The 144,179-nt window shown below is 32.6% G+C and overlaps 5 protein-coding genes across 9 annotated transcripts in view; 2 read left to right on the top strand and 3 right to left on the bottom strand.

Moving 5' to 3' along the window:
* Positions 1 to 2,127, bottom strand: part of LOC148617041 (pseudouridylate synthase RPUSD2-like) — a 16,875-nt gene extending 14,748 nt beyond the window's left edge. Inside the window, exons 1-3 of one of the 5 annotated variants that reach the window (XM_088584327.1) lie at positions 2,011 to 2,127; positions 1,683 to 1,851; positions 1,083 to 1,200 (exon numbers count right to left, since the gene is read on the bottom strand). In XM_088584327.1, the coding sequence (XP_088440453.1) occupies positions 1,083 to 1,200; positions 1,683 to 1,766 (202 nt within the window). In that variant the 5' untranslated portion in view covers positions 1,767 to 1,851; positions 2,011 to 2,127. Of the gene's footprint in view, positions 1 to 1,082; positions 1,201 to 1,682 lie in introns of all 5 variants that reach the window. The other 4 variants (XM_088584326.1, XM_088584328.1, XM_088584329.1 and 1 more) reach the window with 4 other exon arrangements.
* Positions 2,128 to 4,661: 2,534 nt separating this feature from the next.
* On the top strand, positions 4,662 to 13,995 carry LOC148617040 (palmitoyltransferase ZDHHC13-like). Its single transcript, XM_088584324.1, has 4 exons — positions 4,662 to 5,003; positions 6,800 to 6,981; positions 9,684 to 9,837; positions 11,485 to 13,995. Exons 1-4 carry the CDS (start codon positions 4,773 to 4,775, stop codon positions 12,154 to 12,156), a joined length of 1,239 nt encoding a protein of 412 aa, XP_088440450.1. The 5' UTR covers positions 4,662 to 4,772; the 3' UTR covers positions 12,157 to 13,995.
* A 1,143-nt stretch (positions 13,996 to 15,138) lies between these two features.
* On the bottom strand, positions 15,139 to 33,699 carry LOC148617039 (histidine N-acetyltransferase-like). The gene is made up of 7 exons (XM_088584322.1): positions 32,180 to 33,699; positions 24,643 to 25,831; positions 23,277 to 23,336; positions 20,326 to 20,469; positions 18,726 to 18,904; positions 18,061 to 18,285; positions 15,139 to 17,558 (listed from the first exon to the last, which is right to left on the bottom strand). The coding sequence occupies exons 3-7, from the start codon at positions 23,305 to 23,307 to the stop codon at positions 16,986 to 16,988; spliced, it is 1,152 nt and encodes a 383-aa protein (XP_088440448.1). The 5' UTR covers positions 23,308 to 23,336; positions 24,643 to 25,831; positions 32,180 to 33,699; the 3' UTR covers positions 15,139 to 16,985.
* A 39,952-nt stretch (positions 33,700 to 73,651) lies between these two features.
* LOC148617038 (atrial natriuretic peptide receptor 1-like) lies at positions 73,652 to 84,332 on the top strand. Its single transcript, XM_088585103.1, has 4 exons — positions 73,652 to 73,884; positions 77,217 to 77,431; positions 82,744 to 82,842; positions 84,229 to 84,332. Exons 1-4 carry the CDS (start codon positions 73,652 to 73,654, stop codon positions 84,330 to 84,332), a joined length of 651 nt encoding a protein of 216 aa, XP_088441229.1.
* Positions 84,333 to 101,591: 17,259 nt separating this feature from the next.
* On the bottom strand, positions 101,592 to 137,633 carry LOC148617037 (uncharacterized). The gene is made up of 5 exons (XM_088584321.1): positions 136,215 to 137,633; positions 130,106 to 130,320; positions 118,030 to 118,128; positions 106,552 to 106,643; positions 101,592 to 101,688 (listed from the first exon to the last, which is right to left on the bottom strand). The coding sequence occupies exons 1-5, from the start codon at positions 137,624 to 137,626 to the stop codon at positions 101,599 to 101,601; spliced, it is 1,908 nt and encodes a 635-aa protein (XP_088440447.1). The 5' UTR covers positions 137,627 to 137,633; the 3' UTR covers positions 101,592 to 101,598.
* Between the last annotated feature and the right edge of the window lie 6,546 nt (positions 137,634 to 144,179).

The following is a 144,179-nucleotide window of genomic DNA, read 5'->3' as shown; positions in this document are numbered from 1 at the left end:
ATAGCCTTTCTTGGGGTGTATCATATTTTTCAAATTTTGCATGATTCTTACAAAGACAGCTACTTAATAATTCCCAGAGAAAACACAATATAATCAATTTTGAAAACCTTATTTAGCAAAATCTTGTAAATATTTTAATTCTCTTTTCTGACTAGAGTGAACATGCTAAAAGAAAAAAATAATTAGAAATATGAACTTATCAATAATGTATATTTAAATACTAGTCCATATATAGTTCAGACACTGCTTATTGTACAGGTGATTCATGGTGTACAAAAACAGACCAAACAAATAATGCTTTTTCTATAAATGTACATGTATGGCTTCTGCTATATTTTTTTACCTAACGGTAATCTATTATGTATTAAGACATGTACATGTATTTTGAGAAAACCATACATTCATCTCTTACTAAAATCAATCAAATCAAGAATAATACATGTTGCTCTTGTAAAGTGCCAAATTCAGACACATTTGAATCTACATGTACGTGTATTTAAGTGCAGCAACTAAATATCATCTAGGACTGCTTAAGTGGTCTGTAACTGTTTTAGAAATTAAAGTGAATTCGGTGAATGTTTGACACTATTAAATCACCTTCTGTCTGATCTTCATAAAGACTGCTACCTAAGTTATAGAAACTAATGTAGTACAATTTCGTAAAGATCAATACATTTATTACAATAACTTAAGGTACAGTACAATGTATATACATGTACATTTGTACATGTACATATACACAAAGTAAGTTTCATAACATGCATGTTCTGGCTCCTTTTTGGCCAATTTCCTAACCTATTTAAGACATTATCCCATAAATATGTACACGTATCAATCATGACCTTTCTTTTGTGATAATATATGGAAAATTGTAAAAACATGTATAAAGTAGGTTTGAGAAGCAAGAAATTAAGTCCGAGTGGCCTTAGATCATAAGTTTTTCTGTTCAGAATTACTGTTTCATAGGCAGACAATTCACCTTATCCAAGTCATATCTTTTTTTAATAACTTCCCTTTTACATGAATATTTACAAACATTTGTATACATGTACAGTGGTATAGTGTAACAATTATTAACTGACCATTCTCAAAGTAGTACTCAGCTTGGCTGAACAAACTCTCATCAAAACCAGGGTCTTTGTTGTTTGTTAACCCTTTGGTCAACTTTTTGTATTCTTTTCTTCTTTCTTTTGCAAACAGCTGAAAAAAGGCATGAGATGGATCAATACATTGTACATGTAAGCTCATTTCATGTATTCATGTACATTTGTACATGTACATTACATGAAATTGATTAGAAAAAGGATTTTATACAGTCTGTAACACTAACTATTGCTGAAAAATAAGCAGCATTTGCTTTTCCTCACTTGGTAAGAGTTTTCATTTGCTGTGGTTAAAACAAATGTTAGAAATGTTTGTTTATCAAGCATTTAAAAGCACACTAAGAGTTTGTGTTTCTCATGTATCATTTATTATCAATGCACATGAGAAGTACAATTAAAATTAAAATTAAAAAAAATAGAAAAATAACTAAGTGTCACTGCCACGAGCAAGGTATCACAAATTTCTTTCCAGCATGTACCATACATTAACCAAAGAGGGTAAAAAAACAAAGCATGAGAATCATCATTCAACAATAAAAATAGTAGTGTAAGCTGTCTTAGACATGAAGTTGACTTTACCCTTTTTTGTTTTCGTTTGGCTCTCTTAGACAAAGCTACGGGTGCAGTTTCACCTGAACAACTTGATTCAGCTACTGGATCCATATAAATTCTATTCAATAACAGTCTGGAATCGATGTTGGATGTTCTACATACAAGGTTGAAATTCAGCAAAGCAGCACGAGTCTTGCTAGTTAAAGAAATAATCATTAAAAAATTCGAAGTTGAATTTATAATCACAAAAATTGTCAAATTATAATATCGATAATCTATCAAATCTATTGCGTTCCTATTATACCTTTGAAATTAAATATACACTTAAGTTCGGGTAAACCCCTGTTTATAAAACCTTAAAAGACAAATTTCACGATTGGGACAGGAGAGTTTGGGATGATTTCAATGGGCGCAGACATCTTGGGGTCGTACTAAAAAGCACCCGGACACGTCCGAGAGCGCCCTGGAGATACTAAAAAGCACCAGGTTTTTTTTTATGGTATTTTTGTTTTTGTTTGTTTTTGTTTTGTTTTGTTTTTTGTTTTGTTTTGTTTTATTTATTTTTCGTATGTTTGAACAGGTAGTGCATATTCGAGGGAGAAGTCACTTGTAATAATCTTTATAGAACATTTTAGAACACTGTCGTTTCTATTTGGCTGTTTATTTGCCCAATTTATCTGTTGAAAATCGGGAAACTTTGCTAAGAAACGTTTGGATTTTAATGAGTGCTGTACAAAATCAAAGATGAAAGATTGGAGAATGGCAACTTATATTTTTATTCATTTGAAATAAGAGAAATGTAAATATTTTCAAATTCAAAAAGTTTCGTTTTTTTATTTATTTATTTATTTATTTATTTATTTTGGGGGGGGAGGGGTCCATAAATGGTCTTTGTCCCTGGATTACATTCTTGGTTCTCCTTTATTAATCTAATGGTTCATAAAGGTTGATTTGTCATTGAATGTTTGTGAAAACTATGGCATCTATTACAATGAAATTAATATCAAGTGGAAGTGAAAAATCTGCTGAAACACAATGGCCATATTAAATAAATATGCCTTGAATAACAATAAAATGATGCCTTAATTAATGTACCTATGTCTTGAGAAAGAAATATCAAAATTTTCATTTCAAAAGGATACTCCAGTTGGATGTCAATCATTGTGTCTTTCTTCCTGTTTAACTTTTGAATTAACTGCCTATTAAAAGATTAAAGAGACCTCTTACAATTATATGTTTTCTTATTGCACAATAAAGAGTTGTTTTTTTTAAAACTACTTGATAAATAGTTAGAAGTTGATCCAATTTCATTAACTTTCAATTACTAATACATTGTAACAGGTACTTTATATTACTTATTATATAAGTCTCTACTGGTAAATGATATGAGATTATTGATTTTTACAGGTAAATTTTACCATTTTTATTATATTTTAGTGTTTTGAGAACACACCTTCCTCAATATTTTTATCACAACTTAGTCACAATCGATTTGGTTTTTTTACATAACTTATTATGAAATTCAGACTAATTTCTCATTCCCTCAGTATGCATAAGTCAAAGATAAACCTTATAGGCTTTAAGTTTATCCAGTATAAAGACTGGAGAGGCACATTAATTTTTGTTCATTCTATAGACTTTGTTAATAATGACCAGTCCCTGTAATATAAAGTCCCTGGTTTGAATGACAAAATGTAATGGTTGCCGAGGAATAATAGATATTTGCTATGACAGAAAATATTATTATATCAGAATACCTATTTCAAGCCAACATTGAATTTAAAGGATTCGTGATCGAATCTATATCACAGAAGTATTGCATATGAAGCATATTCTAAAATAAATTCGATTTAAACATTTAATCTGGATTATTTCTTTTTATATAATGACACTGGATATAATATTTATATAAAAATTTCTTTCTAAAGTGAAACAGAAACATAAGTAAAGTTTTTTTTCTATAAAAAAAACTTTTTGATTATTTGATCAGGACTAATAAAATATAAGACTAATACTATTAATCTAAACCTTGAAAATAATGTCCCATCATTAAACCTGGATAAAATGTATATCATGACAGCATCACAAAAATATTATATATCCAGTGCATTAATAACAGCAATAAAGCATAAGTAGGTACAAACGGTTCCCCACTTGGATAACACAATATTCGAGAAAACCTCAAATATATTTTACTTGTTTGTACTGTTTTTGATTCTCTTCTTTTGGTTTGGTCTCCTTGCATTGGTTGGCTTTACTTGGAATTTTAGTATGCCATCTATTGATTCAATTCATATTTCTTAGTTTCTTATGTCATGGCGTAAGTGCGTAATTATCTTGATTGCGCAGCGATCGGCGCATGTCCTTGTATTGGAGCTGGGTATTTCAATGATTCTGACCCACGAGGTCCGGTATTTTCACAGACTGGGTTAGCTTTAATACTTGTCTTTATTTTCAATTTCTTTGAGGCTGGCATTGTGAAGATCAGATCAACGCCACTCCCTGTCTGTTTATGCAAATCAAATTTTGAAGTGAAAACAAGTTCAAATATGAACACATTTGACGATGCAGGATTCATAGTATGTCAGGGGCCAATATACCAGTACTGATCTCTAACCATGATAATGAAGTCTGTCTTGCCCCTTGATTGGAAAGTTGGATCTATGTTTCAGTACTATAATACTAACTAAGTATTGTCATACGTATCAGCCAAATTAAGAGTAATACAAAGCGGGAAAGACCATGATTCATCGAATACTGCATGGAATTTCCTTTAAATTAGTTGAGTTTGTCCCTAAAACAACTTGAACTCAGTTAAATCTAATTCAGTATCTAGATACTAGAAGTGGAATAAATCCCAATCGTAAATGAAGAAATTATAATAATTTAATAATGTAATAATAACAATTTAGTAGTCAAAATTCTTTTATTTTACCACAATGTAATAAAAGATAACTCCCTGGCGCTTCATATTGTCTCCAAGATGCGTCCGGGCGCTTTTTAGTATGACCGCATCTTTGAGAGGCAGATAACTCGTTAAATATCCGGTTGGAATAATAGCTCCAACAGCTGAGCCTGATCATTGTCAAACATGAAATTACACTACATATCTACATCATGCCGCTTTTGTATAAATTTGACGATCAATATTTAATTCATAACACTTCTAATCAATTTGTAATTGACTCTAAAACAACTTTAAAGCAAACAGAAGTTGGACCTTTCATAGACAGATTGAAAAACAGTGATGTTGCAGATATTCTGAACTGTATTTTAAATGTCGATGCAAGTGTTTGTCATATTAAAACAAATAATGGAGAAACAGCACTGTCAATAGCAATATACAGAGTAATTTTGTTTATATTATTTTTCTTTGTACATTTTTTCATGTAATCTGCATATGGAGATGGACTTTGTTCCCACTAAATGTACAATGTGTTTTGCGTGTATTGTGGTATGGCTACAAAATGTAGATCAAAAACATGGAATGATTGACATTTTCAGTATTTCTTGTGCATGACCTAGGGACTAAGTGTTTGAAACTTTGAAACCACGTATTTGTCAAGTTTTTTTGGATAGGAAAATTAGGGACCAACACAATTTTTTTTTGTAATTTTTTGCCATTTTCAAAATTTTCAGTGGTTTGGAAATTGCTGTCAAACTGAATGGAGACAAAATAAGGATTTAAATGTTATCGTGATCCATTTAAAATTTATTGAAGTGCACTCCTACTTGTTACCATTAAAAGGTTTTTGATAGAAAAAATAATTGTAGGGAATTTTCTTTTCAATACAGTGATGAAATGGGAACATTTTTTTTGGAACATTAATTTACCTTGCCTTTTGCAAGCAATTGCTGAGCTTTGAAGATGCTACATCAGGAAAATAGGTTTAATGCAATGAAAGATTAGATTATGTACTAACTTCTTCAGACAAAATAAAAATATATTAGATAAAAATAATACACTTATACATGTACAAATCTATATTAGAAATTATAAGACAGTTCTTCGTGATGTCACGGGTCATCACTTTCCTGTTAATTGGTTATCCATTAAGTGGCTTGGGTATCAACATAAAATCATAACGTTTTCATTTTTTGAAAAAACTTTTTATCCATGGAATTTTATATAAATATTTAGGTCAATGTTTCCTTTCTTTGTTGTTTCTTCAAACCAGTTTTTGTCTGGTCTCCCAGGTCAAATTATAGAAATGTACACCTTCGCTGGTGGTGTGATTCTATGTGACGACATTCATGTCAAACTTTTAAGCCCTCATCTTCATTGGTTATTAGTCTCATCGTCAAAGTCAAATTTATTGAATAATACACTGATTCTGCAACTACAACTGGTCTTCATTTGCATATTGTTCATTGGTTTTATATAAATGTACCTCATCAATGGCAGATGAACTTTCTATGTATGGTCCTCATTTGCATTTTACTGCTCCAGCTTATCTGGATAAATGGTTTTATCCAATCACGATTAGTTAACACAAAGCAAAATCATACAAATATATTTATCTAGATTTCATATAAATGTACTCCAATTTTGAAGTAAAACATGTTGTTACTTTTTTATTTTAAGGTTTTTGTGATGGTTTTACATGTTCTTTGAGCAAGGGAGTGTTTACGTATAATTAGAAAGAGCATCAAGGGAACCAAGATTCTAGTGGAAATCTATTACCGAGGGACAAAGACCAGACATGGACAACAGACAAAACACGAAATAACAAAATAATACATACTTAAAGTAACAAAAGTAAATGAGCTCCACTAAAAACTGGGAGCATGGACCAGGTGTACCAAGCTTTCCTAGGAACCCCCGTTGAGTTGAAACTTACAAGTGACTTGTATATACAAACAATCATATTAAGGATTTGCTGTTTTTACATGTATAAAATTTATCTCTCATACAGAGAATCGCAAGGATAAATAACTCTGTATGAGAGATAGGTATAAAATTGATCTTAAGAATTCATTTTGTTTACATGTACATGTAGGTCAACAAGAGTACATACTACATTGTAGGTAAGAAATTTAAACAACACACAATTACAGGTGATAATTATCTTACATCAACTACAGACATGTCATTAAAAAGTGTACCAGTCAGTATATACTTGTCATTAAGTTTTTTTTTTCAGGGTTCACTTCCACTATGTGAGGCTTTGCTTCAAAAGGGATGTGATGTCAATGAAGTTGCAAGTTTCCCTCCATTCAACATCAAGATGTCACCATTGTCATATGCAGTTACACAGTTTAATAAAGAAATGGTCAGGTTCCTCTTAAAACATGGCTGTGATCCAACAATTACAGATGATTTTGGGTGACTATACCTCTCTCTTCAGTCTCCACTCATTTTTTATTTATTTACTTCGGTATACATACGCTGGGGATGTAACAGAGCCACATTCATTGTACCAAGTGTTTTGCCATTTTTGTTTCATATAGAAAGAAATACATGTTGTATTATTAGGAAACATTATTTATACATCCCTTTAATAGTGCCAATAATCTTACAAATCTCTGGCACCACAAATTAGTAAAATACTTGTCTTTGTGGAAAGAAGCTTCCATCCTTTAAATTCTCATTTTATTCAGTAAAATTTTTAAATTCATGAGAGGGACAGGTTTATCTTGTCAGAATTTCCTCTGAAATTGCAATTTTCCCAATTTTTGTCCCCCGTGAAGTGTTACGAGGAGACATGGAAATGCCAGGCATCCATCTGGGTTTTCCACTCTTTTTTTTTTGTAATGATGCTACCAAATAGGGTTGTCTTTGGTATATAGCCTTATTATGAAGAGTTACAGATTAAGTTCAACTTCGGTTATGGTTGAATGATTTTTTCAGAAGTTACGGCCCTTGGACTTAGAAAATTTCAGTGAATTTAAAGTGTACCACACTTTTTTTTAATGCCTTCACCAATTGAATTTATCTTTTGTATTTAGTCTTACTATGAGCAGTTCCAGATTAATTTCAACTTGGTTATAGTTGAATGATTTTTTTCAGGAATTTTGGCCCTCGAATTTAGAGTTTGTAATGTGTCTTTTTTACGTGGGGGACATTGGAACACTGTTCTTTTAATAAATTGAACATTGATATGTTGGCCCAAAAACGATTGGAGGGTTACAGTATCAGAGGAAATCAGTGTATGATGTGCTTATGTGATAATGTGCATTTTTTTCAAGAACTACTTTATTAAAACTGAGTTACTGACTTTTCAGGTGAGGGGGTAATGGGCATATGCCCCCACTATTGAAAATGAAACAAAAATCTATCATAATCTTCTAAATATTGTATTAAATATGGCAATTTATCATATTGGTATTCATTCATTAAACATGTCATAATCTGGTTTCCTTTTGTACTGATTCTCATAATTACACCTCCCCTAGCATTAAAACCTACGATTTTTTCAACACTATACTTCTATTCCCCTTTCTCAGTTAAAATCCTGACTTAAAAACATTATACATTGTTGTTTTTCCTAAAAAGATGGTACACCTAGATACAAATATATAGTTCTTGGAAGAGATTCCTCATACTTTGTAAGAAATAATTCCAAATCATCTTCCAAATATACAGAGGAAGATGTTTACAAAATGCTGGAATTTTTAATTGACAACATATATGTCCAGTGTGGTGGACACGTTTTTCAACAAACAGTCAGCATTCCAATGGGAACAAATTGTGCGCCTCTACTTTGCTGACCTATTCCTTCACTCTTCTTAGGCTGACTTTAAAACTGATCTGATCCAAAAGAAAGAATATTGTTTAGCTAGATCCTTTAAACTCAATTTCCGCTAGATAGATGAGATATTATCTTTAAACAATTCTACTTTCGAGGATTTGATATACCACAGCACACCAAAGAACTTGAGATAAAGGATACTATAGACATTGTGAAGTCAGCCTCATATCTTGACCTACACTTGGAAATTGATGGTAAAGGAAAACTGTTGACCAAACTTTACGACAAATGAGATGACTTTTCATTCAGAATTGTTAACTTTCTTTTCATCTGTGGCAACATCCCTTCAGCACCTGCATATGGAGTGTTCATATCACAACTCATACATTATGCCAGAGCTTGCATAAACTATGTAGACTTTTTGTATCGCGCTAGAATTCTAACAAACAGGCTTCTGGAACAGGGTTATGTTGCTATAAGATTGAAGTCATCACTACAGAAGTTTAATGGTCATCATCATGAAATCATTGATTGTTATGGTGCATCCATCTGAACCATGAAAATTGATTTATTCAACGTGTCATAGCTTTCCTTTCCTTGTTTGTCTACCCTGGATTTGACTTTTATTGAGCAACTTGGTGGGTGATTTCTAGAAAAGCAGAGGACTCTTGCCCTACTGGTGCACCTGTCCATGCTCCCAGTTTTTAGTGGAGTCTGAGTTGCTCATTTGCTTTTGTTACTTTGTATGTATGATATTAGTTACTTTATGTTCTTTGTCGTGTATGTCTGTTTTCCATGTCTGGTCTTTGCCCCTGGATTACATTCTTTTGATTACCGCTGTAACTTTGGTTCCCTTGATTATTCCTCCCCGCAATAAAATCCTGGATCTGTGACTGCCTTTCATTTACATTTTTTTTGTATCCTGTTCAGTATAAATATGTACTTCCCAATTAAGAATATTTTTTAGCTAAAGGGAAATCTATGATTTGAATGTGATCAAAAAGAACTTTATCTTGGGATAACACACCCAACATAGAATATGAAATTTACAAAATAACATGCACATAGAAACAAAAGTAAATGAGCAACCTGGAATTGAAATATAACTATAGGAGCATGGACCAGGTGCACAGGTAGGATAAGCATTGTCTGATTTTTTAGAAACACCTGCCAACTTTGATCACTTTTATTTTGGAGACAAAGAAATTATAGTTCCTTAACTGAGTTCTTTGCTGTGCCATGGTATACTTTTCTGTGCTGTTATGCAATGATATATTCTTTCTTCCTTGAATTTCATTTATGCATGTTAAATTTGATATATTTTTTTTTAATTCAGGAGAAGTCCAATACAGTGTGCCATTTGCTGTGGTCATTCAGAAATTTTAAAGTTATTTTTAGACACAGGATGCGATCCTAATAATAGAATACCAGAAACAACTCATACTCTCCTCCATGAGGCTTGTTACAGAGACAGCTATGATTCTGTTAAGGTATGCCCACAGACAACCTTGATTTAAGAAAACATGTATTCATCACTTTTGAGACAAGGATGGTTTTTTTCAGCCATGAAGGATTTTCTTATATTGAGAATGGATATGGTGAAACGTAGAATTTAAGTGTCAGTCCCTGTAAGAATTAGGCAGTAGGTGAAACATGGTATGAAAAAACCCATCATTTTGATAGTGTAATTTGACTATTTGCATCATCCGAATCAAGGAAAACTGACAAGATTGTCCATATCATGCTGGACCTTTGAGTTACAATTTCATTGAAATGCACTGAAAATGAACATTTCAAGGGCAGATAACTCTGTCAAAAACCTCATTTTACTAAGATACTATTGATAAATTTCTGCGCAAAGCCAGTGAGGCAGAGATCAAATAATTGTCAAATCAGTTGGGTTTTGACATGCATGTTTCTGATTTTCCCATTTTGCCTGGTTCTTACAAACACTTACACTGAACAGTATATCACTCCAGTTGAAGCATATGGATGTTTTTATACTGCTTAACATTATTTACCCCAAATGCCAGGCTGGGATTGATTTTTGAGGTAAAGACTTCAACTGTTTAGGAATGAAGTACCAGAAATAAACAATATTCTGATGTCCAGATATTACCTTGACTATAAATAATTTGATCTTTTTTTAAATTGTACCATAAGATGCCACCAAAAGTAAGCTTGGATTAATTTTAGGGCTAGCCTATGACTTGAACCAATTAGAAATTAGTAGTCAAAATGTGGCTAGAAATAATTTACAATAACTTGACAAAAAATGAATGGATCTCTTTTGAATTGTACTACAATGTGCTGTACTTCAACAGGATACTTGAATTGATTTTTTGGGCTTGTGACTTGAGCCAAGTAAGAAGTAGCAGCCAGAAATTAGATTTTTTTTCTGATTTCTGGATGATAACTTGAGGAAATAGGAATAGATCTTTTTAAAGTTCAACCACAAAGTACCATTACATAAAAAAGAAGTTCTGAATGTGCTTTGGAAATTGTGACTGGAACTATTTAGGAATTAAGAAACAAAAAAGAGTCAAATTCTTATCCTGTGTCAAATGTTTAATCACAATCAAAACTGAAGCTGCATAAAGTTTAAATGGTGTGTCTATACTTGCCACAACTGTTCAGGGTTTGACCTCTGTGATCGTATCTAACTGTTTTCCATAAAGCAGTTTAGTGCTTTAACAAATGTTTTGATACAATCATTGAATCATCGCAATCGGGGGCGGATTCAGACGGGGGCTTGGTAGGCATGTGCCCCTCCCCCCTAAAATTTGCAAAGCATGGGTTGTCAGGGGTAGATTTAGGCGGTTTTAGTTGAAACTTTAATTTCTTGCTAATTTTACTACAAAAGATATCTACATTGAACCCACTCTAGAAGAATATTTCAAAAATGTAACCTCAAAAGCTTTTAACTAATCTAAAATCCTGGTTCCGCCCCTGACAATAAAATGTTTGAAACTGCAACTATTCCACATGAGCAGCTGTCTAAATATATGATATGTATATTTTACAAGTAGCATATTTGAATATAATTAATATTTTTTCCCCTAATTTTGAAGCCTAATTTGTATACCACTTAGTTGTTTTATTTTTTTCTTCTTTCATATTATCATCTTTAATTTCAGTTCCTTTTAGATGCAGGTGCTGATCCTAATCTTTATGAAATAAATGGCCGAACTATTCCAGCATTCCACACTAAAAAGCTGTCCATTCACAAATTGTTGCATATCAGTGGAAGTGACCTGAATTGGAGAACTCGTTCAGGGGAGACAATTTTACATTCTGCAGTGACATTAGGACACTCAGATCTTGTAGAATATTTTCTCCAAAATGGAGCAAAACTGAACCTGACTCAAACAGTTATTATGTACAGAAGAGACAATATGGCAAACTACATTCAGGAGAGAGGATTACTCCAACTTGCTCTGAGAGAGCAACATTATGATATTTGTCTCCTTTTGATACAATATGGCTACCAACTTAACTTGCAATCTGATGAATGGCTATTATTTTTGAGTAATTCAGAAAATACCAAATCTCTACAGTCAGCAAGAAAAATTATTTGTGAGGACAGACAAAGCATAATGAGTGATAAAAACAGAATGAAAGATCTACATATTGATGAAGAAGACATCCCTTGTTTAGGACAAGAGCAGCAACTGTCACTTTCAAATATTTGTAGACATGTTTTACGTAAGAATTTAGGTTACTCTAATCCTAAAACCAGTTTTTATTATAAACTAAAAACAATTTCTTTAGTTCCCGAAAAGTTGATGCAGTTTATTATATATAAATAGCAACAAATTAATTGGTTATGTTTTAACTGCAATTATTCAGTGAGTACTGTAATACTGTACCTGAACTGATCCATGCAACTAAAATTGTGATTGGTCATTGATCACTGATCAGTTTACGATCAGTCTTCGATCTGTCAAACCAATCCATTAAACTGGTGATCATATCATGTGACCACAGAGCAGGCAATATATTTTATGAATTTTGCGGTTTCATTTGTCAATTTTAACATGAATTTACATAATGCAATGGATTTAAACATTATATCATTTTTGTTATTTTACATTTGTTTTATTTTGAACAAAATACAATATGTGGACTTAATATCTGGAATTTAAGATACCTGTAAATTTGATATTGTAGTACAATGTATATTGGAATTGTTCCGACAGAAATTCTTTTATTTACATGAACTGATTATCCGTCGTGTCACATAACAAAACTGTGATCAGACCGGTCACCGGTCATCAGTTATTGATCCGTCAGTAGTCAATCAGTCAGCAGTCATCAGTAATCAATTCCACTGCAATCAATCAGTCAGCAGTCATAGATTTGTCAAATTGTGGCGGATTGGTTCAGTGACTGTAATAACATCCTCATCCAATGCAGTTATCAGAGATCCAAATGAGGATGCCTCCTCATTTATACTTAAACAAATTGGTTGATTATAGAAAAACAGTGGAATGTTCCTCCTTTTGGAATTTCTAGAGCCATAACTGGATAATATTTTAACCATTTTTACAGTACTCTTACTTTTTTCTGATCAGAAAAAATAACATTGTAAATTATGGGTCTTCATTGTATTAACTGCTAATTGTAAGGTCATATAGTTAGGTCTACTACACAGAAGGAAATCCCAAAGAAATTCCCTTAGGGACAATACAAGTTTCCCTAGGAAAGTGGTTTGAAATTGTAATACAATGGTCAAACTGGTATTTGTATTTGTTTTTTTTTCTTTTTATTGTTATTATTATAGACAATAGACAATAGACAATATTTATTAGCACAAACACATTTACATTAAATGGTTATGGCATAATACAATACAAAACAAAGTGCAAATAAAATTAATATGACACATTGATATGAACAATAATTTGACCAAGGTGCAACAGTGGTATACAGTTTAATAAATTTATGTATTTATTCTGATTTCAAAACATTCTTTCATAAATTTTGTAATTAGTTTGATTACATTGAATGAGCGAGTGTTAAATGGGGAACTAATTCTTTCATTGTAAAAAATGAATTAGAGACAAGATTATCAACTTCATTTAGTTTTTCTATTAATTTGTTTCTTTGCAGGTTATAGTGGGAACATATTGAGAAAAAGTTGTGTTCATCTTCAATATCACAATTTTTACATGAATTACAAGTTTTATTATTTCTATCTATATTGCTATATGTCTCCTTTTCTATTGCTAAAGAATGGGCACTAATACGGAATTTACAAAGGATGGATCTAATGTCTTTAAATAACTTTTTGTGTTTTTTGTATGTGTAATGTTGTTTTGTATTTTTTTTTTTGGTTTCTTTTTTATTGCTTTGTCTTGTATTATTGAATAGTACTTATGTCAACCAGGATACTAGTTCATCCTGGAAGTGCACAAAAACAGTCATGTTAAAGTCAGACAACAAAGTTAAAAATCATTATGCAATGGAAGACCATCCTGAATATTAGTCTGTTTCATCCAGCTTTTCACACACTTTAAAGGAACGTGCAATTTCAGTAATGGAATAACCATTTGATTAATATGATGGAGATCAAATTTTCCATCCTCTCTTTTCATTTTCAGATAATTTTGGTCCTGCCAATTTTTAATAAAAAAATATTTGTGCAATATTAGATTCTGCCTTATTTTTCCTCAAAAATTTCTTGATCCGGTGAGGATCATGAAGTGAGTGTTTTTCATGATTTACCACACACATTTTTTCAATAATTTTTTTTTCAAAGCCCCCCCCCCCCATCCCCCCCCATGAAACCGCCACTGATTTCAGGTTACAGACCACCAATTCAACCAATGAGCATTTTGAACGTACGCAAAAATAGTCCTACGCAGAAATTACCCCTGTTCCGCATAGTGCTGTGAAAAAAGTTCTCATCTCATTTAAAAAATTTAAACAGTTTCTGATAGGAAAAACATTTCTGTACATTTTATAGGTGCATTTTGCTTCTTGTGATGTGAAGCCTAATCTTCATAATGATTTCTAAATATACCCCTATCTTGTGAAAACACTGGGATTTCCCATGCTATTTATAGACACTTCACTTCCGGTGACCAGTACTGCACTGCAAGTCAGCTAACCCCACATGCCATTCTGAGGATTGTGAGCTGACATATGTAGAATCATGCTGATATATAGTCCTCTGCAGGTTAAAGTTAAGGTAAAGTCCAGAGAAACCATTGAATATTGTGAAATTAGCATAGAAGCCTATGGGAAGTGGAATTAGTGGTTTTTAGCCTTCAATGGTAAATGTAGTCCAGTTTAAAGGGGCGTGGTTTATTTGTTTACTGATCAAGTGCATGGTATAGGAAAATTTTGTATCCAAGAATAAAATCGACTGAATCTTTTATAACAGTTAAAATGGTTACATTGAATTATTTCTGTTTACATTATGAAAAGTTCTGTCCTTAACTGATTCATTTATGTTTCCTGATGAAAAAAAAAAAACGTTTTATCGACGCACATTAGTTTGTATTGTCTCTTGAGAAAACAGACGTCGATTTGTCATGAAACAGCAATAGTAATGGAAAGTCGAAGGGGTTGTTTATGTAACACTTAAAATTAAATATACATATCTTTAGAAATCTTAACCACAAATTGTGCATTTAAATTGCTTTTCAAGGCATCATGACAAATATGGAATGGTTTTATTGTCGTTTGTCCTTTTGTTAACAGTTTTATTTTTCAATTATATAACTTAGTTATAATGGCACTTGCTGAATATATAAATAACTGAACAATTTTATAACGTAATTTGTTTTTAAAGAAGTGCTAATAGATTTCTAAAAGGTTATCGAATATAGTGCAAATTTAAATTTGTACTGCAATTGTCATAAATCAAAATAGAAATTCTTTTTAACGGTTTGTAACTCGTACTTCTACAGTTGCCAAGTGTACCTTTATTTTTTTTTCAAATTTGCCTAGCAGCAACAATTAATCGCAGGATAAGCATTAGTTTACAGTTGTTGAATGGTTATGTTAATAATCATGCAAAATATGATACAGGGTTGGGAAGCCTTCATATTTTTATTTTTGATATTTTCTTCAAGATATTATAGCGAACAGAAAGTAACATGTAGCAATTCATATAACCTTTGTTCATATGCGATACAAATAATATAGAATGTACTGTAGAATTCCAAATTATAGGACATAACTCTGTAAATGACACTATAATGCAATAGCTATTATTTGATTTTCCATATTGCATATCTCCCAAGAGTAGATAGGTTGGAATGAATAATTATGCATTTCATCACATAGACCTGTAAAGCAACCTAATAACAAAAATAAAAAAAAAAAAAATATGTAGCCTTTTTTATGTGTATCACATATTATACAGAATTTGCATGATTCTTACCTAGAGTTCCGCTTAAATCATATTACCGAGGTTGAAGTCATCACTACAGAAGTTTTATGGTCGTCATCATGAACTCGTGGATCGTTATGGTGTATCCATCTGCACCATGAAAACTGATTTGTTTAACGGGTCATGGTTTTCCTTTCCTCGTTTGCCTACCCCGAACTTGACTTTTCACGAGCAACTCGGCGGGTGTTTCTAGAAAAGCAGAGGACGCTTACCCTACCGGTGCAGCTGGTCCATGCTCCCAGTTTTTAGTGCAGTCCGAGTTGCTCATTTGCTTTTGTTAGTTTGTATGTATTATTTTAGTTATTGTATGTTCTTTCTTGTGTATGTATGTTTTCCGTGTCTGGTCTTTGTCCCTGGATTGCATTCTTTTGATTACCGCTATAACCTTGGTTCCCTTGATTACTCTTTCTTATTAGTACACGATTGATTGATTGATTGTTTATTGTCTAACGGGTTCTTTCTTGATTGTCACACGTTTGAAAATGTAATGGTTCTGATTGTCCCACACAAAAATTAAAGTTCTGATCTCAGATCTATCGAAACTTTTATAAAGTAAGATAAATCATACATACATCTTCTATAGATATTAACATAGAAAAAAATGCAATTGTTTAAGTATCAGTGTGATAGTAACGGTATTGTTTTAAGGAATTTTTCATTCATGCCATGTTTTACAAAAATTGTCACTCTAAATAAGAATCATGCAAAATGTGATTCATGGTTGGAAAGCCTACATATTTTTATTTTGATATATTTTTTTAAATGTTACAGCTAACAGAAATTAACACGTGATTGTCTTTATAACACGTGCTCTTAGAAGATGGAAATTATATAGAATACACTGTAGATTTCAAAATTAAGGGAGATAACTCTGTTAATTACACTCAAATACAAAATAATCTATTGGATTTTCAATGTTGATTATCTCCTAAGAAAAGGCAGATTTGATTGAATAATTCCATTTTTTATAATATAGACCCATAAAACAACTTCATTACAAAAATAAAAATATGTAGCCGTTTTTGGGTATACATTTTTTTCAGATTTTGCATGATTCGTACAAAGACTCCACTTAAATTTATTTACCGCTCCCTGGAGATGTAAGTCTAACATGCAGATTTCGTTATCATTTTCAACACTCATCACTTATCACAGTATATAAAAGGGGTTTAAAGTTAATAAAAAAAAAAAAAAAAAAAAAAAAAAAAACATTCTTCTTTTAACGAATATCTATCTTCATAGTTTAGGCGATGTTTGTAACTTCCTCATTGACGGAATCGGATAACCAAATTCTCCAACAAGAGCGTCAGTGCGACCATAAACATCTGTAGGTGCGTATTTAAGACCAATATCAATCATGCGATTGCGAAGATGTTCATCGATATTGTCCGCTGTAACTTCCACAATAAAAATGTTTGTAGTCTCGTGTTTAAATGCTTGAAAATGTGCAAGTATTTGTGAAGGAAAACAGTCGTTTATTGTCCCATTCATGTGTAACTTGCAGTATATTTCTCCTGTATTAAGTTGATAATGAGTTCCGAATGTAAGTAATGTCATGTTGGGGTCTTCAATACATGACGCACATATCTTTGTTCTATTTGAACAAATAAGAGGTATGTTGGATTCCAATAGTTTGTAGGGTACTACATTTACAAGTATTCTTTTGTTTTTAAACACCAAAGGATACCGCCATTTATTATACATAAAATTTTGTAAATCAGATTTGTCAAAGACATGTATCTGATTTATTTGTCCCAAGTCTTCTAATTCATTAAACTGATCAATCCTTCCTTGGAAAGTTACAACTTTCTAAAATAAAACAAAATATCGCATGAATTTAATCCACTGTATCATTCTTCAGTATTGAAGTTTGCTGATTAGTAAAATTCAAAGAAGAGTTGGACGTGTACAAAATACAATAATACGAATCTATATTAATAATTTTCAAGTTGCTCATTTACTTTTATTACTTTATTAGTTCGGTTATTTAATGTTATTTGTTGTGTTTGTCTGTTTTCCATGTCTGGTATTTGTCCCTGGATTACATTCTTTTGATTTTCACTAGAATCTTAGTTCCCTTGACTACTCTTCCAGGACACTTTGTGCAGCATTAAAAACAAAGAACATTAAATAACCAAAATAATACATATAAAGTAACAACAGTAAATAAGCAACTTGAAAATTACTAATAGACGTATTTAGCAAGGCTTTTTACTTTATCTTGTACTTAAAGATAAAACCAAGATTACTATGATCAAACATAATTTATAAAGATCCACATGCATTATAGCTTTAGTGCAGTTATTCTCACCTGAACTGTCACAGTTGTGTAGAGATCTGTGGGTAAGAAGTCTCTCCGAGATTTGAGTTGGAGAAAAGCTACTGCAACGAATGTGCTAATGTGGCAATGGTTTTTCATGACAGAGTTGCACATTTTTTCGAATATACATTTTCCTCGATAAGTTTTGAGTATCTGAATGATCAGAAAACAACCAGTGTTTCCATTGTCAATAACCTTTAGACAAGTAAACCCAACCTGCTCCAAAAGTAACAAAAATAAAATTGGTGAAATACATATGTGGAATTGGTGAAATACATATGTGGAGTAAGTGGTAAACGGTCAACATGTTCATTGGTAATATTCTTATAAGTTTTTCTTTTTATTTTGCATTATACAGTAAACTGCACTCTTCTAGTTTCTTTTGTGTGTGTGTGTCTGTGTTATTTTATTTTTTATGATATGACCCTTTCTATAACAACATAATGATTTATTTTAACTCTTGCTGGTGATCTTTGTTTTATGTGTTTCTTTGAACTTTGTTATGTTACGGGTATTATTGTTGCTGAGTGATATATCCTTGAACCTTGCTCGTTATGTTTCGGTTAGTCTTGTTGCTGAGTGACATATCCTTGAACTTTGCTTGCTCTGTTTCGGTTTGTCTTATTGCTGAGTGACATATTTTTATTAGTACTTACAATTTTATTCTCTACTTCATACACATACGGGTAGCATGTCGGGTCTTCTAGCCATAACGGAAAATAATATGGGACTCGGTCACCTGCGTATTTTACATCATAGTGAATGTTCATGATGTCCTTAAAGTCATTCATCGTTGCATCTCTTACGAACTCGTTCGGTCCAAGAAATTTATCACCTAGAAATCATGTTGCTTCATAATTAAACAAAAAGGATACCATTTGTAAATGATTTTGATTGTTACAACCTGCATTATGTACATTGGTATACCGAATTCCCTAAAGTACAGGACATGGTTCAATCTGTTCAACCCCTCAAATTTTCGCAAATTAGTTAATTGGATTCCACATTGCAGAAAATATTGTACACACATGCCAGAGGTGTTTCAGTTTTAAAATGATTTATGGACAATTTGAGAAGAAATAAACTTTTTAGGAAAACCAGACTTCTACTATCTTAATACATCAAACGTGTATTGTTATCCTGGTCATTGAATGTCTACTTATACATTTCTGTTGACAAAATATAGCTACATTGTAAGTTTCAAGGAGGCATGCTAAATCCCCGATAGCACAAACATAGTATTTATAGAAATAGTTTTGATGACTCATCCATATAAAAATTTAATATCTAACTAGACTACATATAAGAACCATGCAAAACCTGATTCGTGGTTGGAAAGTCTACATATTTTTATGTTTTATTCTTTGTTTAAAATGTCATAGTAAACAGAAGGTATCATGTAGCTTTTCATTTAACTTTTTTTCATAGGAAATAAAAATTATATGGAATGCACTGTAGAATTAAAAAATTATGTAGATACCTCTGTAAATGATACTAAAATACAATAGAAACTGTTCGATTTTTAATATGGCTTATCTCCTAAAAGCAGATAGATTTGAATGAATAATTATATAGACCAATAAAGCAACTTGATAATAAACAAACAAATATGTAGCCTTTTTTTAGGTGTATCACATATTATAGAATTTGAGTGATTCCTACAGATACTGCAACTTAAATAACACTCACAAGAAGTGTTGACATAGACGCTTTAATGTCATAGACGTTTCAATATTCATAAAAACAGTGGTTAGGTCGACTAAAAAATGGGTTTATTCAACATTATTTAAGGATTTTAATGGAGTATATGTCTCATCGATGAATAAAATGTTTATAAACCTTAGTGTTTTAACTACAGCCATAGAAAGGCCTTTACTGGTCATGTAAATCGTTATGTATTACAATGTTTACTCTAAAAAGATGATCATGATTTGCGATACCTTGACTGACTGAATGTTTTTTTCCCTATACAAGAAGAAACAAATGCAAATGAAAGAAGAAAGGAACTAATGCTTTTCATATAGGATAAACTTGATAATTTTCTTCGAAAGAGAGGGTTATTGGGTGAAATAAATGTGTTTATCATTTGATTTTAACTAACCCCAAAAAATGTATATATGCATACATCTCTGCGTAAAAATTATCAGTAACTCGGCTGGTGCTATCCTTGAATTATGTTCCTGTTTTTCACTACTCTAATCCCGATTTACTGACTACCCTATTTAAATGACTTTAAAATTTGAATAATAAATTTACCATTTCCAGTTCCATACGTCCTTTGTTTAAGTTGAATATATTTTTCATTTGCCGTTGTCGATTGTACTAATTGTCTTGATCGGCAATGTCCACTAAACAGGTAACTACGGTGATCTGATGGAATTGTTCGTGAAAACATGTTTCCTTGAAAAGTAATACATACACAAATTTAAAGCAAATAAACGTAATGAATTACTGTCTGTATTTTAACTCAAAGATTGTTTTAAAAAATCAAAAATTCGTGCTGTTAAGATTTTGAATATTTTTTTCTAGTTTGTTTCCTTAAAATATATCTTTTTTTTCCAAGTACGCCTAGCTAGACATAAATATTAGTATAAAATTATCAAGTTTGTTGTAGTACATGTATGATTAAAAATAATTCAATCACTGCTAGTACAAAGTGAACAGGAGAAATCGTGAGTTATTATATAATAATTTAATTTCAGAAGTTACACGGTTTCTGAATGGATAAAACATTTCGTTGATCATCTTATAGACCACATGTCTATGACGTCATCAAATTTTGTTTATGATTTACTCGTTGAATTTTGGTAATTAAATTTAATTATAAGGAATGACTATTATATATTTTGTGTCTATCTGAAATAATTTCAATGCCCGTGATGCACATTTTAAATTAACTTGCTGCGCAAATTACTTATTGTGTACCACGTGATTTTTTTTCCTGCATTATGACCCCATCGTACGATTTTTACATACACATATTTTCAACATGATTTCCATCGCGTCGACGAAAAAAGTCGATTAAAGGTGGCGTAAAACAGTAATTACTCCTTTATTTAGTTTTCTACATCATATATTCAAAACAGCAATTTTAAAAGAATATGGTTATCAGTGGCACCTTTTTACTTCTAGTATTGACATTGAGACCCATATTATATTGTCGAGTGAGCGCCGCAATTTGAAATGTTAATCTCAGATATAGATGGCATCAAAGATAAAACAGAACGATAAATATAAAGCAGTTTGGGGTTGGGGTTATTAGGATTAAACACTGTTTTTTTTTTTTTCAGAATTTATGAATGTGTAAAATCGGACCATTCGCTCGCTCACAAACTTGATTTTCTTAAAAGAATGGCCCAATTTTACAAATCGATAGATTCTTGAAATACAGTGTTTAAACCTCTGTAACATACTTAATCATGTTTATCGAAACATAAATAAATTTCTGTTACTTGATTTAAATATTCGTGAAAGCAGTTGCTAATTAAATATTGTGCATAACAACAAAGAACAATAGCGTACCAGAATTGCTCTCGATGTCTTTAGTATGAATGTAATACGAGATAGGATTAAAACATGTTTTTCCAGAATTTATCGATGTGTAAAATCAGATTAAAACAATTAAAAGTCCGAAAAACTTTTATTTCAGGTATGTGAATGAATGGTTCGATTTTACATTTCCATAACCTAAAAAAAAATAAAGTCTTTAATCCCTAAATAACTGAAATATATATTTATATTTTTTTCTTGTAGACTCTTATTCAATGAAATTGACACCTAAAATTGATATTGCAAATGGCGGCATTTAACCGACAACTACTGATAACTGTATTATTTTAGACTCTACACGGCTCTATCATTTACCGAAGCGATGATAGCCATATTGATTACGATATGTACATGGAATTTACACTGTTGTGAGTCGTAAAAGATGAACAACCAATGAAAATGCACGAAAAAGGGTATATGCTAATTAGATTGGAATTATTAAACAATAATGTGCACTCCTGTATCTATTAGCAATGCCTGCGAAGCTATGCATACTAGTATTTTATGTTAGATTAAATACGTTGTTGATAGGTTTGCATTTGTAAATGTCCTGAGAGAAATGTTATTTCAATCGTTTGGAGGTACTGAAATTGATTTTTTGTTGAGTTGTCTCCCAAAGCTACTCAGGTTGTTCCCGCGCTATCACGAGCTATTCATTCAGCACGACAAAGTTTATACTCCGTGAAGTGTGGCTAATGGCATGTCGTGTGATTCCGAGGGACTTAAGTACCAGTCCACATAAAATTCAGATGCTGCCAATGATTCAAGGTGTAGAAAAACCGCCAAACACACGATGCTTTTTTAGTCTATATACATGTATGCTGTATTCATGTATGCTATATACATTGTATTCATATAACGATAATCATTTCTGCATTCAAGTCTGCACTTTGTAGAAAACCATACATTTATCTCCCACTAAAATCAACCAAATGAAACCAAATTAAGAACGATAACTCTTGCAAACTGCTAATTTCATGTACAATCTAAATTATTTATTTTATATCAAAAGCGCAACAACCAAATGAAAAAAAATAAGACTGGTATATGTGATCGATAACAGTTTCTGAACAAGATATAAAACTGAATTTGGTGGGTTTTTGACATGCATGAATTACCCTCTGTCTGATTGTTACATAGATTGCTGCTTAATAGTCCAACTTGGAAGAAATTTACAGATGTTCAAAAAGTTTTGCTGTCATTTGTACAATTTTTATATGACAAAAAATGAGTTGTTTACCATTAATGAAAACACTGTAAATGTAGTACAGAATTCGTGCTTGTAAACCTAGCTTTAGAGTGACCTTAAACTTAACATCATTCTGCGTGGATTACTAGAGAATTGAGTGATAAACCTCAAGTCGAATCGTTGATTAAGACGACTTGCGCATTTCTCATGATATTTTTTTTTAAAGTTACAATGCCTATGTGCAGAGTATTGGATTGCCATAGATCACCACTACAAATTGATAATATTTCAGGCCAGGTTTTTTAACGAATGTTGTACTGGAGTTAATGTTTTCACAATTGACTGGGTTGGGATAAATGAGCTGTTTTTACCGCCTATATTTTTAATTGCACGTGTATTAAAGTATATGAGACAATGCAACGATGTAGGAATGTTGGTCGTCCCATGTTGGCAATCTGCTACTCTCTACCTATGTTGTCACCTCCAGGTGTTGGGTTCATTAATCAGGTCACTAATTACGTGTATTTGCCTACGAGGAAATAAAATATACGTCAGGTAAAAAATTGAATTCTATTTTTTTGGTAATACTGATCTTAATTTAAGAATGTTCGATTTGCGTCTCGATTTTAGTCTCTACTTTATGTTTTGTCGCATATGGTCTTTTAATGCCCTAACCAGGGTTATACGCCCAGTCAATATTTTTTTGATAGATTACTATCTATCATTTGTTTAATTTGATATTTTGATATGATTTTTATATTTGAAATAAATTTGAATAAATGAAAAGATTCGCACGTGCTTCGGAATAAGGATAAACCTATTACTTCAACGAGATTTACAGATATTTTCGTAAATATTTGTAAGGTTTTCGTTCCTAACCTAAAGAAGTTAGGTCTACGGTCAGGTAATGCGACTAAATCTGCAAATGTCAGGATTTGAGACAGGTTGTTTAAATGATATGGTCGTTGGAGGAAAGAGTAATCAAGGGTACCAAGGTTATAGCGGTAATCAAAAGAATTTAATCCAGGGACAAAGACCAGACATGGAAAACAGACATACACAGCAAAGACCAGAAAGTAACAAAAATCATACATACAAAGTAACAAAAGTAAATGAGCAACTCGGATTCCACTCGGAGCGAGACAACTTAAGACGCGTATTTGAAAGACAAACTTAGCGATTAGGTGTCCGTATCTGCTAGTATGGGATTTGAGGATTTATATGATATAACAAGAATAGTTATATGTCAAAGAAACAACAACCCCACTGGGTTGAAAATGTCAGCCTGAGAAAACCCAACGGTCTTCAAAGAACCACGAGGAAATCCCCATACCACAGAGCAGGCAACAACTAGCCCTAAAACATCATTATACACAGGTACAGAGAAAGAATCGCCCTATATACTCATGTAACATAAACAAAATAAACTTAAGGTAAAAACAAAACAAGACATTAACATGAATTTTTTTATAGGCAAGACAAATATCGTGTTCTTACTTTTTCTCCGTTCTTTCTTTCAGTACATGTATTTGCCGTATCCAAATTGATACTGTGTTGAGGTACTTATTTACTAGCCCAGTTTAGATAAGTTGTATAAGACAAACATCTATATAATGTTATTTAGGTGTTCGTACGTAGCTATGGGAGGATGCGTACCAACAGAACGAACTCTCAATCCTAGGTCCGCCTCCTTAAACTATTACAGATAAAGACGACAAATAAAACAGGGTATATTGAAAACAGCTATTTGACAAATAAAACAAAATAGCAATTCCCTGTGTACATAATGAGATAATTAATTTATAAACAATGAATCCTAACCTGACTAAACTTACTGTATTGTGAGAATGTATATTAAAATGTGAATACACATAGTATCAGTCATGCACAATTACAACACAATATATACTGATCATCATAAAACATGCACGACATGCTCATCTTTCCAGACCAAGTTTATCATCTAAAAATGATACGCCGTCAAATTTGCTACAATTAAGATCCTACTTGCCATTTAGATTATTGTAAAGGAAACTCTGGACGATCTACTCGACGAAATCAGTGAAAATGGAAGCTTGTGACTAGACTAAATCTTAAAAACCGTCATAATTCTCGTTTTATATCAATTTAATTTTTACCTGTAGCAACACAGCTTCAATACATGTGTATGGAGATTTCAATTCAGAACTCGACCGAAACTACGTAGACTGTTTGTACTTTGCAAGACTACATATATTAAAGCAATAACAAAAAATATGCATCTTAGTATGGAGTTTTATTGCTAAAACAGTTTTAAAATGATCATCATCATGAACTCGTGACCCGTTATGGTGTATTTTGTTTCTATGTACGTACTCTTTGTAATTTCGTGGTCTTTGTTGTGCGTGTGTATTTTTGTCAGGTCGTTAGTATTTGATCACATTTCTTTTTTTTTTATCATTGTTTGCTTACTGATTTCCTTGCTTTATGACGGTAAACAAATCACTAACCATTTGTGAAAAAAACGCTCCCCTTATTTTACAAATATATCAATACGATATCATTACACACACATTTATTGTACAATCCAGCAGGTTTCACAAAGTGCTGGTCTGCTTTTGATGTTCGGTATATATTCAAAACTGTAAACGTCACACAACACTCTTTTTACTGGTACAGTTTTCATGTTTTAAATATCTTGACGTCCTTTGTCATTGAACTGATTGTTATTTGTGTCAAGGACTTTACTGTGATATCAATCTATGCAACCTGTATATCGTAAAATAGTTGTTGTTTGGTTTAGATACTATATTTGTCAGTAATAAGAATTAATTGTGGATCATTTAAGATGGATTTCTTTGGATTCATCGTTTATAATTACATCATTATGTACACAAGGAATTGCTATTTTTGTTTTATTTGTCAAATAGCTGTTTTCAATATACCCTGTTTTATTTGTCGTCTTTATCTGTAATAGTTCAAAGAGGCAGAACTAAGATTGAGAACTCTGTTGGTACACATCCTCCCATAGCTACGGACGAACACCTAAATAATGAATGTACAAAATGAATGGCTTAAGCTATAAAATATGTGATTCATATACATCAATTTAACTAAATACAATCGTCTTAAATACAAGATATTTACAATAGGCATCTATCAGCACAAAATGCCACTATGCACCTATTGACGTTATAAGAACAATATCATTTAAAATAAATTATCAAATAATACCTACAGTATACATTAAGCAGGATGACATCTTTAAATTGTTCAACAAAGTAACATGTAGATTTGTTTCCAATATAAACAGTAATATGTTTGTATGATTATGCGACAATTTATGACTGTAAATGTTTTAATATTTGTATGTTGTGTTTTCAATCACTAGTACTGCGGCAATGTTTTACTCAAAAACATATCGCAAAACAGCACTATTCAAGGCATAGTTATTTACAATGAATTTGAAATGTGATATTTTATTTCCAGCATTACGTAAAAATGGAATATTTCAGTGAAATTATTGTTAATATATCAGTTTGATGCAATGATACACCTTTATGATGTTTTGAGTTATTATGTTTCTTCAAACCATAACAATCAGTATTTTTCCCCACATTCGTTGCAGTTATATGGCATTGTTATGGTGCAGGTTCTTCGGCACCTGCTGTCTGCACTATGCCATATTGAGCTGTAGTGATGTAATTTACATTTTTACGTCTTGTTCATTTGGGGCTTGTCCCGGATGAAGAAGGGCCACTATCACCTCCATCTAATATTACTCCTGCGATTTCCATACCATAAAATATAGGACCCATCATTTAAACAACTGCTAGTTATGTAGACATGCATATTGTATCTTTTAAAAGATATCTGTATTGTGTTTTCCTGATTTTCTGGTATCAACTAGAATTCAGATGTCACATTCAAATTTGAGTTTACTAGCGACACGTTATTTGTTTACCAAATCCGATTGGAGGGTGGCAAATATTAAAACACAATACAGTTATTTCAATTCTAATACAACTACACGTGTATCAAATGTTCAGTATAATCAATATATATATATATAATAGAGTAACCAAGGGAACCAAGATTCAAGAGGAAATCAAAAGAATGGAACCCAGGGACAAATACCAGACAGGGAAAACAGACTTACACAAAAAGAACATAAAGTTACCAAAATAATACATACAAAGTAACAAAAATAAATGAGCAATTCGGACTCAACTGGGAGCATGGACCAGGTGCACCGGGAGGGTAAGAGTCCTCTGCTTTTCAAGATACAACAACCGAATTGTTCAAGTCAAGTCCGTGATAGACGAAAGAGGAAAACAAATTATGACAGTTGAACAAATCAATTTTCATGGTGCAAGAAAAAGTAAATTTTAATGAACAAAATATTTGTTGAAAAACAAGTTCTGAAAAAACTTTACCTGCCCTTAATATACTACTAGTATATCATTTATACCGAATATCATTTTTTTTCGTGGATCTAATTGTCGCTTTGTCCGCGGTTTCATAAATTGACCCAGTGAAAATATCTAAAAAAATAAGGAGAAACTAATCATTAAAAGCAATCTATAACGAAATCGATGGTCAAACTCCCTCGGGGCTTTGTCCTTATAAAGCACATTTTCATAGGTCAGTTGCAGATAAGATTACATTGTCACCCTAATTAAGTTCCAATTATTGACTTATTAAAAGTGTGATATTTAATCCGTCAGCTTCGGTAGATATAAGATTATAAAAAAACTTACACTGAACGTGTCTTTCCCACCCAGAATAGGGTCTTGCATTGGGCAAATTTCTCCACTATCAACTATCCAAAAGTCGTTTTTATTTATTTATTTTTTCAGTTGAATTAAATCAAAAGATCATGTTACCGATTACTTGAAATGTCCCCGAGAAGTTCCTCAAAGGTCACTGTTTGATTTAACATGAGTCCGATCGATTTGATTTTTCTGGAAATCATGTAATAAAGTTATGACTTTTATATGTACAGTTCATTTTCACGTATTTTTTTTCTTTTTCCTTAAAGCTGCATTAGCTCTCATTTTCATAAATTTTGGTTTCTGTTGAAATATACCTTAACTTTGAATTATGTCTACTAAATTGTACTTTTTCTGCATGACTTCATTTGATATTCAAAAATAAAATGCATTAAATGCATGAAATAGGTATCTATATATTTTTTTGTCTTGCAAGACAAAAATCGACCTAGATAAATCCGTATGCATGTGACTTCCTGTGACCTTAACCCGCACATGTGCTGTAAGGGTCGCTTCTTTAATAACAAATGTGATTGCAAAGAGGAAGTGTTTATTCAGCGGTAAGGAAGACCGACGGACTCATGCCGTAAAAGAAAAAAATTCGAATATAACCCAACCATCCTTTTGAAATTTACCTATTGTAACACAATATGGTTCAAATATGGTCATTATTTATTTGAAAACTAATCAAGAAGTAGATAAAATGAAATGTAATCAAGACACGTGCTTACCTGTGTATCCCTAATTGTTATTTTTTACAATGGTTAAAGTATTTTTAACCCAGGTGAATGTCCTGTCGGCAATCTTAGGAAGTAATGGCAAAAATAATTAGATCAGAGCTATCGATCTTCTCTTATTTAAAAAAAACATTGTTTTCACAATATTCTGTAGGTAATATCGACATTTATTGCTTCAATTGCAGTACTACTAACTTCTTTAATTGAATCAGCAAAATTCAGTAGATTCAAAACTGAACAAATTTTGCAGCTAATGAAGCTTTAAAAACAAAAATTAAAACAAAGAGAATAATTTATCCATCTCAAACCTTAAAAAGTTCTACGCAAAAATTTTTGCGATATATGGTATATGACAAAGAAGAGAAGATATAAACATTTTCAAGACCTTACGTACGGGTTCATATTAAATTCAGACACTGCCAATAGCATGAATAATAAAATAGTGTTTTATGGTGAAGAAAAACCCATCGAACAAATGATGCTTTCTTAGTCTACATATGCTATATTTTTACGTAAATGTAGCAATTGTCTTTTCCATATTCAGATCTTTAGTTTTAAGAAAAGCTTATATTTATCTCCCACTAAAGAAAACTATTGCTAAGTGCCTTTCATGTACGAATAAAGTATTTTTTCATGTTAGAAGCGCAACGACCATATAAAAACTAAGACTGGTTATGTGCGATGAGTAACTGTTTCCGAACAGGATATAGAATTGAGGTCAGTTGGTTTTTAACATGCATGAATCACCTCCTGTCCGATTTTTTATAAGGGATGCTGATTAAAAACAACTCGCATGTATTCATTTAAATATCTTTATGAGATAACTTTAAAACTGTAATATTGCTTGAAAAAATAATTATGGGAACATTTCTAAAACCACTCGATCAATGGTAGTAGTTCAATGCCCTGCTCTATGATAAATGATAAAGTCCTGGTAACCGAATATAACCCTGGTTCTCTAGAGACCTTATAAACCTGTCATTGCCATTGACATATTTTCTGTGGTCTAGAGCAAATGTATGCTTAAGAGGTAAAGGTAAAACATGTATTTCAATGAAACTTAATGTATATCAATACTTTACTTTGTATTAATTGCTTGTTTTCTTACTGATAAAAATATCGACAAAATTAATCCATCTTCAACAAACAGAGCCATTATGTACAACAAAAAATGCCGTTCGCTTGTTTGTTTGTTTGTTTGTGTGTTTTTTTTATTAACTAAATGTGGATACACATTAGCAGTCGCGTATTATGACGAAGTATGAGCTGGTGCATTATTGACCTGTCGATGAATAAATGAGATCTCGATTACTCAGTTTTAGATCTGTTTTCTGTAAATAAATTGTTTGCAAAAAAGCTGCTAAATGTGTGTATTTGGTATATGTAATTAACAAGTTTAATATCAGTGGGTTGTCCCCTCAAAAATAAAAAAAAAAACATAAGTATGTTCAACATGAAACTAATTGTCACAAAAAACTGGTTTGAAAACCTTGCTTGACAATACAGATTGCTTGAACTACTTATAAGCGGAGAAAAATATTCAGCTCATTCATTACATATATTATGTAGCAGTTTTTCAAAAAATCAGACAGAAGGTGATTCATGCATGTCATAACCCACCGAATTCAATTTTATTTTTTGTTCCAAAACAGTTACTGATCACATAACTAGTCTTCGTTTATCATTTGACTGTGTGTTGATCTGCAATATGTACCACCAAACCGCTTTCAAAACTTTTAACTTCTATACTCACAACTGTCAAAGAGGGTCTGCAGTCCTACCACAACACTTGTTACTCCCGTAGTGGTATTAATTCAATATGGATCCTGAAAAATTCTAAAGATCTTTGGGCGACAATCAGTTCAAGACTATTATCTGAATATAATAGCATTAAAACTATGATTTTTCGACACTGTATACATCTATTCCCTATTCTCATTTAAAATCCCGACTTAAAAACATTGTACGTTGTCTTTTTTTCAAATAAGATGGTACACCTAGATACAAATATATAGTTCTTGGAAAAGATTCCTCATACTTTGTAAAAAATAATTTCAAATCATCTTCCAAATATACAGAGGAATATGTTTACAAAATGCAGGAATTTTTAATCGACAACATATTTGTCCAGTGTGGTGGACATGTTATTCAACACACGGTTGGCATTCCAATAGAAACAAATTGTCCTCCTTTAATTGCTGACCTATTACTTCCTACTCATACGTTATGCCCAAGCTTGCCGAAACTACGCATACTTTTTGTATCGCGCTAGAACTCTAACAAATAGGCTTCTGGAACAGGGTTATGTTGCTACAAGATTGGTCATCACTTCAGAAGTTTTATGGTCGTCATCATGAACTCGTGGATCGTTATGGTGTTTCCATCTTCACCATGAAAACTGATTTATTCAACGGGTCATAGTTTTCCTTTCCTCGTTTGTCTACCCCGGACGTGACATTTTATGAGCAACTCGGTGGGTGTTTCTAGAAAAGCAGAGGACGCTTACCTGACCGGTGCACCTGGTCCATGCTTCCAGTTTTTAGTGGAGTCTGAGTTGCTCTTTTGCTTTTGTTACTTTGTATGTATGATTTTAGTTGCTTTATGTTCTTTGTTGTGTATGTCTGTTTTCCATATCTGGTTTTTGTCCCTGGATTACATTCTTTTGATTACCGCTATAACCTTGGTTCCCTTGATTACTCTTGCTCTCTTAAGATAAAAAAAATATATATACTGTACATGAAATTGGCACTTTGCAATAGTTATCGTTCTTGATTTTGTTTGAATTGGTATATTTAAGTGGGAGATGAATGTATGATTTTCTAAAGAGTGCTGATCTGAATGCATTAATGATTATTGTTATGTGAAAATATTACATGTATAGATTGAAAAAGCATCGTTTGTTTGGTGTGTTTTTTTTTCTCCGCCATGAATACCTTTACCATTGACAGTGTATGAATTTTATGTGGACTGGTACTTAATGCCTATGGGACAACTGATTAAGGCGTAGTTAATCTTAGTAGATGGTCTTAATAGTTGCTATATACAACTCGCAAGAAGTGTAATATATACACACATCAATTCTCTTGCTCGTACGACCGTTTATTCACTAACAAATCTTAGGCTCATTTTCCTAGTCTATTATTACAATGGTTTTTAATTTGGTGTGTAGTTTTACGATGTGTTATATTTAATAAATATTTCTTTTCTCTAAAATTTCATTCAGTTTCTTTTTTATAATCTTGATAGACTTTGAAACAAATCAAGTTCGTGTCGCTGGTATTTTTTTGATTTGAGAAGGCGGCATCCACGTTCATGCGGCACCTAGCTGAGGAAGTCCAATTATTCAAGTATTCTAACATCAGTGTATGCATAAGACCAAATAAGGTCAAGAGAACAATGATAAAGGATATTAGAACAACCTCCGGAAAATAAACAAACTCAAACCTAAAATAGAATATCAACAATATTAAGAAGTAAACTTGCAGATAACTTTATCAAAGGGGAAATGAGAAACGTTAGTTTGTGACTTTGGTAAGCTTGACTGTGTTAGATGTTATATATAGCCATAATGTCCCTACAAAATTGAACATTTTTACTGCTTCAATAATGCAGATTTAAAAATTTTTCAACTATCCATTCAGAGTTAAATAAAATAAAACTTTGTTTAGCTAGATCGAATCAATAACATGTACAGTTACATTTCTTCCTGAAAGTAGTAGGGGCGTAAACCCTGTTTATGACCTGAAAATATCAACTCCATAACGTGAAAATTGTTCGGACCATAGTAATTGATGTAAGTGTATTCATTGTATTGACGTCATCTTGGTGTTACACGTATATGGATGTCATTAATATGTATATGCACTGAAACACGAATGACTCACCTTCATTCTGCCGGCGGACAGTGAGAAACTTTGTTATGGGGTATGCACTAAGGAAATTATTGTTTGAATATCTTACGCAGACACACAGCATGTATAAACAACGTCTCGCATATTCCCGTTGGTTGAATGATATGTGATATAAAAACATGCAAGTGCATTACCAACAGTCAAATCAAAATAAAGATAGCTACGTCCCTCGTAGGCATAGCTTTTAAGCTTAAAACAAAACACTATTACATGCAAGTTGTTTAATTTGTTGTTTATACACATTCAGTATGAAATCTAGAAAAAAACGTCATGATGTCGCCAGAATCCGCGGTGTTGCCAAAACCTGTTAAATAGTCAAACCTTCTGTTTAGATTCTTTCTTCAAGGTAACAATTAATAGTCATTATCTTTTCGTTGTACCCTGGAAAGGTTGATCTTTCACTTCTGGGTAACAGCTGACATATGATTATATTCTTAATTTCCAGCCATGGTGACAAAATAAAGCCAGAGAATAAATGTCAGCAGCTAATTGGAATGCAGTATTTCTAATATTTGCAGCGTCTTTACCTCCAATTTGAATAAACAATATGTCTGGAACAGATCAAAAGGATAGAAGTGACGAATCCGGGAAATGGAACTGTCTCCTTACAATTAAACCGCCTTGTGCGCGACAGGAAATAACAAATTCATCAAAGTATAAACCTAAATTGTAATAATTGTCATACGAATTCAAAAATCTATTCAAACGCCGTATAAAACTGTGTCCAAATAGCATCACATCTCGCTGGGTCATGGTTATACATTGTTTACATCCGGTAATAACCAGAGCGCCGTCTTGTGGCAGAAATGTCAAGAACTAGGTCAAATAAATCGTGTCACATCATTGCACAATATGAAGATGTGACTATCAGCTTTTGTGCTCTCTATTAGAGTTCCATATGAATAACACTACAGTTTGTTTCTCGTACACAAAATTATGAATTAATAAGAATACATCTAACACTATTAAATAGCGTTTGAGGTAAAGATATAAAACTTAGAAGCCGTTAAGTCACAATCGAACACAGAGTCCAGTATATTTATATTGTAACACAAAAATTCTGAACTATCGTTAAGTCATAATGTCCAAAAAACATTAAAACACAGTCTCAAACTTATTACGGCTCCATAACCCACGGCAAAGCACAATGCAAAATAAATAAATTGATTTTTACCAAAACAAATCTAGAGTTGTTGTTGGTAAAATTCCCCACTGATAATGCTATGAAGTACGTAAATGAATACTTTAATCTGATTGGTTGATACTAGTAGTGAGGGGACCAGTCTAATTTTAGAAATGTTCACAGTAAGCCTTACTGTACCACCAAAAATCTTACACCCATTTAAAAATCAACGTGAAAACTAAATAATACTCATAGCCGACATAAATTAATTTAGGCCCCTAAATTCCAGTTTTGAGGAAATTAACAGCCCTTAATGTCCTTTCTCTTTAATAAATAATGGAAAAACTTCCAATGCCCTTGAAACAAACGTAAATTAACATCTAATAGTCACTGGGTGGAGTACATTTTCATTTTTTCACTTAAAAAACAGTTGTTTTTTTTTATTTTCAAAAAATGCCCCAAATCACGTAAACTTAGTCCTACTTATTTCTCATTACATCAATTTGTTTAAACAACCCTTTCACATATGAAACCAAAGTGCCAATGATCGTCAGTCTCCAAATAACCATTACAAGTAGTATCACCGTGCTGAAATTGATTTGAAACCTTCGAATTTAATATAAAAATACACAAACAAGCGTCTGAAGTACTATTTGGACTTTCAGTTGGTTCGTTCACAAACCAGTTTAATGCTTTAGACGGGATTTCGGTGTTATCGCTGAATACCCAGGTGCCGTTTAAACGATATCCGTCAATATAGTATACCCTCATCCAAGGAGATTCTGAAATATAATTATGAAACAAAAGGCGTAATAAAGATAAAGTTAAAAATAATTAATGCGTAGTATTATACTTCTCTACCTAAGAGTTTTAATTTTGGAACAACTTACTTCAGTGGTAACATGCATGAAAAGCTGTTTTAGTAAAAATAAACGATATAAACTAACGCATTCAATATTGATATCGGATTTTGACTGATTTTTTTTTCATTTGTTTTCAATTTTACATTTTAAATAGATCAATATCGATTTCAAAAGAAATCTAGCTACTACCATATTAATTGATTTGAACAGCTCTCATGGTAGTAATATTATACAAAGTAATCTTTTTTACTGTCACAGAATTCCAGTGATAAACCTTAATTTTATACGATAGATTCAAGTTTTGCTTCCTTACCTGTTAGGTTGAACAGATATTGGGAGGCAACAAGATATTTGCTTTGACTATCCAACCTAATTAGCCTTCCTGCTTCAGATTCACAATAAGCCATGGATTGACTTCTTGTCAAATTGAAATTGTTCACTTTGACGCATAAATCATATCGTAGCTGATGGTATTCTCTGATTTCACAAACGCCTAAAAATATTTATTTTCACAAGAAAGATATATTACATGTAATGGAACAATTGTTGTATGGGAGTGGCTGCCTGGAAACAAAATCTGACGAAACGAGAAAAGAAAACACGTGTAAGTTAGGACAATTAAGAATTAATCCGGAGATTTTTTTCCCAATACAAATATACCGAAATAAATTTGTTATCCTAATAACGCCACCAAAAACAGTGTTAATTGTACCTTATCCTCAACAAATTTGTTTTTGTTTTTTTTTTTTTTTTTGTTTTGTTTTGTTTTGTTTGTTTGCACGATTAAACAATCACATCCAGTGTTGGTCCGGGATGTCTAGGCATCGGGACTCTTCTTTTGTTGTAAAATCATGTTAATTTCGTGCAAAATTTTGAAAAAATACGAACAAAAAATTAGGCTTGGATTCCTTCAAAATATTTGAAACATATGGTTTACTTTTTTCCCCAATCAAAATATAGGACACACACACACACACACACACAATGTTTTGAAGCTACATTCTTTAAGATTTTGATATGTTTAAAAATGCACGGACATGCATATGTATATCTCGTTTAAACAAATATGTAACAAATATGTCTTTTGAAATCGTGTTGATGTCTTCCCAATATTGGTTTGAAGGAAGTATTTCCTGATTATAAAACAATTAAATTTTTTTATGTATTTCTGTATCGACGACATTAACTCCCTGCAAAAAAATCATAATTCATTTCCTTTTAAATATGTCCCCTATATAACCGAAATTGGGAAGACTTCCGCAGGCTGTCAGAGTATATATAACAGACGACAACTGTTTTGGAATAAAATATTTATTTTTCTTGACTGTTGAACCAACCTAGTATGTAGTACTTGGTGCCTGGCGAGTGTTGTAAGGTGTGGTTAGGTCTGTTAAGTCTGGTACTACAGAGGCAGATTCCCTCCCCTTTTTTGAAAAAGAAACCAGAAACATGGTCGATTTTTGTGCATACTGCAGCACATCGTAGTAAAGTTTTTGTTGTAGAAGCATTAATGACGGAAGATAGTGGTACCATATCATTAAGCTGTGGCCAGAGTTTCCATTTCGTCATACTAGGAGGTGACCCTTATAAGAAAAATAGAATAACCATCAATTATTTGTAAAAAAAAAAATAATAAAACACATACATCTTTGCTTTATTTCTTTCTGGTTCACTCGTTCGGTTTTTTTTTTATTATCATTATCATTCGTGTTTTGCAAACAGAACACAAGTTCAATCATTATCATTGAAAGAAAAATAAATTGTGAGTAAAAAAGAAAAACATTACTAGGAGGGTGCACTGATAAAAATTCTAATGAATTGGATTTTTTATCTGTTCAAAAATATGATTTTGTTACAATAACGGACGGAAATTAAAGGTGATTAATTCATAATGAGCCCAGCCGTTCTTCTTTTCCTTTATTTTATCATATTTCATATTATTTTTATTTTTATTTTTTCTTATTTAAAAAAAATTTTTTTTTATTTATTATTTTTTTTGCTTCGCCTTTTATTGTATCTACAATGTGTATGTCATCTAGTTTAAGGCAACCAGCAATTTCTGCTAAGGCTTTTGACAACAACAAAAACAAAACAAGAGAAACCGACTGTAATAGTGCACAGAAAACTGATATACAGATGAGACTAAAACCCGTTGGAAAATGGGTCCAATGACGTCTTCTGTCTTTCAGTTGGCTGAGCGGATGTACCGTTATTACTTTTCTAATTACGTTCTAATTATCAAATTTTAGAAAATATGTTAAAGTATTTCGTTCAAGTTCCTTTTTTTAGTAAATTAAATTATAAGGAATGACTTATATTTTTTCAGTCTATTTGAAATAACCTCAATGCACGTGGAACACACTTAAAAACAACCCGCCACTCACAATTTTTAGTGTGGACAACGTGATTGAGGTAATTTCGTCATAAAGCGAAAAAAATATAACAGTCATTCTTTAAGGAGATCATTATGGAGTTTTTGGAATGCGTCATTTTTTTCTGTTGACGTCAATGTTGACTTGCCTATTTTTTACCATATGACAAACGGTGTATAAATCCGGAATTTTGTAGGAACCTACTAGTAATTTAAGTTAAATCCTGTAAATTGTTTTTGCCTTGATTATTTGATATGTATATTTTTACGGGACAGAAGCTCATTAAATTCGAATTAGTTTAAACGATTTTTCATTTTTTATTTCATGTCACTTTTATATCTTTCTAAGGTATTAACAGATATCTTTATTAACTTTTATTGATGTTAGGACATGGGCTTGAGATAATCACCCTTGCACTCCTCACTTACGAACTATGAATTTAAGTACCCTTACACATCACAATATTAATCTACGTATCATGTCGAACTAAGCTTAACACTAAAATAGTTTTGTTTGTATTTAGGCCACTTTCATCTCTCGTTTATGCAAAAATTTGGGCTTTTTCATTTATTAGATTGAATTATATAGATATCACCAAACAGCCAGATGAAACATTTTTAAAGGTACAAATAGCGTTGAAGTCACTCTTAATGTTTTTGTGTTAAATGCGAGATATGTACAACTACTCTGACGAAAAACCGGTTAACCTGAACATTTTTGTTTTAAATTTTTACCGGAACATGTACCTTACATTCGTTTAATTTAGGCGTTTTTTTTTTTTTTTGCGCTTGTGATCATATTCAAACCGTACAAGTCTAGCCATGCAAAAAGTTCGGTTTAGACAGGATTAATTGTACAAACAAATATTAACTTTTTCTAGTACATATTGTAATTGTTTATTTACCCCAAAAGGAGGATTTATTAACTTCTGCTTTATATCTTTATACAATTTATTGATATGTATGATTTTAAGCAGAAAACATATTTTATGACATTTCGTTAGTTGAATTCATATTTTATGCAAAACCGTTAATTCCCATAAACAAAAGAAAAATGGTCATGTATGCAAAAGTGTTTAATTTTCTTGTTAAGAAAGAATACGCTGCAAACAATTGTCTTCTACATTTATTACTTATTCAATTAGAAGTTGTTTAGTTTGTTCAAACGAAGGCGATAATTTCAAATTGTCCATGGAGATCAAATTGAGTGAAAATTGAATATCGCAAAATATAAACTTGAGTTATTTAATTACAGCATTATTTTGATATCAAATGAAGAGAGCTTATATTTTGTAACATTCAAATTTTACAGATGATTAAACCATTTTTCTATAATTCTTTTTGGAATATCTTGGTAGTTTGACATTCGACTTCTGTCAAGGTGTGTACATAAAGGATTCGAATAATCATGTTGACATCAATACTATGGATACTGCTAATTAATGCTATGAAGGAATGGAAGGTAGCACATTAATTTATTGTCGATCAAAACACTTACTTACAAAACAAAGTTAATATGTTCTCCTTCCAACTTGCCATTTACTATATATGCATACAGCCGTGCTTGAAGACCAAAAGTAAAATATCTTTAAACAAATACAAATTAACAAAGAAATTACGTTTATCAAGTTTTAAAAAAAGTAAACATAATTATAATATTTTACAACATCAATATAATGAATATAATTTTCGGTGTCATTATATCTATCTTACCCAAAGTTTTTTCGGACATCTCAAGGAAGATTAATACCCATAGAACCTCCATGGCATATATTACATGCAGAAAATGTCGATGGAATGGGATATTTTATTTGAGTTGACTTCCTTCGGTCCAATGCTTTATATTACTCAAACTTGTCATACTAATGAAAATTTGATGAGTCAATTATATAAGTAGAAATATCAATTCCATTCAAATAAACTTCCTCCTTTTTTAGAGATTTGATTTTATAATAACCACTTCGATGATTTCCGAATGTAACCAAACGATAAATTTGATATGCTTCCTTACTAAGTGATTCCAGAGCGACCGGCGGATTCATCAAAGACATAATTCTCATTTAAATAGCAATCTTCGTAATAATTATACAAAAACTGTAATATGTGATACACCTCAAAAAAGTCTCCATATTTTTTTGATAATAAGTTGTTTTGTGGGTTTATATGATATAATGTATTTTCATTCATCCCCTCTGCTCATAGGAAGTAATCCACATTGAAAATCCAATAGTTTCTATCGTAAATTAGTAATATTTATATCTTGACCTATACTTAAAAATCGATGGAAAGGAAACCTATTGACCAAACTTTACGACAAACGTGATGACTTTCGATCAAAATTGTCAACTTTCCTTTCATCTGTGGCAACATCCCTTCAGCATCTTCGTATGGAGTGTTCATATCACAACTCATGCGTTATGCCAGAGCTTGCCGACACTACGCAGAATTTTTGTATCGCGCTAGAACTCTAACAAATAGGCTTCTGGAACAGGGTTATGTTGCTACAAGATTGAAGTCTTCACTGCAGAAGTTTTATGGTCGTCATCATGAACTCGTGGATTGTTATGGTGTATCCATCTGCATGATGAAAACTGATTTGTTCAACGGGTCATAGTTTTCCTTTTATTGTTTGTCTACCCCGGATTTGACTTTTAATGAGCAACTCGGTGGATGTTTCTAGAAAGTGCTACTTAAATGCTCAACGCGTCTTTTAGATTTAGTTCACTTAGGAGATCATTGCATATGTATGTAATAGTTGGAACATTTATTTAAATAATCGATTTTTTTCTTCAGAAATAAACGATGGGGTGTTCAAGAACTATACATTGTTAAATAAAACGATGACGGAAATGGCATAAATTGTTGTGGTTATGTGAATGTAGTTTGTAATTTCATATATGATTTCAAGGTGTGCTTATGTGGATCGAAAATAATTGTACTCAAGTAACAACTATTTTGATGATGCACCACGAGAAATAGCACCACTAATAGAAATCGATGACACTTTCTTTAGTGCTCACCCTGTGCTTGCGTAAAATATTTAACATCATATTTTTAGCATTCCTTAATTAAGCCTGCTTTTAAAGTCTTGTCACTGAAAGGATATTAAAGACTAGTTGGCATGTCTTTTCCGTTATGTTTTTACTAGTTTGAATATACAGCAAATATTTTCATAATGACATGCAACTTGAAAGACATCGAATCAAAAACGTCGCTAACACATGAAAATAGCAGATTGATTGCTATGAATAATTTTTATCATTTTTGTCTTTTTTCGTGTTTTGACGTTTTAGTTGGTGAAAGTGCGAGAGTGAAATTACCAAAATATTTCAGTGTGAATAAGCAAAATATTTTACAACGCAAATATAAGATAAATAACTTTTATCTAATAATGTTTAGTGTCAGTCTTTGTAAGAATCCGGCAGTAGGTAAAATATAATACAGAAAACCCACAATTTTGAGAGTTTAATTTGACTATTTGCACCATCAGAATCAAGGAAAAAGGCAAAACTTTCCATATCATGTTGGTGCATTGAGTAATTTCATCAAAATGCACATGCACATTACAAGGACAGATGACTCTGTCAAAAACCTCATTTTTCTAATATTCTATTGAAATATTTCTACGCAAATCCAGTGATGCTGAGATCTGATTACGGTGTTCAAGCACAAAAACATTCTGGAGTGATATTATATTGTCTGATCGGTGAGGTTTTGACATTCAAGTTTCTGATTCTCATTCGATGTGAATAAATTTCAACAAAATTTGAAGCGAAAAAAAACTACATATAATGTAATTTTTTCAATTGATTATATTTGTCATCTGTGTAGGACCGGTACTTTAGGTATCTAGACCGCACGGTGTTGATTGTAAAGGTCACATTACTTTGCCTACGTACGTTTATCGGTAACGGTCTTATATTCATAGGAGGACTTACAATTGTTCTTCATTTCCTTAAAATGACGAAAAATACCACTACAGAACACTAATTGGAGTTCTATAATTTTGTTCATAAACGATTATTCCCTAGAGGACATTTGAAAGTTTAAAAATAAAACCGAGCACCGCACGCGAATTTATCGATAGACGTTCAGTCCTACCGGAATGAGTATCAGACAGAAATCGATCAGGGGACTGAATTCATAAGAAAGCAGCTTTAAAATGTGAAAATCAAAATAGGCAATTCAAAAACAAAGCCATGATGAGAAAAAAATAAATTATTTACAGTACTTTTTTACAGTATTTTTTTTGCTGTTTAGTTGTTTGTTTGTTTTTTTTTCATTATTTCGTTTATTTTTTTTCTTTCTTACTTCCTTTCTTTGTGAGGGGGATCCGGGAGGGTCCATTTTTTAAAAATTAAACTACGTAGCAATTTACTTTTGTGATATTCTTTGAAATTGATGAATGCGAAGAAAAGAGCAAGATGCACCAAACTAGTGGTAAATTGAGAAGCCGCTGTTACAAATAGGAAAAAAAATAAACAGCACGTCAATGTCTCAAGAAACTCGTTAAGCTTTAACAGTTTGACAATATATCACTGTAAAAAAAACCTTTATAACTACGATCTCCACATTTTGTTGTTGTTTTTTTTTTTTACAGATGTTAATGATTGCTATCACAATGTGGTTGACCAATATGAAGTTTCTGTCTCACAGACGAGGCAAACAAATTATGTTCATAGATTCAATGGGTCTTTCGAATCATAGAAGATATTATTTGCACGTTTAAGATTCTTCCAACATCAAAATCTGGGAGATACACATACGCACATAAAATTCTGAATATTTTTTTTATTTTGATAAATTATAGATGAAACCTTCTGACACGCATATATACAATACACATTTCTCATTACTTCTTTCCTCCCGAAATATATAAAATATTGCTGTAGGGTACATTTTCAAAATTTGGCCACAAATACACAGGCAAGGCAAATGTATATTTAATGTCAAAAAATATGTAAACTTCTATCTCCAGCAGGTCATCCCAATGTCAGATTTATTCAAATACCGTAAATTGGAATATTTTAGCGTCGGGTGATTTTGACGATTTTTGGTCAAAATATGCAAACTTGATTTTAGTGCGTTTAATTTTAGTGCATTCTGAATGATGAGTGCTTTATTATCACAGTGACAGTAAGTATCCTTCATCGACCTATCCTAAACAGAATGTTTGGTAACCTCACCGTTATTGTTTTTATCAATAAAAATAATAAGTCAAAGTTATATTTAAGAAAACAAGTTCTCAAATTATTTAAAACATGTAATGTTTAGTGGTGAACCTTATCGCTATTGTTGGTAGTAAATGTTTGTCGGTTAAATTAATCCTTAGTACTGTCAGATTTTACATTTCTTGCTTTCTTCCGCACCTTCTGGTACACTGATAAAATATTGGCTGAAAAAGTTTTTGCAAATAGCACTTTGCACTCCCTGCAAGAAAAACTGAAATTACTTTAAATATATCTACTCATAAAACAAGATTGTGAAGACCGCCGCAAGACGTCAAGCAATACTCTACAAAACAAAATGAATAAAATGCCTGCATGTGTATTTTGTTTTTACGAAGATTTAGACCGATGTCACTGTATATAGCTACCATTTTATCAATTCATCACTGATGTAAGGGACGTCAAAGTGGCAATATTTAATTTAGGCATTGAGTAAATGGGACAAAACAAGAAAATATATTTCAAATGAGAAATAATGAAATTAATAATACTCGAAATAGTTAATCAGCCAGCTTTATCTTGATAATTAGATTTTTATCACATAATCAGAAGCCTTATCCAAGCAGAAAGAAAATTAATAAGCAAAACATGCAGACAAAGTTAACCTTTAAAATGAAATATTTATCCAATTATCAAAGGTCATAAAGAATTGAAGTCGATCAATCTTCTTGTTTTATCATTTTAAACCAGTTTTAATTTCCAAAACTCGAGTTTAATCACATCTAAAACTTTCACTTTTATCATCAGAATCTAATTTCCAGTCTTTGTACTCGAAATGCATTCTAGACAAAAAATATTATTGCATTATGAATATATTATGTTATACAAATCCCAATACAAGGTGAAGTAGGAGTTGCGTAAATGCTTATTTTGCGCTATGATTAGAAATAAAACTGCTTTAATCGAAATAGAATATTAAAAGGATGAATTGGAACAGTAACTTTGAAAACCCGAATTGAAATAAACCATGCAAATCATTAAAAAAACATTAGACAACAAATAATGATTAGAAAAAAAACTTTTAAAAAAATGGGGAAACTCATAGATAAATGAGTAGCTCAAAATCTTCAAAACTTGGAAAATTGGCATAGACGTTCGGAATATCAATTAGTTGAATCTTAATGTAAAAATATCATTTCCCTTTATTTAACAGACTCTCAAGAGAACAAAACATCTTATTTCTAATTTAACAAAATATTGTCTTCATTATTAATAAGGATTCCCTCGATTGATTTCTCATCAAATATGTAGAGTGATAGTTTACTGACATTTATCAACTATAACCGATTTATAGAAAATAAGCACTGAATAGGGAGTTTTGAATAAGAAATATAAGCACCCTCTTGTATTTTGATAATTTAACGACAAAAACGTTAGTTACATTATTTCCTTGTTGGTATACCCCTGACACGACATTCTATGAGCAAATTGGCGGTTGTTTTAGGCAAAACAAAGGACGCATTTCCCATGTTCTCTGTTTTTAGGGGACTTCAAATTGCTCCTTTACTTTACTCACGTTTTTTGTTTGTTTTGTTTTGTTTTGTTTTTTATTTGTTTTTTGTGTTTTGTATTTTGTTTTGTTTTTTAGTTTGATATGATTTGGTTTTATCTTGTTTTGTAGTACTTTTAATTGTACGATTTATTTCAATTATTTTATTATCTTTTTTGAGTGTGTCTGCTTCGCTTCATCTGGTGTTAGTGTGATGTTCTAGCAAGTTACATTTCAATCCTGGTTTCTTTGATTTGCCTTTACATACAATGTGTAGAAAAAAAATATTTTCCTTCATCATTCTCTACATATAAATTGTTCTTGTAGTTAAACTTCATTAAAAATACCAACAATCCATGTCTATACCCCATATTTTTCATGACTTACGAAACGCCCCAACTATCATTCGGCTCACTCTGTTCGTTCGCTTTTGTCTGTCTGTCTGTCTGTCTACATTTTGTTGTTTTGTGGTTTAAATTGTTCATCGAGTGTCATCTTTTCAAAGTTCCTGACTGTGATTTTGTTAAATCATTCGCCTTTATTTAATAATCTGCATTTTCAGCATTAATGTTACACGGGAAATAAGTTTATAAAAATTGAAGCATTAGCAAGTAGTTGTTATGGACATTGTCTTTGCAAAAATGTTAAATCCCTTAGACTTCCATAGAAAAATAAATTAATTTGAAATAAATACTGTAATCTGATTGGTTAAAATTATTTTGTTATATCTCAATGGATAAAACAAATATTGACACGCCCCTATTCAGTTAAATTCAGAGCTACTTTTCTCATGATAAAGATTTTCTATTTTCTAAAGATAAAAAATATGTTTTAAAATTAATTTATAAGAATTGGGTATGGTAAAAATTTTGTCTATTGAAATATAACATAAATTTTCATGTGCATATTTTGTTTATTGCAATTCTCGCAATAAACAATATGCACATGGGAAATTCATATTATTTTTAATAGACAAAATTGTTATTATTGCCAATTCTTAACTAAGTTCAAGATATCTTTTCAAAAGTGACAAATTCTAACAATAACAGTACACATACATTTTTTTTTCAATTTAGATGTTATATTTTACACAGCAGCCTTCACACTAATTTATTACAAAATTGATAATTTTGGTTTTCCTACTGCTAATTTTGCATTCTTAAGTGGTAATGACCTCCTACGGCGTTTACTTTTAACAACTGGTCCGTTTAGCTCGCATTTGTAATAAAGTATCATATTTTAATTTAAAGAGTATTCAAAGGAATCAGGATTCTAGCGGAAACAAAAAGAATGTTGTCCAAAACCAAACAACAGAAATGGAAAACAGACACACAACATAGAACATAAAATAACCAATGCAAACAAAATATAAAATAGTAAATTAGCAACTTGGACTCCACTAAAAACTGAGATCTGGGACCAGGTGCACCGTTATGGTAAGCGTCCTCTGCTTTGTAGAAACACCCGCCGAGTTGCTCATAAAAGTCAAGTCCGAGATGGATGAAAGAGGAAAGGAAAACTACGACACGTTGGACAAATCAGTTTTAAAGCTATTGTATTCTGATAATGATCTTGAATTGGGGATTTCCGAAGATCTGTTGAATTTTTCAGAATCCGTATTATTGAGTTCATCATAATATTCTTGCAGTGATTGACAATAGTACATACAGAGAATCAAAAGTAAATGAGCACCTCCCCTAACAACTTGGAGCAGGGACCTGGTGCACCGGTGGTGTAAGCGTCCTCTGTTTGTATAGAAACACAAACCGAATTTCTCATGAAAAGACAACAAATCCTCACAGGAAAGCTAATGTTTCCAGGCTACAAAATATATCTATATTACAATCTTCACAAATCATTTATTAAAACTTTAATTAAATAAACATGCAGGTTTTTAATTAAAAGACATGGTATTCTCACCCAGCTGTTCTTAACGAAAAAAACATCTTATAGCAAATTGTTTCAAACAAAATCCATGGGGTTTTCAGTTGCCGCAATTTAATCTTAAAGGGTACGGTTTTCAAATTATTGTTTCAAACCTTTTTTCGCAAATCAAGCTATTTGATACAAAATTACACCTTTGGGTGAAAATGAACTCATTTTAATCTATTGCTTTATTTTGAATCGTTTCTATTTTCATTAGCTGACGTTACTCCTCCAAATCCAGTTCTCTGTATTGTAGTGACCGATTATTTCTCATGCTGATTATTTTTATGATATTGTCATTTTTATGAAATTTCAATACTGCGAGCATTATCAAAGAGCATATTTTATTTTGTTTATAGTTTATGAGGGTGTATTCCATGGAGAGAATCTAATGTTCTATTGAGTGAATTTTATGGTATGGTTGTTTGCTGGTTCAGTTCATTTTTACCTAACATTAAAGGGGTATGTTTAAAACTATACAAAGATTAATCAAGGGAACCAAGATTCTAGCGGAAGTTACATAATGTAATCCATGGACAATGACCAGGCGCGGAAAATACACAAGCACGACAAAGAACATAAAGTAACTAAAATAATACATACAAAGTAAACAAAAGCAAATGAGCAATTCGGATTCCACTAAAAACTGGCAGCATGGACCAGATGCACAGGTAGGGTAAGCTAGTTTCACCCACTGCAGACTTTATTCTTTCGTCAATAGTCAGGAAATGTTTGTCATTGGCATGTCGTTGTGTCGTTATATGAGTGTCATCGTCCTGTTACCGTGAATTTCTTTACTTTTGTTTTTGAGTCCCTTAAGTGCTTTACTTTTGTTGAAGATCTTCAGTGGTCTCTGAAAGAACCTACAAATATTGGGTTGGATTATACGCTAATGCATTTGTTGCATTTCACCATATACCCCATTCTGGGTTCCGTTGTAGTTATATTTTTAAGTTATGGTTTGTGTAATAATCAGGCAAAATAGGACGAATGAGAAAAATGCATGTCAAAAAGCCACCAGTCTGACAATATACATGTAATTTCCATCAAAGATCATTTCCATTGTTTGAAAAGACCACTATTAGATCTCTGCATCACTGGTTTGGTTAAGAAATTACACTATAAAAATGGCGCGTTTTTAGCTCATTTTGCGTCCGTCATCGTTAACATTTTTTTTTCAAACACCTCCTCTGAAACTTCTGAATGGATTTGGATGAAACTTAACATGGTTGTTCCTTAGGGTATCCTTCAGAAAGTATAGGCTTTGATTGTAATCCGTCAAAAAACATGGCCTGTGTTACTAAAAATAAAACATAGGTGTTAAACAACTAATACCTTAAAAACCATTAGGTTTAAGTAAAGTGGCAGGGTAAATGTGTTCAGCATGATGAAAGGAACCAGTATGCCTATTTTCGTGCAACTCTGTCAACTTATTGTCCTTTTTTTAGCTATTTTAATGCTATTATTCAAAATATCTTCTCCTCAGAAACTACAATTCAGAATCAAATCAATCTTAATAAGATTGTTTCTTGGAGTTCTGTGCATAAACTGATTGTTTTAAATTCTTAAACGTGGAAAGACATGACCGCTTTTACTAAAATTAGTACATAGGGGTAAAACACAAATTTTCGCAAATTACTCAAAAAACCGTTGAGTTTAGCAAAGTTCTGATAAAAGTAATATTGTTTACCATTATAAGACGGAATTTTGCCGAAATTTTAAAAAATGATTCGTCATCCCATGTAAGAGTTATGGCCCCAAAAACAAATTTTTGTGTAGTTTTTTACGTTACAATTTTGAAACCATGTGACAAAACTCTATGAAAGTTGGAATAACTGTATTTAGGGTATTCTACTTCTCATGGTGTATCCATCTGCACCATGAAAACTGATTTATTCAACGGGTCATAGTTTTCCTTTCCTCGTTTGTCTACTCTGGACTTGACTTTTTATGAGCAACTCGGCGGGTGTTTCTAGAAAAGCAGAGGACACATACCCTACCGATGCACCTGGTCCATGCCCCCAGTTTTTAGTGGAGTCCGAGTTGCTCATTTGCTTTTGTTACTTTGTATGTATGATTTTGGTTGCTTTATGTTCTTTGTTGTGTATGTCTGTTTTCCATGTCTGGTCTTTATCCCTGGATTGCATTCTTTTGATTACCGCTATAACCTTGGTTCCCTTGATCATTGCAAAGTGTTTTGGTCAGATTTTGTTTCAAAACGAAAATTTAATGTTTAATTTTTAAATGAACGAAATCGAGGCAAAAAAAATCAATGTTGGAATTGAAGAAAAGTGAAACTGTAGTTATATAGAAAACAAATGTAATATTTTTAAAAAGATAATAAAATTGCATTTTCCATATTAGCCCCAGTATTAAAATAAAGCTTCCATATCATGCCCGTGAGCTTTACTCGAGGGTTGATTTAGTTAATTCGACTGACAATATAGAAGAATGTTATGTCATGATCATTTTAGTCATGTCTGAAAGTAACTTCTTCACATGAATGTAATTATTTGATTAACAATCAAAATGTTACTTTTTTTCACTGATTACGTACCCACTTACAGCGGGCTGGATACCTTTTAATAAAGGAACAATGAACAGGTTGCATCCTCTGGTTGTAATAAGCGTAAATGTCCGGCATTTGTACAGGGACTAGAAGTCAATATTATTTCGAAATATGTTTTATATGCCTATATTGCATGATGTGAAACATACCAATTATTTTATTTGCCATAGTATTTGATGTTATGATTATATATGCAAATATTTGACAATATAATCCCGTGTTGTGTACTATTCGTTATGAAGCTTAATACTAATGCACTAATATTACCATGAATAATTCAATTGTATTCATTCAATAACTCCTTAATATCATTTTTGTTCCTATTATTTATATTTATCATAGCAAATCCAAGATAAATCATTACATCATTTAATGGTTGAAAAAATCTCGAAACTAACTTAACAATTGTGTAGAGAAAGCAAAAAGCAGAAACATCTACATGTAACAGCATTTCTAGGCATACGCAATTATTAAATAAAGTAAAGTTTATGTTTATCATTACCTTTCGAAAAATACGGCCTCAATTTCACTATGATTTCCTTCTGAGTACAGACAAACCTGTGTACCTAAAAGAATTTAAAAAAATATTTTCTAATAGACATAATATCTCCTAGATATGAGAAAGTAACATTCATTTGTATATAAAGTTATATCAAAAATTGCCCTTACTTTTGCTGTTTTAATTTTATCTATTGTGCAAAGAGGGCGAATTTTAAGATGTTCTCTATGCATTGAAGGTAACCTCTTTTCACATTGACATGCTGGTCAATAGAAGGACAATTGTCACCTATACACAATAAGTGATCTCAACTGTGTAAATGAGTAGACTATACCAAGTGAAACTCAAGTGTTTGCTTATTTTTGCACGCACTATATAGAATAGAAAAATATAACCCTTCAAAATTCAGGTCGGTTTTGGATATGATATTACATAAACTTGATGTAAGTTTTTTTCATATTGAGGGGACGTTACGTCTTAAATATTATAGATTCACAACTTTGTAAGTAGTCAGAGGATGAAATTGAGGCCATAATTGTCTAAAGGTTATGATGAACCTTAAAGGTATCTATGTGTCTGAATAGAAAGCAATACCGTAAGTACAACCAAGAAAAAGCAACGGAAGAAAGTTTTACAACAAAAATGAAGTAAGCGGTACACAGGTCATGACAACATTAGTAGATTTTCTTCTTTTTTTGGGGTGGGGGGGGGGAGATAACAACCTACATCTCTTGTCTCAGAGTTTGGTAGACAATGGGAATATCAAATTCGTCATGTTTGTCATAGAGATAACTTTCGTAGCAAAATGGAGACGTCTTGAAATTGTCAGGGCTTGGGATTTCGGCAATTTAAAAACAAAATTTTCAAAACTTTTAATGGCATTTTTGTGTACCATGAGCAACTACCACAGAACGCTGGCAAATGATTTTTCAGTTTGATGACTAATTTACTTTGCATGTGCAGTTATATTGGAGGTCCATGAATTATTAATAAGTGAAAAGTAGCCACATTTAAAAAGTACACAGGAACTAAATACAAATAAAATACAAATTGACCGTGAAAAAAGAGAGGGGTCTAATTTTCGGGCTCAAGTCTTTCGTGAGAGGCGAAAAGCATTTGCTGAGAGGAATAGACAACAAATGCTGGATAAATCTGCTTTATTGATTAAGTGTCTAGTTTACAAATTGAAGGAGAAGTAACTAGTAAAACTCTACCTTGAACACATAAGTCATCAAAAATAGTATACAAACGATTGGTTGGTAAGAAAATGTTAGGTTCTTTGTCACTCTATTTTTTATATATCAATAGTTACAAAATCTACGAAGTAGAAGTTTTAAAATAAAGTGCTAAAGAACAGAGAGTAAAGCTTTCTAAATTCCGAATGTTACCGATATACTACCAAAATGATCTCAATTCAATAATTATCGTGCGATAGGCAGGTTTAAACAGCGGTTGGCATTAGTTAAAGTAATAGGTTATTGTGAACATGAATATTTTGAATTACGAGATCTACGACAGTGATAATATCTATTTCATTGGACTTTGGAAAAATGCATAGGATCACTCTTTCACACAAACATCTTTTATACTACGATGAATTCAAATATAACAACAAATTTTGGTTCACTAAAAGATATTTTTGTCCTTTCATATTACTTGGATTTTTCCGGAAAACGTTCAATTTTTTACCTGAGAGAGTAATCAAGGACACCAAGATTCTAGCAGAAATCAAAGAGTAATCAATAGAACCAAGGTTATAGCAGTAATCAAAAGAATGTAATCCAGGGACAAAAACCAGACATGGAAAACAGACATACACAACAAAGAACATGAAATAACTAAAATCATACATAAAAAGTAACAAAAGCAAATCAGCAACTCCACTAAAAACTTGGAGCATGGACCAGGTGCACCGGTAGGGTAAGCGTCCTATGCTTTTCTAGAAACACCCGCCGAGTTGCTCATAAAAAGTCAAGTCCGAGGTAGACAAACAAGGAAAGGAAAACCATTACCCGTTGAATAAATCAGTTTTCATGATGCTGATGGATACACCATAACGATCCACGAGTTCATGATGACGACCATAAAACTTCTGCAGTGATGACTTCAATCTTGTAGCAACATAACCCTGTTCCAGAAGCCTATTTGTTAGAGTTCTAGCGCGATACAAAAAGTCTGCGTAGTTTCGGCAAGCTCTGGCATAACGTATTGGTTGTAATATGAACACTCCATACGCAGGTGCGGAAGGGATGTTGCCACAGATGAAAGGAAAGTTGACAATTCTGAATGAAAAGTCATCACGTTTGTCGTAAAGTTTGGTCAATAGTTTTGCTTTACCATCGATTTCTAAGTGTAGGTCAAGCTATGAGGCTGACTTCACAGTGTCTGTAGTATCCATTATCTCAAGTTCTTTTGGGTTGGTGCGATGTGTTAAATCCCCGAAATTAGGATTAAAGAGAATACGTCATCTATATAGCGGAAACTGAGATTGAAGGATCTAGCCAAACGATATTATTTCTTTCTGATCAGATCAGTTATAAAGTCAGCCTCATAAGAGTGAACAAATAGGTCAGCAAGTAAAGGAGCACAATTTGTTCCCATTGGCATGCCGACCGTCTGTTGAAAAACACGTCCACCACACTGGACAAATATATTGTCGATTAAAAATTCCAGCATTTTATAAATATCTTCCTCGGTATATTTGGAAGATGATTTGGAATTTTTCTTACAAAGTATGAGGAATCTCTACCAAGAACTATATATTTGTACCTAGGTGTATCATATGTTTTGGAAAAACAACGATGTTTAAGTATAACTTATATATATATATATATATATATATATATATATATACCAATAGCAATTATACGATTAACCTTTTTATCAATAAAACTGATACAAAAGGTCTGTATATTACGTAGGCCATGCATATAAGCTTTACTGCAAGTTTAATATTTACATTTGAGTATAAAAATAATAAAATAAATAACATACCAATACAGAATCAGTTTTGTGAAAACAATTGCTTAAAGGAATAATTTGTATAGAAAAAATCTTCTCCTCGGCATCTATACAATATATTCATTTTTTTAATAAATAACATACAAACAACTAGCCTACAGTAGTATCCCCATGTCCACCCTTTGTTTCTAATCTCCTCGCTAGATATTTGCCATGTCACTCTTGGTTTGTATCCTTTTCTCTCCCCTATTGGCGTTCATATCATTGCAACCCTTGGGATGGAATCTGGGTGTATCCTGCAGACATGCCCGATCCATTCCATTTTTTTAATTATTTATTTATTTTTTACTTATTTATTTACCATTTTATGACATGGGACAGAGTTTGTCTGCTTGTATAGTTCATTATTTGATATAGTTTGTGGCTAAAAGTTTCGCAAAATTTTAAAGAGACGTCTAGTCGGAAACACCTTAAGCTGGTTAATGGTGGCTGTTATTGTCTTTCACGATACTGCACCATAAAGCAGTACTGCCAACACATTACTTTTAAAGATCTTAAATGTGTTTTTTGTATTAATCTTATTGGACTTCCATATGTTGTTTAGCATTGCAAATGTTTTTCGCGCTTTTTAGATTCTTAGTTGAAAATCTTTCACCAAGTTGCCATTTTGCGTAATTTTACTGGCGAGGTAGACAATGTCGTTAACTTCTGCAATGCCTGATCAGTTTAAGGGGACTGCTTCTTTAGATGCAAGGCATCCTTGCTTTACCCCAACTTTAAGTCTTCAGTTATGGTCGTTCCGTACATAACTTTGGCACATACAGCCAACATATAACATTCTGATGATATTTATCAGCTTGTCACAAATGTCATCGTAGGTGAGGAATTCCAGAGTGCTGAATAGTGAGCACTGTCGAACGCTTTCGTGAAGTCGATGAAATTTATGCAGACAGATGCGTCCCACTCATTGCTCTGTTCAATGACTTGCCTGATGGTGAAGAGCTGGTCTGTACACGATCTCCTCTAAATCCTGCTGGTTCTTTTCGTAGGAGCCTGTCTACATTTTTGATATCCTATTCAGAATGATTCGGCTTAATACTTTACTGCCGAGTGAAATACGCATTATCCTTCTCCAGTTGTTACAATGCAATAAGTTTCCTTTCTGTGGTAACTTCACAATGATCCCCATGCTCGAAAAAGATGGTATTTCTTCAGTGGAAAACACTTTTCTCAGTATATCGGTTAATACTTTTGATGGTTGTTTTCTTGTTTTCAACAACTGTGCATTAATTTGACCAATACATACCGCTTTTTCGTTCTTTAGGGATGACAGTGTTTGTTTTTCACTTCCTCTAGGATTGGTAGGTCAGTGTTTATGTCAAACATGTGTTCGGCTGGTGTAATATTTATTTGCCTATACCTATAAATCATTCATGTTATGTACTTTTTCAAATTGGGTTTCCAGCATTGTTTCATCTTCTTTTGTCATGATGGTTCTTAGTTATATTCGCTGTTTGAAGTTTTCTCGACGGGGTCTTTGTCAATCTGTACAGAATATGCAAATATGGTTTCGAAGCGGCTGTATCTGTTTCCTCTGCTAATCTCTCTACATATGCCATTCTGTCTGCAACGCTTCTTTATGTCTTTGTCTAGTTCCTTATACTTGTTGATCAACTTTTCCCTCAGCCTCTCTGATCCAGGTGATAACATGATCTTTTTTTCATCTTGCTTATCTGCTTTCTTCCAAGTCTGTTCTGATAACCATTCTTCTTTCTTTATTTTCATGGTCTCAGCAGTTGTTTCCAAGTAACATGCCGAAACAATGCAGACTTTTTATAACGCGCTAGAACTCTAACAATTAGGCTTCTGGAACAAGGTTATGTTGGTACAAGATTGAAGTCATCACTACAAAAAAATTATGGTCGTCATCATGAACTCGTGGATTGTTATGGTGTATCCATCTGCACCATGAAAATTGATTTTTTAAAAGTATCATAGTTTTCCTTTTCTCTTTCGTCTACCCCGGACTTGACTTTTCATGAGCAACTCAGCGGGTGTTTCTAGAAAATGATTGATTGATTGTTATCTTTTTATGCCGTTTCGGCGACTAGGGCCATATCACGACAAGAACATTGAATGAAATGGAAATATTAAAAGCAAGATCAAAGTCTCTTCATAAAATAATGAAATTAAAACAAGCAGCTATTTACATATAAAAAGGTACATAAAAGGTGAACCTAAGACATAAAATACATATAGAAACATAACTTCGATAAAACATTTAAAATATTGAAAAATCAAGGAAGGTATCCAATTTAGATTTTATTAAATAAACCGATGTCCCGCAAGAAATCGATAATGTTTTTAGATGAAACGGTCTTGAACAAATCAAACATATTGGCGCAGTCAAAATAATTTTGCCTGATGTTGGCAAAATCCACACAATCTAGAAGAACATGTTTGATAGAGAAAAAGCAATCACATGGGATACACTCAACTGGAGGATCACCAACAAGCAAATGGCCATGTGTAAATCTAGAATGTCCAATGCGGCATCTAGTCATGACCACTTGCTCTTTGCGATTGCCCGACCCGGATTAATGAACGCCTAGATCGGGTTTTATGGAATTGAGTTTGTTGTGTTCAAGACCGTCCCATCGGTCCTGCCACATCTTTAAAATATATTTCCTTATTAAAGGTTTAAAATCGGTGTATGGCAAACTAACGTCTTTTATTATTTCATTTAATGCCTTCTTGGCAACCCTGTCTACAACTGAATTCCCCTGAATACCAACATGACTGGGTACCCAGAGAAAAACAATCTCTATATCGAATTCCCGAAGTCGATGAATAAAATATAAAATTTGTAAGATAAGAGTGTTTTTCAGTTTGTGATTCTTAATTGCCAAAAGACAGCTCAAAGAGTCAGAACAAATAATAAACTGTGACAGATTAGATTGAGTAATCAATTTAAGTGCTAACAATATGGCTCGAGCTTCAGCTGTGAATATGGAAGCGCTTGATGGCAACCGTTCAGTTACAGTTCTGTCACCATGGACAGCAGCACATGCAACGCTATCGCCATCTTTTGAGCCATCTGTATACACCGTCAACAAATCTGTATAATTTGCTTTAATTTCAGAAAACTTTTGTTGTAAAAATAAAGGATTGGTATCGGACTTTTTATATTCACGCAGATCAAAAATGAAAGAAGGGTGTGCAAGCTCCCATGGAGGGCATTTCGAAGTAACAAGAGGTGTCACTGCATTGGTCTCCAGATGAATTGCTTCCAAATGAGGTTTTATTCGAATTCCAAAAGGAGGGGTTTTGCTTTCATGTTTTCGATAAATGTCGACATAAATAGGATTAATGACACAGTCGTAGGCAGGGCTATCTGGGTAGGCCATAAGTTTACTTACATATTGAAGACCTAATTTCAAACGTCTGTCTCCAAGGGGGGGTTCATTTGCCTCGGCATAAAGGCTCTCAATAGGAGAGGTTCTGAAGGCACCAAGGCAAAGTCGCAACCCCTGGTGGTGAACAGCATCTCAAATTTTAAGTTAAGACTTTTTGGCGGAACCATAAACAACAGATCCATAATCAAGTTTAGACCTAACCAAAGATCTATATAAATTTAATAAAATTGAGGTATCAGCACCCCAATCGGTACTGGACACCATTTTTAAAATATCTAGTGCCTTAAGACACCTAGATTTAAGTAATTTGATATGGGGAAGAAAAGAAAGTTTACTATCAAAAAGTAATTCAAGGAATTTTGTTTCTTCTACTATTTTGATTTTATTACCATAAAGAAAGAGATCTGGGTCCGGATGCAGCTTTCGCTTTCGACAAAAGTGCATACCAACAGTTTTAGATGTAGAAAACTTAAACCCATTCTCCAAAGCCCATTTCTCAATTCTTTTGAGGCAAAGTTGTAACTGCCTTTCAATATTACTCATATTTTGTCCCCTGTAGCAGATCAAAAAGTCGTCTACATACAAGGAACCGTCAATATTGTCCTTCAACACTTGGGCTAAACTATTAATTTTAATACTGAAGAGAGTGACAGAAAGAATACTTCCCTGAGGAACTCCCATTTCCTGTTCCTTCTCCTCAGAAAAAGTCGAATTTACCCTCACATTAAAATGACGATCTGACAAAAAATTAGACAAGAACAGAGGAAGTCTTCCTTTCAACCCCATATCAAATATATCTTTTAAAATACCATATTTCCACGTCGTGTCATAGGCTTTTTCTAAATCGAAAAAGACCGACACAACATGTTCATTTTTAGCAAATGCATTTCTGATGAGCGTTTCAAACCGGACTAAATGGTCAAGAGTACTTCTGCCTTGCCTAAATCCACACTGAATATTAGTGAGTAAGTTGTGCTTCTCAAGGAACCACACAAGGCGATCATTGACCATTCGTTCCATTGTCTTGCAGACGCAGCTTGTCAATGCGATCGGGCGATAATTTGAAGGATCCGTATGATCCTTTCCTGGTTTTGGAATAGGGACAACTGAAGCCGTTTTCCAGATGGACGGAACGTTACCAGAAGTCCATATCTCGTTCATTAACGCAAGAAGTGTATGTAGAGATGGATCAGGAAGATGTTTCAAAAGTTGATAGTGAATATTATCTAGCCCACTAGCTGTATCGTGGGCTTTAGCCAGTGACGATTTTAGTTCCTCTATAGAAAATTAAGAGTTGTAGGATTCAGCATTATTTGACTTGAAGTTTAATTTTGTCTTTTCTGCAGATGATTTAATTTTTTGAAAATCCGGTTTGTAGTTAGTTGAGGATGAATGTTTAGCGAATGTTTCAGCTAGCTTATTGGCGATATCTTTTTCGGTGGTTAGAGTGGTATTACCAACTTTAAGGTGTTTCACTGAAGAATTCGATTTTTTTCCTTTTACTTTTCTAATAAAATTCCATACTTTATTGAGGGGAGTGTGAGATTTAATACTAGAAACAAAATTTTTCCAAGAGGTTCGTCTGGCTTGTTTACATGTACGTCGAGCTTTTGCTCGAAATATTCGGAAGTTTGCTGGTGTAGGATTTTTGTCAAACCGGCGATGGGCCTTGTTGCGTTCTTCGATCGCTTTGTCGCCTCATCAGTAAACCATGGTTTACTAGGCCTTTTTGGATTTGTCGAGGTTTTAGGTATTGTTTTATTAGCAATTGATGTCAGTCTTTCATTAAATAATAAAATGGGATCTTCAACATCCTTCATCGCTTCTAATCGTAATTCTTCAAGACAGTGGGCTTCAAATGAAGCCCAATCTGCTTTCACAAGTTTAAAACGAGGTTGACGTTCCTCCGTTTTGGAGGATAAATGCTCTAAAATAATTGGAAAATGATCACTCCCGCACTGATAAAAATGGTAGATCCACCAGCAGCTCGTTCATTTGCCTCAGCAAATGTACTATACATTGTATATCCTTTTACGGAAATTTGATCCGTTTCTTTTAAATGAGTCTCCTGGAGACATAATGCAACTGGTAAAATAGACTGAACAAGAAGAGTTAATTCCAAAATATTAGCCTTTAAACCTCGACAATTTCATTGAAGTAATTTGGCCATTTTTATGGGTGACGAATGGGGGATATTTTCTCTGACTTGGATCCGCGACCACGACTCGATGACCTTCTAGTACGAGTGCCACCATTAAGGTCAATTCGAATTGACTGAGCACGCTGCTCCTTGTATTTTTTCAAGGCAACAGGATCTGTTTGGTCAATCTGATCAAGGTCGGGACCCAGCCAGTTTTCACCTGGACAAAGTCCATGATCTGTTGTTTCCATGTCAGACTCGGAATCCGAGTCCGACACCACAGGCGACACAATCTGTCGCCTAGACTTGGATTTCTCCAAGTCCTCCACACGGAAATTCCCCAACTTTTTGGGGGGGTTGGACATTCATCTGTTGAGATTTGGAAGACGATGACTGTTGTGATGATGGAGATGATTTTGAAGATGATCCGGAATTTTGGGATGACTGAGTCTGGGAACATTGGTGAAATTTCTTAGCTCTGGCCTTTTTAATTTCCTCTAAACATTTTTTGGATGGTTTCATTATTTTGGTGGATACCTCAGTGGGCAGTTTGGCAAGACCATTGATATCCTCTTTCCAACTCATGATCGTCTGCACCTCAACAGTCGAGGACAGACAAGCACGCTTTGCAACACTAGCATAAGATGTTTTGCCAGATGCAAGAAAATTGTTGGAAAGGGACCACTTCTGGCGAGCTTCACTATATGAAATTTTGTTTTCAGTTTTTATCTTTAAAATATCTTTTTCTTTCTTATAAAGAGGGCAATCTTTAGATGATGACATGTGAGCTTCCTCACAGTTTCTGCATTTCAGATCTTTTTTGCAGTCGATTATCTCGAGTCCTTCTTCAGAGCATCGGAAACAAAACAGTTTTCCTCTACACTGGCCCTTTCCATGCCCAAACTTCTGGCATTTAAAAAACTGAAGTGGGTTAGGAATATACAGACTGACAGCTGTCCTGTATAGACCAATGTAGACATGAGATGGCACTGAAGTGGAACTAAATGTTAACAGATTGTTCTCATTGGTGTGGTTGCATCTGCACGTCGAGAAGTAAACCTTTTCATTGACTTAACGCCTTGTGATTTCAGTTCCTCACAGATCTCTTCATCAGTCAAGGCGTCGAGGTCTCGACCTCGGTATTTAAGGACACCCTGTGACTGATTTAGTGACTTGTGTGCAGATGAAACCACATCAAGGTCACCAATCCTGGTTAATTTTAACAAATTTGATGATTGGCCAGGTCTGAGGCATTCAATTAAAATTCCTGATCTTATTTTCTTTGTATCTTTAACATCACCAGCTACACCCTAGTTTTCTGTATTAAAAAAGGAGAAAGGTCATTAACATTTTTGTCTTTATCTTTTGCAGAAATAACAATAAATCTTGGCCAGTTTTTATCACTTTCGTCAGAAGAATTGCAGACATCACTTTTTCGTTTTTTTGAATAAGAAACATTGGACTCCCCGTTGTTTTTTGTCGCCATGTTAAGTTTTTATAAGTTTCATCGTCTCTGTTCCCCACCCGCCACCGAGTGCCAACACGGGCGATGCTAGGACTCTACGGATTTCCAGCAGATAGCATCAGGGATTCCAGAGACGACATACTCGAACAGAGCGTATCTATCAATGGCGCATAGACAGCGTACTACTCGATTGACCCATGAGCCACCGCCTTCTTCATTTGCCATTTGTAAGTTTTGAAAATCTTAGAAACATTGGATTAAACAAAATGCCATCAGTAAAGCAGGTGGACAAATGAAGGGCATGGCGTGACCAGCCGATTGATCGAACCGGGTCCATCCGATCTCCCGTTTAGATGACCTAAGAGCCGAGTGGCATATACAGCCGTATCCTCGATTATCCAGCCATCGATGACACGGGGGTTACGTCACGACTGGAGTCTAGATACGACCTTCATCCACTAGGACCTCCTCGCCCACCAATAACTCACGGGTTGCAACTCACGGCAAACAAGTAGGTGAACCCACTTTTTATTTTGAACACCGGGCTCACGGTCGATGTTCGGATCGCTTTAGTCTGGCCTCTAACCTTTGACCTTTCCAGCATGGGTAACCCTACCAGGAGAAAAAACTCCAGCTGGCATAGCTCTTAGGATCACTGAGGCACGCAAGCCCCCCTACCACGACAAGGATAGCGATCCACAGGGGGGTTTCTAGAAAAGCAGAGGACGCTTACCCTACCGGTGACAAAACTAAAATGCTTCTTTTATTCGCTATCTTTTGTTGGAGCATAGTATACAATAGTTGTTCTGCAAATGAGTGTCACCTTGCTTTTATCAATCTTTCACTTACAGGTTTCCATTCTAGTAAACCCCTCTGCATCTCATTTGGAGTTATTAGGGCAACTCCTTTCCTGTGATTGTCATCTGATCTTCCTGGATATAATATCTAAAGTCTTTGCTTTTGAGATCCATTTCCTGTCCATCTTGTTTCAATTATCCCTAATAGATCGATCTTATAGTTTTCAATCTCTCTTACAGTGTATCACTTGAGCCCACATCCCTGTCCGGTCCTGTCTGATAAAGAATCCGCATATTCCAGCAGTCCACTCTACGATTTGTTTTTGGCCGAAGGATATCCGTTCTCGGGCTGACTGGTAGCAGTTTCACTTACAGTTTCCTGGATAATGTCCATCCTCCTTCCTACTTCAGGTCTCACTAACCACTTCTAACGTTTCCATTACTTTACATGTTAAAAAAGTAATTTTCAAAGTCTCACTGTGAATTCCCAGGACAAATGACATCTTAAAGCTGCATACCGTTGCGAAGCTTGGAAAATAAGGCTTCCAAAATCATTATGCTAATGGTACGATCATAGTATAAATTCTTCACAAAATTTACTTGAATAAATAATACTGAAAATCCACATTTTTACCTGTTCTGCTAACTGACAGCATGGAGGCAAATTACTCACACATGTAAACAATATTCATACACTTTTGTAGTTAATTACATATATGATTTTAAAGTTCACATTCTCAGCTTTATTTTGACTACTTTTAATCATAACACACAAAAATAATGCACTTACAATGCATATGTCTAGGTTCAGTGTGTTTTTGGTACTACATAGGGGGGTGGCCATTTGACCCGGAAGTGGTTAGTGAGACCTCAGCTTCTGTGATTACGGTTCCTGTACAGGTATGTTTTCTACGGCAGGGTTGCTTACCCTACGCAAACCCATATAAGTGTGGTTTATTTTCGGCGTTTTTACTCCTTTAGGTATTTGTTTGGAGCGGCTAACGGATAATATCATTCGGGTTTTTGAATAAGAGTTTTCCTTCTCCAAAGAGAAGTTTATCCTTGTTAAAGTATTTTTCAACTTTCAGCGGTTGGATTAAAAAGCAATGACAGCAATTCTGAACGACTGAAAAAAGAAAATAATGACATTGATACTGAAAAAAATATTCCATCATTGAAATGCACTGAAAATTACTATTTCAAGGACAGATAACTATGTCAAAAGCCTCATTTTTTTAACATTTTATTAAAAAATTTCTGAGCAAATCCAATGATGCAGAGATCTAATGGTCTTTTCAAAGAGTGAAAGCATCCTTGAATGATCTTTTATAGTTAGATCGGTGGGGTTTTTACATGCATATTTTCTGATTTTTCCCATTTTGCCTGATACGTAGAACCACTTACATTTAAGTAAGCAATTGAAATAGTTTTAAATATCGGTACATTTTAAAACTTTTTTCTTACTTTCAACGCATGTTTACATGTTCCATATAACTGTGTTTGTTTTATATTCTGACTTGCAGCTAACTGATAATGTACATTGAAATCGAAAGCAAACGTTATCAAGTTAACAAAAGATAACTCTAACGTCCTTGGGTAAATTTTCACAAATAATATAAGCAGATTAAGTTTTATCGTCTTTGCTATCAGGATATCTTGATAAAAACTGCATTGTGAATTAATGTCATGGCAGTTTAATCTTCAATCTATGACAGAAAGTATCGTTCCGAGTCCAGAAATAATATTTCGTAGAGAGCATTTTATCCAGTGACTTTTTTGGAGTGACTTATATTGAGTAATCAAGGGAACCAGGGTTATAGCGGTAATCAAAAGAATGTAATCCAGGGACAAAGACCAGACATGGAAAACAGACATACACAACAAAGAACACAAAGTAACTAAAATCATACATACAAAGTAACAAAAGTAAATGAGCAACTCGGACTCCACTGAAACTGGGAGCATGGACCAGGTGCACCGGTAGGGTAAGCGTCCTCTGCTTTTCTAGAAACACCCGCCGAGTTGCTCATAAAAAGTCAAGTCCGGGGTAGAAAAACAAGGAAAGGAAAACTATGACCCGTTGATTAAATCAGTTTTCATGGTGCTGATGGATACACCATAACGATTCGTGAGTTCATGATGACGACCACAAAACGTCTGTAGTGATGACTTCAATCTTGTAGCAACATCACCCTGTTCCAGAAGCCTATTTGTTAGAGTTCTAGCGCGATACAAAAAGTCTGCGTAGTTTCGGCAAGCTCTGGCATAACGTATGAGTTGTGATATGAACACTACATACGCAGGAGCTAAAGGGATGTTGCCACAGATGAAAGGAAAGTTGACAATTCTGAATGAAAAGTCATCACGTTAGTCGTAAAGTTTGGTCAATAGTTTTTCTTCACCATCGATTTCTAAGTGTAGGTCAAGATATGAGGCTGGCTTCACAGTATCTGTAATATCCATTATCTCAAGTTCTTTTGGGTAGATGCGATATATCAAAACCCCGAAATTAGGATTGTTTAAAGATAACCCGTCATCTATATAGCGGAAACTGAGATTGAAGGATCTAGCTAAACAATATTCTTTCTTTCTGATCAGATCAGCTATAAAGTCAGCCTCATAAGAGTGAAGGAATAGGTCAGCTAGTAAAGGGGCACAATTTGTTCCCATTAGAATGCCGACCGTTTGTTGAAAAACACGTCCACCACACTTGACAAATATGTTGTCGATTAAAAATTCCTGCATTTTGTAAACATATTCCTCTGTATATTTGGAAGATGATTTGGAATTATATCAAGAACTATATATTTGTATCTAGGTATACCATCTTTTTTGGAAAAAACAACGATGTATAATGTTTTTAAGTCAGGATTTTAACTGAGTATGGGGAATAGAAGTATACAGTGTTGAAAAATCATAGGTTTTGATGCTATTATATTCAGATAATAGTCTTGAACTGATTGTCTTTAAAAGACCTTTCGAATTTTTCAGAATCCACATTGAATTATTACCACTACGGGAGAAACAAGTGTTGTGGTAGGACTGTAGACCCTCTTTGACGGTTGTGAGTATAGAAGTTAAAAGTTTTGAAAGAGGTTTGGTTGTAAATTTTGCAGATCCAGCTATGAAACATTGTTTGTATGGATTCTTGTGAAGTTTAGGAATCCAGTACATAGATGGTTAATCACAATCATCGTCCTCGGTCGAGAGACCAAAAGAGGATAGTACAAATTTATGGTTTTCCACAATCTCTTCTTTGGAAAGAATGGTAGCATTGTAGGTCTTATCACTGCTATTTTTTTCTACGTCTACCTCTGACAATAAACATTGGATATAAAACGTTTTGCAGACAAAAAATGTTGTTTTGGGCTTTGTCTGCTGGTACGACAACATACTTGTCATGTATAGTAGACAATGTTTTTGCTACATCGGGGTCTTTGAAAACTGATGTAGTCTTGGCACTCATTGACCTACTTAAAACTTTCATTCGTTTCAAAATTAAAGACCTCACGGCCTTCAACCACTCTGACAGAGAATAAATGTCTTCTTGTTCTCGTTTTATCCGTTTTCTTGCATAGTCCTCGACGGCATCTATAAGAACTTTAAAGTTATAATTCCAATTTATGGAGCGTGGTTCACTGAGAAATCACTTGCTATATTGTTATCTATATATTATGATCAGCTGTAAAAATTAAGAAAACAAACATCAGCTTTTCAAATGCATAACTGGGATGTCTTAAAAACCCTTGGGTAAGATATAAAAGTTCATTAGAGAACGATTGAATCTTACACTCGGATCTCTGAGATTTCCATAACCTGAATCCACATAGGTGTTATTTCTTAATGCCTCTCGACAATTACATTAAGTATTACTCTATATGGACATAATAGTTATTGGTTCTTATTTAAACACTTTATTGGTTCAGAAATTTTTTTTACTTTCAATTAAAAATATCGCAATGATTAGGGGAGATAACTCATGTGAGATCACAATCGTACTAATTCTTTGCAATAACTTTTTGTGGGGGTGAGAAATGCTTAACAATCAAGAACTATAGATTTTTAGTTTTGTGACGTCATCCTACAAGTGTGTTAGTCCTACATACTTATGTGACTGTTCAAATACTATTCCTAAATAAAACATATAGTGTTCTGGTGAGTTATTGACCTTAGGTTTTCCCATACTGGTGGCGGGTTATCTTTAATCTGATAATATGATAGCTACTAATCATTTATACCTTTACTAGTTTATTAGTTTTTCCTTATTGTTAACATCACAACGTACATCGAAAAAACACCTACGTTTTGACATGTTTTTGTCTTGAAAATAATATTGTTACCTTTCTCGAATACTTTTAATAACCTAATAAACAAACATCTCTGATCAACTTATCTCTTTTGCATGCATTACATAAAGGTTGTGATTTTGGATGTCAATTATGGTGTCATTCAAAAAAGAGATATACAGATATTTGGTACCACGCGATTTCTAAAATAAAATTTGTATTTATAGTTCCTAGTTTAATACGACCAAAATACAATACTTATATAATATGAGCATCAATTTTACCGACTGAGAAACTGTATTGCTCTATTTAATACGTTCCTGGTTAGGGTAAAGTGATTTACGGGTACGCTGTTACGAAGCAACCTTGTTTATAAGAAGGGACGTTGAATTTTTGTTAATCCTTTTCGAATAGTTATGAAGTTCAATAGTCTAAGAAAATGATAAAGTATGTAAGACTCAAATTCATGTTGGGCTCCAAAAACAGGGCGGATTTTAAAATAAAACATGAATGGTAAACAGATAACTGACAATGTTTATCATTCTTTGTACTTCGAACAATTCACGGGAGAAACTTACGCGGGCTCACTTGATATGAACCGTGATAGAGTTACTAGCAAAACATGTAATTCATGGTGGATCAATCGTTCCCAACATCAGTCGAACTTTGTCTGATTTATATTATAATTAATTTATCAACATTTTCATAATTACAAGTTTCATAAATCCTAGAACACTGGCTTCATCCTTGTTTTTTACATGGTAGGGCATATAAGTAATGGAATTGGCTCCATATTCCAATATTCTTAGTTAGTTTTTATTACTTTTTGTTCATGGTTTAGATCTTCTTAATGCTTCTGGTGATTGGCTATTCCTAATATAACGTGTACAGAATTTTCAATATTAATAGGATTTGTATTTTTGTATTTGTCAGCATTTCAGATAATATATATGGTATATCATTATAAATTGACATAAGTAACTACCATACTACATGTATCAGCTGATTCTTTGATATTGTCTTATGGGCTCGTAATCTGCCGTATGTATTGTGATTGGCTGAAGATTAATTTCTCAAAATAGCACTGCAGGATATAAAGATCTATCATAACACAGACAATTTTATATATTTGTATATGTATAAAACCCCAAGATCGGTGCAACCAAGTTAAATCTCGTCGTTATTTCGGTGACAGTAATGTTCAGGTAAGAAACTGATTCTATAAATTCACAGATGTTGTTGGTGTTTAAACAAAATATCATAATGTATATTGTTTTTAATTGTTATGCAGTCAAATCAAAACTATAAATTTTCTAAGTTTATGAAAGCATGGGATACGATATCCAACTAAAGATTTACAAACGTCTTGGAAGCCTGATTTTTTCAATAGTTATTTTTATTGTAATTTATGCACAAAACAAGCTATAAATTACTCGGATTATATGAACTTACATGTACAATCTGTACGATGTGCGATACACGATATATAATATATAATTTACGATACACGGTATATGATGTGCGGTACACAATATACAATGTGCAATACACGATATCAGATGTGGATATTCGATAGCATAATTTTTCGACAAGGGTAAGTTACAAATAATGTAATGTTTTCTTCTTACAAAATAGACTTAGAAATATAAAATTCCTTTTTTTGTTGAAAACGAATTTATTTTTTGTAATTATGCATCTCTTTTCATAATAAATATCTCTTCTTTACTATGTCAATATATCAATGGCAACGAAATAAAATAACAATCTTAGATAGACCTGTCATTAAATTTAAGACTATGCTATAAGGGCAGTGAATTGGTGATTTAAAACAAAATTTCAAGTCATCGTTCTTTGTGGATTCATATAATTATTTTGATCAATAAAAAATAAAACGAAGTGCATGTTTTAGCCTGAAAAATCCCAAATTTCATTATTCATTTTACATTGAAAACATGAGTTCTTAGCTATTTTGCTGGAAAACTTTAATATCTCGTAATTCAGGTAAAAAGTGTTCTTTTTAAAATAAAAAAAAGTAGTTCAGCTGAATGTGATCTCATTTATTAAGTCTTAATATCAAAAATATGTTTTAGTCAGAATAAAGGCCAATTTTCACTGCACACAAGATGTTGTGAAGAGTTTTTCTTGATTGAAAGTTATTAAAACAACAAAGTTTCTTCACACCTTTGTAAAAACATATCATATGTTTGGGAAAATGCACTACTTCAGGAGGATGCGATAACTCATAATATGTCTAAAAATCCAAAATATATACATGATATCGTAAACCGCTTTTCTTGATTGAAAGTTCTCAAACCAAAGTTTTTCATAATTGTAGCAAAAAATATACCATATTTGGAAAAATAATGTTTACTTTAGGTGGATGCAATAACCTTAAATATGTCTAATAATCCAAAATAAAGCGTTTAGTCTAAAATTTGTCCACTTTTACTGGAAACAGGATATTGCAATTCTCAATTTAAGATTATCAAAAGAACAAAATTTTTCTAACCCTTCTAGACTTCGTACATTTTAGTACTTTGGGTGGATGTCATAACCCTTAAAACATATACAAATTGATGATATAATGTTTTAGTCTAAAAACTGGTAATTTTTACTGTATGTACGATATTTTAAACTATATTCCTATGTTAGACGTAAGCAAGAAAGTTCATTTTCTTAACATTTATGCAAAATAAAACCATTTTTTCAAAATTATAAAGTTGTATTTGGATGTATCTTGATTTCTCTCAAATCTAATACTAAAGATTAATTGTCCGAGAGGTGTCAATTTATATATTTGTATGTACATAAAGCATTTCGTTTCATTTTTGAGGCAGCTAAAATAACAAAGCAAAAACAAGATTTATTTCATTGTGGTTTAATTAGTCTAATGACAATTAAACAAAAATTATCCAGACATAAATGCAAGTTAACTGCCCATTGCAGCCCGTTGAAAGTTTGGGCACATGTACAAGAATGATTACTGAGAAATTTCTATATATGCAATGTTTAAATGATGCACATGAAGTATATACAATTCTATTGAATCTATAACCATAGTATGTAGTAGTCATTAGTTTGAAATGTAAACAATCCGACAAAAAAATTAAGAATTGGCAATTATAAAAATTTTGTCTATTGAAAAATAACATAAATTTTTCATGTGCATATTGTTTATTGCGCGAAGTGCAATAAACGAAATATGCACATGAAACATTTGTGTTACCTTTCAATAGACAAAATTGTTATCATAGCCAATTCTTATAAATTAATTTTAAAACATGTTTTTATCTTTAAATATGAGAGAAGTAGCTCTGAATTTAACTGAATAGGGGCGTGTCAATATTTTTTTATCCATTGAGATATAACAAAATTATTTTAACCAATCAGATTACAGTATTTATCTCAAATTAATTTATTGCGGTATGAAATTATATATTATTCAATCAGGAACGTTCATTATTTTTAACATTTCCCGTGTACAATTTACGATTTATGATGTACGACATACGATGTACGATACACGATTTTACGTTACACGATGTGCGTTACACGATGTACGATACACGATGTTCGATACACGATGTGCGATATACGATATATAATATACGATAGAAAGGTAAGTTTAAACTATCCGAGTACTGTATTTTGCAGATTTCATTCATTTACTTAAGGTTCCACTAAAGGAAAATGTCGGTTGTTAATTTCTTCTTTATTACATCATAAAAAAACTTCAAACTTGGTTAATTTTGTTACTATCTTCATATTCTTAATGTTATGTTGATGTGCCACTAATAAAAATATTGCAATTATGAAACAATATAGTTATCTTAAAAATTAAAGAAAAGTAGGTCACCACAGTACACATTCAAATAATACCAAATGGTTACCAGTAACTCATTACACCTTTATCTGGTGCCAGTTACCCCTTACATATAACGAATTTCTGTATTTCAAGCGTTTCATGGTTACTTTAACTTTCAAGTCAGCGTGGCAGAAGCCGCCATTTTTCAAATCTTGATGGGAAGTGTAAACACAATCTAAAATATCATTCTGAACCGATCTGGTCATCTGCAAATACATTTCACCCAAAAAATACTTTTGCATAACTGTATCTAAGAAGGATTTATGATGATAGTCGTTTTCATCAGAAACTGCTGTTTGCATCCTGCATCACTAGATCAGTCGAAATCGAAAGTAGATTGATGTATCCGTCCGCTCTAAAATGTGTTGTTAACTATTTTAACTTTACATTGAAGTTAACATTTCCCTTTTTAAATTTTAACATGCTCTGAAGTTTAAAGAAATAATCATCTTACTTACTGTCAAGTGTATTCATACTACATTGTACAACGTTGCTGTTGATTTATTTTACGACGTATTACATCCGGTTACGTGTGAGATGTCATTCGCTGAAGCCAAGGATGTGAACACAGAGACGAAATGCTTTTTTTTTTAATCGGTGAGTATATGTGGGTATTCATCTAGTTATTATTCGATTTCAATTATTCAAGTTGTCAACGCAATCAGTTGCGAAAATGCAACAATTCTCGACCATTTAAATGTTCAAATGGTTTCATGCCGCATCATCGGCCATATTTACCCCGCTTTTTAGGGTAAGTAATTTATTTCAATTAAAGATTTTTCAAAACTGAAATTTTAAGGTTTAAGGCATAAATATATATATGATTTTACTAGTAAACGAATAAAAAGTATTTTATGATTTTTTGTGATATTTGTCTTATGGAACATAATGTATGGAGAGCATTTTCTTACATGTTGTCATGTATTTTATACTAAACACCACAAATAAGGCAAAAAGTCCTGTTTGGGGATCCCTCAAATAGTGTTTTTTATATCCATTTTAGAATATTAAAAATTTCAAAATATGAAATATTATAAAAGAAAAAGTTTCAAAAGTACTAAGGCCAGTAAGGGAACTGCAATTTGATTTTTTTTTTTTTTTTTTTTTTTTTTTTTTTTTTTTTTTTTTTTTACTTCATTTTATTTTTTTTTTTTAGATATTTCTACACATTGTTTTAGTGACATGGTGAAGGGTCCTAAAATTTTTGGAGGTTTTTGTCCCAAACCTTTTGGAAATAAGGGGATTAAAAGGGGAATATTGGTGTTATCATTAGAATTGAAAAGAACAGCTTATTCTTGATTTGTAACTCATTAAGGTTGACTCAGATACCAAAAAATCAGCTCAATATCTGCAAGTGTTTAGAAAAAAATGCGGACAACTTCAATTTTTACCAAACAAATAGACAGACAGACGGACGGAGTGCAAATATGAAGTCCCCTTCGGGTAAAGCCAGTAAAAGACTAATAAATATTCCAACTTTTGAATACTTTTAAATTCTTTTGATTACCGCTATACACTGGGTTCCCTTGATTACTCTATTAAATAGAAAATTACAATTTCCAAATTTCCTATATATATCATTATCATATGAGGGATAGCACCCCAAAGGGGAGATTAGTCCTTATTTCAGGTCTTGTTCAGAATTTGCAAAATGGCAAACAAGACAAAAACAAATGAACTAGTGCGGAGTCCAGGGGAGGGTTCTGGTGGTGGAAAATCCTTTTCATTGGAGAATGTTTTTACATTCGTGCTTAATGTGCAGTAAAATTAGTAAATAACAGCCCTAGAAACCCCTTTTTTATGGAAAACATGCCAGATCCATACAAATACAAAAAAACGTAGTACCAAGACTAGTAGATGGAGAGAGATTAAGATGGGGGGGGGGTCATTGGGGTGTTAATGTTAATCATAAAATTTGTAGGAACTCAATATTTATCTACAGAGCTGCATCATTACAGCAATTAACTCTGGACGTGTCAAAGGTCACTGTGATAGCACCTCCATTTCTGACTAACTTTTCATGAACTGTAAGTACCAATTAATCTTAAATGGGATGGAGTAACATAGAAAACAGTTTGGGGGTTAACATTTTTGGGAGTTGGCTTCAGTGTTTAAAAATTGACAATTAAGGCTTGCCGCGTGGATAAGGCCTCTATATTTTGGATAGATTTCTTTCGTAAATTATATTAAGTAGCTAAAAAAGCTTGCATAATATTGATTTTCAACGAAATCAGTGAAGGCATGGGGGCTACTTTTTATTTGCGGTCATATATTGGTATGGGGCTTGTCGTTGTCTGTAGATACTTAGTTTTTGTATTATAACTTGAGTATTGGTTGATATTTATATAATTTTATAACATGGTTACAAACTCCAAAAGGAAGGTTGGTATTAACCCCTTTGTTCTGCCTCCCAAATTGCCATACTGAACGAAAAATCTTACAACATTAACCTAAAATTTCAGTTCCTTATTTACCCTAAAAAGTCTTGGTCTGCACGTCAAATCAACAACATTGGGAACTTGTACTAGATACATGTTTGTTAAATATTTTTGTTTACTTTTTATCTATAAATATGGATTTACAAAAGATGTGTATTTAATAACAGCCTGCTACCCTTATATGCAAGATTCAGTAACCGAAAATTTTTAAATGGCTTAGAAAGCTTATGCTAAATCAAAGGAACATTTTGGTGTAGGATATGATGTTATTATGGCATACAATAATAAAATATTGAACTTTCAGTTTTTGGTTCGTTTTTCTTTAGCGGAACCTTAATCAAAGACTAATATAGCACGCAGTATAAAAAAAACTTATTTAAATGATATTTTCATATACTAAAATGATATTATACGGAAATGACCAAACATTACTGAAGTCATTCGTGATAAATCTGATAAAAACGGAATTATATTAATTTAAATCAGTGTGGGTTTTTCAGAATACTGAGTAAAATATGTGCTTATTTCCAACAAAACTTAGCTTGATGGCGGTTTATCCATGCATAACAATGAAACGTTAGTGCAAATGCAAAATGTAGCCAAAATGTGTATTTGTATATTTGAAATATGGGAAAACACTTGATGTACTACATATTACTTTACAGAAGGTTTTGGTCGACACATTAAGTGTTAGTCCCTGTAAGAATCATGCAATGGGTGAAACATGGTATAAAAATTGATGCGCGACATTTCGCAGTTGTACCTTGACATGTCTCATTTCCATCCTAACATTTTACAGTTTTAAGTGGACATTTCTCACTTTCATGTTGACATTTTCAAGACAACTTGAGTTTTCTATGTTTAAAGTTGATACTCCTCAGTACGCAATTGACATATCACTTTCAATTTGGGATTGAATAATATCAAGGTACATTGTACAACGTTGAAATGTCTTACAGTCATCTGAATATGTTAAATAAGACATGGCACTAATGATCTTTCTTAATTATTTTTTAATTATGTCATTGCAGTTAAATAAGAACAACTTACGAATGCACACAATATTTTTTTTAAGAATTATTGCGAGAAATGTCATGATTGTGTCCAAACTTTAACGGATTAAAACACAAATAATTGACGGCATCCATGCTATATTTCACGCACATTTGCGTTTAAGAAACGAGTATTTCAAGAACGCTATATCTTGTTCATTGATTTTGCAATTTTCTCATATAATTTGTAGCTTTTCTGCTTCATGCATTCTTCAATTGATTTTCCAGGGAGATTTGATGTTTTATGAGAAAAACAGGTTTATATTATACCAATACTTCTGTCAAAATCTTCCCCATATGGCTCGGCCACCTAACCATCTTTGTTCTTGGTAAAATATTCGTCTATATTTGCGCGATTTTTTGTCAATCTGTTAATATATCGGAAAACTATCGTAAACAATTCGCAACTTTCGTAATTGAATTGAAAAAAATAAATAAAATAGGAGACCAAACAGTTTTGTAATTGGTAAACGATGCATTACGATTTGCTAGAGTGGTTTGTGAGCTCTTTACAAATAAAATAATAAATAAAGATTCGTTGACATTCGTGTAAAATCGTGACTTGTTAAAACGATTTCATTTCGTCTCCTTTCACGAATCGATACGAATATCTGCGAATATCTACTAGTTGTTACGTTTAGAATTATTTATAAGTGACAATGATTAAATATGAATACTTGCGAATGACTTCGAATTATTTGTTTGTCAGAAGTAATGCTTATTGTGTGTGACGCAGGTAGAACCAAATTATAAAAACCTTTAACAATAGTCAAAACAACAGTTTTAAAATAGCCTGAACCAAACAAAAAAATTACATTCTTCTCAAATCTTTATATATGTCAAGTATAAAAATACTTTTAAATCCTGTCAATTATAAACAAATACTTTCATATCCTGTAAATAATAAAAATACTTTTGTTTAATTTTGAGGCATTTGATCACTATTACTAAAAATGCAAAAACGCAAAAATGACTTTATTGCGTCACAACGAAACCATGACACTAATACGACCTGATTGTATACGCTTCTGCACACATGACCAATAGGTCGAATTAATGTCACAGAGATTGCTGCCAGCCACATGTACATCGCGTAGGAACATATATAATGAAATGCAACAAATGCATCGTGTGGATAGTATAAGCACAAAAGACTGGAAGTGCCATAACTTCTTTCAAATTCCTCAGTTCAAAAATGATATTTACCACTACCAAATTGACATTTTTGAAATCCAACTTGGTAGCGAAGCGAGAAATTTCAAATTGGAACTAAGAAATGTCATGTTGACATTTTTCTCTCAAGCTTCAACTGTGAAATGTCAACTTGAAACTGAGAGATGTAACATGGAAGTATAAAAAAATGACAAGATGGAACCGATGAATGACAACTTGGAACTGATAAAATCGAAAATAAGAAATGTTATATAGGAAGTTAGAACTGTCAACTTTGAACTGCTAAATGTCAAATTGATACTGGAAAATGTCAACTTGAAATTGAGAAATGTCAACTTGGAACTGAAAAATATCGACTGAGAAATTGCAAACTTGAACAAACAGCAAAAAGTCGCATATCAATTAGGAAATGTGCACAAAGTCATAGCATTACCGGTCTTTCGTATATTTGTATCGCATTTATTTATGCCAAAGTTTCAGTGGCGTCAAAGTTCGTTTACTTTTGTTTCTTTGTACGTGTCATTTTGCTTATTTCATTGTTCTTTGTTGTGATTTTTGTCAAACATATTCTATACTATTAATTTCATTTCCGGGAAAGAATGAGAGCTAGTGCGGTGGACGCAGATCCCGAAGAGCTATCCCAGGGAGCACTGTACTCGGTAGAATTGAAATCGTTTTGCCTTAGTAACCAAAATGATCAGAGCATCATTGCCACCAGGCTACATAACGAGATACACTTTTCAACAACGAGAAGGCTGACGAAGCATTTGAAGCTTATCTTTGTAATTACGGTGCCCTTGGCAGCAATGATGTCAGCGTTGACGTTATCTAAATTATCAGGTATTCTTGACAAAACAACGTTAGCGATAGAAAGTATCGGCTCCGGTATGGAATTAAGCAAGCTTGTAAAGCATTTACAAAGGGAACGAGGCATGTCTACTTTCTATCTAATCTCCATTAATTCACCAGTAATAATTTTTACAGAACTTGAGCGACTCCGAAAAGAGACGAATCAGAGTGCAAAAATTGTCAAATGGCCAAATGCTTTGATCGTTAACAACGTGAAAATTACAAATGATGACTTTTTTGTCTCAATACAACATCACCGTGGCGCAGTCGACAGCAAAACAATCGATATTGCTCTTAATCTGAACTATTACACTATGATAACAACATCTTTAATAAAGTATATTACAAAATCAGTTTCGCCATCTGAAAATACTGACGTACAAAAACTTCTTGTTGCAAATGGGGCAATTCTGTCTTGGGCGGATGTTGTAGGAATCCAACAGGCAGTTGGAACTACTTTCTTTGTATACTGCGGTTGGATATCAGTAGATATTGAGATGTATTTTAAAATACTGGAAGGCAAAGCAATTACATTTTATGAAACAGTTTTGTCATATGCCTCTGATATTAAAACTAGCATCAATAATAGTAGGGCGGAATCGTCTAATCTGTCACTGTTTGTTAATAGCTTACAGAATCTCTCTTTATTCCAGAATTATAAATTGAAGTGTTCAGTTTTTTTGTTTGCAGAAAGGGTTGAGATTAGCCGAACTTGGTTCTTTAATATGACGAGGTACATCGATACTTTTTTTAGTATTCATGAGGAAAACAATTTGAAAATTAAAACAATTCTTCGAGAAGTAAGATCTGTAAATAGTTTGGAATTCCAGATATTCTTGACGACACTTACAGTAGCGTCAATTGCTAGTATAGTACTATCATTTTGGTATATGAATTGTATCGCTATATTGAATGGTAATTTATCAAAATTTGCTATGGAAGCAAGGAACAAAATCGAAAACCTATTGAGGGAAAAGAAAAGAATAGACAATGTCTTATATCAATTGTTACCAAGAAAAGTAGCAAACACGTTGAAAAGAGGTTTACTCACCCCTCCTGAATATTTTGAGGCCGTTACTGTGCTTTTTAGCGACATAGTTGATTTTACGGCAATTGGCACACTTAGTGAACCTATGGAAATCATTTCAATGTTAGATGATCTTTACAGGTAAATATAAATAAACGATTCACAAATATAAATAAACGATTCACAAATTCTCTTTACGTAGGTATTTCTCTTTAAACAGCAGTGCACAATTTCAAAAACCACGTGATTAACAAAATATGTCTTTGTCATCCTGGGTTATTCAATAGTAGTTCTTGTCAATGATCATATTTATTGATACAGAATGAAGACTTTCGATTTTAATTTCAGTATTATATGAGTTGTTTACTGCTCAATCGAAATAGATATTCACCTCAAAAAAATATTCTTTATATATTTTTTTGAGGTGCACATACATTTATTTACCTGACTTTTTTATCACATTTTGTTATAATCATTATATGAATTAATATTTTAATTTATTGAAATTATAATAGATTTAACCAACAAACACTTAAATAGATGTCACCGCTATATTATTCTTATTTTTTCACATTTTCTGTATAATATTATCAAATATATATATATATATATTTATTGGTTAATCTGGATTTGTGTTAAACACATCTTGTGCTGTCGTGGACAACTAGTATCACTTACATATGTGTTGTCATTGCAAAGTATAAAGTCTAAAGGAAACTGCCAATCAGGAAACTTCTTCAGTCCCTTAAATAAACTGTGTGTATGAAAGTAAATGGTATGTGAACACAACTCGCTACCTAATCAGGTGAATTCCTTTGACGTATAAAATTTTATCGACAGTAACAAAGATCTTGAACATTGTGTTATAGACACACGTTGTGTGTTGATCTAGAATACTGAACTATAAACAGTGATTGGGTCCCTGAAAAGAGCAAAAATTTAACTTTGGAATCATTTATTGAGGATGTAAAATCTGCCTGTAAGGGTCAGCATAGAGAGGCACTATAATTTAACAATAGGGGAACGTGCTGCACTTCAAGGTCTAAGGACCAGTGTCAATATCATAATAAAACCTGCAGACAAAGGCAGCGCTGTAGTGATCATGGACAAATCCGCCTACATTAATGAGGCCGAGCGTCAACTTAAAGACGACCGTATTTATATCAAATTAACAACAGACCCCAATCAATCCTTTGCGGACGAAATAAAAACTGAGTTAAACAAATTGTACGAAAATAACCACATTGACATTAAAACTCTTGAATATCTCAAACGTGAAAACCCTAAACCTGGTCGATTCTACCTACTCCCCAAAATTCACAAAGTTAACAACCCAGGTAGACCTATAGTCTCTGCTAACGGCCATTCAACAGAGAAAATTTCGGAATTCGTGGACTTTCATCTACGCCCACATGTTGAAAACCTTCCATCATTTATGAAAGATACGACTGATTACTTACAGATGATGCAGGCTCTGAATCCCCTTCCACCAAACACCACTCTGGTCACTATGGACGTGACATCTCTCTATACCAACATTCCTCACCCTGATTGTATCGAGGCTTGTAGAGACGTATCGGACTCTCGGGAGGTCAAAGTTCCACCTATTGACTGACTAGTCACTTTGCTCCCAATGGTTTTAAAAAACAGCAATTTTACTTTTAATGGAGACCATTACTTACAAATAAATGGCACAGCTATGAGTACCAAAATGGCTCCGTCTTATGCTAACATTTTCATGGGAAAATTTGGAAAAGAACTACTTGAATCCTCTATAGAAAAACCTCTGTCCTGGTATAAGTTTATTGACGTCGTGGATATGAAGTGGACACATGACGAAGAATAACTAAACAATTGTATAGCTCGTGCCAACAATCAACATCTTTCAATTAAGTTCACTCACGAAACATCCGCTTCTAACATCTCGTTCCTCGATACCTCCAGCACCTTATCGGGGGAGAGCTCTCCACGGACCTATACTCAAAACCAACTGACACAAATCAATATCTTATGCCTTAGAGCTGTCAACCATCTCACCTGACTAAGAGTATACCATTTAGTCAAGCTCTTAGGCTAAGACGCATTTGTTCAAATGACGAATCCTTAAAAAAACGTCTAGGTCAACTGAAGAACAATTTAAGAAGTAGGGGATATAAATACAACACCATCAAACAAGGGTTCCAAAAATTCACAATATGTTACAGTACAAGGCAAAGAAAAAATGTGAAAGAACCCCTTGTGTTCTAACATACCACCCCTGCCTTAAAAACAGCCACAATACCATTCGTGAGCACTGGGCCTCTGTCGAGAAAAACTCATCATTGTCCAAAGTCTTTCCCGAACCACCTATAATTGCTTTCAGACAGCCAGACAGTTTGCGTAGTCTGCTTGTGAGGGCTGAAATATCTAAGCCCAACTTGACTCCAGGTGGGAGTCGCTCCTGTGGTGACAAAAAGTGTAAATGTTGCAACCAAATGCACCACTCGTCATCATTCACAAGCACAGTCACGGGGAAACGCTACAAAATATTTTGCAACGTGCACTGCAAGACTGCTAATGTAATATATTCACTCCACTGTCCCATCTATGGCCTACAATATGTTGGTGAATCTAAACAGCCTTTTCACACGCGCTTGAAAGGACACAGGAGTGAACTAACAAGAAAGCATTTACTCCCAATAAGTCAACACTTCAGATTACCTAACCACTGCCTCGATGATTTCAACAAAACGCGATCTGGAGCGATCTACAGAAAGTCAAGCGGGAGGGATTATGGATAAAACAACCCCTTGTTTTACACCCACATGAAATTAACAAAAAAACATTAAGGTCTTCCTAATTTGTATACTTTCTTATAATAGTGTTTGTACATAATTTCAGTTTTATAGTTCAGTTTTCAAGATCACCACACAACGTGTGTTTATAACACAATGTTCAATATCTTTGTTAATTGTCGATAAAATTTTATACGTCACAGGTATTCACCTGATTAGGTAGTGAGTTATGTTCACAGACCACACTCAGTTTATTTAAGGCACTGAAGAAGGTCATATGTTGACTGAAAAGTTTGCTAAATATATATTTTATTATAGTGTATGAACATCTTTATCGGTATCGTTGTACAATCCTTCAGACTTATATATTTTTGTTTGTTTGTGCTGCATCGTCATGACTCGACGATCCGATACCCATCAAGTTTCCTGATTGGCAGATTCCTTTAGACTTTATACTTTGCAATGACAACACATATGTAAGTGATACTAGTTGTCCAGGACAGCACAAGATGTGTTAAACACAAATCCAGATTAACCAATAAAGATTAAAAAGAGAGTGAGTTAGGTGCAAAGCCATATGAAGACCATTTTTGAGTCAGTGAATTCTAAGTCTATTACAAATAGTAAAAATGCAAGAACATTTTATGACATAATACTTATTAAACATCCTTAAACTCCAAACATATTTCCTATTTCAAGTTTGTTTGATGAATGCATCGATACACTCGATGTATTCAAAGTAGAAACAATCGGGGACGCTTACATGGTGGCAAGTGGTGTTCCTGTCTCCAATGGGTTTCGGCATGCAGCAGAAATAGCAATGTTTGCTATTAAAATCCGCCTAGAAGTCAGAAAATACAAAATTCCTCATATGCCTGGAAGAAATTTACAACTGAGAATAGGAATACATACAGGTGATTAATTTTAACGCTAGGCTATATGTTTGAGTAAATTAAGGAGGTAGACCTAAGGTAATGGACACAAGTCTTACTAATCATTGGTACGCTTGCATTCAGGTTCTTTATATCAATCTCATGTAAGCATCAAAATAACTTTTCATTCTGTTTCACATGTAAGCTTGAAAGGCTTTGGTGAAATTGAATATGATATAAACATATCACCGATTCAAGAGTTATGTCACTTACACTAGGTCTACCTCTTTAAAAGTTCATAAAATTAAAAATAATTGTCAGCAAAAACGTTTTTTAGCGTTCAAGTAATGTTGAGCATGTTGAAATATTGCTTCATATTATTTTGTCTCGTTAAGACTCAGGAGGTGTTTGTGCATCTACAATATTTTGCAATACTTTTGTTGTCATGCTTCTCAATACAGCATGAAATAAAAACGAACAATAATATTTAGTTCGTGTCTTTGAAAATGGCTGTAAAATATATCATTGCATTATAAAAAATCCCAACGATGTTAGAATGCCATTTTTATCGTTCCCTTCGCGGTACTCGAACTCGAACCGCTGTGACATCTATGGCAACACAGCCTGCACAAAGTCTGACGCCCTCGACCACTCGGCCAGCTAGACTATATAAAATATAGCCTTTGCTGCCTTGTTATTCCTCCTAGTATGGGCAGAATGAACAATGAAGAAAGGAATTCAGAAAAATAGAACTCAAAGTATAGTTGAAAAGCGTATAAATGTAGTGTATAGTGCCATAGATGTACCAGCCTGTTGAGAGGTTATTCTGTCTCGCCAAAGTACTGCATATCACATCGGCACTGGGAAAGGTACATGGTGGTTTTAGTTTTGCAGGTCACGTTGCAAAAAGGCGTAGTCCTTTCAAATGCAGAAGCTTTTAAACGTTTGGGTATACACTTTTTGTATCTCTATATGGTTGACACTGACCCGTTGTATTTTGTTTGAAATATCTGCTCTAACCTGGGCGTCTTTTAGACTCTTAGATCTACGGAATGCCAGAACGCCTGCCTAAAGAAAGACTTTTGAGAGCTTAGGATATTTTTGAATGTCTTTCCAATTCGTATTAAGTACCTTGGTGAGTTTCCAAAATTTTGGATGGTAAGTCAACACAAAAGGAACCCTTTTGTTCTTCTTCATGAGTTTGTTCTCGAGATCATTTGGGTGATGTTGTTAGCACTTTCAAATCCCCGATCTACGTCTGTTTGTTTATAGCCACGCGATAACAAATGACCACGAAGTTCATGTAGACGTTTGTTTGTTGTATAGTGAGATTAACAAATGCGCCAAATTAGGAGAGCCTGGTTATATGATATGCGTTTAGTACAATGTTTTGGGTGACAGCTATTGAGAGATATGTATTGGTGACTTTCAATGAGTTTGCTGTAAATGCCCATTGAAATTTCAACCTGTTTAACAGACGTAGCGGTATCTAACAATGTAATTTTAGTACAAGACATTTTATGAGTTAATATGATTGATGGATGAGTGTTGTTGGCATGTGTGATAAACTTGTCTTAATTTTGTTGAGACTCATTCCATTTCATGTCGACATCATCGGTGAATCGAAACAAAGAAAGGGGATTTGATTAAGATGTTGAAATTATTTGATTTCCAATTTACCCATTAAGATATTTGCAAATGAAGGAGCTATTTTCGTTCCCATAGCTGTACCATTGATATGGAGGTCTTGCTCGTTGTTGAAAGTAAAGTTGTAACTAACTTATTTCCATAAAAAATATTTGCATATGAAGGAGCCATTTTAGTTTCCATAGCTGTACCACTGCTTTGGAAGTAGTGCTCGTCGTTGAAGGTAAAGATTTTCACTTCAAAACTAAGGTGGGTGGATTAAATAGGCAGTCAGTAGGGGGAAGGGTCCAAAATATCTCATGAGTTCCAAGTTTCTCTACATACTTCTATACCGTCATCTTGTGGGATATCAGTATAGAGTGAAGTGACATCAAGGGAAACCAGATGTATGTCAGGAGGTGGAGGATTCATAAATATCAATTTATTTTCAAATGATCCGTGGTATCTTGTAAATATGACGGGAGTTTTGAACAAGGGGACTGAGGTGGCAATCAACAAATTCAGATTTTGTTTTCGTCGGATGACTATTAGCAGAAACTATGGGTCGTCCAGGAATATGTTTTTGTAAATTTTAGAGAGAAAATGAAAACGTTCAATTATTGGATCCGTTGGTGTTTTAGCTGTTCTTCAGTTATGCTTCCATCCTTACAAATCTTGTTCAATCCTGAAATGATTGAATTATTAAAAGATTTAATACAGACAGAGCAATAGATTGGGGATTAGCAATTGATGGAGATTCCTTTTGATTTGGATGTTTTATTAAATCTACGTTTGCTAGACTTTTTTGATATAGTTTTGCTCTGATACATAATCTGCTGTCTTTCTGTATTGTTTGCTTTGTGTACACCGTCCCGTGTGAATTTGTGAAGTTGTTTACTTTTACCTGTGCTGACTCAATACATTGAAATTCGACTAATCGTCACTGAATGTCACAAAGTTCAAGATCAGACATAGAAGAACGGGCTTTTTTAAGTAAATTTTGTAAATGTATTTTTGAGCTCCTCGTGTCCTATCGGTCTGTTGCATATAAAACATTTAAATAACATGTACAGCTAGAAACCTCACAGAATGTTGATGCAATGAAGCATATACATATATTATCAAGTATAAGCTACATCCAAACCCTGGAATCGATACAAAATTGCAAATTTGTTATACAAATTGATCGCTCCTTAAGTGGTATTAGAACCTCTTCTCTGCTCTGACATCTATGGCGACTTCGCCTGCACTAATTGCTCTAGATCATTCGGACATCTAGGCAACGTCAAAAATCAGCGTCTTTAACCGAGAGATACTACAATATACGTACAGTCTCGTGCCAAAGGTATTCGCGGAAAATGGCGGATCAGGTTTACGAGTTGTCGCGCTTCCATCGGAAAAATGAAAATTGTAGGGAAATTATCAAACAAAATTCTACTTTGAGACTATCCCCAGAAACAGTGATAAATTCCAAAGTGATGACGTAAATTGTCGTCTGCAGTGACATAATTACATTGTAATATTTCGAATGTAAACAAAATGGGTCGCAAATCAAAGGAATTGTCGCCGGACAAAAGAGAAGTAATTGTCAGACTAAAATCTGAAGGATATCAGATAAGTGAAATTTCAAGGATGTTGGGCATACCAGAGAGCACCTGTAGATCAATTATCAAAACATTCCGTGATCGTCCAAGTTACAAAACAGCTCATCGTTCAGGACGTCCTAGAAAAATGACTGTGCGTGGCGAGGCCACATTGAAACGTCCTGTGAAAAAAACATCGCGGGAAGGCTTTGAAGGACATAACATCGGAGTACAATATTGGAAATGGAGAAAATCGTGTTAGTGCTAGGACTGTTCAGAGATTTTTGCACAAAAGTCAGATTTACCGACGGGTAGTGAAAAAAGAATGGTTGTTAAAGAGGTTAACCGAAGGAAACGTTTGTCGTGGTGTTTAGAGAAAAGGAGATGGACTGTGAATGAAAACTGGAGGCATATAATATTCAGCGATGAATCCCAAATAGTAATAGGACAGAACAATCGCGTTTATGTATGGAGGTCAGCCCAAGAAGCGTATCGTCCAGAATGCATGTATGCAGAGTGTGTGCCAGAGGTTTCTGCTATGGTATAGGGTTGTATAACATGGTTTGGTGTAGGTACTCTGTGCAAGGTAGATGGAAGTATTAATGCTCAGAAATATATTTCAATACTTGATGATCAATTATGGCCAGTAATTGCATGTCATTTCCCCGACGATCGCTATGTCTTTCAGGATGACAACGCCCCCGTCCATAGGGCCCGCATTGTTGAATGATACAAACATGAAAATAATATTCATGGTATGGTCTGGCCTGCTCAGTCCCCGGACATTAACATTATTGAGAATTGTTGGCTTAGAATTAAACGGACATTGCAAATTCGGGCCCCCAGAATAACAAACCGGAGGAACTTTTCTGGCAAAGTTTTTCAGTAGAATATGTGCAAAACCTGTATAATTCCATTCCGAGGAGAATTTTAGCCTGCATAAGATCGAAGGGGCACCTGACAAAGTATTGAAGGTAAGTTTCTTTTTTATTTTATCGTTTTATGTATCAGCATTGTATTTTTATTGTACAAAGCGAGACAACTTCGTCATGACGTCCGCCATTTTTCCGCGAATACTTTTGGCACGAGACTGTACATATGGAACGTTTTGTGCACATTAGCATGTGATGTGACTGGATAGCGTTTTCATGGGAGAACCTCTGATGGTGTCAGGTAAGACAGTGGCAATTCTGCAAGGACATACAGATACGACCACACATAAGTATAATTGAATCATTCATAGACTATACCAGATGTTTGCATGAATTTGTATTACACGCTTCAGAAAACTTTCATAAATCTATTTCAACATATAGTAATCATACATGTATAAAGTGTTCTAAAAACCATCTTCAATAGACTAAATTGAAATAATTATTAATTACATGCGCATGGGTGGAGTAATTGTGTACATTTTTTATGAAAATAAGTTATTAGATTTTATGTAATCAATAATCGACGAACAATAAAAAGAGATAATAAACATTTGTTAATTTTTGCTCAAATAGATGAACATATGGAGAACTGATAGGATAAAAAGTTTTTTTCAGACGACAACTACGTAATGCATATACCGAAAAAATATACAATGCATATTTCGTGTGAAAGCTTATCGTATGCAACATCAACTTCTATTTAGCCAAAGGTCCACTGACCATGTTCATAATATATATATTTAACTATATTTCAAGTTTATAAAAAGTAGGGTGTATACTTAATGTGCTATATGTGTAGGGTTCTGAAAGGGGGTATATGATATAGGGTAAATATATAGTAAATATAGTTTATGCAATCACTTATCATGCATATAAATCAATATATATTTCAATGCTTTTTTATTTTTCATATTATTCTATTTCGACATTAAGTGTTTTCTTTGTAAATGAATTGTATCTACATTTCCTATCATTCGCTATGTAGCAGTATGTAATAGAACGTTACAATCAATATATATGAACAATCATATATTTATTCTGAATTAAACACCATTATTGCAATGAAACTTCGTGCAAAAAACGTCTAGCTCAAATAACTTTTTTTCTATTATGAAATTTCAAATTGCTTTGAATCAGTATCAGTACTTTTAAACACCGAGGTAAAATTGATTTTGTGTTTTCACATATTGGTAATTATTTCATATTTAAGGCCCTTGTGTGGCTGGAATCGTAGGAACCAAAATGCCTAGATATTGTTTATTAGGCGACACTGTGACCACCGCTTCAAGAATGGAATCATGTGGAAAAAGTAAGTTGAAAATATCTTTGATAGTCTTTTTTATTGTCTTGATGATTTGGTCTTGAGCTATGAACAATTTTAATTTTAGCTTCTGGTTACTATGGTAACTGACAGTAAAAAGATGAAACAAAGTAAATTTTCATTTTCTGGTGGTAATAGACTAGCCCTGCAAAAATAACAGAAATTAGGCACCATGCGTGGCACAAAATGTTAAGAGTGTTTACAGAGAATGACCGTTAATTTTGATTGATTTATCAAGTGCAAAACAACAATTATTAGGAAATAATTGTGCTATTTGTGTGCAAAAAAAAAAGACTGTTATTCCTTTTAAATCCATTTCTTGAATTTAACCCCCTTTTAATTCAACATATTTTTTGGCATATTTTAACTGCTTCTGAATGCTAAATTCTACCATATTCTATTTTGTATTATCACAAATTGTGTAAATATAAAATTTCAAAATGAATCTTCAACTTTACCAGGACAAGGTTTTGTTGAAAATGCACACGATGTGTTGCCTAAATTTCTACTACATTGCAAATACCTAATCGTTTGAAAAAATTACAACAATAAAAGATAATATTGAAATTTGATTATGATCGCTGGTGATATTTCGCCAAATTAACGGCATTTATCTTAATTTGAAGATATATGATCCAGTAAATCAATGTCAGCTTGATCAGCAAAACACATTTAGGAAAAAGAATATGGGAATTTCAGACTTAAAAAATGAAATTGCTGTAAATTAATTAAAAAAAACTTATTGGTAACAACCTTGTTTGTCTGCATTAATAAATCTTTGTTTCCAAAAACTTTAAATGTGTTCTTGTGTTGAATGATGAATTACGATGCATATAACCAAAAAACATTTAAGTTACATTTAATGCTTGATTAAAATTATTGATAAAACATTTCAACAATAAATATCATTGATTTGACTTTATGAAATCTTAAGTACCGGGAAGCGGACACGACTTCGAAGAACATATTGTTCATGAAAGTACTTCAAAGAATAACAAAAAATGCTTTGCATATTAGACAGTCCTTACAACGTTAGGAAGTGTTCAGAACCTTTTTTGCTTGCAATATCTTCTCTGAAGCACACATAATCCGATGGCGGCTTTACATTGAGACGTATATAGAATATAGATTTGCAGATAAGTGCAAAGGGATAGTCAGATGTATATGGCATGTTTTTTAAACGTAAACACAGCATTAAATCATACAACATGCGTAACAAAACTGCTTGAAAAGCGGACATTAGCAGAACTTTTAAAGCGATAGTTAAATGTAAAACGTTATCCTACTTTCCTGGTAGGAATGATTTTTATATAACATTTTTATCATTACTCTTGTGCATTCAGTATTATTCGGTTGACTCTGTTTATGTTTTAGGTGGCAAAATTCATATCAGCAGGTCAACAAACATTGTTTTGAATGAAGAGGGGAAGTTCTACACTAAATTTAGAGGCATCACGGATATACAGGCACGTAAATAATTAAAGAGGCTTTTGTTTTCTTTGCAGACTCTGATTGTTAGTTCTTTCTTTGGTTTATTGACCTTTATTTACAGTGTGTGGACATAACATTACTACTTTATCGCGTAATCATGATGGCCGTATATTAGCTAAAATCCACATTTTTATCAATTTGTTAGTTTCCGTTAATTTTCTTTACGATATTCTGTTGTATTGGTTGTTTTCGAGTTAACATAATGTTTACTTTTACAACTTAGAACCATTGATTTTCTCACGAAGTGATTTGTTGGGCAAAGACTAATCAGAAATACACAGCTTTTTTTACTAAAGATGGTATCAAAATGGTCAAACAGTTACGATATTGCAAATATATTGGGCAACTTACTCCATAGACAAGTCGATTTGAACAAAAAAAAAAGACAAAAGAGGACCCTCCAATAAAAATAAATGGCAGATCTTTCAAAAATGCCTCTTTAGCTTACAACTTATTTAATCCTCTGACAGGTTACCTCTATCTCATACCACATAATTTATATATTTAAACATAAGATGACATTCGAACCAAATTTATATTAAAAACTTGGGATTAATATTAATTTCTGATCTAGTATTCACATAAGGTATCCTTTTCTTCCCTTAAAGCTTTTGTGGCAGTATTGGAATCAACACAAAAGTCTATTTGTTAGATTGTTTTTCTAACCGTTCTGTCATATGATATATGTGTACAACTCTTCTTCAATTGATTGCATCAAAACTTTATCATGTTTATATGATAAATTATCATAATATGGAGATATCAAAAGACTATGAAGAAATCTGTACCCTCAAGCCCATCACCTTTTTAAGTCATTTCTTGCATGTGTATTTCCACTATATTCACCTATGGGAGTCTTCTTTCTCCTTTCTATCAGATAATGGTGTAGTACAATATCCTCTTCAATAAACCGTAATTCAATACTGATCAAATGAAAAAACATAACACGAGTTTCTACATCATTATGTCTACGAACCAAATAAAAGTTATCAATATCAGTTACTATCAGATCAAATAGTTTCACTTTGAAGTAATACCATTTTAATGAAAATATATTTTCAAGTCGATGTTTCTTCGACATGTTTGATTCTGATGTTTAAGGTGTTTTCTGTACTTCATTTAGTAAAATAACAAAAACAAAACCACATACATGTTAAAGAGGTAGAATTAGGCTAAGTGACATACCATTTGAAATCAGTGATATGTCGTATCATACTCAATTTAAACAAAGTCTATCAAACATTCATTTGAAACAGAATGAAATCAATCCGAGTTATTTTGGTGCTTACTGAGATGTAAAAAAGTTTACACAAGCATAGCAATGATTAGAGAGAGTTATGCTCCTTATCCTAGGTGTACCGTCTTACGTAAACACTATCTCATCCAGAAATTACAACAAACGTAAAAAAAAAATTACAAAAAAAAAACAAGTTGATATGAGAATCTTTTCATATTCGGTAAAATGACAGTTTCAAACAGCGTATTTGTATTCAACAATTATCCAGTCTAACAAAGAATATACATTTTTCAGGAAAAAGGTCCAATGCCAACATACTGGCTAGAAGGGTATCAGGTGAAGAGTGAGGCACATGACGATCGTGTAAAATACTACGAAAGTGCATATCTTTAAAACAAAGACTTATCAAATGGACTCAAATGTACTGCTTGGATATATCCTTAAATTGATATGGAATGTTATCACATGGCTACAAATGCGGTATACTACTGAATATCTGATTTGAATGTATCGAGTTCAGGCACAAGAACTTAATAAGTAACAAATATGCTTCTGCTTGATCTTTGTAAAATATGATGCTACGCCATACATCTAAATGTGAGGCAATTTCATGCACAAATACATTTACAATTTTAAAGCTTTGATACGTTCCACTCACACACTATCTACAGAAATAGGATGGAGATTGTCTATTGCAATTTGACCCCATAACAACCTTTAGTGACAGTTTGGTGTACCAAAATACGTAAAGTAAAAATTCTTTCATGCTTGTCTACAGAAAATCAGAGGGTATTTTTTTTCAAATTTCAACTGAGGCTCCGATTTTGTTTAATTTTCATTTAGATAAATAATTAAGCCAATTACCGTTTTCTTTTTTTAAATAACGTTTTACCAACACCTCGTGTTTGTATATTTATATTTCTATTGTAGAATAAATGGTTTTCGTTGTACTGCATACTTTTTTCGAATTCAAAAATATGTTTACATTTTTAAACACATATAAGTACCACACTATGTAAGAATTTGGGGCATATCATTTTTCTCGATTAGTTTTTTGCCTTTAACAACGGACAGCTATTTTCACCTATCCATCCTGAAGCATTTTTGACGCAGTTTTTTGTCTGAAGAATGATACTTTTGAAACGGAAGGCTAGAGGACACGTAATTTGTCAGTGGAATTTTGAAATATTCTGTTAGATTCCTGTTTTAAAAATCATTTCTGCTCCGTTCCGTTCCAAAATTAACAAGCTCCGCCTACTCTCTATTACGATTCAGAATGCCAACAAAACAGGTTATCTCGTGGAAAATGATCAAAAATTTAATCGAAAAAGTAATTTTTGTAGCAATCAAGGTAACAGCATGTAGGAAAATGATTTCGGAATCGAACTAGGTAGGTGTGGCATGCACATTTTCAACTTGAAATTCGTTACAAGCTGTTGAAGAGCGGTACTTCGCAGTACCGCTGAATCTCCATACTTTTTGTATGACACATCATTCTGACCCCAACCCGACATATCAGTATCCAAAAAAGGGGGAGGGTTGCAGGGTCAGAGGCAATTCGGACTAAGTGTTTTTTCACCTTGTTTTATAATAATTTAAAAACATAACTTGATCAATGCTTGCTGCATTGTTTGAACAATTAACGAAAACTATATTCATTGACATTAATTATGGTCACCACATCAAGATATTTATCATTTTAACAGTCAATATCTATTATCGTGGTATTTTGTTAGGTAACAACCCAAAAAAATCAGACACTGCCAATTGTAGAGTTGATTCATGGTGTAAAACAACCGACAGAACAAATGATGCTTTTTGGTATAGATATGATATATTTTACCTACCTATGGTACTTTCTATATTTAGAACTGTAGTGCTGAGGAACCATACATTCATTTCATAAAATCACTCAAATCAAACGATAACTCTTGTAAAGCGACACTTTTGGACACAATTTGTACAATACAAATCCAATCTCGAAAGCTCAACAATCGATTGAAAAGCTAATACTAGTTGTGTGGTCAATTACCGAATTAAAATTGAAAAATAGAACTATTTGGTACAGTTCTGACATGTCTGAATCATTCCTTACCTGATTTTTAAAGAGAGCGAATCTAAATTGAGAATTAACGAGGTATTTTACGTAGTCGTTCTTACATGATATATAACTGGGCGAATGAAGAGTTGCAATTCATTAAATTTATCGTCTTCTGCAATTTTAAAACCTTAAACATTTCAACAAAATTACAAACAGTTTTCAAATGAAGAACTTTGCATTAATTTATCAAAAAGATAAGAAAAGTGATTTTTTATACTGTTATTTAACATGATTAGCACTTATATGGTGTTATATATCACATTAAACGAATCACGAAAGAATAGCATTTAAACGGAAAATCTGAGGAATAAACCGGCCAGTGAAAGCTTTATTTTATATATCCTAACTATTTGAGTTGTCTTGGACGTGTTCACCATCTGACTTGCCCAACATAGTGTTTTAGTATTGGCGAAAAGTTCCGTGTCACAGCGGTGCGAGTACGACTCCCAAATTATTTTAAGACCCTTAAATGTTTATGTTTTCTTCTCTCTATCATACATGAGCTGATGGCGCAGATTCTGATAGAGTTGTACATTATGAGACGAACATATTTCTATACATTACTCTTACGCATTGTCGAAATTTCATATCTTTACTCATTTAAGGAGGTAGGTCAAGGGTAAGAGACATAACTCTTGAAATCAATGATATATTTGTATCATATTCAAATTCACCAAAGCCTCTCAATCTTTTCTTTTGAAGCAGAATAAAATCAATTCAAGATAATTAGATGCTTACATAAGATGGATATAAAATGCAGACACAAACGTTCCAATGATTTTTAAGAGTTATGTCCCTTACCCTAGATATACTTCCTTAAGACTGTTGTTAATTAATTGTAGATTATTTTGTTTACTTATGTATAGTAAATATATGTTTTATTCTAAATTATATATTCCCATTACAAAAGAGCAATGTGTTTATGTGATATTATGACACTTATTACAATTTGTCATGCTTATGTATAAGTTAAATTAAACCAAAACTTTAAAACAGTTCGTAAATAAAATCTTAGACTTTGTCGTTAACTGAACTTTAATTATCACTTTATATATATCATAAAAAAATAAACTTTTAAAATGTACCAAATATAAAACCCAATACTGTTATCCACTCAATCAGTCTCTGTAAGAAACAGACAGAGGGTAAAACATGGTATGAAAAAAAAACCATCATTTTGAAAATGTATTTTGACTATTTGCCATATCCAAATCAAGGAACATTTCAATGCCATTTATCTCTGTTAATAATTTAGTTTTGTGACATTCTTTTGAAAAATCTCTTAGGATATCCAGCTATGCAGAGATCATGTAATGATCTTTTTAAAAGAAAAAGTATTTTTGAGAGAATTTATATTGTCGGACCTGTGCGCTTTTGAAAAGTATGTCTGATTTTTCCCATTTTGAATTATCCTTTCAAAATCTTACATGTAATGTGCATACTTAGTTGCACAAATAAAATAAGCATGCTCACAAAAATTAAAGTCTAGAGGATTATACAACGATACCGATGAAGATATTACTATATAACACACACACACACACACACACACACACACAGCAGTCAATTAATGACATTCTCCAGTGGCTTACAAAATTCTGTTTAGGATGATAAATGGTATGAGACCGCACCTTTTTCGACATATTTAGATCCACCCTTTGCGTGCACACATCTGTAAAATCGATGATAAATGTAATTAATATGTCAAAAATCATTTACAAGGTCTGTAGTTGGGACGCGAGCTCAAGATATTCTCAGACTTAGTAGTGCACCGGTGCCTGGTTGGCTTCTTCGGCACAACTTGAGTGTCCATACGGAGACACAAATATGTATTATACCATTACTATGAACACACTATTTAAACAAGAAAAAGACAAAATGAAAAAATGTGATGTGTTACCCATTGCCTGATTCTTACATAGAATTTTATTAACGCATTTTTTTTATAACAAACCTATAGTGAAGACGGCCAGACAATTCGTATATACATAATACAAATAGAAATGATAAATGGAACAACATAAGGGATAAAAAGAAACCTACATAAACTGATGCACCCGCCGCACTCCAACCCCCGTCTCGAAAAAAAACATACAGGAAACCCCGAAAGTACTTCGGATGATAAGACAAATAAGAAGTGCTTAATGACATCATGTGACATAGAAAGTGTGGAAGTTTCCTTAAATTTCATTCAACGGTTTGAGAGGAGTTGCGGATCAGAACTGTGAATAAACAAGCAGACGAACGGGCGGACTACTTCGGTAGTAAATCTCGACATGATTGTAACTATAAAGAATTCAAAAGCCCCAATTTCTCTCTATTCTTATCAAACTTCACGCCAGTCATTCTTAATTTCAAATACAAAGGGTTGCTCCCCTATGCCAAATGAACGGTCATCATGCTTTCGGAGTTTCCAAATAGTTGAACAAAGAATTTATTATAATAGTAATAAACATGTAAATTTCTAGACTCACTCATTAAATTTCTTTAAAACAAAGCTCTGTTTTACCTATAAAGCTTCTTTTTACTCTTTGAAAATTTATTCCTCTCAAAGTGAAAACAAAATAGCGTTGTCATTCAAGTTGTTATGAAAACTACAACGTATTCTCTAAAAGAAAATGGGGGGGGGGGTAAGTTAGCCAAATGTTGTAAGAGCTCCAACCGATATTTTCATAATGGCAATAAGCTATATCATGAATTCACAACATCTGCCCTAGAAATGACGGAATTTCAAGCGTTTGAACTGCCACTGGATCAAAACGGAACCTTCACCTCTAGAGAGGTAGTGTACGTTGTACATTTCATATTATATGAATCATCGCACCCATCATTAATCATTAAAAGCTTACAAATTTGGTACTAAAAATATTTTGCCCCGTTCAAATTGCTTAATCGTACAAAATATCTAGAGGTCATGCATAAGACAAATGTAAACTGAAATTACAATTATCAATAAAACAAAATGAAATTTTTTACACTAGTGTTCTCATGTTTTGTATATCACTGGTTCACTTTTACCCGCCTCTAGAGGGGGAAATATTGTTTTGCTTTGTCCTTCATAGATTGTTTTTCTTTTACCAACCTCCCCCGCAATCTATACAACAAGAGCGCAAACTTTTAGGGATTTTCTGTTCTAATCAGTGTTCTTCACATACGATTTTATTTAAATCATTCCTATATTGATAAGTCAATCACTAATTAAAATTTCTTTGTTTGAAAGTATCTACAGATAACTTGTTTAATGCTTGTTTTCTGCTGATGGAACGTATCTTTATGCAAAATCTCGAAAACACGCATATCCAGCAAACCAATTACAGTCAATGATAACGTCTCAGCAAATTGTTTTTTTTTTGACAGAGAGAAATCTTTTAATCGGTGGGTAAGTCGTATTCGGACGAATATATTCCTTTATTTTTTTCATATATATTGGGGGGTTGTTTGTTTGTTTGTTTGTTTTTTTTTTTTTGTTTTGTTTTTTTGTTTTTTTTTTCTATTTTGTTCCTGTTTTTGTTTTTGTTTTGTTCGACCTTTACACTTATATTTTCTCCCTCCAAATCGAGATTTAAATCGAATATAAATCTGCCGGTGACAAAATTTCATGTTAAAGAGTAATAAAGGGAACCAAGGTTATAGCGGTAATCAAAAGAATGTAATCCAGGAACAAAGACCAGACATGGAAAACAGACATACACAACAAAGAACATATAGTAACTAAAATCATGCACACAAAGTAACAAAAGCAAATGAGCAACTCGGACTCCACTAAAAACTGGGGGCATGAACCAGGTGCACCGGTAGGGTAAGCGTCCTCTGCTTTTCTAGAAACACCCGTCGAGGTGCTCATAAAAAGTCAAGTCCGGGGAAAACTATGACCCGTTGAATAAATCAGTTTTCATGGTGCAGATGGATACACCATAACGATCCACGAGTTCATGATGACGATCATAAAACTTCTGTAGTGATGACTTCAATTTTGTAGCAACATAACCCTGTTCCAGAAGCCTATTTGTTAGAGTTCTAGTGCGACACAAAAAGTCTGCGTAGTTTCGGCTCTGGAATAACGTATGAGTTGTGAATGGAAATCTCCATACACAGGAGCCGAAGGGATGTTGCCACAGATGAAAGGAAAGTTGACAATTCTGAATGAAAATCATCACGTTTGTCGTAAAGTTCGGTCAATAGTTTTCCTTTACCATCGATCTCTAAGTGTAGGTCAAGATATGAGGCCGACTTCACAGTGTCTGTATCATCCTTTATCTCAGGTTCGTTGGGGTAGATAAATATGACTTCAATTTGATCAGCACTAATTTCCATCTGACTACAGAAAAACATGTGTATCTATAAATTGTTTAAGGCATAGCATACCCTAGATATGAAAAAGTAACATCATGTTTATGTAAAGTTATATCAAACACTGGCCTTTTCACTTGATATGGTCCACTCATTTACACAGTTGAAATCACCTATTCTGTATAGGTGGCTGTTGTCCTTCTATTGTCCAGCATGTCAATATAAATAGAGTTTACATTTCATACAAAGGAAACAACTCAAAATATTATCCAGAGGTATTTCGCCCTCTGCAGGATTGGAAAAAAAATAAAAGAGCAATAGCCAGGCCAGTTTTTGATATAATTCTGCATACAATGAATTAAATGTTCTCACATCTAGGGGATGCTATGCCTCAAAATTATTCTATATACACAGACTTGCCTGCCGTCAGAAGGAAATAAGTAATGAATTTTGAGGGCTTATTTGTCAATAGGTAATGAACCTTAAGGCTGTTCAGTGCTCCCTTTTTTGTAGATACATGTACATAAAGGAAAGAAATATAGTTACTTTTCAAATGTTGGTAACAATTAAGACTTGCCAATCTGGGTCACTCAATTTCTTCTCTTCTAATACATTGTACATAGCCAAAAATTCTCCACATACAGGTGCTACATGTTTTGCTATTTATAAAAATGTCAGCTTGATAGTGCATGTGTATGTTAGGTAGAATTAAATCCTTGTCATGACTTATCTAGAATCATTTTGTTATGTAATCAAAGTGTTCCAAGGTTTTCGAATATTCGCGATATAAACGGAACAATTCGAGTCAAAACATTTCAGCGAAGAACAAAAAATGCACCTCCGCGTTCCTATTGGCAGTCAACAATCGTTTCTAACCATCGCACTTCGGCGTATTACCGTTGCACTTTCGCGAGTCCATCGTACCTCTGCGTCCCATTGCGGTTCTGAGTCTTACACATATAAACTATATATTAATATAAATACTCAACTTTCATAAAAATTATTTACACAGAGTGTAAACTTAAATAACCCCTCTGCAAAATTGCTTTTACCGCTTGCAATGGAGATGGCCAGGGGTACTGCGGTGTCCGACGTTTTCCTATAATAAAAAATGTTGACTTATGTGTCGTAAAAAGTACACAGATGTATAAAATTGAAAACTTGTCAACTACTCTTAAAGGTAAATTATACGGATTGAAATCATGTTCAACTAAGGTATTGAAACGCAATTTGAAAAAAAAATATAGACGTCACATTTTATACCCATTTTACTTGCATAAGGGACTTTGTCTTAAAGATAAGCAGTTAAAAGTTACTGATGTTTCTTATGCTTAACTACAGACAGACAGACAGGTCCCTGCTGTGCTTAATGTTTTCTGAGTACAAAACTGAAAACATACTAAACACATACATACATAATTCATTGTTGACGAACTTATCATTACCTTTAGCAGAAACCAATGCATATAATAGTAACGAAGTTTTTAGTTATATAAATGGGAAAATTAACAATTGACATTTTTTTCATTTTAACTTATGATTATGAATAGTAGTAAATTGATGTAGGCAATTGTGAAATAAACGCATCTATATATAGGTGTGAACTGTCGGTATTTCATCCTGTCTTTCCCGTCTTGCTTTCAGAATTTTCGGTATTCATCAGTCACAATGATGGGGAGAAAAGGGGAAGTCATGAAGCTCAGAAATGACACACTTTAATCACTGATTAAAAATTACAGTTTTTATCACTAAATACCAATCCAATGTTGCAAAAGTAATCTATCACAAATTGACACAACGTCAAATGTCCCTCTTTCGGAAAATTTTAGGATGGGGCTCTTTTTTGAGTTTCTAAATATTACGCAAATGCAAATGGTATTTCCGCTCAAATGACAAATGGAAAATTCACTTAAGATATGTTAAAATCAGGTTCAAAAACTATTTTCGTATAATTGTCGCGTGGAAATTTAACTCTGTCCACAAAACTCAAATGGTTCATGGGTGGCCACGCTCACACGTTTACATAACTTATCAGCCCACTGTGTATTGTTGCCTCCCCCCCCCCACCCCCGAAAAAAACAATCCACGATCCGGGACAACCTGACTCTGTATTTCAAAATTTTCCAGCGAATGATAACAACAGTTTTGAAAGACATTAATTGAATACAACGGATTCAGCTGACTGAAATAACTCCGTTTAACACAAAATATACACTCAATTTGCATGAACATATTCGAAAGAGTAATCAAGGGAACCAAGGTTATAGGGTAATCAAAAGAATGTAATCCATGGACAAAGACCAGACATGGAAAACCGACATACAAAGAACAAAGACCATAAAGTAACTGAAATCATACATACAAAATAACAAGAGCAAATGAGCAACTCGGAAATACGACAAATAGTGTAACTTCTGATAACAAATACATGTAGTACGGCAGGAGCGCTTGGACGCAATATCAGATCAGATCTGTCGTAACAAATTCCTAAACTACATTGAGATATTTCCACATGACCGTTGATAATTGACATGTGCATCGATGCACCACATGAACTCTAGCTTTGATATTAATACTGGTCAGTATTGGTTTTATTTTTAAAAAAGAAATAAAGGAAACTTTACATTATATAAAGTCAACTTAAGTGGCAGAATTTTATACGCACGCAAATGCGTAAAAATAAAAAAAAAAACATTTACATATGAATTTTGCAATATTGAATACATGTATTGGCATGTTTGATATGTGTACATTGTACATATACATGTATTGAAGATATTTTACTGGCAAGAAAAAGCAGTCTTGACAGAAGGACTATTCTTAGTTATTTCATTTAATAAATAATCCGAGCTTGTTCTTTTACATTCAAAAATAAGAATCAGGAGAGAGTTAAATCTTTATTTGTGTGTGATATTAAAACAGGGTTTCCACCTTTGCCGGATCGCATTATGAAATGGAATGCGTTGCTATATTTATTACAAACAATCTTTAAACAGAGTGTTACTTGTTTCTGTATACTAATGTTTATACCAGCTTATCAAAAGCCTCTCAGTCAACGCAAAAGTAAATCATAATATAGAACCCTGAAATTTTTATACGGACACATAACCAACCAAATATTGAAGACAAACGGTGTAAATAGGTTACACCAATGACCAGGTTTTTAATCATGTGATAGTTAGCTTGATCACATGATACATGTACAGGTCTTTGCCAAGTTTTGAGAAATTTTTAACGTGATTTGTTTTAAATCAATGGACATGGAGATCCAGCATTAAACAAAAAAATCTATTTTCATGTAGAAAGAATAAATGAATGCACACTTTATTTTCAATCTGTTCTTAATTATTAAATAACTTTATGCATAAAATTAAAAATATATAATATGAAAAGTTGTTATTTAGTTTTCTTCATAATTTATGATAATGTTTTAGTGATTATTTAAGGCCTCATGGACCTTCATTCTTTCACCTAATTTGTTCTCCACAGTGGTCACAATTTCTTGCAATAAATAGGCTTTCCATAAACATTAAGGAATTTGTCCTATGCGAGCATAAGCTAAACAGAAAGCAATTAATCTAGTGCAAATTCAAAAACTATTGTGCACACTTTTATATCGATTGTATTTTTTTTTTGTCATTTAAGTACAAAAATGCGAATTTGACTTTGCGAATATGTGAATGCCTCACCATTAATGTTGAACGTTTCGTCTAGCGAGTTTATTTAAGTTGTTATATGAATGTCTTTATTTCAGCATAATTCAACTATCGAAACGATATCTGCATTATAGTACTTGCTTCATATTTTATTATATGTTATCAAAGCTTTGTCTCTACTTCTTTGCAAGTATGTTGGTACATATAGAATTACTAGTTTTGTATATTACACATAAGCAGCAGTTAAAGTTTTAAGTAGCACTTCAGCTAAGAATCATACAAAATGTGGTACAATGTTAGAATTCCTTCAAAGTTTTATTTTTGATATTTTGTTTAAGACGCTTAGGTAAACATAAAATAACATTTTGATTTTCATAGAATCCGTGTACATTAGAGATATAAATTATATAGAATGTACTGCAGAATTCAAAATTAAGGAGATAACTCCATAAATGACACTAAAATACAGTAAAAACCATTGAATTTTCAATGTGAATTATCTTCTTAGAGCAGACAGATTGGAATGAATGATTATACATTTCATCATATAAACCTGTAACAAAAATTAAAAATATGTAGCCTTTTTGGGAGTGTATCACATATCATGATTTGCACGATTCGTACAAAACAAACTGATACTTAAATATTTGACTAGAAACATACATTTCAAAAATCCATTTTTGTAATTCTAATTCAGAAAGAGACGACATAACCCGTTCTTTTTTTTAACGTTGTTGCACGTTAGCGATAAATGTGATATTTATATTTTAAATATAGAATTGGCACTTTTCAAGCGTTATCGTCTTTTATTTTGATAAATGCAAGACTGGAGATGAAACGAAGAAGGTATGGTTTTCGAAAAACTGAATCTGTATACTAACAGCAGTATAGGTACGTAAAAATATGGCGTACGTGAGAGAAAAGACCTATTTTCGATGCTTGTGACGCCTCTTGTTTCAAAATTTCTATAGGTATTGTCTGAATTTAATACGGTTTTGTACATAAATAAAATTTGCGACTGTTAAGGTGTCATTGTTTGGCTATATGAAACAATGTGCACAGCTGTTTTTATATGAAAAAGAACAGTCAGTATAATAGTATGCAATGCATAAAACACTATAAAGCTACATATGTCATTCAAAATTCAGTATCATTAAGACAATAAGCACATTAATGTCTGATTCTAGCCAATATATTGAATCCTGTCTCCTTGTCTCTGTTGTACAAAACAAACATCCTCATTCATGAATTGATAAATTGTCATTTCACTTTTGTCGAACCTTTTGAAAAGATATTCAAAATTTATGAACAAAACTTTTATATTTCAGCATAAAAAATGTTCAACAATCATTGTATACATATTTCATTTTAAAGATTTTGGTCTGTTTTGTTTTGTTTGTTTGTTTGTTTGTTTTTTTTTTTATATTTTTTGTTTCGATTTATTTTTTGTTTTGAGTAATTTTGTTCTTTGTTTTTGGGTGTTATTTATTTTATTTTATTTTATTTTTTATTTTTTTTTTTTTTTTGGGGGGGGGGTGTTTTATTATTCCACCTTTGTCTTTACAGGAAATCAAAATGAAACTCCCTTAAATACTTGTGCTGGGAAAAGAGAACGTCTTCCTTGGGTAATAATGGGAAGTGGTCAAAGAGATTTTAAAATTTTATCAAACTAAGATTAAAATAGCTTAATGGAAAGTTTTCAAATGTGTGATTGCGCTATTGTTACTTAATAATTACTGTTTTATAGAGATGCACATCGTTTAAACGTAATTTTGGAGAGAGAAAAGAAATGCTCGTGATTTGGTTTGGAGAAAAAGCCAAACTTCAGAGAAATGTCTTTATTATTGGGGTCTTTATATCGAGGGTTGTGACTTCATATCATACTATTGTAATTAAATGACGCATTAGAATAGCAGTAGTACACGTATTTTTTTAAGAATATACAATGTTTTTTTACCAAAGTCATAGGAACGTCCCCTTTCGTAAATCTTTTTTTTTCTTTTAATAAAGATTTCTTTTTTATTTCAGTTAGGTAGCCGTCCATGTAAGTGATTAGTGTATTAAAAGGGTACACTGGTGTTTTTCTCATAAACGTGTTTCTGTTGGTCCTTAATCATATCCTACAGTGATAAAAGCTTTAACTGATCCAAGCTCTGAAACAGCATCTGACGCTTGAAACTCACTCTAGCGGCCAGCATTCTCAGAAAATGAAACATCGGAAAAAAGTGAAAAATTTCAGGCAACGTTATCCGATTGTCAAACGACGTATAATTTTAGCAGAAATTTTCTAGAATTTTGAAAGGCCTGTCTGCAGCAGTTGGTACGAGAAGATACGAACGACTTCCGCTGTAGGCGTGCATGCAATTGACCCCGGTCATGGGAATTATAATTTCCTGGTTATGACGGGAAAAAAATATGGGAATATTTTCCTGTCAAAAGTGCCCCTAAATAATGAATGATTTGTTTTAAGACGAAACTGAACAAATTGCAAAGATAAAACACAAGATTCGCCGAACTTCGCACGTTTCTTAGCTGGACTGCTATTTATTTCTACCGGCGCACCTGGTCCATGCTCCCAGTTTTTAGTGGAGTCCGAGTTGCTAATTTGTTTTTGTTACTTTGTATGTATGATTTTGATTACGTCATGTCCGTTGTTGTGTATGTCTATTTTCCATGTCTGGTCTTTGTCCCTGGATTACATTTTTCTGATTACCGCTATAATCTTGGTTCCCTTGATTACTCTTTTATTTGTCTATATGTAACAGTTAGCATTGAAGTTTATGTTGTTTGAAAGCTAAACGTTGTGAGACTTAGACTGATTTTCCGAGATTTTTAAATGGTTATTTTCTTTTGCAAAAATCAGGCAAACTGATGAAAAAAAGTGAAACATAATTTGTAATTGTAATCATGTCTGTCGCATTTCATCTTTTGAACAGTATGAAAACGTGCTAATGAAGCAATCACTTCAACTTCTTGAAATGTTGCCGCTATCGTCATTTAAAGACGGGCTACCGCGACAAATGCCAACGATTGGGAAAAAGATATACATACATGGGTTAACTTTTTTCCAAATCATACAGATTTGAACCTTTTTGAGGTTACATGTAGTACTTTACTATAGCTCATGGAGCGTGCCTTTTTTAAACTTTTTCAACCACTGAATAATTTCAAAAATGTAAACAAATGGGGACACGTTGTTCAACAATTAAAGTACAAGTCCGGAAACAAATCAACTAAATAATTAACAAGAGCTGTACATTCCACTATTTTATGTATTTAATCCACTGTTCTAAATATATCGTTTATTATTATATGTAAGTAAATATGTCATATTGCCCCTTTTATAGGTTTGAGGTCTGTCATATTGGTCGAGATGGTCGTATTGGTCCCGAGGCATCGCCGAGGGCCAATACGGCTGTCGAGGCCAATATGATTGACCAAAACCTATAACAGGGCCAATATGAAATTTCATATTTATTGACAATTTTATTAACCAACTCAACTAGACAATTTGTAGAACAGTTGTTTTCGTGTTTTGTCAAGAACATGTAGGTTTATTTGCATTAATCAGTCTTAAATATCCTTTTTGTATAAAACGGAATATTTTTTTGTGTTTCTGCAGCTTTTAATCCTGGTGATCAAAGTTCCTGTAATAACACAATTCTGAAAGAATATTTTAGATATACAATCGTGCAATTGAAATTATATTCTATTCTTTTGTTTTAGGCATTACAATAGGGTTGCCAGGTGTAATAAATTATTGGTTTGCATATCATAGTTATGTTAGATTCCTTTTTGTTTTGTTTTATATGTGTACATCCTTTGATTCTAGTTTGTCTGGTTTATGTTACATAATGTATGTTTTATATTTGGTTTGAAGCTCTTTAGAGCTTGTGCTTGTATTTGAATGATATGCCAAATCAAAATCAAGTTTCCTTACCTTATTCTAAAATTTTTATTTGTTTGGTTAATTACATGTTTAGGTACATATGCATAAATAATCCAGCAGGATAATGAAGTGATAAATTCTAATTCAAAATGACAGTGTCAAATGACCGGAAGTTATGATGCCGTATTGGCCCTCTTTTTTCATATTAGCCCCGTGTAGATGCCCGGGTTGAATTCATATCTATTTGTCAGTTTTAGACATATTTTAACGTATTTTGGGTAGTTGATTAATAAGATGCTATATAGATTGTACAATAACTTACAAAAAATTAATATAAGTAACGCTCGATGTTACAAGAGCGGAGCATGGTTGTAAGCTAACTCAAGATACAAAACGTGCACAGAATATAACACGCCAAAAGCTCCTCCATAAAATATAATAAAAAATGAAAAATTCTAACTGTGACCACTTGTTAACTTTCTCAAGTTCAATCGAACCAAAATATTACTTCTCAAAATCAATCGATTAAACCAGTGTAATGTTCAACATGGGATAATAGTGTCATAAAATGCTTTCAAAATGAAACTCTAGATCTTTATCTTGTGATGCTGGGATCAATCAACAGATGGTCGTGGGATAATCGGTGCATACAACATTAAAACTTAATCCTGATGAAGGTAATTTCATGTACCATTTACTGATCCATAATTAATCCAATACCCAAGTTATATTAAGTTCAAGTAGAAATGAGAAAAACAAAAATCATCGAAAAAAGAAATATCGAAAATATTTATTTGGAATGAATGGATTTAGATAACTACATGTCTTGATCAATTTTAACATCTTTGTGTCCTGTAAAAAAATATGTTTTAAAAATATAATTTTGGGTATCGGGAAAAATTGGTACGGGTAACATAAATTTAATCAATTCCGTTTGAGTTGTACTTGATATATTTGAACAAATATTTGAATTTAGTTTGAAACTCTTGAGATTTAGGAACATGAAGTCTTGTTTTTGTCGTGGCATATACAATGTTAAATATATTCATCATTTAAACTTTTAAGAAGTTAGTTGGATATATGTTAGTATATATATATCTAAGGGTCTGAAAAATTTCCAACGATGTTAGAACTGTCAAATTTGCGACGCAAATTTTTGGTCGTTCCCTCCGTGAGACTCGAACTCGTACTACAGTGACATCTATGGCAACACCGACTGCACTTAGTCCAGCGCCCTAGACCACTCGGCCAGCTAGGCTATATAAGAATATATCTTTCTCTGGTCGGGTTATTCCTACTCGTAGGATTAATCTAGGGCTGTAACTTTATATGTATGGTAGTACGGGACAGTACATCTAGGTATTATTATGTAGGATAGAGGATCAAATTAATGATGTATGTCACAACAAATCAATATTATACAAGCGTCTCAGAATGTGACTCCATATTCGCTACACTGCCCCATCGGATCAAATTGATACCGGGAAGATAATGTAAACTCATAGAAGGGTCTGAAAAATTCCTAACGATGTTAGAACTGTCAAATTTGCGAAGCAAATATGTTTTGTCGTTCAAACTATTTTTAATTTATATTTTACTGATGTGCTCCGCTAATAGAATCAATAAATATAAAGGGAAACACATGCAGTCATTTAATAAAGAACGGTAACTCTAGTGGCTGTTTTTAAGCATTTACTTTTGATAGAGCGACCAAATTCGCACATTGAATTATTTCGTGAGAGAATGTAAAGTAAGTAAAGCCAAATAATTGAAGAAAGTTTTACATGAAGCAACCTGGTACTCAAAAGAACATATGTTACAAATTTCAAGACTTTTCCATTGTAGATACGTACTTCATAGTGAAATATTAGTGTTTTCTTTTTGCCGCACTATGGATGCCGAAAACTATTGCTGAACCTCATAGAGAAATAAATATCTGTAGATACGTATTTATCATTTATCTTCTTTCGATAATGGATTCTTTTGATTGTCTTTTATTTTTTTGGTTTATGTTCTTAATTTTAAATACAATAAAATACAATAAAGCTGAATTTCTGCCTTTCAAACCCCTTTCTTTCCATTAGTGTATGTACGGTAAAGTTACTGTTTTACGAGGCACGTTCTTTTCTATTACACTTTCTAACCAGTAGGTCGGCATTGGTCCCTTTCCCTGCAAAATTAAACATTGTATGAAACGTATATAAATTTAAAATAAACATTAAATGTCGCAAGGAATGGTTCATGGTTATTTTTTTTTATTTATTGAAGTTAATTCAAGTCATGTATCGTCTATAGTGTATTTTAGATAAATACTCTATGGACAAAATAGACATATTTTATATTTAGATTCTGCGTAAGTTTGCATATTCTAGGATTTTCTTTTAAATTAAATTCTGTGAAAAAATTCAAATTTGTTTTTCCGTTTTTGAATCACTCAATTTATCTCTTAAACAGGTTCAATCATTAAAAATTCAATGACCAACCACTATTACACACATAATTCAATATAATTGTGTCAGCAAATGCTCAAAACTCAATTACTTTAAGCTCATCATTATAATTGCACCCCTCAATTGCATCATTCGAAAAACCTTTAACAATGAAAGTTACATTTGTTAAGTCATTTCGTACTTTTTTTATCGAAAAGATAATTGTAGTAATGAGCGGCATTACAATAATATTTATCACAACAGATATTTATGATATGTCTTTTTAATTTAACCGTTCCATCATTCAGTTCATGCCACTTAATTGATCATTGCCATAAACGTTTATCAACTTCTTAAGGAATGATTGGTTTACTTGAAAAAAAATAATTTGGCTATTCTTGAAATACAAATATACAAAACAAGATAAAACAATACAATGTACCAATTTTGTTTCAAATCAATAAACGAGTAAGCAAGGACCAAGATTCTAGCGGAATTCAAAAGAATGTAATCCAGGTACAAAGACTAGACTTCGAAAACAGACAAACACAACAAAGATAATAAAGTAACTAAAATAATACATACAAAGTAACAAAAGTAAATGCGCGACTCGAACTCCACTTAGAACTGGGACCATGAACTATGATCGCCGGTAAGGTAACCGTCCTCTGCTTTTCTAGAAACACCCACCGAGTTGTTCATAAAAGGTCAAATCCGGGGTAGCCGAAGTTTTGACACGAAATTTTTGCAATTAGAACACAAGTAGTGTTAAAGTTTAATTTGATATATTTTTTTAGGAGTAGTATATATACTAGAATCAACGTATCTAGATACACTACTTATATAAAGACGAAATATAAAATACAAACTCGCAACATCAGGTAATGGTACAAGTGTGTTGTAGACGTATTAATGTTCGCGGTTTCTGTGAACATATTCATGGATTTCAAAATTCAAATTTTTAATAGGAAATTACATTTATTTAAATAAATTTTGTGTGAACTATTTGATGAATTTACACTTTTACAGAAGTTCTGTAAGGGAAACTGCAGTCTTATCACAGTTTTTACCAAGAGCGTAGGATTTTCATTTTCTATTCCTTTTAACTGTTTGCGACGGTTCTTTTGAACTTCCTGTATATTCTTATGTGACATGCTTTGTATATTTAATACCTCAGCCATGTTAATATGGCAATAAATATATGACCAACATCATAGACATAGGGGGGCCTTTTTCTGACATCCGAGATAAATTTAACCCAAGTAGTGTTCCATAATGGTCGCAATTTAGGCTTTGTGTATTCATAAACACGGAAAAACGTGTCCTTTTAGAATCAAAATCAACCATGGAGAATTATTTTATCATTAGAATACCACAGGCTGACCAGTTATGTCCTAATATCAAAATCCCCTTGAGATAATAAGATAAAAAGAAAGCAATTTATCTAGTGCAAATTCAAAAACTATTAGGTACACTTTTATATCGATTTTTTCTTTCGTTCGCCATTTGAGTACAAACATGCGCGTTCGTGAATCCAGCAGAGGATTTCCCCACGAACCGAATCTATATACTAACAGGAATATAGGTTTTTAAAAATATGGCACGTGTGACAGGAAAAAAGGGGCCTTTATTCGAAGCTTTTTACGGCCTTTTTTTCAAATTTTCTATAGTATTGTCTGGATTTTACACGGTTTTGTACATAAATAAAATTTGCGACAGTTACGTCGTCATTGTAAGATTATATAAAACAATAAACACAGCTGTTTTCACATGATACTGAATTGTCAGTTTCACACGTATGCAATAAAATATTTTAAAACAACGCATGTCATGCTTAATTCAGTATTTATTAAGAAAATAAGAACATTAATGTCTGTCTCGCCAGTGTATTGAATCCTGTCTCTGTTATACAAAACGTCCTCATTCATTAAATTGATAAATTGTTTTATTTGAAGAAAATATAATTTGGCTGTTCTTTAAATATCAATGTTCAAATGTTACATAGCTGGATCTGCAAAATGTACCACCGAACCTCTTTCAAAACCTTTAACTTCTATACTCACAACTGTCAAAGAGGGTCTTCAGACCTACCACAACACTTAATATCGTAGTGGTATTAATTCAATGTAGATCATGAAAAATTCGAAAAATCTTTTGGAGACACTCATTTCAAGACTATTATCAAAATATAATAGCATTAAAATCTATGATTTTTCAACACTGTATACTCAGTTAAAATCCCGACTTAAAAACATTATGCATCGTTGTTTTTCCAAAAAAAAATTGTACACTAAGATACAAATATATAGTTCTTGGTAGAGATTCCTCATACTTTGTAAGAAATAACTCCAAATCATCTTCCCAATATACAGAAGATGTTTACAAAATGCTGGGATTTTTAGTCGACAACATATTTACATATTTGTTAAATGTGGTGGACGCGTTTTTAACAAACGGTCGGCATTCCAATGGGAACAAATTGTGCTCCTCTACTTGCTGACCTATTCCTACACTCTTATGAGGCTGACTTTATAGCTGATCTGATCCGAAAGAAAGAATATCGTTAAGCTAGATCCTTCAATCCTTTAAATTACGTATTATCTTTGAACAATCCTAATATCGTGGATATGATACATTTCATCTACCAAAAAGAACTTGAGATAAAGGATACTACAGACACTGTGAATTAAGCCTCATGTCTTGACCTACATTTAGAGATCGATGGTAAAGGAAAACTATTTTGCCCAAACTTTACGACAAACGTGATGACTTTTCATTTAAAATTGTCAACTTTCCTTTCATCCCTTAGCACCTGCCTATAGAGTGTTCATAACACAACTCATACGTTATGCCAGAGCTAGCCGAAACTACGGAGACTTTTTGTATCGCGCTATAATTCTAACAAATAGGCTTCTGAAACAGGGTTATGTTGCTACAAGATTGAAGTCATCACTACAAAAATGTTATGGTCGTCATGATGAACTCGTGGATCCTTACGGTGTATCCATTTGCACCATGAAAACTGATTTATTCAACGTGTAATAGTTTTCTTTTCCTCTTTTGTCTACCCCGGACTATGAGCAACTCGGCAGTTGTTTCTTGAAAAGCAGAGGACGCTTACCCTATCGGTGCACCTGGTCCATGCTCCCAGTGTTTTAGTGGAGTCCGAGTTGCTCATTTGATTTTGTTACTTTGCATGTATGATTTTAGCTACGTTATGTTGTGTATTTCTGTTTTCCATGTCAGATCTTTGTCCCTGGATTACATTCTTTTAATTACCGATATAACCTTGGTTCTCTTGATTACTCTTTCAAAACAAGATAGAACAATACTCAGTCCGAAATTTGTTTCAAATCAATTAAATCATTATTTATAAATTAATTTTATTTAGTTTTTTTTTTAATAAACAAATTTTGGACACGAAATTGTTTTGTTTTTACAACAAGTAGACAAGTTTAAATTTGATATGAGAATACTCTTTTCCAGGAGTATTAAACATATTAGTCTCTTTTAAGAAAATAAGCACTGTATTGTCTGGATCTAGCCAGTGTATTTGCTTTGTATGGTTTTGTTTTGTTTTGTTTTGTTTTTGTTTTTGTTTTGTTTCTGTTTTTTTGTTTTTTGTTTTTGTTTTTGGTTTGTTTTGTTTTTTTGTCATGTTATGTTTTTGTTTGTTTTTAGTTTAGTTTAGTTTAGTTTAGTTTTGTTTTGTTTTTATTTGTTTTGTTTTGTTTTGTGTTTTGTTTTTTATTATTGTGTGTGTGTGTGTGTGTGTGTGTGTGTTTTCTATTAAACCATCTTTTTTTGTATTTTCCATTAAACTATCTTTGTTTTAAATGTAATCAAAAGAAAACTCCTTTGCACACGTGTGCTGGGAAAAGAGTATGTCTTCCCGTCCTTAAATCACAGTCACCAGATGCACTACCTATGGTAACAATGGAAAGTGGTCAAAGAGAATTTAACATGTTTTCAAACTAAGATTAAAATTACTTTGTCCATTAAAGTTACCCAAGACAATCCACAAGGGTTTGGTATTTCCACAAACAAAGACTTATGAAAATCAAGTGTTTGATATCGATCAATTAAGAAACCAATATGTCTAAGTTCATGGCGCTTAAATACCTATCTTTGTAATAATCTTGCAAATTATGTAAAATTTGAAACATGACAAAAAAGATTAGTATATTTATTTACACCGAAAAATTCAATCTTTAGTATTTCAATGTCATCTACAGAGTTATCCCCCGTAATTTTGAATTCTAAAATTAAGTTTCCCACCATTGAAGATTTTCTACATATTTCATTAGAGAAACTGATTTTCTTTATCTTAGTCTTGACTTAATCATTTCTCCACTCGCTATGGCCAAACGTATATTTTAACATCCTAGCTGAAGCTTACATGATAAAAATCTCAATAGTACCATCTCAAGTGGAGACAAATAAAGCCTCCCCTAACTAGGGGGGAATCTATATTTACGGCTATAAATATATGTATATTGAAGTCTCAATGCTTAGTTTGTTAAATAATTTAAATTCGAAAGTTAAATACATCTTTTAATATGTGCTGTTACATGTAAATTTTCTTAAGTTTAAACAATGGTTACCTTTATGTCTATTATACCACGAAACCTTGTCTTGAAGTTTCCATTTTCCTGTAAAATGCTGTTGGTTTCCGTGCTTATGTGAATATTTCCTCCTTGAAAAATAAAATATAAGGTCTTAAAACGTGTCATAGGGAATGCATTTGAATATATGGGAGTGTTTTTCAACAGAAGGACGACAAAGTTTATTTCCGATATCCATATCTTATGAAAAAAAAAATCTGTTTCTGACAAACAGATTATTGATTATGAATTTTCGTAAATCATTAAATTAATTTTCTTTAGTTTTACTTGTGTATTATTAATTCATCTTGAACTTGGTGCACGTTCCCTACAAAGGTCAGGACTTTGAAAACTCTTGGTTTGGATTTATTATTGTAATTAGATCTTATTTTCACTTTTTCACTTATTTATTGTTCCTATCTTCTGTACTGTTTTGACCGCTGATTTTATCGATTATTACAGGTGGCAATTTTATGCTTCCCATTTCTGTTTAAATATACCGGAAATAATTAACCATAATCCAGGCAGGACCTTAAATGCCCTATAAAACTTGGTTAATTACACTTTTCTTTTAAAAAATGGCTGTAACAAGTCAGGACTATTGCGGTGGTTTCCAACTTTCAGGATTTTATCTTGTCATTTGTTATACGTTTCCTATTGACTATTCCTTTTTATCACTGCCTACATTTTATCAGGTAGGTAATGTTGTCATTACCCTCCATCAGTACATCATGATATATCAAATAAGGGTAAGAACAAAATAACCGAACACTAATCCGATTCATAATCAAGTCAAGTCAAACATAAATGTGGCAAAATAGATATTACACCACCGGAGCACCTAGTACCGCGATGGTCCTGACTTGGTACAGGCACTTCAGACGAATTGGTGGGTTAAGTCTAGGTTTTACAGCGCGCTAAACCTCCCTCTTCCATTGCAGCTTGGCTATACTAGTGGTGATTAAAAAGCATGTTATCCTCCAACCAGCGGCTACACCAGCACAAAGAACATTTTACAAAAAAAATTATAACTCTTTACACAAAAGCAGCGGTAAGAATGTCCGTATAACGGCAATAAATAGTAAATGAACGTTAATTTGATCTAAATACCACTCTGACGGGAAGTGGTCTGCTCTGAAAACACCAATCGGAACTATTCAGCCCTTTTTGTTTAAAAAAAAATGTAGGTGTTAGAGAATTTGCAGAGTAGTTCAGTTTCTGCAAATATTAAACTATTGGCAAAAGTCAATCCAAATTAAAGACAGATCTACTGGACTTTCGACAATACAAGACTCAAGATAAGTGACATATCCATCCATAAGGTCTCTCTAGCTCATAGTTTCGTCCCCGTACAAATTACAAATGCCTCAAATGATATACACAGAAAAAAAATCTCCATTGAGTAATTAATCTTGTATTATCATGGCACAATAAATTCTATACTTAGTAAATAATTGAGTAAGTTTGATTGTTATAATGACATGTGTAAGATCGTCCTCGATTTCATCAGCATCACATGAACAACAGTATTTCAAAAATAGGCTTCACCAAAGAGCGTGCGGTGTCTATACGTATAGGAAGAATCATGATAGCTTAGACCTATCATAATATTTCACTGTAACAATAAAAAAAGAAAGAAATTACATAGAAAGCATCAAAATTCATTTAAAAAAGGAAATAAATTGAATTCATACATGTATTGCTTAAATATTACGTTGAAATAAAAAAAAAAACAATGGAAAGATATTTGCCCTGTGCCACCCATATTACAGGATCTGTCTGATATTTTCATAGACAGCCTCTAAATCGAAACGTTACTTAATACAAATGTACATCGTCGCTTAAAGGATGTCTTGTTGTTACTAGAACTAGTGTATTGTTTAAGCAAATCAAAGTGTGTAAACTACCGGTGCACCTATTCCATGCTCCTACCGGTGCACCTATTCCATGCTCCCAGTTCTTAGTGGAGTCCAAGTTACTCATATACTTTTGTTAATTTGTATGTATTATTTTGATTATTTTATGTTCTTTGTTGTGTTTGTCTGTTTTCCTTGTCTGTTCTCTCTGTTCCTTCTTACATTCTTTTTATGTCCGATAGAATCTAGGTTCTCTTGATTACTCTTTCAAGCAATAGTACCAACATACAGACTGTCAAATTAGTCACTGAAAATGAATTAAACTACTTAAGACGTAACTTGAACTCTGCATTTTAACTCTTTAATTTAATTTTTTATAATGTACTTTAAAAATTATGGATGATTCATCTCATTTAAAACATTTAAAATGCGGAATTATTTAAATTCGGTTAACCCTTAAATACGTACATGTAAACTGTAATGATGGCTGACACAATGGCAAACAAATCGACTAGGTTAATAGTGTGTACACACTTTCGACTTTGTATCAAACTGTTTTTTCTGGTTATTATTATTATTATTAGTTTTATTATTGTTATTCAATAAAATAGATACAGTGCAGTATGGATTAATCTGGCAATTTTAATATTTTCATAACACAAAGCTACAACAAAAAATAAATCGATCGAATAATAAATTAATTTCAGATAAATATTGTAATCTGATTGGTTAAAATAATTTTGTTATATCTCAAAGGATAAAAAAATATTGACACGCCCTTATTCAGTTAAATTCAATGCTACTTTTCTCATGTTTGAAGATAAAAATATGTTTTAAAATTAATTTATAAGAATTGGCTATAAACAATGTGCACATGAAATATTTATGTTAGTTTTCAATGGACAAAATTTTTATTATTGCCAATTCTTAAATAAATTTGTATTCCTCCGACGTTATGTTTTTATTTGGCTTTTACTGAAAGTTGAAAGTTTACTAGTGTTGTAATTTTAAAATGATGTCCATGTGTTTACCCTCCTATATAAACTATGGTCTATGTAATACTAAACCCCTCTTGTATACATGAGTGTCTGTGGATAGTAATACATTAAACCATGAATCTTTGTATATTTTTACAGCTGTATCATATTAAATGTTTGTCATTATTATAAAGCAGAAAAAAAACAGAACAGAAAACTTGCAATATGCAGATCAAAAACTTTTTTTTGTTGAAAGTATTGCCTAGCATTATACTAATTAACCTTCTCTCTTCCCCAAACCACTCCATCCCAGCATTTGAACTTCGGAACATACCAAGACTCCAAAAAGATATTGAAAAGGAAAGGATTTAAGTATTGTTTTTTTTCCAATGTAATGGTTATATCATGTGTGTGAGAAATAGTAAAAAATAATAATTAGCAATGGATGATCCAGAAATTGATTTTAGAGTTCTTTAACAGAGCTATCAATTATTGCTTTAATTGAAGAGTACTCTCCCCCTTTCTATGAATTCGAATGGTTTCTTTGTAATTTATTTCTCTTTAACCGTTGCACTTCATCAAAACCCAACATTCTACTTTGCAAAAGAATGCATCTGCGATATGAGATGAGTGATATTGTTTTAATCAAAATTTGTCATATGACACCCACTGCCTGGTGTTTGCATAGACGCTCTCTTAAGAATAATTGAGAACGACGAATAAAAAAATGTAAATATAAGATTATTAAGACTTATCGATGTTTTAGGCGTTTAAGAGCTACTAGATACGTAGTTTGGATACATAGAGAATAATGCATTGCAGAATCTGTATTTAGAGTGTATTGGGGTCGATTGATCTTTTACCCCTCCTCTAATTAATATAAAATAGCAGAAAACTTTACCATTTTTCAGTTAAAAAGAATGATATTCATAAACTAAATTGATCTATCTTTCCATTGACATTCGATATAGCCGTATACCCTCTATGCCCATTAAACTCGAAAACTAAAACACTTTTGATACCTGTCCGCAGCTCTATATGCTCCCATGCTCCCAGTTTTTAGTGGAGTCCGATTTGCTCGTTTACTTTTGTTACTTTATATGTATTATTTTGGTAATTTTATGTCTGTTTTCCATGTCTGGTCTTTGTCCCTGGTTAACATACATTTCATTCCAATGACATATTTTTACTAATTGTATGGGTATGAACACTCTTTTTTCAATAATAGCCCAAATTTATCCTATGAAATATTAAAACTAATAATATTAGTATCATGTTGATGGTTGGGACACTTACCCTACCGGTGCACCTGGTCCATGCTCCCAGTTTCTAGTGGAGTCCGAGTCGCTCATTTACTTTTGTTACTTTGTATGTATGATTTTAGTTACTTTATGTTCTTTGTTGTGTATGTCTGTTTTCCGTGTCTGGTTTTTGTCCCTGGATTACATTCTTTGGATTACCGCTATAACCTTGGTTCCTTTGATTATTCTTATATATCATTCCAAAATCTTCGAAATGACATACCTACAGTCTGTTGTATAAAATGTTAAAAGTGTCAATATATGTATTGTGTGGATGGCTGAGATTCATATATTCAGATCAAGTTCTAAAAAATGAAATATTTTTGCAAATATATATTTCACTCCCAATTCTATAAAATAGCATAATTCTGCAAATTGCACTTTTTCTTTAAAAAATAGTCAAAAATTATTTTATAACATATTAAAAGGTATTTTGTCTATTCCATTGATTAGATTTAAAAGAACATTTAAAGTTAATTTCCAAACTGAACCTTACATAAACATGTACTTGAAATAAATATGAGAGATATGACAATTAAAATGCGGAATCATTTTTCTTCATTCCTTTTCAATGATAGTTCTGAACAATAAGAGGCAGTTGTAACCTACATGAGGACGAAATCAAATTTATAATTTTGTCAAAACATATTTCGATATTTTTACTTTTTTACATCATTTTTATTTATTTAATACTACATAAAAAAACTTTAAATACATTTAGCGATATTTTGATGAAAATTTACAAAATATCTAATACTTATTGTTTTCTTTTTTTTTTCTTCCGTTAAAATGCTTCTTTTATGACATCTGGATTTAGTCCACACACGAACAAAAAAGCAAAACATGTGTTGACTGGAACCTCATACTTATTATCTGGTCAAACTAGCGTTCATATATCCATTTAACATTGTCGCACCAATCAATTGATCTTACATTGTATGCATATATCCCTAAAAGTCTGTGAAAAACTGATACAAAGAAATGATTTTAGCAATCAAACTAATACTAGTTTAGAAAATAAATTATCTTTAAAACAAAACATTAAAAATGAACATAATCAAAGTAACCTTATGGAACATGCTGAACTTATTATAAGTCCATAACATTCCAGTTATGCACTTCATTCATTGGTCAACCTTAAGGATTCACCGTTTTTTAGTATTTTATTGAGAGATATCGACAAATCAAATTATTAATTTGTAGTGATTGGGAAAAGCAGGGCACGTGACCGAAGACATATTAGACTTGAAAATACTCCGTTTAAATATTTAGACCTAAACTCTAGGTCACCCGACCACTTATTGACAAAACATTGTGATAAAAAATATGTTTCATTTTTTCGCCAAATGAATGACTAAAATATTATGCCTATGCATCGACCATTGATTATTTGCGGTTGACATCATTTTCGGTCCGCTGAATTTGTAACTCCGCCTTCTTAAAATTCCTTACGGGGATTCACATCGTAAGCTTGTTTCTGTCAAGGCCGTCTTCATCGCCTAGCAACATCTAATTTGCATATTTTTTTTCGATTTTCTTCGAGAAATCATGTTATTTCACCTCTTCAATTGTGAGATAATAGGGAACATTTCAAAATATCCATAGAAACAAGATGGTGGATAAACAATACATTCAATGCAAAATTCTCGTAGGAAAAATAAATTTTGAGTTTTTTCAATCTCGGAGGTAAGAACGAAAAATAATTGTAAGGGAATCGTAGTACAGAACGACATGAATAAAATGGCAAGTTTTTGAAAGGAACCGTCGAGTAATTACAAAAATAAACGCAAAAAAACGCAAACAATCTGAGGTGACTTGGACTATAAGTGGGAGCTCATTTTTTTATTTCAGGAATCATTAACACATGCATGTAGCTCTCATAAGTGCATGCAGTTTATGATATATGCATTTGCGTGTTATATACATAATGTCAATCATAATTTTCATGTTACTCAGAATAATGTGAATTGACCAAAATGAAGATCCCTGAGATCCTTAGGCTTAGTAGAACTGATTTTAAAAAAGCATGTCAAATAATAATTTATGTGTAAGTATTGATATGTGTAGATAGCATATTAGGGGATATATAAGGAAAGGATCATTTTTTTTTCAACATTGATATAATTAGTTGATAAGTAATTGTACATACATGTATGTAAGTAAGTACATGCGTGAATACAGATACATGTGTTATTTATGTATTAACAATTTAAATGTATATGATAGATACTACTAAAGTACAAATGATATCACATTAAAACTTTTATCAGAGAGTTTGAAATAATTTACACTTAATCACAACTATTGAAATCCATACATATCACAGTCTTATATATAGTATGTACAAGTTAATATTCCATTAAAAATGTAAACATGATTATAAAATATTTTTTTCTCAAAATGATTTCTCCTGCATGATTAAATTGTATTCACAGTTTGTTCATGATTGATTTAACTAGACTTGAAATACATGTATATTGCACTTTCTTTTTGCAGTCCACTCCACAATGATACAAGAAGAAACCAAGTTATTGTCAGAAGAAACTGAAGAATACATTTTGTAGATGTGATTCATCTGTGGAAAGCTTCATATCTTTATTTTTGATATTTTGCTTCATATAATCAGACAGTGACTATGCTGAGGCAATTCATGGTGAAGAAAACCCAACGAAAGAAGCTACTTATTTGATCAATGGTTACTCTTCGTATAACTATATATTTTGAAGACATTTTTCTTTGCTTGTAGCAATCGAAACTACGGGGCCATTTTCGCTACACTAAAGAATAACCTCGGATGCAGAAAGGAGAATTTCTTCTTGAAAATTTTGCCAAAATAATTGCAGTCGTACGCAAAACGAAGTATTTCTATCCAACACCAGGTGGCGCTAACAATTTAGTTGGATAACACTAGAAATAAAGAACAACAACTCTAAAGAGAATTTAGGCCCGACGCGAGGAGCTAAGAAAAAAAGCAATGGTAAATAATTCAACTATAAGTTTTTTTTAATTGAATCTGTCAAATTCCGGGCAGGTCCATCCGCTTAGTGCCTCCGAGGTTTTTCTTTTGTGGAACAAAAAAGGCTGAGGTGTTTCGATTGTACATGTAGACCAAAGGTTTACCCACAGAAGGTGTCAATGATACAGAATGCATGATGAATCAGACCATAAAAAAGCAGACCATGACAGAATCGGTACATGGCGGAATCGGACCAATATATTAATTTTTTATGCTTACTCAATATTTAAGGATACACGATTAAAAAGGGATTTTTTTTTTAAATTATAAAATGAAAATAGATTTTTGTGAGTGATTTTCTACCAGAAGTGTATATATGTGTAACATAAAGTCCCTGTATTCCAGTAGCATATTCTGTTTTATTTAAAACTAACTGAATGAAGGGTATTTTAGCATCCTTGACTTTTTACAAATTTTAGATTGCCCCTTTTAATGAAAGAATATTAATACTTTCTGATCAGGGACTCCCTCTAATATACACTCCCTGTTTTCTCAATCATTAATCATTTCAGACATATAGTTGAACAAGTGCTACCCCTGGAATACTACCCTGTTAATATTGAATTTCACTATTTCTTGTATAATATACATTGTTATTGCTGGATTACTATTTGTAGTATAAAATGTCATTACAACACACATATGTATATTTTGGATATTTATGGTCCGATTTTGTAATGGTCCGTTTTCGTTTTGGTCCGAATCATCCTGTCACCACTGAATTAAGTGTTGATGAAAATTATTGAAAATTAAGAACAAAAATGTATAGGTATTACAATTATTAAATTTAAAAGGTCGTAGATCTTAAATTAAATTGAGGGTGCTAATGGAGCTTGGATTAGTAATTATTTGAACCCATGACTGCATGTTAAAAGCTGTGACCTGTGAAATATTATGTAGATTATATGATATGATTTCAACATAGAAGTGTATTTTAGTCAATGACTGGGTACAAAGAAGTATTTATATTATGTAACTCATACTAAGTACTTGGGATACTGTTGTGTTAATGTTAAATTTGAATGGTAACTGTATTATTATTTTAATGTAATAAAGGATGGTAATTAACAACAAATTAGTTTTTTATAGGTTTTATATCCCTGTTAAAACTGTGGAGTTGCATGTACATGTACATGCAGAACTATACAAAAATTCAGGAAATATATATACAAAAGAACTTTCCTCATAAATGTCACCAATTTCTTAACAAATATTAAATATGTGAAGAGGGAAGTGAAAACTTTGTTAGATACGGTCACAGTTTTGAGCAGTAAGGTGACAAAAATGAGTAATGATTTTATAGCAATCTTATCTCAAATCTTCACAACTTTATGTGAATGATTATTTTTCAGTGGATGTTGTATATTTTGAAATAAAATATCATGTATTAATTTCTCTGTTAAATTTGGGAGCTCCTTCCCTGGTTTGAAAATTCTGTTGTTTCTGTTTCAAGATGGGTTGCATGAAGCAGATATTAGATGGAGTCTGTTAGAGGACACCCCTATCCAAAATTATAGAATCTATACCTGTCCTGCCATTTTTCAGGAGTTTTTTTTTTTACAATAATTCAGAAATTTGTACACATGTATGTGGATTGGCCATAATAGCAACAACTTATTTGTATATTTCACATGTGACATTAATTTGTCTTGTTTGTGTTAAAAAAACTGAGGCATTGATTATGGTAACATTCAGAAGTATTCAAAACGTAAGAAAATGGTAAGGAATGTAATCAGCCTGAAAATTTTCTTTATTCAAAATCCCCCCTTTTCTTGTTTCAAAGAAAAAGAGGGTCATGTACAAAATCTTTTCTTTCAAGTTTATAATTGTTAGAGAACACTCAAAAGTTTGGGGGACAACCAATTTTATGATGATGGGGAAAGGGTGGCAAGCTGGCAAATTTTGGAAATAAATATAATGTATAATGGCCTTTACCTTCTAGCTAGAAAATAATTAAATATTCTGACCTTAGTCCTGATACTCTATACAATTAATTGAAAATAAAAACTTAAGTAATCTTGCCAAAGTGGGGTTGAAAATATATTTCCTGACCCACAAAATCTCCCCCTTTTCGAGTCAAATGATCGCTCCTTAATCTACAAAAACTGCATAAATTACTTATTGGAAAGCCATTCACAATGTGGAATCAGCTTATTAGGAAGATCGGAAATACTTGTTTTTCAATTCTTGATGCTGACATATTTTACTTCGGCTGTCGTAGCCAATATACAACTATAAAATAACGTAGTTTCCATAAATACTATTCGCTGTCAATATCAGCTGATCAGCGTCAGTTTGCAGAAGTAACTCCCCTTTGCGCGGAAAACACCGCCTAGAGTACCACTGTGAAGTAAGTTAGGTTTGCCGCCTGTGACTTCCGGGAGAAAAAATGGCCGTCATCTTGTAATGTAAACACGGCATAGCAACATAACAAACGCTGTATATTTTTTAATCGCCGATCTACGGTCGTATTATTGATGTCGCCGATCTTGGCAAAACGAACTGATTTCGGGATTACGGAATTTATTTGCGTCAGGTCAGTAATTTTTTAGAAATTTTCAAAATATGATGCCGCCGTTTGTAGGTGACCCAGAGTATAGTGTATGGGACGTTAACTTTAAAACATTTTTTTGATAACGTTAATTCTAATTTTATATTTTTTTTCTTTGGTAAGAGACCGGTATATCTCAAAAATGGAGTATGCATAATTCTCAACTAAGTGGTTTAAACTTGTTTATGTCTCAAACCAACGTTATTTTGTATAATTGAATCAAAACAATTAAGGTTAATGTGACCTCACCAAAAAGTTATTTCGACCCTTGCTTCTATATTTTATATTTTAATTTATCATTATATGAGTAAAATGATTTTTTGTAATGACATAATAATGAAAACGAAAGTGAATAGAACCATAAAACGATAGCCATACTCGTGGTACAGAAAAAAATTTCATTCTATATAGCCTTTACTACATTTTGAAGACAAACTTATTGATTGCAACGTAAATGAAAAATGAGTCGTAAATTATGACGTCATAATGGCAAAGTATTGTAATGTCATAACTTACTTTACTTTTACGAAGTTTTGTGAAAAGAACTGCAGTACAATAATCATTTATAGGACCAATAAGTAGAAAATTAATCTGGTCTAGCAATTTATTAGTTTGTAAAACTAATGCATCACATTTTCATATTTATCAAAATTTGCAATAATACCTAAAACACTAAGGCGTCATCCCTTGTATTGCACATAGTAGTACCTTACGTTCGCCTCCTATTTCGATAGGTTTAGTTTTGAGTGTTAATTGTATATTTTTTAAATTAAATCTACATATATATTTGGTTCTTATTTCCCGACTTTTCATAAACAGGAATATATCATACAGACCGCATACAAATTAAGAGAACATAATCATAAACTAAAATCAGCTTTTGATGTGCATTTTTTTCCAAAGTGCCATAACACATGTGCACTCAAATATGTGTATGACTTGTGTATAACTATTTTCGAATGTTCGTAAATAAAAAAGACGTTCAGATTGTCGCGTGCTTTGCAATTCATAACTGTCTAAATACAATATTTGAAAATGCAGTCATATCGAGGTTTAAAAGGTTTAATTGAAGTCTTCTCCAAAAATTGTAAGAACCCATTTCCTCCAAAAACTTAACTGTAAAAATGCTCGTATGCCATTATTTTTTTACATCTGAAACACCGCTCTTCAAAAAAAAATTGTCGACGGCTGTTCCATGACTTTTTTTACTAAGTGTTCGTACTTCAGTCGTTCTGGATTAAGCCAGAAAAGCCTGTTTTCCATTAGCATATCGGAAGCTGAAAAGTATCTGAATTTAAGTTATAAGTGAAGGCCATATGATAAATGATTTTTTGTGAAAAAGATACGAAACTATCCAACTCTGAATGAAAGTTTGGCAAGACGTCGCTCCCTGACAGGCTGATATTAGGCTCTCATTGCTTCCAATGCTATGTTGTTATTTCATATTCAAGGCAATTATTAGGACCTTCACTATGACTTTTATAGAAGGCGTCATCAGTTTTGAATAGAACGTCACAAATTCTTTCTATAAATAATAAAATACGGATATAATAATTGATATTAGGTTCATTCCCTTATTCCTTATTCCTCAATGTCATTGAAGTAATTGTCTAAGGAAATATTTTGTGCGACTTACATTTCAATTGAAATATTATTTGTGTTTTAAAGTATTTTGCAAACTGAAAAACAAATTTACGGTCAAGGTCGAAAATAATGCACCATGCTTTTTAATTGCCACACATTTCAAGTTTATTTATGATAAATGTATTCCATATACCCATTCCATTTGATTCCATTCTTGATGCTGTGTTTACTGTATCACCGAACAGACAGTACCTTGGCATCTTTATTCCTACAACACCAGCAACACAAGAACCTGAAATATAGAAAAATCCATTTCATTGGTGGATAGAGCAAAAACAACTAATTAAACTACTTTTTTGTTGAATGTATATAATTCCTGATGTCTACTGTATTACTGTCAATGGGAGGTTCTTATAACCAATCATGCATTAATAAATGACTGGATCTTGTTGAAAATGTGGAGAGGATGCTTGATTGGAATCGAATACCAGACTGAGATTGAAGTAAGATTCTTTTTCTTTTGACCTATATTATTATATGTGAAAATACAGATGAACTGGCCTGATCACATTCGAAAAAGTTCCTATCATGTCTGTATAGTTTTGATAGTCGTCCTGATATGATAAATTTGAAACCGAGTACATTACCAATGAAATTTGTATCTTAGCTTAAGTCCTCCTTTTTGGGATGAGCATAAAATATGTGATCGTCAGACAGTTTGGCGACGGGATTCACGCAAACCATGACAGTGTATCGATGTAATGTTTAATTAAATCACAGTTTGACCGCGGTCTGAGTTGTTCTCGCTTCTATTTTTACTTTGTTTTTAACAGTTTCAATGTTTGTAAATTATTTCATTTAACTAAAATGTTCTTTTCTTTCTTCTTTCGTTAAAAATTATTGTTACTTTTTTTCTATGTTATATCTGTTTCTGATAAATTCTTTTTTGATGTGCATTTAATATTAAATACAGCTCTGCCAAAATACGGACAGAGGCTTATAGTGGGTGATTCATGCAGTTCTTAATCCCAAATATTTTTTTATTGCAAATCCTTCTGTACGCCTCATAGAAACTATATTTGGAAATAAAAGTGCAATTACATTAGTCCGCTGGAGATATTAAAATTTAAAATGTGGTTTTGTTCTACTACAGAAAAAGTACGATAAATTTTCCCCCCAGAATTTTTACACAATAACCAGTCAAAAAATATTTCAAGAAATCCTTCAGTTGAACTGTATTGAAAAATAGAAGTGCAAAGGAAGTTGCCCACTGGAAAAATTAGGTGTCAGTCTCTGTAAGAATCAGGCAATTTGTGAAACATGGGAATTAAAAAACGTGATTTTAATAGTGTAATTAGACTATTTGCACCGTCAAAATCAAGGAAAAAGGACAATATTTTCCATATCATGTCGGTGCATTGAGTTATAGCTTCAATGAAATGCACTGAAAAAAAATATTTCAAAATCTGATAACTCTTTCAAAAACCTCATTTTTTTAATATTCTATTGAAACATTTCTTAGCAAAGCCAGTGAGGGACGGATTAAATAATGGTCTTTTCAAATAGAGAATACATCCTTGAGTGATATTACATTGTCAGATCAGTGGGGTTTTGATATGCATGTTTCTGATTTTTCCCATTTTGCCTGATTCTTACAAACACTTACACTTAACACTTAGATTTTGATTATGTTCTTCTGCACAAAAAGGACAAAAAATCTTCCTGCCTGAAGTTTTACACTATAACAAGTTAAAAAATAAGTAGCAGATCCAAGGGCATCAGTTTAAGAAAAGTTGTTTTTAGGACCTAACAAATGTATTTATGTCGATTCGTTGATTATCTTAAAGTTATTTCATATCAGTGAAAAATCAGTAATTTCAATTGGATAAAACCTTTTCACGTGGTATTAATTAATCTGCAGTAAAAAGTTTCACCAGTCAATACCATAATGTGATTATGCGTGGTTACGAGTTTATAGTTCCCTTATTCAAAAGCATTCGTAATAAAACAGTTGTAAATATTGCGGGTAGCACGTCTGCTCCTGACGCAGAAACACGGTTTGCATCGCTTTTCTGAAAAAAAATCAAGTATATGGATCTTCAATGAAATAAACATAATACTAGTTGACAGTTTATCAACAACTATTATATAAATATGATCAATTAACCCTGCCTTTTTTTAATCATTCATTTGCAATTTGTACCTTTGTTAGTCCAAAACATCAAGTATCGACACCTTATCCCGTTTTCGTTACCATTATCATACTGATATTATTCTAATAAATATAGTTCTTAGTGTTTGATAGTACATTTCAAATTTTGACCTATTTAAATCTTCAGATATGTCTTTGAATCAATATTTAGCATAATAATATTTCAAAAGACAATATTTGACAAATGTTTTGTCAATAGCAAATAAAGCTTTTAAGACAAAAGAGCAGGTTCACAACAAACGGTTTTGATTTGAATAGTATGATATTAGATATAGATGTAGTAGCCCCTCCCAAAAGGAAGCTGAATAAAAATGCGGTATAAATTTGTCTAAAGGTGTGTCATGCTAACAACGCCATACAAATAATGGTTTGCGTTTTTAGTGGAGTCCGAGTTGCTCATTTACTTTTGTTACTTTGTATGTATGATTTTATTTACTTTTGTTACTTTGTATGTATGTTTTCCATGTCTGGTCTTTGTCCCTGGATTACATTCTTTTGATTAACGCTATAACCTTGGTTGCCTTGATTACTCTTGTGTTTGATAAGATATGTATAATTCATGTTATATACTATATATTAAAAATACAGCATTGAACTTTGCATAACTTCACAAGTCTATGATTTTAGTTACTTTATGTCCATTGTTGTGCATGTCTGTTTTCCATGTCTGGTCTCTCTCCCTGGATTACATTCTTTTGATTACCGCTTTTACTCTTCCAAAATAAATGTTCTATTTTACTGTGTCATCACCACAAAAATTACTTACTAGGCTGTCCGAAATTTGAATCTTGCATTAAAATTATTTGTTGCTATAATTGTGTAGTTAATTCATAACTGTAACCACTGTAATTTTATATTTTTCGTAAAAAAATAGTTAAAAAATTTCTCTCCATTCATTATAACTATATTTTAACAGGTCTCCCCATCTTTTCTGTCCATTTGGGATATTTTGTATGAATTCCTGATAAATAACCCCTGTACCCATTTGTCTTTTATGGAAGTTTGTATAATTGATGGAATAAAGGGGCATTGCAGTTTACTTTCCCCAAGGGGGATATTATCTTGATAATCTAGATAGTGTTGATGTAACACTGTTATACTCCATAATGTTTACTATAATATTAAATCTATTATGTAATTCTAAAGTGTAGAGAAATCTTCTATCATCATTCACTATATCATTTACAAAAATAATTCCTTTCGTAAACCATTCTCTATAAAATATAGGTTTATTTTCAACAATAATATTCTTATTCGTCCGTAGCGGTAGTAGTTTATAATCTCTTTCTGTTTCAAAATAATTGCCACGCATTATTTACATCATACCAAAATTTATTTCTTATACTTAATAGCATTTTTGTAGTACAGTTATTTCCAAAATTATGTAACCTCTCTTTCTAATATCGTATACAGAATAATTAACCATTTACATACAGAATTGAATACTTCTTTTATCCTAGTGCATTTAAGTGCAGTAAAAAAAGGAACTGACATCTATCATCTTTGATCCACTATGCATACAATTCATATATAAAACTCTATTTTTAATTCTGTGTACTGGAGACTTCCACATAAAACAAAAAATATTTTTTCCTAATATTTAATATAGGACAAGACAATGTAAAAAACAAACAGTTCAGAACAGGAAGCGTCAGAGTTTTGATTACAGATATACAATCCGTATAACGACCAAGTTGCTTCTGGACCAAGTTGTGGTGAGGTTTTTTATTTTAAGTTAATCTATCATCACGGTTTATGATTAATATTTTATTTAGATCTTCATCACAATTCACACCCAAATGTCAAAAAATATTTGATCCCCATGGAAAATTTCTGTCATAACATAATATTTCTTGACTATACATCTTGCTTCCAAACCATGCCATTCTTTTTTAAGAAAATATTTTCTTCCATCTAAAATAATGAAAGCGTCATCATCAAATTGTGATAACTTGTGCTTAACTTGTATTACTTATATACCTTGAATCATATTATTTCCCCTTATCTTATGACTTTTTATGAACAACTCGGCTGGTGTTTCTAGAAAAACAGAGGACGCTTATCCTTCCGGTGCACGTGGTCTATGCTTCCAGTTTTAAGTAGAGTCCGAGTTGCTCATTTACTTTTGTTACTTTGTATGTATTATTTTAGTTTTTTTATGTTCTCTGTTGTGATTGTCATTTTTTCATGTCTGGTCTTTGTCCCTGGATTACATTCTTTTGATTTCCGCTAGAATCTTGATTCCCTTTTAATAGATAAAATTTCTGCACATAACAAAATATATTCTAAAGTGTGAAACATTTGAATTTATGAGTTTTGCTCTCATTTTTGCAAACGCTAATAAAAAAAAGTTCTAAAGCTTCAGTTCCTTATATTACTTATATTACAGAATATAAATGATATTACAATTATAGTAATTAACAGAATGAAATAAATCAGTTATTTCCCTTCTTTCAGTCTTTGGTGGATCGGAAGAATAACATGGTGGCTGAACTGTCATTACCTTAAAAGTTCAGCTCTCGGTTTTTTACAAAGTTAAGCTGGATGTAGTAATTGAAATGATATGATATTTATATGAGAAAATAGACGATGAAATAGAGATTCTTCAGATATATCTTTTGTGAATTGTTTCCTTATGTACATTAATGAACAAAAAAAGTGTATTGGGTTTTGTTAAAACAAAGAATTGTTGGAATTCATTATTAGGTAAACATGGCTGGAGAAAATACTAGTAAACCACAACAGAGAAAACTGTTCAATTTGTAGCCAGTGACAAAATGGATAACGATAAACCGCCCTGCTCATGCAGATATGTCAACTGATTCAAACACTTCTGAATATATAAGGATTGATTAACTTTCAGAAAAATCGAGATGAAATTAAATTCTCCCTTTGGGATGTTACCACCAAAAATGGTTTCAATGAAGTGACAAAAGATCTTGTTAAAACATTTCATCTTGAAAATATTGTTACAGGGATGAAAGTGACAAAACTATTCAGTTCACTCTGCAAAATAAAATGAATGACAAAATTACAAAAATTCAGACTGATATACAGGGTTAAGGAGGTAGACCTAGGGTAAGGGACATAACTCATGAAATCAGTGATATGTTTGTATTATATTCAATTTCACCAAAGCCTCTCAAGCTTTCATTTGAAGCAGAATGAAATGAATCCAAGTTATTTAAATGCTTACATAAGATTGATGTAAAATACATAATACAAACGTTCCAATGATTTTTAGAGGTGTGTCCCTTACCCTAGGTCTACCTCCTTTAAGGTAGATGCTTTATCAATTAAAATGAACATCTCACAAGAAAAGTAGAACAACTCGAAGTAAATGAAAACATATGAAAAAGGAACTTAAAAGGTTACAAATGCAACAGTAATTACAATGAACAAAAAAACAAAATCGAGAAACAAAATCGAGGAAAACAATATTGAAGTGTACTATTTCCATTGGCATGAGAAACAAGATCTTCGTCATAATTTCGTTGAGATGACGGTAAAATAGCATTTGAAAGTGACACTGGAAGATAGAGATATTGTAACAATCCACTGCCTTAATTCCTGTTGATCTAATACGTAGATCGTTAATTGTTAAATGTTTAATTGTTTAAATTGTTTAACACAGATATCAAGAAAGACTTGTGAGAGAAAGAAAAAAAATGCAGAACAATGTGAAACATGTTGATGACGTGACTACTCGTAACATGGCATTGAACAATAGGATGGAAACACAAGACTTTTTGTTATCAAGTTTGGTACTTCAACTCTGGTATCTATGGTAGAACACATGTTGACGTACAGATAAGGTTTGAAATGTACAATGATATCAACCAAAGGAAAGAACCAAACATAATTTAAAGATCACAAACATATCACAGCTCTGATCAAATTGCAGTATGATAATTTGAAAGCTATGTTTTACATTTAGTTCTTCATATGGTATGATATCCTAATAAGAAAACGAAATAAACATTTTCTTCTCACGATATTTTAATAAATAAGTTTGAAATGATAGAAACATCTGTCAAGTGCTATATGTAAACCATCATAATATAGACCTTTATATACTACTCAATGACAATCCGTATTTGTACCGAATTTCATACAAAATATCCGGAAAATCCTGCGTAACATATGTGTATTTTTTTTTAAATTATTATGTGAGAATCAAAATCCGTACAGTATAATTGTCGCTACCGTTGACCTTTTTATAAAAAAAAATAGTATAAAGTTGATCATTTTCATATTCAGCAAGATGTAAGGAATTGAGAAAAGAGAGTCTTGGCTAAACAAACTGATACAAAAAAAAATGAATAAATCGTGTATCATAAATTCAAACGTACACAATCATAAAACAAGCGTTCGTTTATCGTGTGGTTGGTGAGTGTTTTGCCTTTTTTTGCTGAGCGTTTAGTGTGAACTTGAATACCGTACATGTGGTAAACCTTAATTCTCTAGGAGTGTATCTGTTTGATACATGTAGGTAAGCAATATGAAACGTGAAGTATATCGACTTCGTCACTAAGCATGTATATGTTAGATGGGTATAGTACAGTATACAACACTTAGCAATACATGTATGATGAGGAAGGACAGTCATACGTGTAGTATTGTTTCGTGTTTCCGATCTCGGACATTGTAACACCAGGTTTTACATTAATAAATGCAAACGATACTAAAGATTCCGAATAACATTTTCCTAAAAGTACATAAGTATGCTTTAATGAGTACTCAATGGACACAAATGCATTCAAATTATCATTGCTTTTCAATCTTGTTTTCTGTTTTCATTATCAAGTGAAAATGAAAAGAACATATACTTTATCTATTAATTTTGTATAAATAAGCACAAGTGTATTTGTAGAGCAATATTACAATGTTTTCATGTAATTCTTACTTAAATTCAAAAATTGAACTTTCCAAACAGGTGTAATGTAAAAGAACAGAAATATGCAGTTAAGTGATGCAAGATAGACGGCTACAAATATATTATTTAGTGGACTATGTATAATGAAATATGTAGTCTTTGCACTACAACTCTGTATTTTACTCGTGGTTCTTTAACAAACTTTCAAACTGTCGAAGGTCGTTCATATTTTTCAGCCTTTGACTGGAATGGATCCTTAAAAGGAAATCATTTACATCCAATGTATATGAAGCCAATGGTAAAAGAACAGTCACGAATGCCTTATCTGTCTTCCAACTTGATTGATCTATGTGCAAAGCTCACAGATACATGCATTATTGTGATGGACGAACAAGCTTCTATTCACAACAATCATAAAAACAATACATATGATAGAGTTACACTAATAACAACGAATACGTACAGGCGGCTGATATAAATAGACAGCCTAATGAGGCTACTGCGAGTCTTAGTCGATATTAGTCCAGTTCATTTCGAGAAAGAGTCATCTGCACAGCACAAGTACAATGTATCAACTTAAACGTAAAGCAGCATATGCAGTATAGCACACAACCACCCAATGTACCCAATAAAACCGTTCAATTCCTTTTATCAGCAATATTTTACTCGGAACTATATGTTTGATATTGATTATTATAAGTTAATGGATCACAGTAAAAATCTGTGACATGACTAAATTGTAATTAGCTGGAGGTGCTCATTTTAGAAAGACTATAAATGGGTTACTAAGAAATACTTGTAGTATTATTTTTTGGGGTGCCAATTTTCGTGGTTTTCGTGGGTAGACCAAAACACGAAATTTGGTTTCCAATAAAAAGGAAATTTCCATTGATGTGTATACTGAAAACCTCAAAACCGCGAATAACTTGTGTTTCTTCCCTTATCCACGAATTAAAGTACTTTTCACCGTACTATGTCTATAAGTGCAGAAATTAAGTAATGAAATCAAAGGTCACTTTATTGTCTGTATTAATGACTGATCAAGTATTCTTACAAGAAAAACGAGACCACTGCTATGACACACCACTTAGGATAGGGTGAACTATGTGCCAAGACAATTAACTCAAAGAGAAAGCATTATTCCTACGAAAGGATTATGAAATATTCACAACCGGCATCCATATTCGGGAACAAAGAAAGGGACTTCCCCTCCAATCGATATAATATATTTATTTATATATACATTATGTGTGAAGAAAGAGTATCATATGAAAGGGTAACACTGACATCCCGCTCAGTTACAACAGAAAAAACAAATGACTTAATCAAACAGTCAAGATTTTAGCCAATAATTTAAAAGGTGATGACCAAACATGATTTATTATTCTAGTCATTATAATGGATTCAGCTAAGAACAATTTTGTCGAAAAACAGTAAGGTGTAGACAAAATCAAAGGCTTACTTGTGACAACCTTGAAACGGTATTAGACAATTCAATTATGACATATGAATGTATCTACCAATGGGAGCAGGCAGTTCGTACAAATTTTATTTTTCATCTTTATTTGTACGTCATGTACTTTCTACCACGTGACCTCTATAGCAACGAAATAAGGATACCTGGCTATTGAAAAATCACTGAGCTACCTACATCACAACTTATATGTGATAGAATTGTAAGGCTATTCTCAAATATTAGAGTATATACTGCCAATAAAAAAACTGACCAATTTATAAAGAAATCAATAATTTTGGTAATGGTATTGGGTTTCCCTGGATTATTTCGCAGTGCTCGTTAATGCATCCAGTAGTAAAGGATATGCATCACATTCCAGACCAAAAACTACTAAGTCGCTACTTAAAAACATTATCAAATAAATCTAGCCATGAAACAATAACAATTACATACGAATTGTTATGGTTGTGTAACCGTCAGACAGTCAAACTCTTTGTTGTTAATTGTTCAAACTTTAATTTTCGTTAATCAAATGAACATTAAACTAGGTAACTTGCTCCCATCAAACAGGGTTGGGTCAGTGAGGAGTTGCCTGCCTAAAAGTAAAGGGACATGTACTTTGTGGACTTTATCACATTAAATATAAAAGAGTCAAGCTTTTCCTGTCTACACTGTGTTCATTGCGATATTTTGAATTTACTGAAATTTTCAGGACACTTTTAAGTCAATGTAAGATAATGTAATATAAAATGTGGACTTTTGGGACACTGACTATATATGCACAGGTACAGTTTAACTTTTTTGTCTATTTAAATTTGACCTGTAAATGTATAGTTATTGTTTTATGGATATATGTGTGATTCATAGTGACTAAGGTAAATAAACACTAGTTAAATCAATGCTTTTTCTGCGCTCTTGATCATATTTTAGTTGTTTACGATAACCAATTAATTATCCTATAATTCACGTGACCCAATGTCTCTTACTTGACTTTCACACTGTTATTTAATGTACCCCATCTCATTAGCGGCATTTTATGTATACATACTTTATACAAATCATCAAGTCAAATTCTGGGATTGATCGCATCTTCACCCTTCAATCTGATCATTAAAGCTTGTTTTGATATTGTGTGTTTGACTTAAGTGTAAGTATTTGTAACAATCAGGCAAAATGGGGAAAATCAGAAACATGCATGTCAAAACCCTACTGATCTGACGATGTAATATCACTCAAGGATACATTCTCTACTTGAAAAGACCATTATTTGATTTCTGGATCACTGGCTTTGCGCAAAAATTTTTCAATAGAATCTTAGAAAAATGAGGTTTTCGACAGAGTTATCTGCCCTTGAAATGTTCATTTTCAGTGCATGTCAATGAAATTGTAACTCAATGGTCCAGCATGGAAAATCTTGCTTGTTTCCCTTGGTTCTAATGGTGCAAATAGTCAAATTACACTACCAAAATGATGTTTTTTTTCATACCATGTTTCACCTACCGCTTGATTCTTACAGGGACTGACACATAACACCTTGTCCCTATTATGTCGTCCTGATATAAACTAGAGCAAGGTGCTTTGATTGGAATTGTTATTGTATGTATATTATTTAAACCATACCGTTTTTATTGCGACATTTTTTGCATACTGTTGAGGCAGTGTTAGCTGTGTTATTAGTTTTATATTTTAACTTCATCTCCGATAATGACTCTCCAATTGAATATACAAATATTACTTATTTTACCGTTTGAGTTTTTAGTTTGTTTTATCTATGTACTTTCCAAAAAAACTTAAGTGGGTATAAAAAGAGGTTCTACAGTTTTTACGAGCTAAACGGGGGTATGAAATAAGATAATTTTATATTGTAAATAGAATATCTTACTTTGTCCATTGCATTGCTGTCAAGGAGAGGTATATATAACTTACTACATCATTAATTGGTGTATGGTTCATTTGGAGAATACGACAAAACTATTACATGAATGATAAATGTGTAAGATAATTTAGATTTTATTTTAAAGCTGCATTAGCAGTCAAATTCGTATTTTTTTCTGTTGAAATATACCTTAACTTTGTATTATTTTTACTTATTTGTACTTTTCCTGTATAATTTTATTTGATATCCACACATGAAATGGATTAAATATATGAAATAGGTGTCTTTATATTTATTGTCTTTCAAGACAAAAAATCGACCTAGATTCGTATGTATGACTTCTGCTGACCTTAATCCACGCATGTGCTGTAAGGGTCGCTTCTTTAGTAACAAATCTGATTGCAAAGCGAAAGTAGTTATTCAACGGCAAGGAAGACCGACGGACTCGAGCCGTAAAAGAAGACAGTTTGAATATAACGCAAGGATCCTTTTGAAATTTACGTATTGTGGTATAATGTACCTCAAATATGGTCATTATTCATTTGAAAACCAATCAAGAAATAGATGAAATGAAATGAAATGAAAACAAAACACGTGCTTACCTGTATATCCGTTATTGTTATTTAAAAAAAAAAAAAAAAAAAAAAAAAAAAGGTTAACTTATTTTTAACCCACCTGTATGTGCTGTCGGCCATCTTCGGAAGTAATGGCAAAATATAATTAGATCAGAGCTATCGATCTTCTCTGATTAAAAAAACCCGTTATTTTCACAATATCCTGTAGGTATCATCGACATTGATTGCTTCAATTGCAATATTACAAACTTATTTCATTGAATCAGCAAAATTCAGTAGAATAAAAACTGAACAAATTTGACAGTTAATGCAGCTTTAATGTTATTGTTGTCATATCTGACGTTCAACGACAAGAGATAGGAGTGTGAACAACGAAGTTTAAAAAAAAGAGTAGTTTAAAAGATTTTGTCAATTTTAATCAATCTTTAAGAATTCAGATGGTAGTATTAATTCACAATATTTTTTCAGAAAGGTCTCGCTACTCACAGCTTAGCATCCATTCGACTAACCCTTGAATATATTTGTTTAGATAATTTTGTTTATTACTATAAACATATATTGTAGTACATGTATTATATGGCCGTTGTTCTAGAACCTCACCAAATTATGTATTAGGATTTTATTTATCAGTGATAAACGGGAGAAACAAAGGTTATACATTTCTTGTGGATTTATATTTTTGTTTTTTTGTGTTTATTTATCTTTTTTTTTTTGTATTATTATTTATTTTTGTTTAATTGTTTTTTATTCTAATGGATGACAATTTGCTTATATAGGGGAGGAAACTTTACAAAGTTGAAAATGGTTTGTATGTGTAGTTAAAAGAATACTTATCTTTCGTGTTATTTTATATTTTTTTAACATCTTCTAATTTTGTACTGAAACATGTATAAAGATGTTTTCTAATTCAAATGTACAAGTCCTCGTCAGAATCAGGCGGAAAAAGATAAGAAATCTGAAGCGTAGATTTCGAGAACGCACAATTTTGACAGTATGGTTTCACTCAAATATACTTTCTCTTTTTGGAATGACTATTATTTGGCCTATTAATCACAGGATAAAGTGGTCAATTTTAATGATTGATTAATTGATTTTTGAAAGAGTTGTCTGTTGAAATGTGTATTTGCAGTGTATTTCAATGAAATTATAACTCTTTCCATCAAAACAAGTTGTTGTCTTTATTCCTTGATTCTGATTTAAAAAAAGTCAAATTACGCTGTCAAGGTGTTAGATTATTTTATACAATGTTTTATACGCTACATTTAAGTGTTCACCTGAATGAATTCCAATTCTAATTTGAAGTACTTTGCCAGGCATGTGTGGTACTTTGTAGTCACTGACTTCCTGTCGAATTTCAAGTGCCATTTCAGCTATTTCTGGCGCATGTCTCATTCCATTGGGAACAGGTACACCGCTAGCCACCATGTAGGCATCGCCGATTGTTTCCACTTTGTAGACATCGTATTTATCGATGCACTCATCAAATAAACTGGAAATGAATATAATTTATATATCAAATTGTTATGATGCTGTTATTTTTAACAATTGTAAGATTGTTTGGGCTGATTTGTTTGACCTTTATTGCTAAATATAGATATGGCACATTTGTAAACATCTTATTTCAATAATAGAATTTTCTAGAATTTGTAAACAAACAAGTATTGTTTATCTGACTCATTAATGATTAATTGTTTTCTAAATTGTTCTAGACCTTTCTTAGTATTTCTAGATTTTTATATCTTATATATAAATACTGGACATCTGAAAAGGGAATTAATCTACTTGACTGATGAATGCCTGAATGCTGTTTTGTGAGTACATTCATTCTTTAGCACTGGCCTTCTGGGGTCACCTTGGCAACTTGGACTAAGTGTTTGAAATTATTCTGTGCTGGACTAATACTACCTCAATTAACTTTGAGATTCCTGCTATATAACAGAATTCAAAAGTGGATATCAAAAGTTGGACAGATAAGCAAATTATCCAGACTATATAGTGATAAGTAACTTTTGTAATTACAATTACTGTAAATTGTAACACATTACTTACTTAGTTTTAATTTGTCTCTTGTTGGCTGAATCTTTCTAAGAGGTTATTTCTGACCTTGACATTTTTGTTGTAAAAATATAAAGCTCAAAAACATTTTATTCATATTTAAATTGTACTTGTATATTTTCTTCTTTCACAAATATTATCTATTAAGCAATTTATGCTGTGCATTTCTTTTGCTGATGCCTGAGTTGTTGACTTTCAGCTCGGTTATTCTAGTATTGCCCTATATTGGTGAAAAAATATTTTGAGCAAATGATTATATAATAATTTCATTGACTTCTATTCAAGATTACATTAACCAAATAGACACGCAAAATTGAACACAATCGGTATCAAATGATTTTTAAATTCAATGCATGGTTACCGTATTTTTCTTTAGATAGTAATTGACCAGCAATGATCATTAAAAATCTGAAAGAATATTTTGTCTGGTGTAAATTAAAACAAGACCTGTAGCAAAGTCGTTCTGATAATTTACAATACCGGAAACGTACAATATCATTAAGCTGCAAACGAGTTTTAAATTTGCTGTTTGTCTGATAACCTCTCATGTAATTATCCTTCTGAGTAGCTTCACATCATTTATATTAATACGAAATGTTTATTTCTTAAATAAAAAAGTCATTTGTACTTATAATTGTATTTATGTCAATTTATACGCCAGAGACAAACAAGTCAAGGACATCATTTTATTAAACATGTTTGAGATTAGTCTTCTGTGAAACGCTGTTCATTACGGAATTTTTCCCGTTTTTTTTTCAGTTCAAACGTATTATGACAAATCTTATATGAGAGAAAATTTATGTAGACCAAACATCACGAATCCTGTCTACCATTGGCAGTGTATGAAATTTATATGGACTGGTACTTAAAAACTTGAAGACTTTACATGTACTCAATTAGCAAAACAGCGGTTTTACATTTATGAACTAATTTCATCTTAACATGACGCCTTTTTATTGCTGTGAAAATGAAGAAAATCTGTTCTAGGTTCATTGGCAGCCATCATTACAACTTTAATACAAAGAAATAAATATCGATTGTTAAATCCAGGAGTATTCTAGTCGTGAAGAAATATACTTGAAAATCAACAACCAGAGCGCCAAGCCGAGACAAGATATACGTAAAAAAAACAAGCGACATAAACAACAAACTACAAAAATGCAAACACAAACAGCATCAAACTAAACAGAAAAAACCAAAATTATCACCCATCATCCATTTGTAGGATAATTTATTTTTCTTTTGTCTACCCTTGAGCAACCATCTTTGTTTTATGACATGTTATCTGGACAATGGAAGACATAAACTTTTCAGATAAAAAAGCGGTCTTCTTAATTTACTATATCATTATTTTGATATTTAAGTACAAATTCACATAAAATTCATACACTGCCCATGATAGAGATGATTTATGGTGTAGAAAAACCCACGGAATAAACAATGCTTTTTGGTCTACATATGCTATATTTGTTCGTAAAGATAGTCATTTTTGTATTCAGATCTGTATTTGTTAGAAAAAATATGCATTCATCTTCCAATTAAGTCAACAAAATCGAAACAAATCAAGAACGATAACTCCTGCAAAGTGCGAAACGCTATCTTTATTCTTATAACTATATTAACATTTAGAGATTTATACCTTACACAAGATAATGTAAAACTTTACGCTTTTGATTTTTGAGATAGTAAGTCTTTTTATTTTTGAGATAGTAAGTCAGATATGAAATTAGTCACAAATGTTAATTACTCATTGAATTCATTTTTATAACTTTTCAGGAACAGAAAAAAATCACATGAACAGTCTTAGTTTTTCATTAGGTTTTTTTGCACTATCGAAATAAGTATTAAATAGGCTACAAATGAAAATGGAACTTTGCTAGAGTAATTGTTCTAGATTTGATTTGATGTAGTTGATTTCATGGTCAGAGATGAATTGATGGTATTCTCAAAAATACAGATCGAAATAAAGTATGGATTACTGTTACATAAAAAAGCGAATGCAGACTGAAAAATATCGATCACTTAGGAGCCTACATACATTATGAAAGTTGTATACGCAGACAGTGCCTGAATTTTATATTGACTGGTACTTACGAGATTATGGAATCTTAGTACGATCAATTATGAATTACATTCTTGTGAGTAAAACTATGCAGAAGGCAATAAAAAAACCAAAAGTATATAATCAGCATAGGAAAGTAAATAAAGTATGTTTGATATATTGTTAAATCAACAGGCAAACAAAAATGCTAATTTGAAGAGAAAAGGGTTGGCCTTGAAAACTTGTTAGCATCACGAGAAAATTATCTAGTTATAACATCAGCGAGTTCCTACATATATGTAAAATACACTGGAACATCGTTCTGTCGGAAGTGACGTATTTCGGAAATGACATGGTATTATGTAATTGAAAAGTGACTGTTTTAACTTTTGATACAAACATAAAGGGCGCCTCATAGTAAGTCACGCGTAGTTCCATTGTTCAAGAAATCGCTAATAACAAAGTAGTCATTTGAGTACAAACAGATCTTACCCCCATAGTTAAATCCCAAAATTGTATTTTATTACAGCAACGACAATGACGGGACAACCATTCTAACGGCTTATCTTCTAAAAGTAAACACAATTATTTAATAGTAATCTGTGACAGCTAATCTTCGACTTAGATTTAAACAAACATAAGGCCAACCGTTGTTTTTCTTATAATTTTACTCACAGTTTATACATTATCTTTCAACAAACATAGCCTCAAATTCACAAATTTTCTTTTGACTACAAAAGAACCTGTGTATCTGGAAAAAATTTAGGCATATCATCCCCTAGATATGATAATTTTACATAAAGTTAAGTAAAATTATACCAAAACCTAACCTTACCATTACAGGGCTTATTTTATATATTCAGTAGAGTGAAAAAAAATATACAAACATCAGAAATTTACTTGATTCACTTATTTACTCAGTTTAAATCACATATTGTGTGTAAGTGTGCATCGTCCTTCTATTGACCATCATGTCAATGTGAATAGAGTTTACATTTGATACATAGGGAAAATCTCAAAACATTTTCTCGACTAGGTTCATTTTCGCATTCTCTACAGAATTGATAAAATTAAAATAGCAGAAGTCAGACCATTTCTTGAGAAAACAAAATAATGTAACTTTCTCATGTCAAAGGGATGCCATGCTCTTAAATTCTTCTAGATACACGGATTTCTCTTTAGTCCGAGGAAAATGTGTTGTAAAATTGAGGCCATTTTATAAAGGTAATGATGAAACTTTATATTATGAACTACATCCAACACTATTTGGAAATCAAATAATCATATTTAAGTTAATTCAACTAGCAAATGTACGAAGGACCAATAGTATCATTACCTTTTTTGCAATTTCCAATTAATTAGAGAAATTTCTCACTTCAAAGTTGCCATTTAGCAGTTCCAGTGCGAAATGTCAACTTGGAAATGAGAGATGTCCACTAAAAACTGCGAAATGTCAAATTGGAAGAGTGATCAAGGGAACCAAGGTTATAGCGGTAATCAAAAGAATGTAATACAAGGACAAAAAAATAGACATGAAAAGCAGACATACACAACAAAGAACATTAAGTAGCTAAAATCATACATACAAAGTAACAAAAGCAAATGCTTTTCTGGAGGTGACAAATGTTAACTTGAATGTGAGAAATGTCAAGTTGGAACTTCAAATGTCATCTTGGAAGTGAGAAAAGTCAACTACGAACGGCCAAATTTCAACTTGAATGTCCGAAATATCAAATTGGATGTGAGAAATGTCAGGTTTGAACTTCAAAAATCTAATTGGAAGTGAGAAAAATTAACTTGGAATGAGAAATGTCAAGTGAGAACTGAGAAATGTCCCGCATCAATCGACAACTGTGAAAGTCATGGCACTACCGGTATTTCGTACAAATATAATGAAAAGCAATAAAGATGTTCTGTTTTGCAACTACTTTTATTCATGAATTATATTATTACATGTTTAATACGCTGCACGTGGGTGAAACTCCTTTGGTAGATGACATCAAAGGGTCATATCCGGGTTTCCTGGAACATAACTGAATTTGCTTCGACTATTGGCACGTTATTCCGTATCACTAAACGCTTTTAAAAAGTCTTTATCAATTATTGTTCTTCTTGCAGTCAATAAGATAAATATTCATTACTTAATAATAGGACCTATAATGTACCTAAGGCTTTGACTGTGTGTGTAAAGAGTTCTAATTATGCGTCTACAGTATAAGAATTTCTAATGAAGGACATTTTTTTCAATTTATTTTGAATTTCAAGAACAATAAAAAATTAATGATATATATAGTTATTATCACGCCTGGTTCAATGAGTTAAAAGCTGAGTCAGATTCCGTTCGAGTAGGAACTTCATTGATATTATGCATTTATAAGTCATCTTGCTCTGTTATAACAACAGATATTTTTCTGATTTACAATGGAACCAAATAACCTTTTAAAAAAAATGAAATTAATGGTCCACGCGAGAGATCATAAATACGGGAAATTAATTGACGTTAGGATGTATCATAATTATGGTTAATAGGAGGCTGGTGTTACTATAGGAAGCTGAAGTTAACCTAGTTTATAAGCAATGTTAAAACCTATCATTTAAGTTTTTTATTGCACAATCTATAAATCAGTTGTTGTGTTGTACTAGAAATAAGATTTTCTATACTTTAGTACTCTCCTTATATGTATAGTTCTGTTTAAGTAACCAACATCTCCAGTGACCACAGGTAATTACCTGTAATATTACTTCAGGACTGTACTTATGTTATGGTTCTGTGCAAGGGACCCACCTCTATAGTGATCACAGGTAATTACCTGAAATATTACTTTAGGACTGTACTTATATGTATGGTTCTGTGCAAGGAACCCACCTCTCTAATGACCACAGGTTATTACCTGAAGTATAATTTTAGGATTGTTTTTAAATGTATAGATCTGTGCGGCTATGGTTCAGCAAAATTGGGAAAATCGCCTCAAAATTAAGTCAAGTTACAAATAGACAGAGTTTAGAAAAACTCCTCAAACTTAAGAGAATTTCTAATAATGATATATTTTCTCAGCATAGTCGTTAAAACACCAATATTCGTTTTATATTGCTTCTAATCTTGAATTGAAAAAGTAATTGCTATGCATCTGATCTGCATATAATCTTACTTTATTAAGAACAAGACAAGAATCCATTTTATTTTCTAACATGTAAGGTACACCAATTATGACTTGATTATATTAAAAACGATATTGACAAAGTGATACGACATGAATCAAGAAGCGATTGTTGGGAGAAAAAATTACCTGTAGAGATCGTTCAGCATTGTTACGATTTCTATTGGTTCACTGCTAGCTCCGATTGTTGTGAATCCTACTATATCACTAAAGTAGATAGTGACTTGATGAAAGTGCTCAGCTGGGGACGGTTGCCCAAGTTTCAAATTGTTTGCAATTTTCTTCGGTAGCATTTGATATAAAAGGTGATCAGTTCTTTTCTTCTCATGAGCAAGTTCGTCACTTTTCACTTTAAATTTGTGGGCGTATTTCGATAGTCTACCGGTCAATGAAGCGATACAATAGAAATACCAAGTAGATAAAATACAACTGATAATAACTGCTACTATAAGTGTGGAAAGAAATAATTCGAAATCGAACTGTGCGTCTGATTTCAATGTTGTTAAGGCAGACGTTATGTCTATATTTGTGTCTGCCAGAATATCAAAAAACAAATCTATATATACGGTCATGTTATCAAACCATTGCTGGCTATACTCTAGTTTTTCTGTAGTCGTCAATGGAGAGCAAGCCGATTTGAAATTTTTAAACAACTGACCGTTACTTAAATTTTCAATGAAGTTCGTCAGGTTAGTAGATGACTGTTTTTCTTTCATAAACTTAGTTTCTATCTCCTCGTGATGATTCGTTGCCGTATCATAATGAGACATCGATTTGCCTTTCAGTGTTAAAAAATATTCTTCAATGTCTTTCGATGGCCATCCACATCCAGTGAAAAACATAGTCCCAAGAGCACGTTTTATTCCAACGTCATCAGTCCAAGATAGAACGGCCCCACTTGCAACAATTAATTTTTGAACTTTGAGATTGTCAGGGGGCGTGACTGATTTAGTTATGTGCCTCATTATAGCAGTCGTAAATCGGGTATAGCATGTAAGGTTATCGATAACACTGATGGATTTGTTGTTTACCTCTTGTCTCTGATTTAGAAGACTTTCTAGAAATGCACTAAGAGACACTCTTTCATTGTCAATAATCAAACTACTGTCTGGCCATGCAACGCTCTTTAAGCTTGTATCGGTTTCGTGACGCAGGTTTTCAAGTTGTATGAAAAGAGCGGTTGCGTCAGGTTGCTCTGCACTGAGGTATGATGTTGACATACCACGTTCTCTCTGAAGGTGCTTAACAAACTCGCTCATGCTCATCCCATTATTGATGTTTTCAATTGCAGAATTCGTTTTGTCTAAAGTATTACACGCTTGGTTCAGAATAAATGAACATAAAACCAACATAGTGGAAAGCGGAACTATTACAACCAAAAACATCTGCCAATGTCTACTTAATCTTTTAAATACAGATGATTTATTTTCTTCCATTACTATAGATATAGTCTTCTGGTCATTTTCCGTTCCAATACTTGATCCTCTAGATCCTAGTTCTACACGCATATCTGGACTAATTTTTCCGGATTTTATGTTCATTGTCGATATTTTTCAATTCTTCTGCAAAATAAAATAAAGGTTGCATTAAGTGTTTATTGATCCGCATACTAATGGAAGTAATACGCTCAATAGAAAATCTTGCTAATTAATATTGGTATTGCTGATACAGTAAGACCTGTCTAAACCAAATGCCTTTCGGACTTTAAGATGGTACCGTTCAGACAGGTGGTCAAATATATATATATATATATATATATATATATATATATATATATTAAATGATATTACGGGACTATAAAATGTCTGGTTCAAGTTGTTTTCTTCTACTTCTTCTTTTTTTTCTTTTTTTTTTTTTTTTTTTTTTTTTTTGATAATTATTCAGCGCTCAATTTAGACCGGTTTCGCTGTATTGGATTTCAAGGTGTTCGATTTATATAAAATTAATGTTCACTGCACGTTTCGCGAAATGTAAATCCAAGCAACCCAAAACCAAAGTTTGGATCCCTATTGATTTTTCTCTCTTTCTTTTTATTCTTCCGCTTTCCGCCTAAATTTTGCAGTTTAAAAAATGGTAAACTGGAGTCTATCGAAATTTTGTACACATATGAAGTTTTGTAGAGGTAGAGTTTGACATGAAAAACAAGATTATATCAAAAAATCGGAAACGACATATTGCCTGTTGCAACAGTTATGAGGATTGAAGACGATTCAAATGACGTGTATGGAAACTGATGTTCCCGACAAATTTTCAAAATGTTCCGAGTAGAATAAAATGTGTTTTTAGGGTAAAAATGGCATGCTTAGTCCACATTTCCCGCCCAAATTTCAAAATGATCTGATAAGGACGAAGGTTTTTTTAGATGAAATACCCAATTCAAATTTTGCAGTTTCTAGACTGTTTGGAGTCACAGATGAGCTGGGTTCCGAAGCCCTTCATGATCCTTCAGATCATAATCATCTCTTCCTATTATTATTCTTTCGTCTATTGTCTGCCTGGTCTGACGAAACGACTGAACGGATTTTAACCAAACTTGGCACAAACATGAACCGCTATATGTAGATTTGCCTAAATGTTTTTTTTTATTTTAAATTATAAAAATGGCCGCCGTCCAAAAAAAAAGTCACCACAAAGTCTCCCGTTTTAAAAAGTTTAAAATGGCCTCTATTTCAAGATGGCTGCCACTCGAAATATTCACGTGGCGTAGAAACTGATTTTTAGTATTTTTAGTATTTAGCTAGGCAACGAATACCAGTCATTATTTCATTGATCAACAAAGAGGTGTTTTCTATGTGATTATGCAGAACAAAAACTGGTTCGGTAGCTTGTAAACTGATTTCATTTTACGGGTATATCACTATCGACCAGTAACATCAAATTGACATTTATTTTAAAGATAAAATTAATTTCTTGGATTTAGATGTTTTATCCTTGTATTTTGTTATTGGAAACGTACAACATAGTATTAATAATGCTCTAATACGATACCATTTTCATTTATTTACATAAAAACAAAATCGAAAAATATTCGTCAATAACGTGAAAAACATCTTATAATTCTAATAAATCATCAAATTCATGTCATAACTTTTTTAAAATGCTTCGGTCCTTCTTCCATCGTATGTTTTGATCTTGTGTATGCAATAGAAAAGATGGATTTTTAGGCTTTTTTAAAGCTACTACATGGCTTAAACATTATTTACTTCTTACATGACTTCCATAGAACAATCCAGTGTTATAGTTGCTAAAAGGTCTGTCACAATCAAGGTATTAAAATTATACTCGATAATGCTTAAACCTGTAAATGAAAGAAATCAATATGATATTAGACATGATTGAATGCCAATTATTTGTCATAAAATCAAAGAAAATGTCATATAGATCGTTTCAGGGTTAAGTTTTAGTTTCATTAAGAAAATTCAATTTGGTATTCGATTCTGTACTCAATAAGCTAGAGAGCAATAACTCCTAAATGCCCGAAAAGTTGTCGTCATGCTTACCATGATCATTTTTTTCTTAATGAATTCATCTTAAAGTCCGTGACCCGATTTTTACTTCGATGAACATTCTGACACTAATATAATTTTTTAAGCATTTATCAATTTATAATGCAGACTTTGTAATAATTTAATGATTTACTAAGCGTGCAATGTTATGATCAATTTATCTTATCATCGTGTTCCTTACAATAAAATATTTTATATGCATATAGAATATTTGACCTTTTTAATATCCATTATAGATTGAAATAACGACCAATACACTTATAATAACAAAGCTCCTTCGATATCCTTTTGTAAATAATGTCGATGTTGATTTCGATGTCCTTATTGTGGTTTTGGGAACTTCATATGTGCATTTTTTCAATCTGATCTTGAACTTCAGAAATAATTCTTTTTGTTTTTTGTTTTGTTTTGTTTATTTTTGATAATTATTATTTTTTTATTTGTTTGTTTTTTTTTTTTTTTTTTTTTTTTTTTTTTTTTTTTTTTTTTTTTTTTTTTTTTTTTTTTTTTGCTACTGATGTGAGGTTACTCCCTTAATCACGAGTACAGCATGCGGGAATTTTAGATATTTATATGATTGGTACTTTTGTTTTTACACAACTTTGTTTACTGTGGCTTTTAAATCACATACATATTGCCTAGGAACAATTCAATGTCAATTATTCACTTATTATAGCAAAAATAATTAAATTATACTTTTCCACGAAACGTGTGGAAGTCGCCTCCCGTTTCCTAATCTGTCTTTTGAGAAACATATTGGCAATTGTAAGAGTAATCAAGGGGACCAAGGTTATAGCGGTAATCAAAAGAATGTAATCCAGGGACAAAGACCAGACATGGAAAACAGACACACACAACAAAGAACATAAAGTAACTAAAATCATACACACAAAGTAACAAAAGTAAATGAGCAACTCGGACTCCACTACAAACTGGGAGCATGGACCAGGTGCACCGGTAGGGTAAGCGTCCTCTGCTTTTCTAGAAACACCCGCCGAGTTGCTCATAAAAAGTCAAGTCCGGGGTAGACAAACGAGGAAAGGAAAACTATGACCCGTTGAATAAATCAGTTTTCATGGTGCTGATGGATACACCATAACGAACTGCTGATTATTAATCGAGGCAGCGTGAAGAAAATGGATATCAAATTTCAATTAAACCGAAAAAAGTTTGAATTTTCGACTGCAGTGGCGGCCATCTTGAAAATGCCGGTCGATACGTAGCTCAAATTTCCAATTTAGCCAAAAATTCTTAATCGTGACGACTTAAAGAACCTTGATATCAATTTTCATGAAAATCGGACAACACTGAATTTTCACGCGCAGTGGCGGCCATTTTGAAAATGGCGTCCGACACGTAGCTCAAATTACCAATTGCGACGTAGATTATTAATCGGGACGACTCAAAAAACCTAGATATCAATCTTCATCAAAATCTGACAAATTTGAATTTTCGACCGCGTTGTTTTTTCGGGATTTTGTTTGGACCATTGCGCTTAATGTATGCACCAAGTTTCGTCAAATTCTGATCTGCGGTTTTCGAAATATGTGATGTTCCAATTTCCGGTGTAAAAAAAATGGGTACCTTCAGTCCGGCGGCCATTTTCAAACTTTTTTTTGAGGTTCTGCATCCTTTGAAGAGTAGTTCTAACATCTTGAAAAGTTTCATCTCAATCGAACCAGCCACTTTTGAGAAAAATGGCGGACTATTTCAACAATTTTTTTGACAGGAGAATTAAAATAAATAAATTAACATCAATCTGATAAAACGTATAGCGGGTATTTTTTGCGAGATTATAATTTCCGTTATACTCGCGAGGTTTGGGGTGTGCAAAACTGACAGCTCGCCAAATTGAAGTCCAGTTGGTTTACATATAATTTCCAATACATTTAATCTGAAGATGCAATAAAAAAAGACCACGAGAATGTAGTACATGTAACACTATCAATGGAGCGAACCGCGAAATTTGATACCCGCGAAAATAACCCCCTAAACCGGAAATCAATATCATAGGATATATAGCTAAATGGGCGCTTAGTAATCAGCATTCGCGCTAATGCAATGGACTGAAACGCTGAATTTCGGTGAGTCATTCATATTAACTCGTTGTAATAAATCTCGCAATTTTGTATCAGCCAGATATTGTCTTCTTTAATCACTTGGCACATTAATTATTCTTACAAAATTTTAAAATGTGTATACACAGTGGAAATAGGCGTCAATTCATTATCTGTTTGTGCGGGAGGAATGACTTAACAAATCATTCTCGAGGAAATACGCAGAGTAAAGGAACGAAAGACTAGATAATATACATATTTACCTAAAATATCACTGACTGAAGATGAAAAACAGAAAGAAGTTTGGTACTTGGGAAAATCAAAGTGATGACTGTTCTATTCTTACCTATAACGCAACAATTCTCTTCTCTTTCAAGGTGAACAATAACATAATTATCAACAAAGTCATTATTTCCTTACATTTGGGAATTTTTCTCGGAGTAAATACTGGAATTCGATAATTAAGATGCGTTGGCGATGCATGGGCACTAAACCGTTTCTGTACATTTCTAGATAATTATGAAAAGCACTTATGTTTTCAGCATATTGCTTTGTTGCCATAACAACTTGCCTACATCGCAATGACTTGTTGCGTGATTAGGCCGCTTGTCAAAAGTATTTCAATAAGTATTAATTATATATCAAATAAAGAAATATAAACTGAATCGCTGCTGGAAAGTATTATTTATCATCAGAGTTCTATTAAACCTTAAGTGTATTACCATTGTTTCTCTCTTCTAAGACGGTGATTGAAAATGCACGTGACTTTTTAACCATTGGGCGGTGATTGAATTTGTGTGAGAGTGTTCCCGCCATTCTGGAGTGAAGAAATCTGAATCCCTCAAGACTGAACCAACACAAACAAAACCTTTGAATATCAGCAACATGTCCTGATATCAAATCCAGAAACACAGATAAGGTTACACCCACTAAATACAATATTTCCCATTGCTTTATTACAGCAAAACATGTTAGTAAATACAACTTGAAAAGTCCGTTTGAAAAAATATTTTAATGTGCTAGCGATGCTGGCAACCGCTCGTCCAGATAACAATGACGTTTACTGCGGCATATATTATTCAAGAGTGAGGCATCCAAACAATATGAAAGTTAGTCTCACAAAATCGTATCACTGCTAGAACTACGGTAGAAATGCCAAATTTGATATGCTGCTCATCATTCTGAAATAAATTCTGAATGTCATGAAACCTACCATAGGAATAGGAATAACGGAAAATCTAAATGGTCATATGACTAAATCAGGACAAATCGGCACATCTCGATTGCGACACAATGCAAGCCTTAATGAATACGTTGGTGGCATTTATGTTGTTGATTTCCTCGTAATATAACTAATAATCATTATAAATGTAAAAGGTATATTGAAGATACATTCATTAAAGTAAAACATATTGACACATGAATGTTGACTCAGTTTTGTCTTGCCAGTTTATGAGAAAATGCTAAGTTTTCTATCGTAAAAAAATAGACAAATTGCAATCGCATAAAAATTAATATTTTCCTATTATGCTAAATCTAAAGTGTGCATAATGTGTTAGTTCGTCAATCCACAGCCATAACTGGTCTCGTTTGACAAGTAAGACATATCTAAGACATATCTGCATTTAATGAACATGGGTTGCGGAGATTATTACAACCGTCTTAATAAGAACCCCAATCAATGTAGATATCCGTACTAAAAAAGAATCAATTATTGTATTCATATATCGTGTATATTTGAAAAACTTGAATGAATACTATTAATATATCCCCTTCCATAAATGATAAATAAGCTGGCCCTAATTTGTACAGAGAATCTTTACGGCTATTAACAATTGAACAAAAGTGTTAATTTATTTTCAAACATTGAATATTTCGAAGTTCTTTAGTTTTTGCGTAAAATGAATTACCGTTCATTTCCAACAACATATTCCGCTTTTGAAGCTTTATATGATGCTTTGTTAAGTTTTATATGATTGTTCGTGATTGAAGCCAAATCTCGTTTTATCCTTGTCACATATCTACGCCAGAGACGGAACACGAAAGGTTTAGGCATAACGGTTTTTTTTTTTTTTTTTTTAATTTATTTATTTATTTCATTTCTTCTTTGATTTTGTCATTTTTGTGTTAGTCATAATTATAATACTAATATCAATAGGTTTTATCATGTCAAGGAAGGAAATATTGTTTTATATACAAATTATGTGTTCCATGTTTGGGTTAAATTTTTTCGGTATTTTGATAGTTTCCCAGTGTAAAATCTGGCATAGTGCGATTCATGGTCGAAGGCCTTTTTTTATTTCTATATATGTTAATATGATAACGCTTCAGATTTCTTTTTTTTTCTACTATTAGCTTGAAAAAATTCAAAGCAATACAATGTTAGTTTTCTTTCTATTGGAATGAGGAAACTCACAGTCACGTGCAGTTACAATACTTTAATACAACTTATGCCAGAAAAGTGCTTATAAAAAATAGTGTCCATACCAAGAATAAAATGCACAAAACTACTACACACTATAATTTGATTT

The sequence above is a fragment of the Perna viridis genome, chromosome 5, assembly GCF_037379345.1.
Source record: "Perna viridis isolate PV_CMFRI_1.1 ecotype Kerala chromosome 5, ASM3737934v1, whole genome shotgun sequence".
NCBI classification, from domain to species: domain Eukaryota; kingdom Metazoa; phylum Mollusca; class Bivalvia; order Mytilida; family Mytilidae; genus Perna; species Perna viridis.
This window is presented reverse-complemented; position numbering and strand designations above follow the sequence as displayed.

Bases quoted from the DNA above. Each gene is read 5' to 3' on its own strand.
- LOC148617040 (XM_088584324.1), top strand. From the start codon at position 4,773: ATGCCGCTTTTGTATAAATTTGACGATCAATATTTAATTCATAACACT. The intron at 6,982-9,683 runs GTGACTATACCT...TTTTTAATTCAG, and splicing joins ACAATTACAGATGATTTTGG to GAGAAGTCCAATACAGTGTG. The intron at 9,838-11,484 runs GTATGCCCACAG...CTTTAATTTCAG, and splicing joins ACAGCTATGATTCTGTTAAG to TTCCTTTTAGATGCAGGTGC.
- LOC148617039 (XM_088584322.1), bottom strand. From the start codon at position 23,307: ATGAACCCAACACCTGGAGGTGACAACATAG. The intron at 18,905-20,325 runs GTAAATTTATTA...CATGATTTCTAG, and splicing joins GACGTATGGAACTGGAAATG to GTGATAAATTTCTTGGACCG. The intron at 17,559-18,060 runs GTGAGAATAACT...GTTTTATTTTAG, and splicing joins ACACAACTGTGACAGTTCAG to AAAGTTGTAACTTTCCAAGG.
- LOC148617038 (XM_088585103.1), top strand. From the start codon at position 73,652: ATGGAAGCAAGGAACAAAATCGAAAACCTATTGAGGGAAAAGAAAAGA. The intron at 73,885-77,216 runs GTAAATATAAAT...TCCTATTTCAAG, and splicing joins ATGTTAGATGATCTTTACAG to TTTGTTTGATGAATGCATCG. The intron at 77,432-82,743 runs GTGATTAATTTT...TTCATATTTAAG, and splicing joins GAGAATAGGAATACATACAG to GCCCTTGTGTGGCTGGAATC.
- LOC148617037 (XM_088584321.1), bottom strand. From the start codon at position 137,626: ATGAACATAAAATCCGGAAAAATTAGTCCAGATATGCGTGTAGAACTA. The intron at 118,129-130,105 runs GTGAACACTTAA...TCTATATTTCAG, and splicing joins TAGAATTGGAATTCATTCAG to GTTCTTGTGTTGCTGGTGTT. The intron at 101,689-106,551 runs GTAACCATTGTT...TTAATTTTGCAG, and splicing joins GTGGTATAATAGACATAAAG to GGAAAGGGACCAATGCCGAC.